This window comes from Pyxicephalus adspersus, chromosome 4 (assembly GCF_032062135.1).
Source record: "Pyxicephalus adspersus chromosome 4, UCB_Pads_2.0, whole genome shotgun sequence".
Lineage (NCBI taxonomy): Eukaryota > Metazoa > Chordata > Amphibia > Anura > Pyxicephalidae > Pyxicephalus > Pyxicephalus adspersus.
This window is the reverse complement of record NC_092861.1, coordinates 56,154,015-56,298,193: the sequence shown is the minus strand read 5'-3', so window position 1 is coordinate 56,298,193 and position 144,179 is coordinate 56,154,015. Positions and strand designations below refer to the sequence as shown.

Below are 144,179 nucleotides of genomic sequence, written 5' to 3'. Positions count from 1 at the left end.
CAGATGCAGTGCAGTGCCACAATTGTTACTAAAACTATTCTCGATAATAATGTGTGAAAACAAAACATAAGTTTAACATTTGCAAATATGGTCAACATTTTTTAAATTAAATCAAAGTTCCCACCAAGCAGCACTTTCTCTCTTGCCCTGACAGAACTTTGATTTATTGTTGGGTACCCCTGACCAGCAGATCTGATGCTGGACTTTGCTGCGGTAAAGGGAGAAGTTTTGCTCGCATGTCCAGAGCAGCATATTTGCAGTCTAGGTCCAAATCGGCATAACTGGCAGGCACAGATCAGAAGTGTGAATATAGCTGATTTATCCTGATCTGTGTTTTTTTTTTTGCTCCTCACAACTACACTATCTGTAGCTGAGACAGTTGTGAATGGTTTTCCCTTAGGGCTCTCCAGATGTGCTTCTCTAAGTGTTTCTGCTGGACATGACAATTACCAGGCAGCTCAAGTCACTGGGGTTATGCCCAAGGATGTACAAACACTTGTGGAGGAAGAGGGGCATCTCTTCCATATGGCTTCACACATGTTGTGCTGCCTCTTCAGGGACTGGCGCAGATCACTTGTGTCCATTAATACCTAGCAGGATCAAGAAATGAGACAGCTTCATATTGCCCTAATGTAACTGGGGGAGCTATCTATCTGGCCAAACTTCAGTTGTTCCTGCAAAATCGGCTGGCTCCATCTTTCACTAGCAGCAGTGGTCACCACCAATAGCTAGAGTTTAATGACAACATGGGGCTCATCAGTGTGTGGTCCGATTGGGTACAAGTTGAAATCGCAATATATGCTCATTGAAACTTTGCAATGACATACAATAATGGTCAAGGATGAAATTTTTTCTCTACTGACAACAAAAGGCATGGGAAGCCATGTAATAGTGCTACAATGGATCTTGACCAAATTTAGTAAACACTCCTGAAATACAGAGGATCTGTTAATTGGTGAGGGGAATGCAACAGGTTAACATTGCCAGTTCTTGGCTTAACAGAATTGATGCATACATTAAAAAGTGCTATGATGCACATGTATGCATCGTGTTGAGTAAAAATATATAGTGACACACATCAATCTACAAATTGTGTTAGCACAAAATATGTGATGACATTTAATACATGCATAAAAAGTGTCTAGAGACGTGTCTTGAGCATACTTAGTAAATGTTGAAAATTCTGTCCTGCCCCTATTCCAGCTAGATTTCTGAGTGGGCTTTTAGTGAGGCAGGTTGGGTGTTCACCAATATAAGGGACTGTCCACAGCCTCCTGACAAACCCCCATTCATCAAGATGAATGGGTGATGGCTCTGTGGGGCCCCTCCTCCCCACCACTGACTTAAAGGACTGAAATGGTCTATAGTTACAAGACTTGCATGCTCTCCCTCCAAATGTCTGCTCTTCCCTTGCTGTTTTATGGTTGTATCTATTAATTCTATCTGTTAAATAGGGCATAGCCTAATATTTCTTTTTAATTTTTCCAACCATGGGAGCAGTAAATTGATTGTTCAAGACCGGCAGTTACATACATTTCGTCAACTAACATTTTATAGCACAAAAAGGGTCTTTCTTATCCTTTTTTTTGCCCTTTATAATTTTCTTCTGGTTAATTAATTGCAACTGTACTTTACAATGTACCAATATTACCTTTATCAGCTTATACCTTTTATCAATTTGTTACTTCGCTGTTGTGTGTAAATTTAACAACTTTTGGTATTTGGGGCACTATTTTGTAATCTAATATACACATCATTTACTTCTAGAACCTTGCTAATACATATTTATTTTTTATATAAAAATATATTTCCTTTATTTTATTGGTGGCAGTTTTTAAAATATTTTAGCAATAATCTCTGTTTTACCGAAATTAGTAGCATTACCTCCTGGGCGGTTCATTTCTGTCCGGAATTATATGTCTAAAAGTAGTACATTGTCTTTTATGAAAATGTATTTTACATTGTAAGCCTGTTATTCTTAGGCATAACTCACTGAAATATGTCCAATATTTAATAAATTTAATAATAAACTTTAAATAAAAAACACAAAAATCTGGTAAAACAAGGGTGCATAAATAAATTGAAAACAGTGAAACCTGTAATATAACTGTACAGTAGCATATATAATATATATAAATAATATAATGATTATTTTGCATTGGATCCAATACAGTTATTTTGTATTGAATCCAATATAGAATAATTTCAAATTCCTGCCACGGTCCCTTGCATGCACCAACGTCACCGGAAACTGCCGGGGAACGTCAGTGCTATAGCCGGGGGACAGATCGAAGAAGGAGGATGTGGCTGGATGTGACACTGGAGGACACCGGTGGGACCAGGTAAGTCTTTATTTGTCAGTTTTTTAGCTACCCTGAGTGTGGCTCGGGGTTACCGCTATCAGCTGTTTTTTTTTTACCCCGCGCTACACTTTTATTTTTAAAAATCTCTATCTCTGATAGGTTGAGCTCCTGCTATTGTGCAGCCAATCTGTGAGCCAGTTGATGACAGCTGTCATTTTTGGCTCTGGCATTATTGCTATACATGCCAAAGGTATAGTATTAAATACGTAGTAATATATAGGGGGATTAGCTTCAAATGGCAGACTGGCAATGAGGTAACTCCAGGCAACTTTAGGGCTCCTAACAAACGAATACAATCTTTCAAGGGTGGTGTCGGCAATTCAATAGCCTTTTAAAAAAAAAAAAAAAGGCTATTGGCTAGCAAAACAGATTGTTGAAGCTGGCTTTCCGAGCAGCACTTCAATTCACACAGGTACAAGCTCAGGTAAACTGGCTCACATGTTCACAGCCACATATGCTTCTTAGCACCAGGTGTGCTATATAGGCGTGTGGGCCTTGGTAAAAGGTGGGATGTGGAATTACAGGAATTACCAGAAAATCCATAAAACAAGCTGAAGTCAAACATAGAAAATTAGTCCACCAAACAAGGTACAAAGAAATGGGACAAGCAAAGTCGGGGTCACAAGCAGAGGTCGGTCCAGGCTGAGTACAAGCAAAATGTCAGGGAACAGGCAAAGGTCAGCAACAGAAAAACACATATGTAACTCTCCAACACAGATAAGCCCAGCTAACGCTACAACAGGCATAGAGCAATGGAAGAGGCTATACAGCCCTAGCAGCCAATGGCAGTGCAGGACTGAATCAGGAACTACTCCTGCTCATTGGTCTCAGCACAATCCCCTTCAGGTGCACAGTCTCAGAGCAGGGGATGCAGAAGGATCATTCACATCCAAAGGGAAGCCAGGGACGCACAGGCTGCAGCTATTTGATGATCTTCCCGGCTACTGCAAACAACTTCGACGAAGGGAATAAACAGGATGCGTTGTCCTGCGGCTGCCAAAAGTATAGGATCGCTGCCTAGATGATTGTGTCCTAACAACATTATTCTTTTTACAAATACTAAATATTGGGGGGCTATTTCTCACAGTAGCACCCAGGATACGTCACTTTCTTTCCTGCTGACACCAATAACGGGGTGCCAATTCTCCCACTGACATCAACAATTACATATTTATTCCTCCTAATAAAACTTATTAAGGAGTATTATTCCCCCAATACCAATTATGTCAACAATATGCCTTCCACTAAAACAAATTATCAGACAAGATCCCTCACCAAACATGGGGCACTATTCTCCCACTTAGACTAACCACATAGTTGGTACCACCAACACCAACCATTGAGCATTAATCTTTCTTCAGACATTACCTGGGCGCGATTGACAGTGGGCACTGCCAGCATTTGCTAACACCATTGGCTTTAGTACTGACCACCAAACCTGGACCATTTTCTAGTTATACTGACCACTAACACTGGGAAAATTTTAACTTCCTCCCACTACCCACACCAGGGTCTTTAGTAACCCCCACCAATCACATTTATTACTCCACTTATGATGGGGTATGTTTTTACTCCATTGATCAATGAAATCCAAGCATTTTTGGTAACATTGACTGCAGTCTGAAGGACTGTCTCTTTATCTAAAATGTTTAATGACTTCTGTTTTAATCAATGGATATACAGTTGAAGTAGCAGTGATGGACATTAATGATTTGTGATTAATGCTTACAATAAATTGAGAGATTTTGGCTTTAATATTCATGCATTTATTTATAATACACTAAGATGTCAATTTATAACACACCTTTTACCCCAGACTCACACTGTTTTCTAACTGGATTCAGTTGGAACCTGTCTGAATGCTGGCTAAAAGATACGAGTCTTGGGTGCAAAAATGTATAAATACAATCACTCAGTTCTTAGTAATTTTTATTAAGTTAGAATTACTATTATGAACTTTTAATAACTGTTCTTGTAATCCTAAGGCTAAACAAATAAATATGCACATTGCAATTAGACTTCATGACCTGTCTAAATAAAATCTGAGGCAGTACTGTGGGCTCTGTGTTTATACCTGAGACATAAAAAATTGATGGCTTGTCAGGCCGGATCCCTGAATGAAGTACAGTGTAGTACCAGGAAATGGCTCTGTCATTTAGCTTGTAAGTTAGTTTATTTTGGATTGTGTCTTTATGCCTTAAAGGTGTTGCACTGAGTATTAGGGAATGGATAAATTTAATAAGTAAGACAACTAATTAAACCTGTCTGGTAGCAAAATTTCAAATGAAACGTGCTATAAATATTATACATTGACTACTACAGACATTACTTTTTAATTACAGAAATGTGAAGAATTCTGTACCCTGCATAAAGATTATTAGGCAGAATTAGATGCATTTACACACATATACCAGTGTTAAAAAGTTCAATACAACTATTTAGGTATACTTTGCCAATAATAGGAAGCATATCTTTTGTTTTCTTTCTTCATCTTTGCATGTACCCAGTAAATATGTCAAGTTGACCTATATTACACACCTCTAATCCTCTACATCCTGTAAGTCTACTTCAATTTAAAGTCAATGAAAGAGCACTTATTACAATCACCTACCTGTTTACATTCCAGGCCTTAAGACACTGCAGGAAAATATTCACCTTGGGTCTAGATGGGGGACACTGAGAAAAGAAACATATTCTGTTAAACCACCCCATTTTGTGAATTGATATTACAGGTTAAAGCAAGGGACTTAGAACATTCTATACAAAAGGCCAGTTCACTGTCCCTCAGATATGGGAGGGGAAGGAAGTAGACTGTGACCAGTGGAAGTAGAAAATGTCTTAGTACAAATAAATTTGTAAAAAAACGTTGCAATTAAAAATGGTCTATGGTATGTGGGTATGTGGCAGGAGAAATAATGTTCCATCTTTGGTGTCAACAATTAAAAAAAGTACCATAAAGTCCAGTTAAATGCAGGCAGTGGCTATATCCAGCCCATGGGCCTCAGTTTGGAGAAGGATGGATTAGAGTTTATAAATATAATGCCATAATAGTAACATACAATGGGTATGGTATATGCATGTAGGGAGCTGTTTACACTTCTATAATACAAGGCAAAGTAAATGTCATGCTGTACGCTCCTATTTATCCGAATTTTCTATTTAGCCAAATAATGAAAAAGATTTGAAGCAATAAAACTTTACACGTGTAACTAACTTAGGGACCCAGAAGGATGCAGGATCCCACTTTGGGGTGTATGTATAGAAAAGAGGGTGCATCTGCATTAATGTGCCTTTTAGGTGGGATGGTGGGGGAAGGCCTCTGCCAGCTGGGCACAGAGGATAGTATGGAAATTCTGCATTCTTAACTCCTGCTGACTACATTCTACCATCTAGAAAAGATTGAAGTCCCAACTTCTGCTGACTGCTCATGTCCTGTTTTTAACCAGTTGCTGCTTTGTATTTATTCACTCTGCCAGAGATAATGGGTGCCCTTTATATTATGTCCCTCCTATGCAGGCCCTCACCCTTCTCTGCCTCAGACCCCTCCAGCTCTCATTATTGCTTCCTGTTGGGGTCCCCTTTGACCCCAAATTGTCCCCATCATTCTTTTAGTTGCCATGTGATGAACATGGCCAGTTGTCTGGTCCAGTGTCAGGAACAGCAGTGGGAGAATATTGTTAATATTGGATTGGTCCCAACTAAAAAAAAGCTGGTGGTTTACTTAAAAAAGGACAACATTTTGCAAAGCCGTCACATTTGCTGCCAAGGTTCCCTGGTAATGCAGTCAAAACTGTGAGACTTTTAAATGGGTTGGCTCTTCCAGCATCAAATATTTTTTAATGTAAAGGTAATGAGTGCTATATAATGTAAACATTTAAATGTGAAAACTAAATGGGGTAAAATAATAAAATGCATGTATTTCTCATGTGGCTCTGTAAACTGACCCTTTAGACTCCGTCAGAGTACTTTGATTTGAGTGTAATGAAGTAACCTATACCCAAACAATAATTTATAAAATAAATTCCAGCCTTTAAATATTATATTTATATGTACATAACTGTTCATGTTGTTCATATAGCCTCTACATGAGGTTAAGTAAAGCAAGCCACATGGGTCAGGAATCCTTGTTAAAGGATGCATTCTTGCTAATAGAGCTAAACCTTGAACATATGGATTTCAGGCCCCCATGGTGGAATTTATAAATAATTGCCATAGCCTGTGAGAATGAGGAGGCCCCTTTAGGAAGGCTGCAGAGACTACAGGAAGGAGAATCAATGTGCTCCATGTGATCCAATCCTGGCTGGTGACATCATGAGTGTGAACAGCCAGATATGTGGGAGCAGACAAACTCTGTCTGCTGATGTACAAATAATGCACAGTTGGGCACATTTCAGAGGGAAACAGAGAGATGTAATCCATATTTTGTTATAAAATGTAGTCTCTTTGTGGTAAAGAAGCTGCAGATATAACCGTAGAACATGTGACTTTTATTTCTCATAGGGGTGCACAATTGGGGTGGGGGTGTGTCTTTGACCTTGGCAATGTGTGCCAGTTCACCCCAATGTTGTGCTGCCACTATCTTCTCTATTCAGGAATGGAATCTGAAGGAAGCACGTTGTACTTTTTGTTATAAATGAGCATGTGGGTCATGTGACACGTGTGACAGCACTACACCAGCTGATATATGGGGAGCCTATTTTCCTGTCAAAAATAGTAAGTATATAACATATTCATTATTTTATTAAACAAAAAGTTCCAAAAGTCTTCTTTCTTTTCTAATTTCCCGATGAATGGTGACAAGCCAGGCAATCGTACAGAAGCATCCATAGCTCCTGGTCCTTCTACGATGGCATTGGGACTAATGAGAGTGGGGAAGAAGCAAAGTAACACTATTCACATTTTTGAGGTAAGTATATTTATTTTAGTTTTGGCCTAGAAAGAAACGGCATGTTTTCAACTTTTGTATAGGTTCACTTTAGGAGTAATTATCTTTGTTAACTTGTTTTTTACATACAAAATACCAATAACATTTTACATATGTGATAAATCTAGCATCTTCCCAATAAACCTTTGAATGTACCAAAAATACCAATATTGTTTAGAAGCCTTGTAAAGCTTTTATGGATTAATTCTAATAAGTAACATTGGTATTAGGTACCATGCTGAGTTTACCCATTTGAAGTTTGACATTGAAATACAAGCTGTATTCTATTCTTTATCACCTCTTGTCCATAATGCATATACATCTTTTTTTGATGACTTTAATTTTTGTACGGTTTATACATTAGATACTTTAAAGTCAACATTTTTTTTTAATTCAAGCTTCCTATGACACATAGTTCACATTTTTATAAAATGTGTCTTCCATTATCTCTTTGACCTTACTTGGCTTACTATGTCCCGCTCTTGCTGTTAAGTTTAATGAGCATGCATCTTAGCTTACTGGGTTTTGTTACCTTTCTGCAATTTCAAAGGCAGTTAATCATCATCTTTATTTTAAAGCCATGTATATTGCCTTAGGACACCATACTGTTCTAATAACCTCACTGCTCTTTCACTGTCTCTGAATGCATTTGCCCTTTTCTAAGCTGCTTCACTTTAATTGGAGAATACCTTACCTAAATTCATTTTTGTAATATACATATTTATTGTTAACTTCAGTTAGTCTGTCTTTTGTCATACATAATTAAAGCAGCATACAGATTGCAACACAACAAATCTGGGAATGAGTCTTCTGTCTGTGAGTGCTCACATACCAGCAGGTGGTGGTGTAGGTCTCATTCTCTCCCCCAGCTGCGTTCTCTCCCCCTCTCCCTCAGCAAAGACCTTCCTTACCCTGTTCTCTTAAATTTTCACCTCATTTGAAGTGCATTCTATTTTTCTATCACCCCCAATCCTTTTTGCTGTTGTCTACAGCCCCCTGGCCCAATCTCCTTATTTTCGGACTAAGAACTATGTAGGCAGATCTCTGAGTTGAAGATCTTGCAACCGAGTTGCAAGAGATCCAACTGTATCCAGACCCTGTCCAGCCCACAAGTGACTATGGCCAATGTGTCAGTTTGTTACACCTCACCAGTTCCAACATTCAAACTTTAGCTGCCCCTGCCGACCTGGTTTTCCGGAGATAGAAGCAAATTCTGAGCCTTTTGCAATGCATGTCAACTCTATTTCTCTCTGCTTCCATTGACCTTTGTGGAGGAACGCACTCCGGCACAGTTGTTAGCACAGCTATCTTCCTCCTCCAGAGGGAACCACAGACATGGGCTTTCCAGCTCATGGAGACTGGTGACCCTGCTCTGGCTGATGTTACTACTCTTTTTGATAAAGCAACTGAGCTATATGATGGTCTCAGACAAACAACAACCCCAGAAGCTGTCAGGGTCAAAGACCAGTGAAGAAATATGTCTCTGCCTTTCGTCATTGGAGTTTTGACACCCAGTGAAATAAAGCACCACTATACACCAATTTCGTATTGGATGGGGGTGCCCGATTCTCTGAATCCGCTTTGCCACCTAGATTGACCGGAGACTTTGAGAGCGTAAACTGGAGAGGATGGTCATCCCACATTTCTCCCTCCTGACCCCTTAGCCTAGGCATCACCAGTTACCTGATCACCTTCAGTGTCAGCTTCCCTTGATGCCCCTGAGCCCTCGCAGCTAGGACTTGCCAGGACCCTCTCTGTCTTGAGAGGAATGCCAGAGACATCTGCCGGCAAATTTGTGTTTATATTGTGGGGGTTCACTCCACTTTCTACTAAACTGCCCAATCTGTCCTCTGGGTAAGGCAAGAGGAGATTATTTGTTTCCTGTCCCTGTTCTTGCTGTGCCTGCTGCTCATGTCTCACTCTGTCTGTCTCTGCAGGGCCCTAAAGGAATCTTGGAGATCCAAATAATATTGAATTCAGGGGGTTGCTTTCTTCATGCCCCCTCCCCAAAGGGTTGCATTTTGTGAAGAAAATATCTTTAAGGACTTTCCGGATGTCTTCATGGTCCTCTATTTGGATGACTTCCTAATCTTTTCCTCTTCCCTAGAAGAAAAATTGTACTAACCAATTGTATGCTAAATCGGAAAAATGTGAATTTGAAAAGGACACCATCCAGTTTCTGGGATTTGTTATTTGCACATAGGGGATATCCATGAATCCTGCGAAGGTCCCTGCTGTGGTAAATTGGCCAACCCCGGTTGACAAAAAAGAGGTTCAGAGATTTTTGGGTTTTGCCAATTCTTAGAGGAAGTTCATAAAAATTTCTTAGTAGTGGTCTCAACTTTAACCAAACTCACCAGCCCTCATGTCGCCTTCTCCTGGACAAGTCGAAGAAGCATTCGTGAAGCTTAAACACTTGTTCACGTCCACTCCTATACTGCGACACCATCTACTATTTGTCCTGGAACTTGATGCATTAGAAATTGCAGAAATTGGGCCCTCTTCTTCCCCCCTTTTTAACTTCCATGTCACTTATCGGCCTGGTGAGAAGAATTCCAAGCCTGATCGGCTTTCCTGCATGTTCCAAGAAGAACCACATTCTGTCACCCCAGACACCATTCTACCTGCTCTGGTGACGACCAGGAGACACTTAGACTTCACGCCCCAGGTAATCCCCTTCCAGCTGCCAGGGGCCATAGCCCTAACAGACCACCACCTATTCTCAAACTGCCTTACGTCTCTAACCCAACTGTTTCCTAAATGACATCTCCAGATCAAGCTGCCGCTCACTTTAACCACACTCTTTTTTTGGCTCTGGATAAAGTCTCCCCTGCCACTTTGTGCTATTTATGTCCTTCAAACAATTGGCACAACAGTCACTCAAAAATGTCTACATGTCATTGGGGGAAATCTGGCCTCAGTACTAATTTCATGGATTACAAAGCCAGGCTACAACACCTTAACACTGCACTCACTGTCGCTAAGAAAAATTTTTTCTCCATTCTCATATCCTTTCAAGCTTTCAACCCATGCAGCCTCTTTTCAACAATTGACTCCCTCCTAAACCCCACATCCGCTCCCCCTACAACTACCTTCTCAGCCCAAGGCCTAGCCACATGCTTTAGAGATAAAATTGTCAAAAAAGGACATAATGTCACTGCTTACTAAGCCACTCCAACCACATAAATCATCACTAAATTCCTTCAGCCCTGTTATTTTAGACAAAGTCTCCTCTCCATCCTCTCCATCCATCACTTGTTCACTTGACCCAATACCCTCCTAGATAAGGTTTCATGGTGTATGTTGGCTATCTCATTATGGATGGCTGACATGTTTCTAAAACTCAACGTGGATAAAACAGACTTTGTCATCTTTTCCCCCCCTCACATTCCAAACCTACCCATGACATATTCCTAACTGTTAACACTGTTATTTGTCTCTCCTCTCAGGCACCTTGTCGTGGTGTCACCTTTGATTCCACCCTCCCCTTCACCCTCCCCTCCCCCTGACTCCTCTGCTGCATCTCTTTTTTAGTTCTCTTCATTTGATTCCATTCAACGTTAAAATCAAATTCACATCCTCGTCATCTGCATGTCTCCAAGATTTTCTAGGGTTGCCCTGACCCTCTGGAATGGTCTTCCTCGTCCTATTTGTCTTGCTCCTACTTTCTGCACCTTTAAAAGAACCTTGAAAACGCATCTTTTCCAACTTGCCTACCCATCTTCTTCTGTCTCCTAAAACCCTCACTACTTACTCACCATTCCATATCCCCCATCCTACTGTGTGCTACTTCCCTCTACTCTTAGATTGTAATCTGTTTGGGGCATGGTCCTCTCCTCCTCCTCCTGTGTCACTGTCTGTATCTGTTTGTCATTTGCATACCCCTTTCTAATGTACAGTGCCGCGTAATATGTTGGTGCTATAAAAAAAATAATGGTGAATACAACAATAGACTAGTTGGGAAATTTTTACTGACTCTTTGAAGCTGATAAAACAGATTTTTGTTTACATACATATGTATGTATACATTTATGGGACCTAGCAAAGAAAATGATTTTAATAGGGTCAGAGCTTATCCTCCGACCTCCCCTCTGCATGGAAATAAACTGCTCTGTGTTTAAACTGCACTGTGTTTAAACTGCTCAATTATGAATTAATATTATTAATATTAAACAGTATTTATTTAGCACCAATATATTACGCAGTGCTATACATAAATAGGGGTTTTAAATGACAGACAGATACAGACAATGACACACAGATACAGTCAATGACACAGGAGGAAGAGAGGACCATGTCCCAAAGAGCTTACAATCTAGGAGGAGGGGAAAGTATAGCACACATAGATGTTTCCAACTACTGTATATATATTTAGGCACAGGTCAGGTCCTATCCTGCATTATTTACAAAAAAATCAAAGTTACTATTGTAGTTATCATTCATAAATCATTATTGTCTGTAAATTTAAAAAATAAAAGCAAGAAGCCCCCCCATTTTTGTAAAACATTTTAACCACTTATCAATCTTTTGTGAGCAATAATTAGTTGGTTGTTATTAACTCCCTTTTTTTCATTCATACCATTTTTTATTATTTTGCTATTGTTTGTTTTTAAAGTTGCGTTTGTACATGAAATAGAAAAAAAAATGAAATAAATGAAATGCTTTTACCAGAAATATATTTCTAGTCCCTATATTTCTAGCCCCTAATATAATTTTGAAAGTTCAAAATAAAAATCGTCATCATATAGTTTTTTTTAAATTAGGAGGACTGGAGCGCAGCTTTGGTGCGTTTTTTGGTTTCCAGTAAGGCTTTCAGTATGCTCTGGAATGCCATGCACATATCATACCAGCTCAGTTTAGGTAATTTTTTGTTGTTGTTGGATTAGGCTAATGTAAAGTAATATAAGTATTTAATTTGAAACTCAAAATAATTATTTGATATATAATGTTTCCGACTGTGAACCTCTTTTGGTTGTTACTTTTTTTTTCTCTTCTTTCTTACATTTTGTTTAACATATTTTCTTTTGTATCTGTTTTAAAATTTTATTTTATTGTACTGTTTTATTGTTACTGTTATTGTACTGTTTAAAAAAAGTAAAAACCTTTAATAAAAAAAAGTTGACTTGTAAAGTAATATAAGTGAACTGCTTTCACTGGCCAAGGCAATGATCCCCAGTGCTCAGTATACACAAATCTAATCCAGGTCTTTTCTATTATTTAGGATTAGTGAACACTGACCTCTAGAGGCTGTTTCTGATAATTTACATTTGTTTGCAAAAATCTTTTAATTAGAAAAAATATTTTTTTTTTCAAAGGCACAAAATGTCTCTAAAGGTTTTTGTTTACTCTGTGAATGGTATAGTTAATTATAAATAGTCACACTTAACTAGGCTGTAACAGAATAGGTCTAGTTAAATGTAGTTAGTAAATTCTACTTTCCAGCAAGGATAACTGATCATTTATAAGGTAGCCATGAGTTACTGCATTCACTTTATCTATAATTTACAGGATTAGCCTCAGTATTAGTTGCTATTTATATTTTAGCTTTATTGAAGTGAGATGGTTCGTATGGTAACCTGCACTTTGCATATTGTTCTATGCCAGGCCGAAAAACTCCTATCAGAGGGCACCAGGGCACCAGGGCACCAGCTGTATCTTCAGCTGAATGACCTACATACAAATGTATTGCAGTGCACTATGCTGGGCTCAGTATGGTGCCACAACACTTTGTCCCATTACCATCACAGTATGAAATCATAAGAGTATGCCTGAATAACAGATGGCTAAGTGTTTACTACTGTTAAACTAAAATGCAGAATTTTAACGGCTTTGGGAGTTCAGCTCCATGAGTTTCTAAAATCTAACTAATGATCCTGTAACGTTTTCCTTTAATTACCACAGTGGATTTCTCTCAAGCAATTGAAAGCCTTGTTCAAAACTTTTTTTACTGAATGTGATAACAGAGCTAACATTAGTTTGTAGAGTAGAGCAGATTTTCACATATACCAGGCTGAAGGATTCTCTAACTCCATATAAAACTATCGCTATCTATTTCAACAGTTTAAAAGTTGGAGACCAATAGGAGCCACTTTGGTCTTATCAAGATTGGACAGTTTGGACCTTGCACACTTTTTATTGTTAGGGTTTTTTTCCCAGCCAGTGCTATATTGTATCATTGCTGACCAGTTACGGGTGAGAAGGGTTTTGCCAGCCCTGTGGCTGTGTCACTCCAGCAAACCTGGCAAGAACTTACTGTTAAAGTGAAAAAAAGGATGGTTGATTCCAGCATGCTGGTTGGTCTAAGAAAATGGCCTTTTTGGTGCTTGTGTTTTTATATTTTCTAAATGCATATCACCATCTAATGCCTGAGTTAATGATCAATAACTTTAGTAAACATGGATGTAAAATCCACAATGTTTGACTTTAAGTTGTTAGCAGTGAGCTCAGACAGAGCAAAGCCACATAACCATGCCTTGTGCTTTAATATCCATTATCTCATTGACTTTAATAGCCATGTACACACCAATAATGGTACTGTAGAGAAGGTGTATAATAGGCAATTCAAAGACTGGTTCCTGGACTTACTATTTAATTAGCCCGTGAAGCTGCATCCTGGGGAGTTCAGAGATATGAACATGTGGAAGGTGTCATTAAGAAGGGGTTGAGTGAAGAGATTGGTGGTGAGTAGAATTGGTGGGGTCATAGACTAGGTTATTGAAAGTGGGGGGAATTTTGCATTTGGTACTGAGGGGAAAACTAAACCAACTTTTTTTGTTTGATGTATTTTGGACAGTTGGAGTTTACTGCACTGGGTGCTTGTGTTCCTTGGAAGGTGGTGAGGAGTGCATGTGGGGACCTATCTTAGGTGTGGTATCACCCATGATTATGGAAAAGTGTGGTAATGAAGTGGTATGTTAAAAGGGCTACTGATGGTACATCATTCCTGAGGCAGTGCAGCTGGGAGCAAAAAGAGTAAGGGGGTAGCAGATCCCAAGACATCATGGAGGCACCCTTGAGGACTTCCAACGGAATAAGAGTCAACTGTTTGTTACATTGTTTGGAGTGTTGAGATATTGATGTTGTATAGGTCAAAGAGGTATTTTGTTGCAATAAAATGTCCAGTTGGCCAATTACCCCAACAAATGAGTGGTGTTGGTGTTAATAATCTGAGAGAGGGAAATGGAATTCGGGTTTAGATAAGTTTGGGGTAGGAGCCCTGTGAATCTCTGAGCTACCTTGCTCTTGTATTCTTGAGAAAGAACATTTTTCAAGTGCAGTTCATTAAATGTTTAAAAGAAAAAAAGATAAAGAGCTTGTAAGAAACTTTGTATAATGGTAAATTAAAGTGGATATCTACATCCAGTCTTGTAATAAGGTCAACAGCATAAATATACAGAGGGGCAGAAAGAAAGTCATGTGCTAGCAAGGAACACTCACTTTCTCGCTTTTTCTACTTTTTTTCCAGCAGTGAAGAAAACTGATGAACTGTGAGAAGACCTTTCTGAGGCATGTAAAATTAGATCAGCGAAGTGCGTTCTAGACTGCAAAGGCATTTTCCAGATATTGAGTTACATACTGATTAAAAATAAAAGAGAAATATTAAATAAAATGGTTCTGCATTTTAGTAATTTACCATACTGAGCCTATTAAAATTAAATCAGGAATGAACCTAAATTTTCCTAAATCTTTTAGCAAAGTATCCACTTTTTCTTGTACTGTACAGAGTCCATTAACTTGAGTCATAGTCTGTATGCTCTCAACTATTTAAATGATTGTGGTTAATAAAACAGTAAGATACAGTACAGTACCATGTTCTTATAAGCATGTATTTGATTTTTTTCATCAGAGTGGCTTCTCTCTGCCCTATAACTGGCTGCAGTGGGTGCACTATAAAAGATATTTCCTCCCCTTTAAATAATTTTAGGGTTCAAGGAAAGGCTTTCTAAAAATGGTTATATCTACATCTTACAGTACTTTTGTAGTACAGTTTGTGGTTAGTAAATAAAATTGAACAATACGGTGTACCCAGAGTATTTGACACAGGAAATGTATGACTTTTAGGTACAATCAGTAAAAACAATTTTTTTAAACATTTATTGAAACATGATAAAATCCACAAGAATATACAATTACATAAGTAAATGAATCAGTACATGATTATTCCTTATATTATTCATTATTTTTATTACAAAATGTATTATTATTACAAATACAAATTCAATGTCAATCAAAATACATTTCTGTTATATATCTTTAAAAACATTTTGATATAGGTTGAGACTCAGCTGTTGTAGGCTGGTGGTTTACCTGAGTTACCAGATCCAAGTCCTAATAAGTGATTATTTTATGTATGTTTGATATCAGTCATTGCTTTACATTTTATTACATTACATTTTATTACACGTTAACATTTTGTTTAAATGTTCTAATATGGGGGCTTGACTGTTTTTTTTCTGATGAAGCAAATTATGTGAAATGCGTAGAACAACACATCTTGTACTGAAGAAAACAAATGTATTAGAATGGTCACTTATGTGATATTGTATATTCTTGTGCATTTTATCATGTTTTAATAAAAGTGTGAGAAATAGTTTTAATGATTGTATGTAAAAGGTCCCACATTGTTGTTCTTGAAGATGTATATGATTTTTAGGAATGTACTATAGTGAGTTATGACCTGGTTATTTACATATGTGGGACATGTAATTGTTATCACCATTCTGCTGTATAAAACAATTCATTTTAGCAGTAATCTTAATTAGGTAAACTTATTAATAATAACTGAAATGTAATGTGAACAGTAAAAAATTGGTCAGTGTGAAAATGACCCATCGCACTGGAAGTCAATGGGAAATTATTGCTCCCTGGTATTTGTGGTCAGTGCAGGTACGTGATCAATTCATCAATGCTTAAAAAAACTGCTAGGAACCTAAAGAAGGATCCTGGTTGAGAAAGGATTATCAATGCTATTTTACCATTTTATCCACTGGAATGGTATATTATAAAAATGCAGCTTGAGTTACTTCAACTCATCATGCCTTTATTGTTTGATTAAAGGTTTGTTGAGTAGGGATGGGTGGTACATTTCTGTGGAACTTACTTGATGATAAAGAAATATGTTTCCAGACCATATTTCTACAGAAAAGTCCCTTTTAGTTCAACCATGGGGTCAAATGTATGGAAATATATCCCTCACACTTCTACTTATAGTTTCCAGCAGTTTGTCAGCCAATTGATTAGACACTGCGTGACTCCCCCCATCCCCATTCAGTGTGAAGTTGCTATAGGGAAGTTATGTGGATAGTTTTTTCCTGTGTTTTAAAGGTTTATGGCACAGAGGTAAACTTTGGTTGCCAAAGCCTTGTGACAATATTTTGGTAGATATTCAGAGGTTACCATTTAGAGGACCCTACACCATTTTTTGAAGTATTAAATACAGATCTTTATCTAGGTATGCAGACTTAGTGGCCAGAATATGTGGCCCCTTCTTGTTGCACTGTAATAGGCCCTATGCCTTCTATTAATAATGGGGGAGTTGCACTATTAAGAAAGAGAGCCTCTTCTCCACTACCAGGAACCCTAAAAATAATGTAGGGGTTTGTATATGTGTACCCCTTACCCATTTCCACATAAACGAAATAATAATACCTTGGGCACTGTGAAAATGTCCTATATTTATATATAAAAATAGGAGTGCGTTGCCAGAAATAGATCCAGCCTCATTATGTTGTTGACCTTGAAGCTCCAAAAAAAGTCTCTCTCTCTATTTAATGCTATTTTAAAAAATACCTGTCCCTAATGGCAGTGATGCCCCCCCCCATTTTTTTAACACAGTTAGTCTATTGGCCCTAAAAAGAATATGTTTGCAGTGTCTATTAACTGATTTGTAGAAATGTGTATTTGTATGTAAATTCTAGTGCAGTGCAATTTGGTAACTCCACTTATTCCTAGTTTTGAGCCAATGTAATGTCTTTATTGCCTTCCATGCATACCAGAAAAGAGTATTTGTGCCCTTCCTTTTACTGGCAAAGTAAAGTTAATTTACCTTAAAACTGAAAATACTCCTATTTTATGTACTGTTATTCTTCATCATATAAAACTTCAATACTTTCCCTCCTAACCCACATTTCTCTTTACACACCCCACAAATCCTAGTTAACTGCAAAATAAAAACTAGACATTGATTAATGTATAAAACATGTTTTTGCTTAATCAGCAACATTTACAGAAGCTATTCCTAGGACGATTATTTGACCAGGGAAAAATATGAATCAAACATGATACATCCAATAATATTTCTAGGGAGTACATTCATTTCCAATACTGTTTTAGGAAGTCTTTTGTCTCAGTTATTATAGAGGAATTTAAAGAATATAGGAAGTTTTACAAAGAAGGAGAGAAAATCCATCTTCTAGCCTGTTAAAATCAATATTTATCTTCTTGTCTGTGGCTATAATTCTGGTTTGGCAGTGATGCATTACAAGTGTTGCATGACATAAGGGAACTCAGAATATCGCAGTCTACAGGATCATGCAGTGAGGCTTTCTTAACAATAAAGGGAGAGGAAATCCATCTTTTAGCTTCCTCAAAGCAATATTTAACTTCTGTCTGTGTGTATAATTATTGAATTCCCAATAATGCATTACAATTGCTTAGCATATTGTAGGATCACGCAGTAAGGCCTGTGAAGGTAAGAACTGTGATAGTGTGCACACTTCTATACTGAACACTGCATGCAGATGTACTTGTTTTGTAAAGGGTTCTCATGCAGGTTCTGTACATATAAATGTGTTTTGGGTCATATTCATGTTTAAGTTTTTTTCCATATGATCCATTATACTTATAAATTGTGTTAAAAGCCAATGCCATAGTCGTCTCTATAACCTGGCTTTTAGGCACATGTCGTGGGGTCACTTCTGAGTGGTTTGAGTACACCCTTTGGTCGAATAATTTACTTTGAAACAGTGCTTTCATATTTTCTGTGCTGCAGATTGCGGAAGGGTTTTTCAGGAACGTAACAACTAAAACCATATAATAAAATCATATTTTCAGCTGAGCTCCCATTACCTGCCAATATAAAGGCACTTCAGCAGTAAGCAATCGAGTAAAGCGGGGGTACACAGGGCTTCCACCCTGACAATGATTATAAACTGGGTGTGATTTATACTTTTTGATCCCCTAGGCCAGCTAGCTTGAGAGCAAGCTAGAGGAAGAAAAAGACAGAGAGGAAGACGGGAGTAAAAAGAGGGAACCTCAGTATAATCACTTTCACTTTGTGCATGCTGTTAATTTAGAGCTTATCAGTCAGCAGCACCGGGTTTTAGTTCCATATAAAGATGTTGTAATACCATCCCCCCCCCCAGTGGTCATGTGGGGAATCCAGCCCAAGGGAACAGTTCTCTACTTAGGAGGAATGTGAAGGGACACTTAAAGCGGAACTAAACTAAAAACAAAAAAACTACACTTACCTTCAATCCCAAAGGTGCCTCGATGGCCCTGGTCCTTCCCATGATCCGGTCCCACATCGTTCTGGAAGTCATCTTCCTCTTCGATGGTCTTCTTTCTTCGTCACCCCATCTTGCGCTGTGCAGGTGCGAGATCGGGTGACGTAGCCATCGTAAAGGGGGAAAAAAAAGAGAGCCAATCTCACTGCGCAAGCGAGTGAGATTGGCTCTCTTTTCCCGTAGGAAGAAAAATGCCCCTTATGCACATGCCCGAGATTAGGGCATGCGCAGAAGGAGCAGCCAGAGTCTCCGGATACGTGTCACGGCATTAATCTTGGAATCCACAGTAATCTTGGAAAAAAACACTAAGATCCTGGAAATACAACAGCAATATAAAAATAAATTATCAATAGATATCAAATACACCCAGGATCCCCCTAAGGCAACTCCACCCCATCCTTTCCCCCACACTTCCCAAATAACATAGCTAAACACAAATATTTGGAACAAATGGGCTGGAACAGCAGGTTATTGTATGAGACAAATATTATTCAAAACAATGTTCACATCTTAAAACACACTTTATTTTAAAATGTTCCTCAATAACCTAACAAAACAATCAGTACAAGGAAATCATAATTTGGGCTAACTAAAATGCCAGGTCACCTGAGTCTTGCATAAATTGATTATTTTGGCCTGAGCCACCATAGACTGATTCGGGTGCTGATATCATCCATACGCAGACCCCCTCCCCGGCCTAATCAAAAATTCTTTTAAGGGCTCATGGGATGCCATACAGAAGATGGCTGGCTCCCCCCAACATTCCAGCATCACTAACATCATGGTCTTCAAGAAAATCAGCCACCGCCACACCACTTCCTTCCCTTACTACCCCCTAGAAACAACAGAGGGTGGGCGCAACTATCTCTCAACTTCATTTCTACCCAGCACTCTTCACGTCTCCCTGACCCCACCTTCCTCCTCTTCCTTAACCAACTCTCAAAGCCTTAGTTTTCTAACCTCTCACCTCCTGATTGCCCTAACCACCCTTTCATGTAGTCCCAGTGTCTGTCTCACTTTTTTTCTCTAGGCCTAACTCTAAGTTTAGATATTTGTTGTGTAACAGTAAACATGGGTCACTGTACTAAAATCCTGGAGCATTACATAGGATTCAGAACAGTTGAATGGTCTGGATGATCTTTTAGAAGTCAGTGGGAGCCATGCTGTGTCTCTGCACAATTTGAATTTGCTGACAATAAAAGGTTGACACACAAAGGGAGGCTCCTGTGGGTTCATAGTTTTTCTTTCTGATTCCTATTTTAAACCTGCACTGTTATGACATGCTGATAAAGACATGTCCCATCAGGTTTTTTTTTGTGTATATTACTGTCATGATTATGCCTAATAATTCAATTTTGCAATATTTTTTATCATGTACTAATATAGCACAGCACTTTATAGAGCCCATAGTCATTATTGTTCTTGTTAGGATGAAAAATCATTTATGCTGAAAGCTTCTCCATAAAGACAATAGACTATATAGGAAAAAATATTTGTAGGTACTATAAAGTCTTTCAGAAGCATCTGGTGTTGGCTATCATTGATTCTGGAGAAATAGTTAACATAGCTGGTTGCTGACAAGTAACCAAACTTGTGTCAATGCTTGTGCTGATGCAGGTGAATGTTTGTGAACTAGCCCTAATTACAGCCCTTCTCTTACACAGCAGCAAGCTAATTAGCTGATTCAACTTAGTAACATTTCCCTCTGCTAATCTAAATACCATGAAAATGGAGTCAATTCAAATACCTGTAAAAACATAATGAAAACAAGGTAAGGCTGCTGTCCTCCCATGACCAGTGGAATACAGAATAATTCACTCCACTCATGAAGGAGAGAGTATTTAAAAGACAATTATAAAAATAATTTTTTACCTGAAAGTAGGAATTATCTAAATAATGAAGTATTTATAAGTCTATAAATGATACAAGCGTCCTAAAGTAAAGAGATTATTAGAGAACAGTTCAACAGTGTCCCTATATATGAACACCTTTCTAGTACTGGGTTGGACCCCTTTATGCCTTCAGAACTGCAGTATTTTTTTGGTTCAACAAGGTGCTACAAACATAGAAACATGATTTTGGTCCAAATTAACATAATAGCGTCACTCATTTGCTAGATATTTTATGGTACAACATCCCAAAGGTGACCTGTTGGATTGAGATCTGGTGAGTGGAGGCCATTTGAATACAAGAAATCAGTTTGAGATGACTTGAACCATATGACATGGTGAGCTATCCTGCTGTAAGTAGCGTCAGATGACGGTCAAAAAGAATGGATATGGTCAGCAACAATACTAAGGCAGACTTCAGCAACAATGCTTAGTTGGCATTAAGGGACCCAAAGTGTGCCAAGGTCAAAAGCCCTTCACTATTACACCACCAGCCTGACCCATAAGTAAAAGGCAGGATGAACCCACGCTTACCTGTAGCTGAAACCAAATTCTGAATTTACCATCCAAAATTTCACAGCACAAATGGAGACTCATCAGGCCAGCCAATGTTTCTGCAATCTTATCTTGTCCAATTTCCATGAGTCTGTGTGAGTTGTAGCCTCAGGTACCTGTTTGTAGATCACAAGAGCGGCACCTGGCATGGTCTCCTGCTGCTGTTACCCATCTTCTTCTAGGTTGATGTGTTCAGGAATGCCTCTATGTATACCTCAGTTGTAACAAGTGTATATATGTGTTACTGTTGTCTTTCTATTAGCTTGGAGCACTCTGCCAACTTTCCTCTGGCATCAACAAAGAATTTTCACCACTCACTGCTGGATATTTTTCCTTTTTTGGACCATTCCCTGTAAATTATAGAGATGGTTTCTGAAATACTCAGACCAGCCCACCTAGCACCAAAACCATACCACAAATATCACCTTTCATCCTTATTCTCTTGTTCAACTGCATTGTTCTTGTCTAACTGCATATGATTGATCATTACTGCCATATGATTGATTGATTTGATGATTATCATAACAAGCAGTAGAACAATTTTCCCTTTATAATGTGGTTTGTGCGAATATATATATAGCCCTATTTAATGTACAGCGCTGCGTAATATGTTGGCGCTATATAAATCCTGTTTATTAATAATAATAATAATAATAATATATATATATATATATATATATATATATATATATATGTATGCAGTAATACATTTTCTAACTTCTTTGGACTGTGAGACATTCTGGGTTCTTTAGGAAAGTGGTGGAGTGGTAAAGCTGTAGAGGAATAGTTTAAAAATGTATTGTGCTGATAAATTTCTTTTTAGATTTACCAATAACTATGTACAGCAAAAGTGATTAGGTACTAAAGTGAATTGTTTCAATTGGCCCACATACCACATAGGTGCTAGTAAATCCAAAGGACAAAATAGCTGTACAGGAAATACAAAACATCATCATTATTGTATAATATTGATGATTGCTATTTGGCTGCTTTGTATATTAGTGCTCTTTTTGATCTGTAAACCCCAAATACTGCTGGAACAGGGTTCTCAGTTCTGAATTAGCTTGTCAAGTTTGCATGTCTGTAAAGTAATAGGCTGAGATAATTTATTACTCCTTTATATATATAGGCGTGTAAGTCAGTTTATATATGGTGAAAGCAGAATCTACATATTCCTTATTCAACCACAAGATAGCAGCAAAGCATATTTCTAGTTTTCAGCACTAACCTCTGCTATTTACAGAAGTGATCTACATCAGCACAATTTATTGTCCCTTTTTGCAAAGTTTGATTTATGTAATGAGTTGTAAATATCATTCTTACATATGCCAGGAACTCTCTGCACATTAAACTGCACACTTACTGCGTGCTCTGAGTGGAATTTGCACATGCCAATTACTGCACTTTGCAAATGCTCCGCCACTTTTCCCTGAAGTGTGGCTACAGCATAAATATTCTAGCATTGTGTAATCAGATCGAGCAGGGGACAATCCAAACTGCGGTAATTACAAAATAAAGCGGACCATCCAAAAACATGATTATATCCACCAAATAATGATAATCTTACATATTTTCCCTTATGAACACACAAAGATATATGATTTTAAACATTTCCTAATATATTCTTCGTAAATAAAGAAAATCATTTATATTTTATGATATTTGAAAGATGGATAATTACTCTTGCAATGGAATTTCATGCAAGATTTAGGAATGATTACAGCCACCAAGTGCCTGTATATAAAATAGGCATCCGATGACCACAGGGTCGTGTAGAAGAACTTGACTGCCATAAGGGAGCCATGCTGATAAGAAGCCCAAATAAGGAGGAGTACCTGCTGATCTTAGATCTGGTTCTATGGCTCCTCCACACAGTATACTAGATAATGAATATCTGTCTGGAGGAAAGTGGACTGCAATGCACCAAAATATTTTGTTTGGTATTAAAAGAGTTATACCATGCCTTGGTAAAGACCTTAATGATGCGGATGCCTTAGGAACCTAAAAAGATTCTAATACACAAACAGATTATTTGCCTTTCACAACATTTTAGATGAACATAATGGGCAAGAAGCAGCAAAAGAATGGTACTGGATGACTTAAAAAGGCTACATTGATTCAAATATTATTCTGAGGATTTTAAACAATCTACAGAATATACAGCACTGCATTAAGTATTAGCTAGGTGTGAACCCATCTTTGCACAACAAAAGCGATAATGCTAAGCATCTTTCTGTTTTGGTCACAACCGGACATTTGTAGATAGACAAGAAGGATAGAAGGAAGATTGTAGAGATGTGACAGTGCTAGAGATGTTGAAAGGAGTCAGAATCTTCCTAATAATAATAATACCTTTTACCTCTAACTGTGGCCTGGATATAGGCATTTGTATATCAGAATCTTAACATGCAGTAATTTTGCTTCAGAACAAGTGTGTACTAAAAAGAACATCATCATCAAAGTTCACAGCAGAAGCAATGAAGTTGTTTTGAGTTTCATTGCCATTGTCTCTGCAGCTTAGCACTCCCTGCACCCACCTCCACTAACTGACACAGTGCTGGGCTGGGAATCTAATACACATGCCATACTCTGGTAGGACATACATTTAAGATTGCTTTATTTACTTTCATGTTTGTCCTGTTCTGTGTGTTCTGCTATACACCTGTAACTCACACCCAAATTTGTGGAAAAGTCTATAATGCAAGCTTTTATCATGCAAAGGTCATTTCAAATCTCATCAAACTTCTTACTAATGTAAGACTGCAATGATGAAACATTATCATAAAAAGATCATAATCATTAAAAAGATTAATGTATCACTGCACAGAGATAACATAATCATTTTATAATAAATATTACAAACGTATGTGACCTTTTAAATCTTATCGTTAAAATCCAGCCCTGTAGTAACTCTGATTGGTAAACAACATTGCGTCCTAAATATGTATTTTAACTAAATCTCTTAAACTCACAAGATATATAAATTAAAAACATAGTGTATGAACATTTTTTGCATTTTTTTATTCCTAATATATGGTTGGCAAATTAAAGGAAAAATATTTAATTCTATTTTCTGATTGTTGATTGATGGATATATGTATTCTGTATCTTTTAGAGACTTTGACATAATTTGCATTAAATATCCTAGTGCCGGGAATGATCTTTAGATGTGGTGTCTGTATTGATTCGTATTAGCACCCCTCCACTGCATCTGTATAGAAGTACATGTATGTCACCCACAGTTCTCACTTAGGAACTACAAATATGTCTGCCTTAGTTTATCTCATGGAGGAGGGGAAGAGTTCACAGAAGAAATTGGTGGTTTTTCAGCTTTCTTAGTGTCTTTCCCAGTAAATTACGCTTCATTTTGGTACGGTCAACAGTTTCTTTATCTACTTGCATGTTGTTTTATTTGAATATCCTGTTTATTATAGATCATTGCCCATTTTCACTGCAGCTGCCCAGCACAGGTCACCCTGTTATTCTGACTTGGATCTACACATGCAGCCACAAAGCTGTTCTGAGACATGTGCGGTCCAATGATGTTTGTAGTCCAAGGTCCATATTGCTTTGGACCTGGGGAGAATCTGTTACTTCTTCAGAGATTTACATTACATGTCAAAGGATTGACTAGTAGTAAAGGATCACCTTTAAATTGCTAACAACAATAAGCACTTTTGGACTGATCAGCAGCCTGGGGGTCTTTCTAGCCAGCAGCATTTGGATATTTGTAAACTGACCAGCAGCTTGGGTACATTTCTCAAATGACCAGCAGCATGAGGCCTTTTTAACTGAATAGAAGCATGGACACTTTTAAACTGCCTAGTAAACTGACCAGCAAGTTGTGAGCATGTTCAATCTGACCTGCATTATAGGGACATTTATGAACTAACTGACAGCATGGTGACATTTTAAATTAACCAGTAGGATAGGGGCACTTCTAAACTAACTACATCTCATGAGGGTATTTCTCCATTCACCAATAGTAAGAGGACACTTTTCTAACCACCAGTGGTAAAGAATCCAGTTTTATTCATTAGAAGTAAGCAGAGTATATAGTGATCAATCATCTCCTTGTCTATCTATAAATAATTGTAGCTTGCCTACATCCACCAATTGCTGGGATGTACTACGTGCCTCATCATTGTTCTCATTCAGGTGCCCATGGGTGATTTAGGTCTTTCACAAATTCCCTTTGGAATAATGCATAGACATCTTTTCTTTTTTGAACTATAATCATTTTTTTACCAATATTTAAACTATACTGCTATACCAATAAAACACATGTATTTACTGTTTAATTATTTTTGTAACATTTGACTACTGTTATTTGTCTTTGATGATATATTTGTGATATTTTTACTATTATTATTATTATTATTATTATTATTAATAAACAGTATTTATATAGCACTGACATATTATGCAGTGCTTTACAAAGTCCATAGTCATGTGGCTAGCTGTACTTCAAAGGGGCTCACAATCTTATGTCCCTACCATAGTTATATGTCTTTATTACAGTCTAGGGTCAATTTTGGGAAGCCAATTAACCTAACTGCATGTTTTTGATAATTGTCATTTTTGGTCCCAGTATGGTAATTTTTTTGTTATTTGGGTCCTTGATTTAAAAAGTATGTGAACCCCTGCTTTATGGGGCTGTCAACACTAGTATTTTCATTTAGGTAATACGGTATTCTTCCCTAAGTGAATTTTATCACATTCACTAAACTAAATGAATTATCCCATGCAGATTAAAAATTCACTTTTCTAAGAGCATAGGCTAAACTCCATTAGTAAGCCATACAACAAACATGGAAGTCACGACAACAAAATGTCACATGCAGGATTTTTCCAGGGATATCATGGCCAACAATTGTCCAGGCTAGCGGTGTGCAAACTTTTGTACTCAGGGGCCACAATCTGAAAAAAAAATTGCCAGAGGGGCCGGGTCGATGGTAGAGTGGACTGGGTTATGCCATCACAATGCCCCTGAACGTAACGTCATGATGTAATAACCCCTCCCACTCTCCAATCGCAGGCTCGTGTTCCTAGGCTCTGGCCAGTGCACCCCCCGGCAGGGTCCTTCTCCTGACCGTGCTCGGATTGGCAGCGGACAGAGCCACCGAACACTCAAAGGGCCAGAGAAACATCTCCATTGGGCCGTGCTCATGCTCAATGTGCAGAACTGTGCAGGCACTTTCATTACAATGTCCTCATATTCATGGCTACCTACCCTATCTAAGTACACTGCTGAGATTATTATCTGAGTTTTAGAAATATTCTGAGATACAAGCACCATTAAAAACATCTTTGTAAGCAGTGAGGCCTTCATCAAAAATGTTTACCAATTACCAATATATAACCCTTATATACAAATCAGTTTCCATACTTACTTTAGAAGGAAGAAAGCTGATTGGCTGACTCTGGCAGCTTCTTAACTTTTGCTCTGGTTTTCTCTACCTTTTTTCCAATGTATTTCTCCTTGCTGCATTAAAATGCCAATGACAGTAGTTAAAAAAAAATCTATTTTCATTTATTTCACTTTGGAATGTGCATATGTTTAAAAGGTTCTTTGAACTATTAGTGCTGTCAAATGTATCCTTATTTTTGCAAAATGCGCCATCAATGTTTTCACCTTGAAACCAAAACATCAAAAAGAAAAAAAAACCTTGACATTCCATTTATGTTTCAATGCACTGTATTCTTCTGTTAACATCTGCTTTATAATGAGGTAGCTGTTTTTATTCACTTATAAACCCATGAAGAGCCCACAGAGTCTGTGCCTGGGTGACAGGATAATGGAAATATTTACGTGAACATAAGAAAAGAATTCAGAGGAGCAGATAGCTATGGTTGTTACTGGAGAAGGTATTTATCTAAAAGCTCTTTTACTAATTTCGAAAGGTCAGATGCACTAAGAAGCAAAAAGACTCCGGACATTTCAAGGAGAGTGTGTCAAATATGAGCAAATGATTGGGTACAGCACTGAGAGTTTGGTACAGGTATTCTTTCGCACATCAAAGATTGGTCTTCCATATAGAGAATCTTAATGAATCTTGAAGTACATGAAAGTAGGCAGGTCAATCTGGTCCATTCTGAGTCACATAAAAAAACCTAATATGTCCCCAGATATACTCTAATTGATAAGTTACAACTCCCTATATCATTTTGCAGCCACATATTGGAAAAAATGTTTGATGGTCTTTTTCTTTAGGGAATACTGTAAGCTGTGATTTTGGTATAATCGTTAGACCTTTAGAAATGTTCCTTAAGGTCCCTAAAAGCTTTCAATCAGTTTTTACTATTCATGATCACAATCTAATGTCTCTCTTATAGACATTAAAGCTTCATACACACGTGCAATTCTAGTCGTTGGAAAAGATCTTTCACAATCCTTTCCAACAACTAAACACTGTACGATGTACGATTTGGTCCAGGTTCACTGAAGAAAGTGTATCTTCTCCAGCGTTGGAGAGCTTTATTAAATCAGGCCTTTAGTGTTCTGGCTGTGATTGGAACCTGGGAGCATGGTGCTGCAACAGCAAGAATGCCGCTGAGCAAACCACTGCCCACAAGAAATAAAAAAAATTCTATGGACATGTTAGTAAATCCAATTTCAAGGTTTGCTCTGAAACAAATGTATATCACTAGAACAGAATGTAGAATATTATAACCTTTACTTGCTGACCTTTTTCTCTTCTTTCAGTCCTGATGTTAGGTAGCCTTGCTATGTTATGAGATCCTGCCTAGCCCTTCTATATTTACCCACCATCTGCCTTATATGTGTACCTACCTCCACCCAACTGCTGTGGCCTGGCCCATAGCACTGGGAGCCTTTTAAAACATTCTTCTATACACTGGTATTAGCCCATCTTGCAAACCCGTAATACTTAAGTTCCTTATAGAACTGTAAGTAAGGCATGCCTAATAGATAATATGCTGGTAAAGCTGTTTTTAGGAATATGGGTTGCTTAGGGTGCAATTCGTGTGTGTTGGGTGCCCCTATTTTGGCACCTGCATACACACCATTCTTTGAATAAAAGGAGAATAGAGCCATTGCTGCCCCTTCCTCCCCCATGAGGTAGTGTAATAGTCTATTCAGTGCACATTCACAAACTATAGTATACATTTATTCTGTTACTCAGACACAAAAAAACATAAATAGAACAGAAAATAATAGAAACACCTGGTTTGGTGTATATTGCACCCCCTTTTAATCCATTCTAGCACGTACAGGCAAAACAAGGAAACTGTCAGAATATTGCTAATTTTGCCCTCATTGTAGAGATGTTTTTAAACAAGTTTATGTTTTGGTGAATAGTAAAAGTTAAAGATGTGATGGGGCCCCATGATACATTTGGTAATTTTCTTCTGTTAACAAAATTATACATAAATGCATATGTCTTCCCTATACAGTATATTGTTTTTACCTCCACCCTAAGCCCCTGTGGCTGGTCTCCCAGTTGGACATAGTTGTGAGAGTACTGTCACACAGACACAGGGTTATGAAAAGAAAGCAATCTACAGAGAAACTCAGAGCGGTTATTTTGGGATCTGCTCACTGTCCCTCCTGTTTTTCTGTTTCATACCACAATGCAGTACTACAACAATAACATCAAAGTCTCCCTTGAGAATTATAGAGGGGGGCTATTTCATTGCTCTTGTATTTTGTTAAAGGGTTGGGTTGTTTGGTATCTCACCTTATGGTTTGCTGTATTTTTACATTGCAGAGTAAAATTTAAGGAGTGGCCATAGCAGACTTAATATCTGGATTTATCATTTGTTTATACTGACCTGAATTTAACCCTGGAGAAAGATGCAGGCTGATGTTCAGGAATAATGATTTGCCTGGATCCTTCTCCACATTCAATTACTCTCTTGTGATAGATCTCAGATACAATTTAAGACAGGTGGTTAAAAGGAAATGAACGGAAGCAGACCACCCATCCACAGTGGCATAATCACTAAACGGGAGGAACGCTGTGTTCTGAACAAATAACACACACTAGAAAATAAACACTAAGGATTGCATTGTTTAATGGAGAAACCTTAACAGCTCATATTGTCCAAGAGATAAGTGTGGCTATAAAAAACACATATAATAGAGACTGCAAAATAAAGTGAAAATAAACAGCCAATATTAATATACCAACTGAAACACGGGTAAAAAGCAATGCATACTTTCTTTTAAGCACACTACATTTTTGATAGTTATTTGCAGACTATTTTTTTTTCTTGTGGAGTTTGGTATCTTGGGAATTCCTTTTCATATGACTATATAAATATTGAAAGAAAAAATGTAGCATTTACAAAGCTTTCTACTTATTTTGCTCTTTAGTGTTTTTATAAGACTCATTTTAAAAAATGAGGATACTAGTCCTTAAAAGCCATTGTAATACAAAATCCCCTAACCTGCAAAATAACCTACTTTCGGTGCAAACTTTTGCCCTGTGTTGTTATTAAACAGATACAAAAATGCATTATAAACTCTGGGCAAACAGTTTAATTCAGTGTTTCTCTTCCAGCATTTGGTGAAACCCTAACGTTTCTATAGAGGTTGCTAGGGATTCCCTGAGCAAAAAGGAATTTAGGACTTTCAGATCAGTTTACCTGACACCAGTCTATCTGTAAGGGTAACAGCCTTCCCAATGACCATCTAACTAATGTACTGTGAGCGGTAAATATAGTAATTATAGAAGGGGTTCCATGGGACATGAAAGTTTTTTCAAGACTTGTGCCATATTAAAAACCCTGGTAAATTAATTAAAAAAGTAGATTTTTTAAAGGTCATCAAGTACCTGAAGGGATAAGAAAATTCATAGATCTTAACACACTTTCCATAAAGCAGTCTATTTTCCTTTTTTGCTTGCATTACTGAATGCAGAAAAGACGTGCATTGGGCATAAAAAACACATTCTACACTTGGCCCAATGCCAGAGTATTGAAGTTTGGTATGCTATCTATACCCTTTCAAATAAATAAATGTGCCTAAAAAGTCCCAAAAAGTTTTTTCTTGTTTTGTTGAACTAAAAATGCACTAGTCAGGGGTGCCAGCTATCACTCCTGATCTTTGCACTAGTAATGCAATTATTGGAAGTCCAGATCAAGAAGATATACTTACCTAAATCTACTGTACATGCCCCCTTGATTGTGCTGGTTTAAAGGTATTGCTGATTTAGTGCTGCAGATGTGCCCTTGTTGGCCAGTCCTGGCCTGTACCCTCTTGCTGATGTCCTTGCTGCAGACGGCTCTTTTCAATTCTAATATTTTTTTGTGGATTGACAGTCATGTCCACATAACACAGGCAAGATTTGGGCACCTGAAGAAAGATCTCACCTGTAGTAAACAGATAAAGGGTTGATGCATCAAGTGACTGCAGCTTTCAGTAAGAAATATTAGTATTAGTTAGAGGAAGGTAGGAAGGCAATTGGGTTCATCTCAGAGATCAGCTTAAGCTTATCATTTTTGACATTTTCATTTTTCATTCATGTAATTTGGGACATGGCAGTTGTGTCCCTTTGTGTTGACATACAAAGGAAGGTGTCCTTTTTCTCATCTCAGAAGTTTGGGAGGTAGATTTGACACCCTGCAGTATCCACCTACCTTCTTCACAAGCAATGTCATTTTGTAATTCCAGCGATCTTCCCTACACCCTTTACATTTCTTTTACTGACATTCCTTAGGCTGGGTACACACATGCAATAATGTCGTTGGAAAGGATACACACGCCAGATTCTCATACGATATCAGCCCTGAGGTGATTATCAGACAAGAATTATCTGATGTGTTTTCGTAGCCTTACTTTGCAGAGTTCATTGTTCCATGCCAGAAAGGTTGCATCTAGAAATCCCTCACTCCACAATGTCCTCTTATGGGCCACAAGAGACAATTCTCAGCCTGTTTTGTCTTCCTTCCCCGTGCCTAGTCGTTCCCCTGTGTTCCCCCTGACCCATAAACCCCATGCCTTCTCTGGATATTCTGATCACAGTGTCTACTCTATTGTAAATAGTAACTTCCTGCAAAAAATAAAAATGTCCAGCTGGCAGAATCGCTGAGGTATGTCAGCTTAGCATTGGTAGTCAGGATACCTTGCACAACATATAACATGCAAATAACATGCATAAAACACAATAAATACATAAAATCTTACGGTAAGATTGTTGTTTAAGGAATAGTCAAGGTTTGTTTAGGGATGCGCCCCTGCCTCTATAGCCAAATATAAAGCAGTTTGAAAAAACATTAGTGTGACTTTTTAAATTCTGTTAGGTACACCGTATTTCTTAATAAAATTTTTAGAGGTGTCTGGTGGGTGCGGACTATTTCTACAAACCAATTAAGCAAACCAGCCCCAAAGTGTTTTTTTTTTTTATATTAAATTGAACAGACATGTTTAAAGTAAATTTAATTCATAAATTGTTAACAGATACAGTTCTGTAAGGATGAATCCCAGTTTTCCGAATATCCCTTAGGGTTGAAGAGTGAGAGTTTATTTATTTTGGTCTACAGAGAAGCAAGCTATAGACAACACAGTGCTTTCCAGTGTGAATTCCCAGCATTAATTCATTTCTAATTTAGCGTGTAAGGGCTATGTTTCTATTCATCACAAAAAGGTTTTGAACGTTGTTCTTTGTAATATGATGATTATGTATTGAGTGCAGCAGACGGTTCCCAGGTAAAACCCAAACGTACAACTTCAGGCACATAACTTTAGCTGTTCTTTGTTCTTACATGTCTGAATTTTTATGCCAGACATGTACAAATGTGTGCGGCCCATAATTACAGTGTGCTTACACTCACCATTTGTGATCCAGGACTATGCTAGAAAGGTTTGTGCAACAATTATCATCTAGGTGCGTCTCAATGTGAACACCATTACACTGGTCAAGGTAGCAATTTTATGTTCCTGTAAATAGTTATTTGCAAAGAAAAAAACACACTGAAAGCATGAGTGTGAAAAATTAGACCAATAGGTGTGAGTATCTATTCAGTGGTATTTGTGTGTCATCTTCAGTCTATGGATTTGGCAGGCGTTTCACTGGCTAGATCTTTATTCAGTCTGGTTTTCAGATATATATCACTTCTTTAAATGTTAAAGTCTGCAAAATTCTAAAATTCTAAATAACATAATAATATAATATCAGCAGTTCATATCCACCACAAATATATTACAGATTTTTATTATTGTAAAAAATGATTTATTGGAAAAAGATTAATACAATAACAATATGATATTTGCTTTACAAGGTAAACCACATTTCTCAGGAAAACCAATATTTTAAGCTAGGGTGTGTAAAATTAACTTTTGGTAATCATAATTTTTTTGGATTAAATTTCCACTGGATCTTGAAATTTCAAGCGTGCTTAGTTACAAATGTAAGATTTTGCATGTTCTCGTGGGGGAAATATAATGGAGGTGAAAAACTAAAGGAAAAGAGCACATTTACTGCAAGGGAAGAACAGCAATGTCCACTTTAATAACCCAGTTTTCTTTTTTTTTTCATTTTGCTCCTTCCTTTGCTTATGATTGTGCATACAACCTCCTCTTGTTTACTAAGCAAGTAAGTAAACATTCACCATGGCCAGTAAACAGCTTCCGCTCCTTTAGTAAATCATAGCAATGCAATTCGGTGTCTAATGATGCTTACAATTGTAAGTAGACAGCTGTGGAATGATATATACAACTTCTAACAATTTAAAAAAATACATAATCACTATAATTTACTGCCCTGCTTTACAGTATCACAGTTGTTTAAAAGTGGAGTTACACTTCAAGAAACCAAGTGATATCTTGATAGCCTTTAGCTTTGCAAATAGTTCAAAAGATATCAAGTTTAGACCAAGCAAATGTCATCCTAAAGCTCTAAGTTCTAACTCTCCTAGATATACATTCTAATAAGAAAACAAAACTCAGTATACTTGCCAAATATTACAATATTTATGTGTTCTTCTCTAATAATCATGATATGGTTGAAATGATGGGAAAATAGTACATCCTTTTCCACCATTCTTTCTTTAAACTGAAGAGCCATTATATTAAACCAAACATGTAGGATATCTATTATTTACACTGTGCAAAATGCACATAAAGTATTCTATAACTAACAAAGATCTCACGTCCATGTGTGTTGGTCTCTGGTCCCCCACTGAGCAATGTAGTTCTATCCCCAGCACCTACATCCCTACTGTGTCTTGTGCTAGTGCAGGGACCAACAGATGGGACCACAGCTAGCAGTGGCAAAAGATCCTTTGGCAGTGGTAGTTCTTTAGGACAGCAAAGAGTAATGGCACAGGCCGTGGGACAAAAAATTACTAAAAGTTTTTTTTTTTTGGAAGACCTTTTTTTTAAAAAAAACAGTTGACCAGCTTGTATGGAGCTTCTGGTGACATTTTTTCACATCAAACACTGTAATTGTCATTGTCTAGAATATCATCATCTGTAACTATTGAAAAATATCAACAACTAAGTCAGGTCACACTTTTACATTTTTTAGACAGTTATGTAATATCCTTTTACTCAGCATATTTAAAGGTATACTTTAAAGGAGCAGCTTCCAAAGGAATACTTTCAACTGTAGGTTCTAGTCTATACACTTTTCTTTATTGTACCTTATGTGAAAAAATAAATCAATATATCTTTTTTGTTCAAAAAATTGGAAGGAAATAATTTTCCTTATGAATAGCAACTAGGTCATTCTGCTTGTGATTCTTTTTGGCCTCATTCATTCCTTTAATTGCATACACATACTCATTTGCTTTGGAAAAATAGTTAGCACCCTTGCTTTGCAGTGTTAAAATCCTAGGTTTGAATCTGTGCCAGGACACTATCTGTATGGAGTTTGCAGGATTCCCCTTTAAGCTGCCTTTTACAAGGTTTTTCAGAATTCTTTAAGTAAAACCAATATTCCATGAGAATAAAAATTCTTTCAAAACCAGCTTCTATTTTGGATTCGCAAAACTAAAACATTGCTCTTATTGTGGCTCACTGGCTAATTTAGTTCAGAAAATTATGCAGCCAATTTACACAGCATTTTATTAAGTGATATAAATAGTTACATAACTTTGTCTAAGTATAAAGAATGTACTGCAAATTCACTAACTCCTAAAAGGTAACCTTGGCTTTGAGATCCTGCTTGAGTGTGTAAAACGCCCTTAATACTTATCAACTTGTGTGGCAATTACTGCATGGTACCCAGAATACTATTTATGTAGAAATGTATTTAACAGCCTTTAAACCGTCTTTGCGGTAATATTGTATTATGATTACCAGCAGACCAATAAATGTCTATGCTTTCTATGCAATATTTTTTATATGCTGCAGTATGTTGCATTTTAACAAAAGATGAAATTTAGTAATCTTTGGAAGTTACATATTTCTGTCCTGAAGCTCATTAACTTGCATCTGCATGAATATACATTTTGACCAGTTCATAAATTCAAAAAATAGGTAATTTGTGGGTTATTTTCAAAGGAAGGAAGGTTGTCAAGTCTCAGTGGAGTGCTGAATATTGCTCAGCATGTGCATTACACGTAGTCTTTTCCTGCAGGTGCTGATGGTGCATTTTTGTGGTAGCCTCTGGAAGGTGGGTATGAGGTTTCCCTTTTAGGACAAGAGCAGCACAACAAGGCCCCTCCTAAGATTGCCATTGCAGCACCTGCCCAACCAATGAATAAAGCTGGACCAAATTCATATCTACAAGAAAGAGAGAAACACTTATTTATGATATATTCAGTAGGGTAACAGAAGTTAATTACAAGAGCTTAAGTACTATTTTCTCCTCACTAAATTTTGTTTGATATCTTCCATGCCCTATTCTGTGCAAGAATTGTAGAGCTGTCAAGTTAATATTTGGTGGCTCCAGTCCCACATATCTGACTGTATACATAAATTCGCCCCTACCTGCAATTTCTACTCCTCAAATGACCTACTAAAAACTTCTTCACTCATAACCTTGTACCACACAAGTGTCCACAGGCTTCTAAAAACTAACTAGGGCCAAAACAAGCCATGGGAGGCTGATAGGAAGGAGCACTGAATTTAAGTGGGTTTCCCCACTGTCTCTTAGCAAATATAGTTCCTCATGGTAATTTGATTTAAGTTTGAAAGTTTACTAACTCCTGGTACTTACATATATCAATATTCTGTTTTTTGTATGTCATAATGATATTAAGAGTAAAACTAGTAAGACACATAACTCTACCATTGCTATACTTACTTGGAGTTGGTTGGGGTAAATGCATTGTAGAAATCCCTGGCAATTTGGTTTCCATACCAAGCTGTTGCAATAAGAACACATAGTCCTAGAAGAAAAATTCAAAAGTAATTTCTAGCAACTCATTATTTCTAATACTGGCCACATTCAACAGATAAGCAGTTATACATGAATACACCAATAGATATTTTGAAATATTTCACCATAAACCTTCATGCTCATATACACAAGTGTGGGAGTCTGGCCAGACCCCTTTGCCTATTTTGGCAGAAAAACATTCATTCGTCATTCATGTCAACATTCATTCATCTCATATCAACAGTGTACAAGACTGGAGACTTCCCTAAGTGGCCCAGATATGGTCACTTGTTCTACACTATGGAAGGCTATCACAAGCTCATCATAGAAAGAACAAATTGACAAGCGGCAACTGACTCAATCAAATTTTTTTTTATATGGTCAATATGTGCAAATATTATTCTCAGTGACACCTCCAAAAATATGTTAAAACTCATTTATTATTTGTTTTACTGTTTTACTTTAAGTGGAGAATTATCTATGAATTAAGAGACCCAAAAATAATTATACTTACCACCAATAATGAAGAGAACACCACCAACTATTCCAACTTTGGCTTTCTTCACTTCATCATCTTGAAGGCAAGTTAAGCATTTCATTCCCACTGCAGCAATGCAAGCGGCGAAGAAGCCCACAATAATTCCACAGATCATCAATGCCCGAGTAGCCTGCATAGTGCCTAGAAAATAAGATAACAAATATTACAAATTTTATTCCTATTTATTATACATTATTTAAGGAATGATAAAAAAATGGTCCGAAAGCACAGGTTTAAAGACATAATTTCCTGAGAAATATTAACATGATTCACTTTGCATATCTCAATATATGTATTGTACACACTTGATCTTTGTAGGGTTCACGTTGGAAAAAGCATGGCTACAACCCTATGGAGTAACCCATGGGCCTTAATCTCATTTTTCTGCAGTTGGGATAAATAAAATAGGCTGTTTACATATTTTTATTTCCCTGTGTATTGTATGTAGGTAAGTCTGCAGTCACACAATACGGCAATGAAGATAATCATGTTTCATAAACTGTATGCATTTTATAAAGCTGAAGAAATCTGCATGCATGTATTTGAGCAGACGTTATTTTGTACCCAAACACTGTGATGAAGATTTCTTTAACGCTGCTGCCATCAGGGGGAATTTTGTGATAATTATTATTATTATTATTATTATTAAACAGGATTTATATGGCGCCAACATATTACGCAGCGCTGTACATTAAATAGGGGTTGCAAATGACAGACTAATAATAAACAGGATTTATATAGCGCCAACATATTATGCAGCTCTGTACATTAAATAGGGGTTGCCAGACTAATACAGGAGGAGAGGACCCTGCCCCGAAGAGCTTACAATCTAGTAGGTGTGGGAATTTACACACAATAGGATGGGAGATATGTAAAGGTGGGAAGTAGTGATGGTTTCAAATAACAGAAGAAAACAGGTAGGCAAGTTTGAAAAAATGGGTTTTCTGGGCTCTTTTAAATGAGCAGAAAGTAGGAGCAACCCGGATAGGACAAGGAAGACCATTCCAGAGAGTTGGGGCAGCTCTAGAGAAGTCTTGTATCCATGCGTGTGATGAGGTTATGAGTGAGGAAGTCATTAGTAGGTCATCGGAGGAGAGAGCGGCAGGGGGAGTATTTTTTTACCAGGTCAGAAATGTAAGTGGGACAATAACTGTGAACGGATTTGAAGGCAAAGCACAGGAGCTTGAATTTGATTCTAAGGTGAAATGGAAACCAGTGTAGAGATCTGCAAAGAGTGGCAGCGGAAGAGAAGCATAATTGGACACTGATAAACTCAGCAAAAACTTTACTTTGTCTAATTAGTGAACAACAACATGCCTTAAGTTTTCTGTTGGTAAAAGATTCCCATTAACTTTTAATGTTTACTTAATAAGCAAATGAAACTAGTAGACCTTGAAAATAGCTCCCAGCGCTTGAACACATGATAATGAATGATACATAAACTCTCATTTGCAAGTCATATCTTATTTGATATAGATCGCACATCCTGGTCCAGTTTACTTTTGTATAATGAATATGAAACATTACAGCAGGGCAATAATTAATGTCAAATTTGCTTCAAAATGTTATTACTGTATGCCATCGAAGGAAGGAATTATGGCTAGAAAACTTCACAAATTCTTACTAAGAAAACCCATCATATATTAAAATGTTTAATCAGTTTTAATATAACTAAAAACATACATTTTTCATGAAGGATTAAGGTGAATTAGAGTTCTAATTAGTTTTGTAATGTTGCCTTACGTTTTTGGCTGATTCATTTATGTGTATCATTTTAGTATGTTTGACTTTCATTGCTATTATTTTGTAGCAAAGCTCTTGTTATGGTTCTACTGATCCCAGATTTGGTGACCATGTAATAACATCTTTAAAAGCTTTCCTGTCTGAAATTCTCTGCTGTGTCCTAACTTGAAAAATAGCTTATGTTTATCTTGAAGACAGGTTGAAACCCAACATTGTTTTCTTTGCAAGCTCATCCAAATTATTCATTTTAGAGGGTTACCCTGCATGAAATCACACCCATCCATGTATTATGTGTACATATTTGTGGCAAGTTTTTTTACTTACTATGGTTTTGTTGCTACAAATATTGAGAACAAAAGTATCCAAGCAAGATTATGACCTATTCTGGAAAGATCATACTGACAGCAAAGACATATGCACTGTGTATGACCAATGTAATAAAAATACTGAACAACTGCTAGAAGATTACAGTCTTGATGAGTGGGGAAGAAACATTTTATGAAATTAATGTTTTTTTAAACTTCACTCTTTTGCCTTGACTTGGGAGACCTGACTTACTTAAATAAAAGTCTCTTACAACCAAAACTACTGGAATCAAGTAATTCAGAATGGAGGTAGTTAATAGTATTGTGAACCTTGATTAGGTTCAATGCATATTGTAGTCATTAGGTAAAAATTCATACTGTATTTGACTGACAGCATTTTTCTTGATATTAGTTACAGCTTCAGGCTAAATATATTTTTAATAAATTCCAAGAGCCAGCCAATTTATCTGAAAACAAGCTCCCATCTAACCTTTTTTGGTTATTTTATTGTCTAAGGTTCTCCCCCATTAGGATCGCTTATCAAGACTTATAATGAGATACTATCTAAAGTATATTCTTCAGTCTAGGATTGTATTAAAGTGTTTACTTTGCTTTTAAATAAATCAAGGCAGTTTGTTGGATCTTTTATGTTGTTGTATGGTAAGGCTGTGCTAAACAAGGTTAAATCCAATATTTAATTATGGTAGCTATGCTGTCATATCAGCTCAACAGTGGATTTTCCATTATTTGAAAACCTTACAGAATCCTTTTAAGTCATAGATATCCAGTGATGTCCTTATAAGGGAACCCTAAGATACCCTGATCCATATCGCTATAATAAGGGTGATTTATTACATTTCTCAAAGGCTGAAGAAGATAGACTGTCATTGGTGAATCTGGGTGATCCAGCAAACGTAGAATCTGGTTCAAGATTGAATACATTTGCCAACTAATAGAAATGTTTTTTTTGGAAAATCGATTCCAGGTATGCAGGATCACTTATCTTCTCTGGGCTTTGAGAGCTTAATAAATCAGGCCCAATACCGGTGCCAGCTTTGTAAACTGGTTTTCATGGAAGCATCTGTTTCATAGCTCTAGATCATTGAATATTACCTAGTTCAGGGCATCAGAATTATTACATATGCCTAGTATGTGTTTAAAACGGAACATAAATTGTAGTTTTTTTGTAATGTTCTGTTCTGTAATATACACTTACACGAGGAGTGAACTTAATTTTCATGAATTGATAGGCCAGTGCGGCTTCTTCTGCAGTCTCTTTCTATGAGCAAGTCATCTCATTGACCTAAATTTCTTTGCTCACCTAAGTAGTCCATGTAGTTTTTTGTATTATTCATTGTAATCTTTTTGAAATTAAAGGCTGAGTAGCATTAAGATCCATTTACTGGGGAGATGCATGCAGCAAATGACTACCCAAATAAACTTAATTGATAAATCCCATGTATGCTTCATGATGGATCAGACACATGAAAACCCTTTTATTTGAGTCATCATGAGAAAGATCATTTTCCTTATTTCATAAAGTAACAGTAATTCCTTAATTTACGAAAGTTTTAGAAATAGACATCTCTGAGACATGAAGAAACTGACACCAATAGGGATTCTGACATTTTTACTCGTGTTGTCTTTGTACCATTGTGGAGATTATTATGACTACCATGACTACATTGTGGAGATTACCCATGGAGAACCCTCTGCCATCTGTGACATCCTGTCAAAAGCAAGGGGAAATCTTCCCAGTAGGGGACAAAAACAACCTCCCTCACCACATTTGTACATGGAAATCTAATAGTGTCTTTATGTATATGTATATTGTATACATATATCCTTCCTGGTAACGCCTGCTCAATACAGCCCTATAGTCCTCCAGGGTATTACCTTCACTTGCCTCAGGACACAGCTCTATAGAGATCTACGGGGCTGAAATTCACAGGTACAACCAGGATAGTATAGGAGGTGAACAGAGGCACTGTGCAATCAAATCTTGGTAAATATACTTCCGTGAAGGAGGAGTTTAGGTCCAGAGAATGAGGTTTGTGGGATAACTGCATTTTAAAAAGTGAGATTTCATTTAAAGAAATTTAGGGATTCAACTTCTTTGTTAAAAGCTCAGGCATGGACTGTTTATTATTGCTGGGGCTGTTGTTGTCATTACTAACCTTAAGCAAGGGTTTGACTAAACATACTTCCATTTCTCCCCAACTCCAGTGCATAGGGAGGATGGCTTGTGTTGTTGTTAACAGAAGATAGTTTTCAGTTTAGTGCACAGAAAGTTACAAGAATTTAGGAATAATGGTAAAATTAACATATACTACATTTGTAGAAAATATTATTAGCATGAAAGGGAAAATTATTGAAGCCGCTGCATCTAAGGACTGGAGAGCTGTGATATATATCATTTTAGTTATGGGGCTTGTATACACTGTGTCTTTAAAGTAAAAAATAAAACTTTTGCTTTGTCTCAATGATCCTTTCTTCTGTTATTCCTAATATCTGTGTAATGTTAGTTCCCATACCTACCCTATATCCTTTACAGAGAACTGCATATCCTAAATGAAACTGGCTACAATTTATGCTCTATTCAAAAGTATTTACTTTGTAGCCACCTATTCTGCTGTGGATCTAAGACTACAAGTGTAACACCCACATCCATGATACACAATTCAAGGAATAAAGGAATTATGTAGTTTTCTTATAGCAGAAAGCTGACGTTGCAGTCAGAATAATGGAGACCACCAGCAGCCTCTATGGTTGTGTACTTGCTGCTTTTTTATTAATTCCTAATGTGAGGACTGTGACTTAGAGCTGCTTTAAATCTAGAACTTTTGAATGATACATTTTCATGTTGTATGGAGTTTTACATGTACTAGCTAGCAATGAAGAAGTTAACTGTTGCACTAGGAATGTTCTACTGGGAAAGCTGATGGTTTTGTTAATTCTTGTCTTTTATGTTTGGGAGGAGAGCTACTTTGTTAAAAATATGCGGCTCTCCAGGGTGACTGTTTTGACGGGTCTGATCTTGTCTAGCAGTCAGTTTGAAGCCATGAAAAGAGACGTGTTTAGCATTGCCCAGATCCTCCTCACCTAGGTAGATGATGGGAACTAGCCATTATGAAACTGTTATAGCTGCTTGTAGATCACAAAATCAGCAATCCTGACTTAACCCAACTTTTCATGTCTCTAGCTGCAAATCTTTTTACTTTATGGATAAAAGAGACCTGACAATTGTTTCCTAACAGAGCACAGTTAAAGTTTAATAACCATTTCAATAAAATCATTATACATGTGAGAGCGGTTCAGTTTGACACTTTTATTGCCTTGTGCTTTATAATTGCCCCACAGCTTCTGTGCTGGCAGTAATAATTCTTGTTTAGCAAGTTGCTTGGTAAAAAAAGAAAAGAGAAAATAAAGAAAAAAGCTAGGTGAGAACTCTTTACTAGGTTGTGTAGAAAAATCTCAATGTGATTATTCATGTCTGTTCTTTTATGTCTAAAGCAAAACAGGAATTCAATGCTTTTCTACCTCCACATGACATATGCAGTCTCCTAATCTGGCTTAGTTCAAGGGCAGGTTCACACCTGTCTCTTCATTGCATGTTTTTGTGTGGGTCCCTGAAGCTGGCCCTTGAACGGCACTCAAAACGAACCAGCGTCCGCACATGTGACAGCTGGCGGCAGCGAGTGGTACTAGTACTGCACCTATTCATACCCCCTGGGGCTGCCACAGGGAGAACCTACTTGTAGAGTCTCCCCAACCGGGAATGTTTCATGGCATGAGCACTGCAAACTTACTGCCAGTGTGAAATAGTCCTAAAAAGAGCAATAGTGGGGGCATATTTAATAAAATAGGCAATGGACATGACATTTATCAATCATTTACTGCCAGTAAATCATTTACTGTAATTTAAAACACATTCACCTGGTAAAAATGTTAAAAATAATAAATAAAATCAGTTGCCATGTTCTTCTTTACCTTAGCTTTTAAATGTGTAGTGAGACCCCACTACCTAAAAGTCCAAAAAATATATAATATAATGTGAAAATGCTAGGTGGAGTAGTTGGTGATTTGGATGCCTCACCATGGTTTTGGTGCCTTTCTATTGACCGTTACTGTAATTGGGGATCTCACTGACCAGTAGAGACAACCCGAAGGCAGGTAGGAAGAGGTGGCCCAGAAATATGACTTCCTGATACCTGAATTGGGTATTTCCATAATACACTTTAGGGCAATCTAAGTATACCTTAATGTTCATGTGTAGTTCTTATTTACTCTAATCCAATGGCAAAACCACCAGTAGGAAGCTCTACAACATATTCCAGTTTGAGGCTATACTCACCATATTTTAAATTTAAAGTTAGAGTTTTTTACAAATTACATTTGATGAGCTAAGAATACTAAAACTTAAGGACCTCTGCACCCCAAAAAACTAGGCTTCATTAGCCAACAAGGTCCCAAAGCAGGAACAAAACAAATAGCTTTGTTTGTCATCACATTTACATCAATAGGCATTAGGTGAAAATATGGTAACAGCAGTTAATATATTATTGAGAAGCTACAAGAGACTGCTGATGCTTGGTAAATACTACTTGTTTAGGCATATAGCACCTTTTGTCTGCCTTGTCTACGCAATAAAAAAAATCCCCATAGCCATAGTGGCACAGATAATGATAACATCAGCTGTTTTGTAGGCATAGGATGTGGTAATGTCTTGACTCATTTTTGTGAGACTCATGTGCGTCCAACTATTAAGCTTTAACATTGCCCAAATACCATATTAAATCTGACTATATGAGACAAATTACCAGTATCCACCCACACAATAGTTTCCTCTTATCCCCTATTTCTGGCTCAGATAATAGCAGAATGGGATGATACAACATATACTTCTACGCATAGGTGTCCTGTTGTAAAAAAAGGTGATCAGTCTCATTTATTTCCTTTGCACTGGCATGCCATTTAATGTGATATATTGCTGCATATGTAAAACATAAAAATATTTGATTATAAGAATATTATACCAGTGCATACGGATATAAAGGAAAATGTATGCTACAGAATCAGAACAATTTATAAAGACATTATTCAATTCTAGCAATTTTCGGACACACTTAAAAAATGTCAAATACAATAAGATGGGCTGGTATTTTTTCATTCTTCCCTCATCCCAGGTGACATGATGTAACAAAGATTGATTTGCTTCTACATGGAATGCTACCAAGCACTGAAAACTCTGAACTTCCAGTTAACTGTCACCAGATAATAACGGACATTTGTAACAACTCTGCTTCAAAATGTTCTCTCAATCATCGACACATCCAAACACAGCGCTCCCCTAGGAAATATGTGTTTACTTTTCAGAAAGATCATTACAGTCTGGGTTTTCAATAAGTATTGCTCTGAACACCAAAAATTGTAAAGGTTATTTTCTAGGGGAATTGAACAACTTGACCAAATACATTGCACTGCTTTGCTACTGCGTTTATTGTCTAGGTCCTGCCCAAATAGGTTTCTTTTTTTGCAGAATGAGAAAGGTTTTGAACCCATATAAAGGTTTTATTTCTATCCGTGGTTCAAGTAGAGAAATTTGCCCTCACTTACTGGTATGGCAACAGTTGTTTAAACTAACAGGATGTGAAGAACATTCTGCATCAAGTACACAGGCAAAACTGGAAAAGTGACAGAGGTTCTAGCCTGCTGTAATAAAAAGGGAGTTTTTCTATCAATGTTGTTGTATGAGATATTTTCAGATGCTAAAGGCAAGCTACAGTGACCCAACAGAATATAAAATTCTTTATGAACTCCTATACCACTGGCACAATTTGGCATTGCAAGATTGTACATGTTTAATCATGGCTGCAAACAGTTCAGCTTTATTTGCTGATCATGAGTAATATTCTGTCTTTCTTCCAGCTGATGTCAGTTTTTTTTTTATCCATGTCAGGCAGATTCAGATTTTATGGATGATTTATGTTAACTTAACATATTGTTTATGTAGATTGCTTGCCATAGGCAAATGATTCTCAATATCCTGAAATATATATTTTATTACATTTTTCTCATTTCCTTCACTGTGCTTTAGAAGACATAATTTTTGTGTGAAGTCAGCAAACCAAATCTTTTGACCAAATATCATCATGCTTTACCTTTTCAATTTACATATTGATATATTTACTCATTTTAATCCAATACAATCCAGTAAAGTATTTCATAACATGCTCTGCTTCCTTACAAAAAAGAGTGAATCCGTCTTTATATACAACCCATAGTCATTGATAGTTTCGAAGAGAAGCATGTATATGCATATGTTTTGTATTTCTATATTGGTAATACTGGTACATCTAATAAAGTTATCATAAACCCATAAATAAGAAAATGCATACTTACTTCCTAATTTCAGGAGAGAGTCATAGGTTTTGCACTGCATCTGTCCTGTACTCTGCATAACACAGGACATCCACAAGCCTTCATAGGTCACCTGTGCTGTGATGATGGCATCCCCAGCAAAAGAGGACATCTTCCATTGAGGAATAGCTACCGCCACTATGAACCCAATCCATCCTATACAAGCCAAGGCAAATCCTAAGAGCTGTAAGCCTGAATTGGCCATCTTCTACAATACAGATGTAAGGCTACTGCTTCAAGATACAGTAGTTCTGTTCTGTTTGAATTATAAATAACTATATAATAGGTCTACAGCAGCAAACAGCAACTACTCTGTAAACTTTAGAAAGTATAGGAAAGGTTGATGAGTAGCTGTTAATGTCCAACACCTAACTGAACTGTGATGTCTATCAGTCTTATATAAAGTCCCAACAAATGTTCTCCTAGTGGTTTTCCTTGAAATAACATAGGATAAGTAGGAGAATCACTCCCCTTACACAAATCTTCTTCTCCACCTCCCACACTTCTCCTGACACAACATGTTTTTTCTAGTCTGAGTTAGGTTAGTGGCGAAGTTGATTTCAGCCCTGAAGTCATTGTTTTGGTTCTCATCTATAATAGATAGCCAGGTGTTCTCCACACATAGAAGAGAATAATATAAAAATGTATAAATAGAGCGAACAATAACATGGAAAAATAGATGAATCAGTCATCCACCAGTCATTTGGGCACAAGTAATATTTTTTTTTGTTTTGAGAAGCAGCCACAGAAATTAAATGTAACTGTGAATTAGATGGAAATCAGACATATTAAAATAAAACTGACATAAAAAACAACAACATGGAGGAGGACTTTTTTACACTCCTTGGATGAATTTTAAAACATGTGCTACAAAGATGATTGTTATATTTAGTGGTGGACAGGGGTGGCAGGGAGGTGCAAAGTGTGCCAGCCAGCATCTTCAGCCAACACAGGTCACAGGAACCCAAATCCGTTTTGGTCCACAGTTGGCTATGTTTATCGCTGATTATTTTGGTTTAATAGATTACACTGGAACTGAAATCATTCTAGTTATCATAAAGTATTTTTATAATCAACGTAAAAAATGATCAATTTCTTCTTGACCAATGCTAAAGAGGCTAAACAGCAGGTATTAGACTTTCATATTTTCTAACTTTTATCCCACCAATCAATATTCAAATATATAATTACCCAAAACCTTTTTAATTTGTGGATAGAGCAGGGGTGGGCAAACCTGTTGACTCAGGGGCCACACTGAGTTTTAAAATTTGACAGATGGGCCAGGCCAGTATCAGATGAATGGAGAGTGTTTGTATAAACTACGTGTAAAAGCTGTTAACTAAAAGTAAAAGAAAACATACATTCAAATTGCATTCCATTTCCAGTGGACAATTTTGTACCAATATTTGATGGGCCAGATTAAAAGCCCAAAGGGCCACATTTGGCCCACGGGCCGTAGTTAGCCCATGCCTGGGATAGAGTATAGAAGGACTAATACAACTATTAGCAACCTGCTTTTATTCCTGTTAGACAGTTGTCCTAGGAACATTTGTTCCCATTGGATGATTTACCCCTTTCTCATGCTCTATAGACTGTTCTAAATTTTTAGATTTCACCTAAATAATTATAGTGGTCACTATCATTATAAAGTGAGTTAAAATTAAAACTTTAATATAAATAAAAAACGGGGTAAATCTTTCTTAGTGTAGACACAATTCAGAGTGTGTATGGGGCATTGTGTTGATGATCCTTCAGGGAACAAGTCCATGATGCCCTGTACAAACAGTATACCCCCAGCTGTCGGATATGATTTAACCTGATAGACTGATATATTGTGGTGAAAAGGTATTACTGCAGTGGACAGTGTCAGGAAGAAGGTAAGAATAGCTGTGTCTCTGAAAAAGAAAAAAAAAAAGCACATGAACTTGGGGTTTAAATTATGTGTGGTAAAAAATAAAATAAAAAGTATATTATCTTTCCTTCAGACAACAATATTAACACAGTAGAATTGTATAGCTTAGGTATCTGCAAATGCTAACAAATTTCTTCCCCTCCCAGTATAATATAACACATGCGTGGGGGAGAATAATCTAAAGCTGCGTACACACTTGCAATTTTTGTCGTTGGAAAGGATCTTTCACGATCCTTTCCAACGACAAGGGACTGCACGATGCATAAACGGTGCTGTACATACAGCACCGTTCATGCTTTATGGAGAGGGGAGGGGGAGAGCGACGGAGCGGCACCCTGCTGCGCGCTCTCCCCTTCCCTTTCATTAGGATCGGTTGTCGTCCATCGTCCGTGGATCCGGCAGGACGGTCGTTCGGACGATGGACAAAACCCACTGTACACACGGCAGATTTTCGCCCGATATTTGGCCTATGCTGATTATCGGGCGATAAAAATCTGCCGTGTTTACGTAGCTTTACAAAGAGGGCAGACCATCATCTGTATTGGAAACGAACACAATTCTAAGAGGAACAAATAAATAGCCCATTTGTGGTAGAAACCTTCTTTACCCTCCTAATATTCAAGTCAGGACTCAGAGGATCAAGAGCCTACCGATTATACTTTGAAGTGGAACCCCACTAAACAGTTTAGATAAGAAATTTAGATACGAGAGAGCAGAGAAGTGCAACTAAGCTAATAAAAGTAATGGAGGAGCTCAGCTATGAGGAGAGATTAGCTGAACTGAATCTATTCTCCCTTGAGAAGAGACGTATAAGGGGGATATGATCACCCTGTATAAATATATAAACGATCCATACAGAGAACTATCTTCCCCATTATTCACTTTGAGATCATTACAAAGAACAAGAGGGCACTCTTTGCATCTGGAGGAAAAGAAGTTTAAGCTCCGGATAAGGAAGGGATTCTTCACTGTAAGGTCTGTGAAAATGTGGAATCGGCTCCCCCAGGAAGTAGTTTCAGTAACTAATATAGATTGCTATAAGAAAAAGCTGGATGCTTTTCTAGAAGCAAAGAATATAGCTGGGTATTAAGGCTTTAAAGATAACAAAAGATAACAGAGACTGTTGGTCCAGGAAACATCCGATTGTTTCATGGAATCAGGAAGGATTTTTTCCCCTGTTGGAGCAAATTGTACCAGGGGATTTTTGCCATCCACTGGATTACCCTCATGTTCATAAGGTTTTATATCTGGGATATGTTTATTTACCTAGTGGTTGAAATTGATGGACATGTCTTTTTTATATATATTGTTTAACTACCAGAAACTACAAATTCTGTTCAGCCTGGCTTGTGATCTATGTACATCTTCCAGGAAGCTCAGACAGATCTTGGATATTCTTGTGGATTCAAGTGTAATTAATATTTACAGCCTCATCTAGTACCAGCTGTATTTGGACAATGAAGCAGGAGAGGTACTGTTTATGTTGCCTATGTTTGCTCTGTTTCTGTAAGAGTACTAGCAAGGGGGTAAAGTGTAGTGTCTTTCCCCTAGCTTGCTGTGCAGGTGATTTCTCTATCATTTACAATATTGTAGGTACAGTATACCCCCTATTTCTGCTTCCCCCATACCCCTAGTTGAATATTGTCATTACATTTAAAGGCTTGGTACAATTGTGGCTGACTCTCTTACTCTTTTATTATCTCTTGAGGTACCAGTCTTCTTTTCTAATACAGGTACAGTATATACATAATTTTCAGTTTGAGAGTTGGGGGGGGGGGGGTTCCAGAAAATGTCACAGGGAAAATATGCTAATAAAAAATTGCATGTGATAGTGAACACAAACAAACAAGTAACTATGCTTGCAGGCACAGAATGCAGTATATGTTTAAGGTTACTAACAAGACTCTTTAACCACAGTCTGGTACTCTGAGTCTGTCACTGGGGTCTGTACTAAGGGGTCTGTTACTGGGCTTTGCAATGAGGGTCTGTTATTGAGGTCACTGTTGGTCTTTTACATAGAACTGTACTGAGAGTCTGTCACCTAGGATCTGTTACTGAGTGGTTTCTTACTGAGGTCTAAAGACTTTGTTACTGGGCATTTGCCACTGAGGTCTGAACTAGGAGTCTGTTATTGAGGTTTTTACTAGGGTTCTGTTATTGAGGTCTGCAGCAGGGTTCTTTAACTAGGACTAGTTCATGGAGGTCTGTACTGTGGGTTTGTCTATCACTCAGATCTGCACTGGGGATTTGTCATGGACATGCCTTGTATCACTGTCCGGACTGTCAAGGTAATGTAATGTGTGGCTATGAAATGTGTACAGTAGATACTGTGCATAGACCCAGACTTTATTTATTTGTGCCCCTTGAAATGATTTTTCACCACTATTAAGCCATGCCCACTTTTCACCAAATCACTTTTCATTACTTATTCTTTGCTTGTTCATTCTTACAAAAATCTACATATACACAATGATCAAAGTATGTGGCAGTGAATCCAGATGCTTTGCTTAGAGCAAGGGTTTGCCCAGGATCCAGTAATTTAATTTGCTGTCAAACACAATTCACTCATAGTAACTGGTAAGGCGGTCCAAATGATCGGGATTGTTGGAGCTGGTCATAAAAATGTTGGAATAAAGGCACCAAGGGGGATAAACTTAGAAATATACCATCTACAGCTGAATTTAGTAACACATTGTATTGTAAACTCTCTGAAAAAAATACTAGTACCGATTGAAACCCCTCTCTACTGTATGCAGTCACAATCATGTGACATATCATAACACTGGTAGAAATCCTGAATCACTCTTAGGTCAGGCAGCATCATGCATATACTATGTTCCTGATAACAGTATCATACTGTCACGAAACCAGCCAAGAGCAGGGCAAACTAGTTAAAACATGAATGAAATGTGAACATTCCTCTTATTGGGACAAGAAGAGACATCTGAACTGTTTCTAAATTTTGCTGCAAAAATGGTGATGATTACCTATTTGACTGCTGAAGGCATATTCTAAATCTCATAGCTGTCTACTTCCTAATAAACCAATGACATATATGGAGGATATGAGGACAATAAAAGCTGTAGAATGTGATCATATCACAGCAGTTCTATCTATATTCTGTATAATATACATTTTACTAAGTTCATCATGTTTGATGCTAGAATCCAGCAGTCATCCTCTCATTCTTTGGCACTCAGTTTGTTTAGTAAGTGCAGATCATATTTCTCTGTTCTCCATCTGGCTGTGAACAAACCTGAGGTGCTCAGTTTCAGGCGCTTCTAGCTTTATGGTCTCTGTGCTGTGAGGACTCCCAGAGTCAGAAATATACAAGGGAAATATCAAGGATATATTTTAGAACCCCAATGACTCTGTGACATGTACCGATTGATGCCATTGTAAACGGACAAACAAAACATGTGCACCTATGCATTTATATGGACCCTATAACACCTTTTAAATAACTTGAACTTTCAGTTTAGATCAGCTAGGAAAATTTTAGGTTCTACAGAACATCAAGGGCTTTGTTTAAAAAACAGGGAATCTGACATCCCCTCAATTTGGAAATCCTCTTCTCTCATTGGAATCCATTATTGCCATTAAAAATATGGACCTGGAAGATTTCCACCAGGGAATGTTTGAGGGAATGTCTGATTCTCTGTTTTATAATGGGAGCCCTAGGTGTTCAATGTATTTCAGCTCTTTAGAAAACAGCCAGAGTAAAACACTTGTCCACTGCCAGCATGATACAGATTAAGTTCTTTATTTTCTCCATGGAAACAATAGTCTCTAGTTCAACCCCCGAGGAGTCAAATATACAATATAGTTCTCCAATTGGCAAAGCTCATAATCCTTGTAATTAAGAAAGCTCTAGCTCCGAATTAGCAGGAGGGTGTGCTGGACCTCTGTAGAGAGAGCACTTCTTGCACACGGATATACTTCTTGTGCAGCAAAGTGGAAGGGAACATGATTTATTTTTACCTAGACTATAACTGCTTTCCTAAGAAAACAAACATTATGAGTTTGCACATCTCTTGTTTTAATGCACCTAAAATATTTGTAATCTAAAAAAACAGTTAGGCATTTAAGCTCATCATATGCATTACAGTGTGGCCATAGCATCTTTGTACAATCAGCTTTTGATCTATCAAGACCAAGAAATATAAAGACCTGACTAAACCAACAATCGAACTGTAGCCACTCAGCAGCACTTTTACTATTAGCTGTTGGTGGATATAAAGTGGATGAAGCAGTCAGATTGTTACATGTATGGTGAGTTTATTAGGCATCTCTGCACACTTTTTGTGTTGGTTTCCTACTTGTGTTCTATATTACATTAATATTCACTGTTTTGAAAGGAATTTAAAATAAGCTTGTGAAGCAGGGTGTGTTTTGGGCCTCCAGCTGATAATGTTACATCCTGTGTTACACTGTGATTTAATGTTCTTATTAGAATGTTAGATGGGTCACTGGAGGAAGACAAGTTTTCTTCTTTTTTCTCATATGTTTTCAGGGAAATATTTAGTACAGTATATACAAGAAGGGAACCTCACCTTAATGTAGCAAAGAGGTGGAGTGGTAATGTTTTATTTATTACATACCTTTATATTATTTTTCCAGTGGTAGAAGAAAAGAAAACACACAATCTCAATTATATATGTAAACTCTAAAGCAGTTCTCTGAAACTGAACAGTCTATTGAAAGGTAAAATAAGGAAGGTATTTACCTTCAATCCCCAACCTCCCCACAGAGTACTTCTTTTTTACTACTAGATGTCCTTAATCTGATGGCTAGCACCATTCAGCCTAATTAATACCTACACCGTTCATTTGTGTTCATGATGGCAGAACCCGCCCACTCTCTCATCGCAGGTCTGGGCCTGTATCCAGAGACACAACCTGCCCACCTCTCTAAGCCTGCAATGACTCCGGGAGACGGGGTCCGCAGCTCTGGCCGGTGCACCTCCCCATGCTGAGTCCTTCTCCTGACCCCGCTGGTCGGTGCACTGGGGACCGGGGTTTGGGGACCTTTGCTGTAGAACAAATGACCTCACCCTTCTTCTTTCTAACATTTTATCACATTATCCCCTCCCTCTCCTCTGCCTCCTTACCATTCCCCTAAAGTGACCTCCTGCTCACCCCAACTCAACATATTAACTCCCTTCCTGGCCTATCTCTCTCTTCCTTAGTGATTAGTGATATTAGCCTTCCTTCATATATGTTTAGTGGAAGTATAATTTATACCCCTTTAGTCATGTTCATTGGCACTATTACCTATCCCCTTTATTGGTGGTCAGTATTGGTAATATTTACTCTCCACCTTCATTGGTGATTACTGGTAATAACATTTACTCCCCCTCCTCATTAGTAACCAGTGGCAGTAAAATGAACTCCTGCTTCCTTCATTATTCGTCACTGTCATTAATATTAGCCCCCACTTTCATTATTAGTGAAAGTGCTATAAACCTATCAACATCATTGATGGTCAGTGTCAGTACCAATAACTAAAAACTCCCTCTATAATTAATGTATCCTGTGTATGTAAACCTTGACCCCCAATATTTCCCCTGTCAGGTTCGTACTATAGTTTAATCGTCAGATAGACACAAATCTGCCTGACCATAGTAGCTTTATTTCTCTTTGTTGGATCTTGTAAAAAGAAAGCATTCCAGCATTGCCACCCTGCTGCCACTCCAAAAAGGATCCTGGATTTTTTGAGATTTGGGTTAAAGATTAAAGAGCTGTATTCATTTTTGTCTCTAAAGGTCAGCTCCTAAATCTTAAAGCATAAAACTGGAATGCCTGGGTTACGTTTACATCCTTTTGTGTTGATTGCATTCTCTGCCCTAGTTTTAGCATAGCTTCCAGAACTCAGGACATGTGAGACTCCAGTGTATGTCCCAGCTCTCACTATGGGCTGACTTAATGCTTCAAATAAGAGCAGAATATTGTATTTGTATCTATTTCAGCAGTCTATCAATCTGTTGTTTTGTTGCCTTGTTCGTAGTCTGTTTGGTATCATCCTATTTATTTTCAGAGAGTACATCACTGTCCAAATTCTGCTAGGAAGTGGAACTAGACTGATAACTTCAATAACAGGTCTGTAACTAATGTTCTTTTAGAACACAAAATTCACTTGTACGTTTTCTATTGTCTAGGTGCTGAGCTTCTTTCTAATTTGTCACTATTCTTAAGAGCCTTGTGGAAATAGACTGTCAACTGAGTCTGACGCAGAAGCTTTGTCTAGGGACAGAAATATAGGTACAACTGCCTTATTGGCTTTCTGTCACTAAAAAGTTATCTGTAAATTCAGATAAGGTTAGGGTCACAAACTGTATAACACAGCTGCATACTAACAAGGGGTGAGATTTTAGTATTTCCAATACAAAATGTGAGGTTTTCACCAATTACACAAACATTAGCACTAGAGAATTTTACAGTCATAGTCTACAAAAAAAGAATGATATTCTGCTGATATATACCATTCACTTGTTTATAATTGTGAAAACTGTGAAAATGTGGATTTATTCCATTCATTGAGAACAACTAATCATGCAATAGGACCAGAGGGAGCTTTTTTTAAAAAAAGGAAAGCTTTTCTTCAAAAAATTTACTGTATATATTCAAAATAAAGTCATACTCAAGTATAAGTCAACTCCCCGAAAGTCGGACATATAAACACTCCTCCCAATTGTAACATTCCCTCTTACAATAAGTCATTCTCCCACAAATATGCAGAGCAATGCAGGGAATTAACAGTCACATGCTATTGTTTCACTGTTCCAGCGCATCAGCCCTTCTGCCCCATTTATCATAGGAGCATATACATTACATTACTGAAAAAGAATCTTGAGATATGTAGTTCTGGGGTGAATGCCTACATAAAAAAAATAAGCTCCAAGCATTTGCTTTTGCAAGAAATGTACGAGCAACTGCTGATATCACAGAGATTATTAAAAGGTATTCCTCACTACGGGAACAATATAAAAGTAAAATAAAATATGCTGAAACAAGCTCTAGAGAATAGAATTGTATAATGCCCAGACTTTACCACTTATAAGGTTATTTCTGGTAAGACAGCTAAAAAAACTTTGCTAGATCAACAATAGCGAATCTGTATTTATTTTAGTACATTTTTATAATTACATTACAGTAAGTGCACCAACCATCCAGAATGAATTACTATTGCTTTCTGAACTTCAAACTCTTCTTCTCCCATTTTAACTACTGGAGTCTAAAGTCAGTATAAGTGTAATAGTGTCTATAGGGTCTAAATGAAAATTAAATATACCTTTATAAAGATAAAACAGATAAAATTATTTCCTTTACCTTCCCTGATCAAACCAAATCCTCCTTCGTTTGGGTCTCACATACTCCCCCTCCCAGATACTGCAGCTCAAAGATTGAGGCAGCAGAGACAGAGCTATAGATCTAGAAAGCAATGCACAGGACTAGGTGTGACCTGGCTTTAGATTAACAATCTACAGAGTTGTGAATTAAATTTGTCATGTCTTTCCATTGCTCTGTAATGTAAGATACACGAGGATTGATATTAGGATTCATACAACAATGTGTCTTTTCCCTGGCAGGACCATCATGTATTTTTTAAGGGGACTACTGGAAAATTGTAAATGCAGATGCATTTCCTATTAAGTGCTATGGCACAAATCAGTATTTTTAATGGAAGGCCATTGTTCTACTTAAAATCAAACCAAACATTATCCATACGTCTGTCTGAAATTTGCTTTTTGTATATCAGAACTTATTCATATGTTATGGCAATTTTTGTAAAAAAAAAAAAAAGTATGCAAATTCTAATAATAAACTTTATTTTGTTATGGAGGTGAAAAGAATGACAACACATACAAAGTACTGTGAGCAAGATTTGTCACTCTAGGACAGGAAGAGTTACTGGCAGGATCAAAAAGAAGATTATTTCTGCCACTACAGCTAAAGACTCCTAAGCTGCAATTTTTTAAGTTTTCTTTGTGGGTTTAGGTAAACGTTATAAACTTGACTTTATAAACAGGATATAAAGCTGTGGAAGATGATGGAACCTCCTCGTGGTCGTATTTCACAATCTGCATAGAAGTAGGGAGGTAAATGTACTTAAAATACATTTTGAACATTTAAACATATGTGTATGTTGGCGTCACAACAAATGTATTCTAAGCAGTAGAGGTCTTTCCAACCAACACAGATTTGTCACATGTTACATAATAAATAAATCATCTTATCTATAATAGTAGAATGAGTGTGGGGGGACATAAAGAGGAAATTATTTAGAAGCCTGTTCATCATTTTTTTCCCAATATGATCTGCATTGTTCTGAAATGAATGTTTAAATTGCAAAACCTGCTACTAAACTCTTGAGTCAGATTCATAACTTGACTTCAACTTTCTTATGCCCTATCTGGTAACTGGCAAATCTTAGTAATATGCTAAAAAGACCATATATCATGGCTGTGTTTCTCAACAAGGGTTCTTCCAGAGGTTGCTAAGGGTTCCGTGAGCAATGAGCAAATTGTGAACTATTTTTATTACTTATTTAAGAATATTTCCAGGATTGAAATGTACCAAATATTAAAGAGTAAAAGCCAAATTTAAAGTCTTATCTAACCAATGGCAAGAAAACAAAAAACAACGTATTTTTAGCTTCTTCCAAGTTTAACATGTGAATGAAATCATACATTTGTACTTAAAATTGTAGTATGTTTTCATGTCCTTTCATAAGTGTTTTGTTCGGTGTACATTATTCCATTTGCTACATGCCTCATATTTGTATTATTTCTTTCATCACAATTACATACAAAAAACTCCAAAAATTACTATTCCTCGCAGTTCCATAATAAAACTGGTAATGGTCATTTTATAGAACGTCTTCTAGCACAATTTATTAACAAACCCCAAAGCTTCGGCTTTATGCTTACCTTGGAAATGTACAATTTACATCTCCTGTATTATTTAGTATTTATATTGGAGGACTCTGGAGCTGAAAGTCATTTGTCAAGAACATGTAAAAAAAATCAAACATAGGCTAACTTAAAGAGATGAAATTCATCCAACGTTTTGAATGATGTTTTCACACGACAAAGGGACTCTCTTCCTTTGGCTAATATTGGCTGGACCTGGGAGGGAAAAATGAAAAGGTGGGCACTGTAGTGTGGCCGCAGCAGGTCAACTGCACCCCCTACAGCTGAAAAGTGTATGTGAAAAGGGTTTTATCATTTCTTGGTACACGTTATATAATATATATATATATATATATATATATATATATATATATATATATATATAAATATCATAATAGAAGAAGTGGTTGCACACTTTTCATACTTAATTCTCTGAATTTTGTTATTGGGAATTCTGGAGACCCAATGGCAAAAATACCTTGATTAAAGCACCTTTTCCATATCTTTTTTTTTTTTTTTTTTTTTTTGAAAGGTGATTATTTCTCTAAGGCTCTTGTAAGATCCAGTATCTTTTATCATTCTCAGAACAAATATATTAGTTATATATTACAAGAATTGTAGAAAGACTAACATTCTAAATTATATATTTCCAATTGTCAATTAGCAGATCTCTCCAGTGATAAGTGACACTTGTAGTAGATTTGAATGTAATGAGCCACTTACTGTATAATGGTAGCAGAGAAAACAGACTAATCATGGCCTTACCTCCAGCCATGCTTGATTGATACTAGAATGCAAATTATTTAAATCTGACAACAGAATTACACAAAGAGGTGCTATATTATTCATCAGACTATCAAAAGGGTGGGTATTCCTGAAAATTCAGGCCTTCTCTTAACCACCTGGGCGTTTCACTGATGTCTGGATTACTGTACCAAAAGCAGTACACTGTTTTTCATGAAATTTTTTTTTTAAATTGTAGACCTGTAACATACAGAAATATGTCCGAACAAGGGTCTAGTAGATATCATGAATATAAAAAAAGTTTGAAACACACAATCATGTAAAAAAAAAATACTTTTATTAAAATTAAATAAAAAACACAAAAATCAGCTTAAACAAGAACACATAAATAAATGAAAAATACTAAAAATGCGATAACTCGGTATACTGTATAGTAATATATTTTTCTAAAACACCTCCCTAGTGTGGTAAATTTTAAAACGGAGTCCAACGTCACATACCTATAGACAAAACCACATAAATATATTTTGTATTATTTTTTTGGGGATTGGACACAGGACTTTGTATTGAATCCAATACAAATTATTTGAAATTCCCGCTTTGACCCATCGATGGACGTATGCACTGACAACATCAGGAATCGCCGAGGGACGCATACGCGAACGCCGGGTGTTCTAATTCTTTCCGAACTTCCGTACTTCCATGCAAAAAGTTTTAAATTTTTTGCATGGAAATTTATTTTAGATTGTAGGCTATAATTCACCGAATTACTCAATAATTACTTATAATTCACTGAATTACCGCATTAACTCACCGAAATATGTCCAAAATTTTATAAATTTAATAAAAAATATTAAAAAATCTTTAAAAAAAAAATGGCGTATAATGCAATGTACCGGTAACTGTACAGTAGCTTATATAATATATATATATATATATATATATATATATATATATGATACAAATATAAATATATTACATAAGGATTTCTTTGTATTGGACTCAATACAGCTTTTTTGTATTGAGTTCAATGCAAAGTTATTTGAATTTCCCGCCCCGCCTCCCGCCCGCAGCGACGTCACCGGGAAACCCCGGAGATCGTCACTGCACACGCCGGATGAAGAAAGAAGAGGACAGACGTGTCCGGAGGAGCTGCGGGGACAGGGTATTTTTTTTCCGTTCTAATTCGATTGTCATACAATGTAGTATGACAATCGGATTGCAGTATAATGCTTGTTTCTATTTTTAGCCACCCTGACTCTAGTTCGGGGTAAACCATTGTAGCAATTTTGCTTACCCCGAACCAAGGTCGGGCTAAACGCCCGGGTGGTTAAGTCTTCCTAGTTCATCCTGGCAATAGTTGCTGATCAATGCTTTATTGCTTTATATATTGAACTTGTCATTCCACTAGTTTCACAGGAATAGGAAAAGTAAGCATCTGGGATATGTTCATACATGTTGTTTTTTGTGAAAGACTAAAATTCTTACTTTAAAACCAGGATGTGGGTTTGGTGTAAAACAAAGCAGCTGCAGACATGCAAGAAAGTTCTTTTTTAGCTGTAAAAATATTCATGAATCTAAAAGCATCTGTAGAGGATCTATTATAAAATACTACAAATGTCCACAGAGATAAGGGGGCAAGTTGAATAATCTAATGGGCCAATCATCACTATGTGGCATAAACATGATTAGCTTGTCTGGCTGCATGGGCATATTTACTCTTGGAACAGACATCCCTGGTGTTATTTTTACTGTTGTGCCATAAGGCTAAGTTCAGACCTGTTTGGGGATCAAGCAATCCTGCATGACTCTTGGCAGCTGGCACTTTGCCACTTTGGCTCTTCTTTAAGAATCAACTTCCACAGGTTTGACAGCAGGCGCCATTCATCAGTACTGTACCGCTCACTGATACCCCTATTCATTCTCCATGGGGCTGCCATAGATAAAGCAATCTCCTCAAGTATATTGTACCACTTGTTTGTTCTTAAAGCTACTAAATAGTACATATCATCATATTTACCCATTCCATTTTTTAGGTGGCTGCTTGTGGCAAAGTTGCCACCTGTCTTTTAAGTTGCTACATGCAGTGTTCAATGGTGGTTTGCCATCCCTGCAGACTCCATAGACTTGAATTGGAACCACTCGTCACCTGTTATAGAAGCATTTTGTTACCACTAATATGAACCAAGCCTAATACATCCTGCACATAAATAGGAACATTAGCATATAATATTTGTGCATGATACTAAATGTAGTATTCAGCTGTGTAGGAGGCTTGTACATCTTAGTTTAGGGGAATTCATTGTGGCTCAACACAAAAAAGGAAAGGGTAAGGGTAGCAGAGTGTCATACAATGATAATTTACATCCAGTAACAATCAATCACGGTTAGCACTGACAGTTAACCTCCAGCATTCTCGCTGAACTCTTGCTTCCATAACAGATAGTTAGAGAAGATTTTTTCCTCCAGAGTGGATCTATTCATTGGAGTGCCAAACACAACTTTAGCAGCAATGGGCTTTCCTAAAAGACCTCTCTTCTTGGTCCCTTCTTCTTTGGCTTCCTATCCCTAAAGCTAAGTCTTCTACTACCGGGGACCAGGTTCATCCCCTCAGTGGTTCACTCTCCAGACCCCAGCTCTAAGGCTCCAGGTCTGACCTGCCCTACTCATCCTAAATTTAATAAACCTTAAAATTCCTCAAGAATCCATGATAAACATCAGAATAGGTAAATGCACCTGAGTAGTACTTGGTAACTACATTGTTAGGGCCGGGTTCCTCCTTTGGGACAGAAGGTAGCCAACAATCAGTGCCTAGGGACAACAAACTCTAGAAGAGTCCTCCATATACGGTACATATATGTACCAGCATCCGCCTTCTTCACCTAAAGTAAAACTATTTATTCAATGTTCATGATTGTCTGTGTGAATTGAAAAATAGATTAGATCTAATATTAGCGAGGAGCAGCTGTAAGCACTGCTGGTATTGTTTTAATCTGGGAAACTCAGTATAATTAACGTCTAACCACTTTCTTTGCAACTGAGGAATAGATAATATGCTGCCAAGAACTAACACCCTCCAAAATTTGCATGATATTCATTGACAGTACACTTTCAATGGGGATAACAGAAAGTACTTTTGCATCATTAAAAGAGGAGAACAAGGTATAGTCTGTGTGTATCACAGAAATGGTTGGAACTTTTCTACAACTACAATGAGTCTAAATATTACATTGTTGTATTCTGAAGCATTGCGTTATTGCTTTCTCTAAATCAAGCATGCATTAGTAAGTTGATTTCTGGACTTGTTTTAGCAGGGCATTTCTGATTGCTGATTTGATTGATTGCTGCTTGTTTGAATACTGACCATTAAATTGCTTGTTAATGATAATCTATGGAGTGTAAACAAGCAGTAAAAAGACTGTCATTATGTTTCACTTCATGTTTGAGGAAATGTAAACAGAAAATAAATTGCATTTTTTAAAGAAAATGTTTATTTTTTACTATGCATATTACATAATATGGCCCTATTCAGTAACACATAATTTTCATTCTTAACTTACGACAACCAATCAGAATTCATTCTGCTGAAGTAGGCCACTGCAAAATGAATTATAAATAGTTACCATAGGTTAGTACACTTAAAATTAGCACTAATATTAAAAAAGCTCAAAGTGGAAGTACACTTGTTGGCGGGTGGAATTCTTTTTCCATAATCAGCAAGAATGCATAATATTTTTTCCGATTATGTCACATACTTACCCTATGCTGTCACCCTGCAGCAATGACAGGTCCAGGACCCACAGGCATGGAAGGCGCCATCTTTACTGCCAGATCCACAGCAGACGTCCGTGAAGACCATGATCCTATTCATTCCTTGGATGATGTAACCCTTGTGTGTGTGCAGGAGTTACATTATTCTCAGCGGCTGGCTCCAAACTCTAAACAGAACTGAATTCTAAACTATACGGTGCATGCTTCCTCTAGTTTGGAGCTTAAACAAAAAGCCACCAGGGTCCAGGGAGTTCATGTTTGACAAAAGAGACATTGCAGGTTTCTTTTGTCAGTTAGTACTTACCACCAGTGTTTTGTATTTTTTTTTTAGGTCCGCTTTAATACTAAATAATTCTGCATATTTCTAAGCAATGTGAAATAGTGAAATATAAAGAGAAAACAAAGGAATATAGTAACTGATAAAGTAACATCCTATGCTATATAAAGCAACATTTCATTGGCTACTATGATCACCAAACTCTGCCTTTTAAATACATTTATAACTTTTTATAAAAAGTATTAATAACCCTTATTATTAACATTGATGATTGACCTGGTCAATAATAAAAAAATAAAAAACTGCTGTGCTTGTTATTTTGTGCTGTCCTGGTAAAAAGCTGGTTCGCAGTGGTTCACAAAATGATATCTGGCTGTTGGAACTTGTTCCTCATACAGACTCACCTCTCCCACTTCTGTTCTGTGGAAGCTGTCACACCCAGCTATGAAATGCAGCTTCAGGGTGTGGAAACCAGCAGGAGAGTTTTCTTTGTCTAGTATCTGCATTTCTCATCACTAAACACAAGAGATTCCATGACATTCCAATCCAGGCACACTGATACAACATGACCAGGGTAGCTCGGACCTTCTATCCCCTCCTTTAGCACTACTGGCAGTCCTCCACCTCCCCCGGACCCCCCACCTGCTTTCCAACTATTTCCCCCACCATTAAAATACACAAACACCAATTTGGGCTTAAAATGGCTGGCAAGCAGCCGTTTATTAACTATGATTAAATAAATGAACAAAAAAAAGACAGAATAAATAATTCAATTTTTCACTTTGATATGCAATCATAAATTGACATAACATAAATACACTTCCATTAAATATAACCTAATTAACTAACAACAAAATTCCCCCCTTTAATAATACATAACCATAAACAACAATATCCCTAATAACTCCCGGTTATATACCCAAACAACCAGGCTGCAGGTCTCAGAAGGCAAAATCCAGACCCAACAGGAATTTACCTCTTCCAACATCTCCACCTTGGCCCCTAGCCGTTGCTTTGTTCATCATAACCCCCTCCGTTCACTATAAAGTCGTGGACCCCACTAAAGGGGATCCCCCCTGCCAAAATCCACCACTTTACCATGTACTGGATCCTTGCCTTCCAAAACCCTAACCTCCACAGTGTCTAGGCGTGAAACCTCACACCTGAGCGCTACCTTCACACTCGCCGAACTTGTTGAATTTTAGCCTGCCAACTATGCTTCAATCATTCCAGGCCACCGAAAGGGCCCACTGCCATATGCACCATACTCCTGTGTTGGACCATTCCACTAGGATGCATGTGTCCTGAAGGTCCTGGCCACCAACCAGTCTGCAACACACCAGGCCACTCCATAATTTTTGGGTAGTAACCCTACTTTGTCAATTTTATTTATTTTAAACAAATTTGCCCAAGTAACAGATGGGAGTTTGGGAGTGCTGGGTTTTTATTCATGGCATGTACAGTACATAGCGACAATGCAAATAATAGATGTGATTTCGTCATTCAAACAAACAAGGTCAGGTCCATTCACTACCCAATCAACCCTTAATGATATGAAAATAGGTAAATAATTCCAGACATAATTTTACTTATAATCTTGTCCACATGAATTCCTCTGCCTAGAAAGGGGATTGAGGAGCAGGTTCCTATGATCCCTTGTCATAACAATATAAAAGATTTGAACTTTGAAGTTTCACAAATTAAAGGTTTACTTGGTATATTGCTGTGGACAATGAAATAAAATATAGTGTTGGAAGGATGGGTAAAATATCTTCCAGATCAGTCTGTAATTGTTAGATCAGTAAGTGTCTATTGCAAGTGTATGTGATTGGGGCAATCAGGATGTAAATTGATCTTAGGTCTCTGCGCCATCCAACCCATACCAGATTTATCAAAGCTTTCAAAGATTAGAGAACATAGACTATTATGGAAGTACCTGGGTGATCTAATAAACTTGGTATGCTATTAGTTGGCAAATGTTTTCAATCTTGCAACAGATCCATTCCAGGTTTGCAGGATCGCAAAGGTTCTCCCATTATAGTCTATATTTTCCAGTCTTGTAGAACTTTAATAAATCAGGCCAACTCTGTACTTGCATAAAGCTGTCAGAGCAGACAGATCAGAATTGTAAAAGTGTTGTACTGTACAAGTCCATTTAGGTGTCAGTTGCTATAATACTGTAAAAAATGTTTGTGAGCGTTCAATAAAAAAAACTTTATTTTTGTCTGTGGTCATTATTACACAGTATTACACAGTATTATTACACAGTATTTCAGTCATCTCTGGCATGTGGTTCCTATCTATAATTAAAAATGAAATAACAACACATTTCTGTTTAAAAAGTCTCCTATGATTTTCAGGTAAGCAATACAACTAGGTAGAGCTCCTGATATTGTACCTGTTTATGAATAGCTTATATGAGGGTAAAGGGTCCACAGTGTTATCTCTTGTATGTAAGAAGGCAAATAAATATCAAATACAGAATGTTGCATTATTCCCGTGAATCCATTTTTTCATTAAAAAAAGTAGATTACTGTTACATTGTAGATTTTGTTTGTAATATTTATGTTAGGTAAGTTAAGCATGACACTGATTATTAAAGCGTATCTAAACTCAACATTTTTTACTTTACATAAAAGGGTAGACAACCTTCATATGTAAAGCAAGAAAGTTAATTTTCTTTTATTTTGTTTAGGTGCAGCACTTTTTTTTAAAAAAACGTATCAAAACTAAATAAGAACGCAGAGCTTCCTGAGATACCTCTGTCACGCATCCTGGGAAGGCACTGGATGCTCCTTCTGCCCATGCCCTAACTTTGGCCATGCACAGAGAAAGGGCATTTTTTCTACTAAGGGAAAGAGATGCAAATCTCACACATGCGCAGTGTGAGATTGGCGCCTCAGCGCCGGGTCGAAAGATGAATTCCAGGGCAAGGCAGAACCGGATCAAGGGAAGGTCCAGCGCCATCGAGAAATCTGCAGGCTTAAAGGTAAATGTGATTTTTTTTTTGTTTTAAGTTTAGCTCTCCTTTAAATACTTTTGATCAATTCCTTTGTTAAAAAATATACATGTAACAAGTATTTGTTCTTTCAGATGTCCATCCAGGAAATGATACTATTATTATATTACATTAGAGCTTAACCTCCTTGCCGTTAAGCCCGAGCTTCGTACGGGCAAAAAAAAATGGCTACGATGGTTAACCCCGAGTTTTTTCCCATCCTTACTTACCTGGTCCCGCTGTGCTCATCCAGCGTCGTGTTCGTGTTCCAGCGTCGTCCTCCGTCGATCGTCGTCCGTCGATCTCCCTCTCCAGCGTTGGATGCCTTCGTCGGGTGCCAGCGGGACCGGTAAGAAGCCGGCCGGCATCTTACCTGGTCCCGCTGATCGTCCACGTCCTTCTTCTTCCAGCGCCGGATGATCTCTGAAACGAGAACGTGAAATGTGCTTCAAAGATTATTTTTGTAAAAAGACAGCTTTTAAAATACTTTATGGATTCCCATGTCGATCATGTTCATTTTGAATAGATATTAATAAATACCATCACTGTTTATTCTCTTTCGAATTTGTCACAGTCATCCTTTGCCTCCCCCACTGGCTTAATGGCTAACTGCAGGAAGTGCTAAAGAAAAAAACAATTTTTCCTCTATAGCAGATAAGCAATATAATTGTTGTTTTTCTATGAGAATTTATAACTTTATTCCACCCCCCTAAAGTCACTCTTATAGCTATTCTACCACTGAGTTTGTTGCCCACCCCCCTCTTCCCCACACACACACACCAGTATTATCATATATAATGTAATGTAGGATCAGTGACCAATGCCTACCATTTAGAAACTCACAAGTCACTTTTCCTGATCTGCATCCTTTCTCCAAGTAATAAGGTCACTGGATCAAATGACTAGACAAATATCATTCTCAAGAGATCAAGAGATGCTTCTTTCCGCTCTGTTCTGTTTGAAGATGATGGTAAAGGCAAAAGTATCAAAGCAAGAAGCATTGTGAGGTGGAAAAGAATATGATCCTGTTATAAGTGATGATGGTAGCACTATTGAGAAGTTACAAGCTCAGAGCCCACTGTAGTTTGATAAACTTTGATAACTTCACTTTAAAAAGCATTTAAAATGCACACGTTTTGTACCTAAAGTGAGACTCCAGGAGTAAAATCAAGCAAATCAAGCCAAAGAGATCAGTCACAGTGCCATGATGATTTGCGTCTGATATGCATTACAAAAGGTACAATTAGTCTTTCCCAAAAATCTATTTCTGGCTATCTTTTCAGGGAACACGTGTGTCTGGCTATAGTTTCTAGCTGAATATAATCGAAAAAGCATCCATGGCAGCCTTCTCTAAAGTATTTTATCCTGTTCCAATCTTGGTAGTTCTTATTATCACCAATACCAGGTGATATAGCAGGCTATGGAATTTTTTCCTTCAGAGTGACTACTGACTTTTTGATCACCAACACAGGACATTTTCCCTCCCCCTCATGCCAGGACCTTTTTGGTTTTTAGAGACCACTGACTTTAAGGCATCATTCCACTAATTATAGGATTTTTTTTTCTTAATGTTTGACAGTGAAACATAATGTTCCCCACTGATCATCAATGTAATATACTTCTTGCTGCTGCACGTTGATGCACGTGAAGCATGTTCTTCATTGCATTGGCCCAACTGCTATGTAGTATATAACACAGACCAGAACCTTATATGGTAGTATGTATATTACATAGTTCTGATTGTTCTACTGTGTACATCATGTTGCCTATTTCATACAACTTCCAGACCAAAGTATTTATTTTATCAGCCATAGCTTGTAGCTTTGTAGTTTGTAACTTATCAAGTTATTCTTTAAGGAAGGCTTAGGCTAACGTTCTATGAGCAAATTCCTTTTTTTCCTAGTTACATGTATGTCAGGCTTTCAATCATAGCAAAAAAGGACTGTGGAGTGTGTACATTGTATTCAGTATGTAGGTTCGCAGTTTTTTTTAACCATGGCCCTTTATGTGACATACAAATTCATTGCATTTCAGCCATGTTGGGAGGTATGAATTGGGCAGCCTATCCACTACAGGCTCATCTTCTCTCTGCATGTAAAACAGACAAGGGTTGCTTATTGGCAAAAGTAGTAGTGTCAGGGGTGCTAAGAGCAGAAAGGTTTATAGCCAGGGGTGTAGGTAGGTCCAGTAGGAGACGTACCAGTGGTCATGGAAAAGCAATGCTGGGGTGCAAAATACAAGACTTGATAGGCCTAAATGCCTTCTTCTTATAAGCCTTCAGAAAGGGTCCTGTGAACCATCCAATATGATATCGTCACTGAATAACCAAATGCCTGGTGATCTAAAGCAAGAAGAAATAGATTTAGTTAGCATTGGCAGGCATCATTTGAACTAAAGCACAATTCCTATCAAGCCAGCTCCTGTCTTGTGAAGGAAGATCACTTAAATCTTCAGTTTAGGTCCTTTGACAGTACCACATTCATTGGCATCCATGCTTGCCATTCCCTACTGAGTACTTCATCTTCTGGCCCACTCAGAAAAGGACTGCACTGTAGATTTTCTGTCTAGACCACTTACTCTCATTTTTAATAGTTGCTCTGTTCTTTGGACTTAAGCTTCTAACCCTTTATCAAGTATGCACACAGGACCACTGTAAAGACGTCTACCGTATTTCCCGGTGTAAGACTTTTTTCTGAAAAATTTGGGGCCTAAAAACAGGGTGCGTCTTAGACAATGGTAGATTTTTTTTTACTTGCAATTCACACCCTAAACTGCTGGTGAAAAAAAAGTTACTGAATTTAGAGGACACAATTGGTGCTTCAGCTTCATGAAACCAAATGGACCAAGCATGCGTACACGAACCAGACCTCCCCAAAAGATGCCGAAAGCTATCAGCAGATGGTCTTTGAATTTCATTCATTCAAAGTCAGACACTTCAGTTTGAGGTGGGACAGATTGCAAATATGGATGAAGTCCCCCTTCAATTTGATGTACCAAGTAACAGAACCGTTGATAAGAAGGGGGTGAAGACTGTAGCTGGACATGTGGACATGAAAAGAAGACAAGTGGATATGAAAAGAGCCATTATACAGTTGTTCTAGCTTGTTGTGCCAACAGAACCAAGCTGCCTCCAATGCTGATTTTCAAATGCAAGACCATGCCAAAAGAAGACATTCCTCGAGGAGTGATTGTCCATGTTCATGACAAAGGTTGGATGGATCAGGATGGGATGAAGATCTGGTTTGAGAAAGTTTGGAGCAGGTGGACCCTATGCAAATCTGCACATAACAGAAAACACAAAGAAGATTTCTGCAGAGAAGAAAACAAAACTTGCCGTCATACCTGGAGGCTTGACATCCCAGCTCCAACCACCTGATGTCAGCATTAACTTTATGTAATGAAACTATTTTTTTCCAAGTTTCGGGTTATACATGGGGAAATACAGTAATTTTCTTTAATTATACATACTACTATTAATATATTGATACTATTTTGTGAGCCCCTATATTTCATACTTTAAGTCATGGTGACCTGTAGGTGTTGACTAATAATACTGCAATCATCGTCTGAAAATATAGCCTACACTTTTACATAACATAATGTTTGTATGCTGACCTAAATAAAAAGTCTTTTTTTTAGATAAAATGGCACAGATGATAAAATAGTGGCTTTTAAGCGCTAAGCAAAAATTTTAGCATTGTCATTGTTCAAATCACATTAACATCATTGGTCATTTTGTATTTATTTACTTGATGATGTTTTTTTTTTAACTAGGCAATTTTGCCATTCACCTGGTTTACTGTGAAGTTTCGGTCTAGACAAATGTCTTTCAAATTATTTCAGACAAATGTAGATCAGCTGAACTAAACCAGTCATAGCATAAATGCCACGCATGCCTATTAGTAGTACCTAGTCAATAATTAACTGATCTCTGTAATGTGAATCTCTTTGTTTTTAGTTAGCTCCGCTCCTACCACTTTAACTAGCCATACCTAAAATGTACCTTCATGATTTTATCATGGTTGGCCTTACTGTGTGGTGTTCAGGGCTCTGAAGATTCAGAACCTGGTTAAGGACTTACAAAGCAGCCTGATTTTGAAGCCTTGAATCACATCTATATCCTTGTACATAGGTTCATATACAGTAAGTCTGAGATTTAAAACTCAGATTGCAAAGCAATCACTACAAACATGAAGTCAGCTGAAGGATCTTCCTCAAGTGCCAATTTAGGTATTCTGCGAACCTTATCCCAGTATGTGGGGTTTTGCCTAGCTTTTGTGTCTGCTGGCTTTCTTATTGTGGCAACTTGGACTGACTGCTGGATGGAAAATGCAGATGACTCTCTAGAGGTAAGATTTTATTTTTAGTACAATATACAGCTAAGTATCCTTTCCCATATTATTATTCACTCAAAATTAGTCACTCTTTTCAGATCTTGGATTTATGTGAATCCAGTATAAAGCATGTTTGCATACAAGGTAGATGACACCCAGGGTTTTTTATTGAGGCAGTGCCTAAAGCAATGACAACATGCAAAACTTAATACCCCATTGCATCTGGGTTTTAATATTGTATTTTAGATTACCATACGAGTTATTTTGTTATGGGGCACTCTGTACATCACTTTGTTAAAGGTTCCTACATTGTTAAGTTGGGTTTAATTTTATTATGAAATAAAAAGCCCATGTTCACTTTACGAAGCATATACTAAGCAAATTACTTGAAGCTGTGTTCAGTTCAGTCATCCAATCATGTGTTTTTTTAATATGAATGTATGAATATGAAAAGTGAACATAGCCTAATCTAATCAACTAAGATAAGTGGTCTGTTACTATACTTAATGAACAACCTCTACCCCCTACTAAAGCAATCCCACCATCTAATAAATTGTAAAGCTATGTGTTCACCTTGCCTGCTATAGAAAAAGGTCATATTATATAGATTAACAGCTGGAACTGGTAAAGGCATGATGCCACATCCAATATCATTAGAAATACAAAACGCACAAACTAACGTTATTACAAACTTTTATAACATTTGTGGGAAATGTTTTGCATCTCATAGAGATGAGCATAGTGGACTGTTTACAGTGTTTTCATTGTAATTTGGACTAACTGGATTTATAGCGGATATGTTTTTCCACTTATCGAACAGATATAACACGAGCTTTCTCTGGGTAATGGGAACCCATAAGTGAAATGTTTAACATACACTTCAAACAACCAAAATTATAAAATATCAGCACACAAAAATTGAACTATATTATAATTAGTTATATAGCTCTGGATTCACCTTGCCTGCTATAGACAAAGGCACCTTTTAAGAGTTGTTGGACGTAAGTGCCTCATTAGCAGGGTGTTTAGTTAATGACAGCAACTATTCTCACGTATCTGAAACTGGAATTAATGCCAGGCCCTCTAAGAACAAGCCTGAGGCATTAATATGTGATATAGTGGGTTTCCTTCCCTGCCTAATGACCTCAGAGACTTTTTCACTATGTACAGGCAAATAAATGACCCATGGCCTTACAGCTCCTGCAGAGCCACAGAGAAATATAAGAAACTTACTAAGGAAGTTTGTTCTCCCTTTAGCTACTAGTATATTTTGCCAGTTAGCTATTATATTTACAGCACTAATTTCATCAAGGTGCCTGGATTTGAATGCAGTAAGCAATATAATTATTGATTCTGTGGAGTCGAGGCTACACCAGAGAAGCATTATTTAATACACCTGCTATGTATAAAATGTGATGGAGATAAGCAATACAGTCATTATGCAGCATATCTAGCAACAGGATGCATATTAAAGCACCAATATTCACTGTTTGTTGTGCAATTTACATGATGGTTGCTACTGAGCTGAAATTATTATTGGAAAAAGAAAAAATGCGTTACTCGCCAGTATATTGTTTTTAGATTTATTATGCACACACGCATTATAAAGTATTGTATCGTTGCTAATTTATGATACAAAATTAAAGATGATTCTGATTGTCATGATTTAAAGCATAACAGCATAAAGCACAATGCAGGTTAATTGGCTTCCCCCAAAAGCTGACCTTATACTGTAATAAAGCCATATGACTATGGTAGGGACATTAGATTGTGAGACCCTTTGAGGGACAGTTAGGGACATGACTATGGACTTTGTACAGCGCTGCATAATGTGTCGGCGCTGTATAAATAATGTGTAATTATAATAATAACTCTGGACTTTTGCATGTATATATTGTGGTTTTTTTTTGCTTACATTTTGTAGATGTTTTTGTACTATTAAAAGACAAAAATGCCAGTGGTTTATCTGTACAAAATAATTATTTAACCTGAAATTGTCATTTTAAATAAAGGTGAGTACCAAATGCCGTGGACTGTGGTGGGAATGTGTGACTAATGTGTTTGATGGAATAACGACCTGCGATGAGTACGACTCCATATATGCAGAGCATCCAGGTAAGTACTTGGTAATGTGTATAATACTGCTTGACGGAGGACATCATGCTGCTAGTATATTAAGATTAAAATATTACTTATCGAAATTAACCTCCACCTTGTCTATTTGGATGGGAATTAGTATTTAATGTGAGGTGTATGGTGTACATTTTACCTCCTTTACTTTGCAAATGTAGGCCCCCAGTCCTAAAACATGAAACCTCTCCCAAAGCACTGGACTATGGGCTCAAATTCAATAGATATATATTTATATTTAAAAATATAGACATCTAGTTGCTGTTGCCTAACCAAAAGCTTCCACAATTTATAAATAACAGAAGATATATACTGGGCAGAAGTTTTGCTTTACATTATGCATATTTGTTCAAGGTGAGTAATTCAGAAAGTACTAAGCTAAAGATGGCCAGGCATTTAACATTTATAAAACGTGACCACTAATGGCAGCTGACATGTTCATCTTGGAAGTTTCCTTTAAGACTGATAGGGCAAAGAAATATAAAATTTCCACATTAACAACCAACCCGGATTTAGATAATAAATCAGTATTGTTTATAGAATGTATTAAACATATTTGCTTTAAAACTCCAATAGAAAAGCTTTCATGTAAAGCAGAATTCTCCTTTAATAATTCAACGTAAAAATGAAGTAAGGGTATATGTTTTCTTTGCTATCCACAATGTCACCAGTAACATAAATTTATATTCAGCAACCATCTGTATCCTATCTTGTAAATATGCATGTAGTTCTCTAATTGTATTGATATTTTGTATCTTTAAACCTCAGTTACACCCTTATCTAAAATAAAATTTGTCCTAAGTTTGATTAATCAGCTACAACATTAATGATGTATGGTATACTGAAATTTAAGCTGTCACTTTTGTATTTGTTTTGTGTGTATGTCACATCTACAGAGATCAGGTATCAAGATTTATTAAACCAGCAACAAAAAACTACAAATCACTTACCGGACTGAACGAGAAGGTCTCAGCAAATTACATCCCCTCAAATTGTAGTACTTCAAATTAGTTTGATGCAGTGGATCAGACAGAATATAGGTTCTATATTACAAAGACACTCTATCATAATCAGGGGTGACTTTAAATTTTATTTGTATCGAACATCTCATTTTACTGAATGCCAGACCTGCTGATTGGCAGATCAATGGATTAAGCCAGCCTTTGAGCAATACAGTGAATATATGATGTTCTGAGCCGCAGCCAAAATTGTCCCTTATGATTTGAAAAAAGGTGCGGTGGTAAGCAATGTGTATCAGGTTTGCTGCCAGGTTACTAACTAATTCTACACTTCAAGGGGGACATACCTATTCTGATTCTGAGGTATGAACATTCCATTTTGCATAAATGTTAAGTGGATGTTAGATGTGGTCAATTTCAATTCTGCTTCCTATTTAATTGAAAATACTGCAATTAAATTAAACATTGCCCTTATGACAGTGATTTGCATACTAAATGAGGCTTTTCATGGAGAGTTTTACAGTGGTCCTCACAATTATGAGAAATGCTGTATTTGACATAATATATTTTGTACAAGTTACCAATGGTCATTAGTATTATTAGGATTGTCTACTCTTATATTTCCTATAATAGTGCAGCTCTCCTTGTTATAGCAGTAGGCTGTAGTTATGGCTGTAGGCCATCCTATCTATTATTTTAGCTTCATGCCTGGATAACCTGTCACTTACCAGTCCTCAAACTAAAGAGACACAGAAATGCAAAATGTGCCAGAAATTTACTTTATAGAACTTTACAGAACATTTGAGCCCCAAATCTCAAAGTAGCATATACAATCTTTACAATGCAATGGCTCTGGTGAGTTGTTTGGAGGATTCCTAAAAGCTTTTAAGGAAAGTTGACATCCTAACTAAATCTTTATGCAGGTATGCAGCTAGATAGCCAGGAAAGGAAAACCAGTCAATGTGCAGGCCACATGCCTTTCAACATTGCTTTAGCCTTCCTTCTCTCTTGCAAAGAACCCTTTTGGCAATATTGAAGGAGCACAACTCTTTCCCACATACTGCCCCTCTAAAAGGATGTTGGGTTTATTAGTGTAATCTGGAAAGTGTAATCTTAATAGAAGGATGACTAGCACCCAACCCATTCCCATGGAATTAAATGTGAAAAGACATATACACACCATACAAGAAACTAAATCAAAAACACAACACACACTCAATGACTCTTGTAAATTGATATAAATCCATTTCAGTCACATGTACCAGACGCTCACAGAGGTTTACTTCACAGTACCGCTGCTAAATCTAGTGTATATCATTTCATCAAGCAATGTATATCCATGTTGGTTAAAATAGTTAGCTATGCAAATCCATATTATGTCATGTGCCTGGAAGATGTAATCATTTCCAGGTGTGAGACCTTCTATTGTATGGGATGTTGTAGTCACATACTTATTATAGGTTGGATCTCCCAGGATCTGTATGAAATAAGAGCTGGCATTTCCCTATGGTTCCTTCTAGCTCCACCAGAGGTGGTGGTGATATTCTCTGTTATCAGGCTCTTCAAATTTACTGGTATCATGATCACATACCATGTTCGCAGGCTGAACTCCTGTTGATAATGAAAGACTCACCTGGCTGTGGTCAATAACCCCACCCAGGATTGCGGCATTATGGTTGGTAAACATACTGTAGGTGGATGGTGGGTCATCATGATTGACAAGGTTGTACATCTCTGAACATTATAATTGATATGAGTTTAAATTAATGGATTAATTAATTGATTCAGAATTTACTTCTGGGAACAAAATTTCCAATGTGCGGGCAGGGACATAACTAGAAATCAGTGGGCCCCCCCAGCAAAACATAAGATTGTGAAAGGCTTAGGGCACTCTACAGAAAGGAATTATATAGTCTACCATGCTGAATAGTTGGAGTGGTCAAATTGCAAGATAGCAGGAAAGGCTTAGGAGGCATGTTTAAATAAAACCCAAGTTTGCACTTCTGCGGGCCAAAAGTGTGTACATCGGGCAGGGGTCTGGTCTGAGTAACGCACTGTATACAGGATGAATATAAAACACATATTGCAATATGTTACATGAAACTGGCTGGCCATTTAACCCTTGTACCAGCAAGGAGATGGCTGTGCTGAGGGTTCAGGGTAGTGGAATCACAAGACGGGCCCCTTAAATTTTGTCCTCTTCATGCCTGGATGGAAGAAGTCATGGCTTGGGAGCAACACGTAGGTTTGCTACAAATAAATAGGGGCTACCCCTCTCTACACACACAATACCTGTAGTAATAATTATGTAGCATGGTACATGGTGTGCATGTTTTAATTCAGTTTAAATCTTTTTGAATATTGATTCCTTTTGGGAATAGGCAGACACATAAAAAGGGTCTTTAAAATTCCACCATAAGCCACCCTAACAAGCCCTGGCATCCTTTTTGTTGGACATAATATAGGCGAGTCCCTTGTCCTTTGAAATTGGGTGGCTATCTGGTTGTTCCCTTAACAACATTAAAAGGAGCTTACAAATTCCACCATAAGCCCCCAACCAAACCCCTATCTCCTCTTGTTTGTGGACTATTTATGGTGAAGAGCCACTTGACACCCTCTTTTCAAGGAACCCTCCTATAATGTGAAAGGCATAGTGGCATAAAGGCATAGTGAAATGGCCTAGTTTGATACACACACTGACTGCCCTCCCTTCTCTGACCAATGATCTGGTATTACAGGACCACACCTTATTTTTTCCCTTTAATTTAAAATACCAAGAAACTGCAACACATAGTTTTAAGGCACCTCCAGTATATCACTAATCTGTGAATTTACAATGTTGCCTTAATTCAGTATGCTATTTTCCAATACAATTTGTAAATCCATTCCAATACATTTTGTTCCAGCTCCTGCTGCTAAAGCTTTGTTTTCCCACTAAAAGTTTTACTCGAATTTATGGAAAACCTACATGTTTTTTTTTTACTTGAGATACATACCACAGTTTACACACATCTTTAGAGAAACTGGTAGCAACAGTACATTCAGTGGCTTTGCAATAATTTAAACAGGGTGACATAAACAAGCACTTTAGACAACCTCTAGATATCAATGGCATTTAAATAAATTATTGCAATTATCATATATCTCATTCTTTGGCTTTTAGGTCCTAATATTGAACCAGTGAGATGTCTCCTTGCCATAATTCCTCACTGTGTTGCGGATTACTTTGAATAGTAGTTTTGAGTGTCCTGTCTACATGTACAGACCTATGAACTCAAGTGCAGATATCCCACCAACAGGGTCTTCAGGAATGATAAAAAAAGCGCTGTTAAATTTTTAGAATCTATCAAAATCCGAAATAGTAGTTTTGTTTGAATTGACCATTTAGGTGATATAAACCAAACTGGCATGATATCATGTCATTTATTTTTGATAAACCATGACTTATATATACTAACTCTTTGTATAGAGACTGCTATTGTACTAAATGATGGGTGCTCTATATCATTTGATGATGCCATTTTGATCAGCTATTCACAGGATTCCACTCCATTTCAGAGTAATTTTCCCAACACAACACTTGTTCTCTTTCTGGTAAAAAGTTGAATACCTTGGGTGTACCTCTTTGACCCTATTTCCTTTTACTATCACTATAAAGTCAGACTAAAAGCTTTATTTTACCCACTGACACCCATATGTAACAATTCAAAGCCATTGAATCTCCAGAAGTTCAAGCCATAATTCCTTTCCCCCCTCCTCTTGGTCAGCCTTTTGGCCCACTTCCAGCCTATTCCTCTAAACATCCCTCTGTGAGCGCTCTTCAAATTTACTGTAATTTTCTAAAGTGCAATACATCAGTGGAGAAAAGTGGACTGTAGAGGTTGCAGATTGTGTTGTTTAACCCGTGAGAATCTGCAGATAGATTTATCCAGGGACGGGGTGGACCTTCTTGTTTCCTAGAGTTGGTGTCTTCTGGAGTTCTATGTCCTGTGCCTGTGCACTTTCTGTGTGAATATACACAGGTTCACATGTAGTGAATAGATAAGTATAATCAAAGCTATGAAATGTTAGAATTGGGCAAATAAATATACTGTACATGTACTGATCAGTCTCATTTAGAAGGGTTGCTTCAGCCAAATTGCCAAACATCTGTTTTTTTCTGCTACAACACAGAGTTAAGTCAATGCATCTGAGTGGAATCAGTCCAGAGAGGATGCCATGAATAACCTCCCTGCACGGGAACTGTTTAGCCATAAAATGCTTTTATTGGGAAAAGCGTGTCAAGCTGAGGTTAAAACAAAACCTTTCATGTCATAAAGGTGTTAATCGGATTCAGATGGCCAGTATACAATGTAAATATTGTACTGTTGTTTTTAGAGCTAATTTAAAGCTGTACTGATTTATAAGTAGCATAATTCCAGGATATGATGATGATGCCATTTTCTATTTTTCTACTGAACAAACTGATATCATTTGGCATATTGTATTTCTTTCATCTGTGTTTTCCAGTGAAATTGGTGGCAACACGTGGCTTTATGATAACAGCAGATATTCTGGCAGGATTTGGATTTATATTTCTCCTCCTGGGACTTGATTGTGTAAAATTCCTAACAGATGAATCACAAATAAAGTTGAAAATTTGTTATATAGCTGGAGTTACACTCATTCTTGGAGGTAAGATATAAAATAATATGGTATATCATTGACTTATTAGAAATGTCCAGACAATTTTTTTTATTATTAGTATATTAGTTTATTTTTTGTGTTGTATAGGGCAGGGATAAAACTCCTATCAGGTTATTTTCTGATGATGGCACACTAAGGAGGTTTCCCTCTATTCCCTGTCCTAAGGACCCAACTGGGAACTTGAGGAAATCTCTTCACAGTGAACAAAATTTCCATCCCAGGTTGTCCCTCATCTGTTGCTGATGATGACCCAAAATGTTGGATTTTTCTCACTTTTTTTGTCTTCGTGGCAATGGTCATCAAAGGAAATAAAAGGGGTGAATTGAAAGCAATTAAAAAATCCCACAGTACAATGCGTGGAGGCTACACTCACATCCAGTGTTTGGGGGGATAAAGTATATGCAAAAAATACTTTTACAAAGATACTTTTCAATTCACCTGTAATAGGGTAATATTCTTAAAGTACTTGGAAACATGGGAGCTGTGTCCCATATACAGGTAAATTATTTTTAAAGTTACAGGTTCTGGGGTTTTCAAAATTATTCTGAACTCACTAATAAGCCATTGACCTTCAACCAATGTAGCATGAAAACTGTAAACAACATTTCTGCATGCTTGTTAAAAAAACTTACCAGGTGGTGAAACCATGGGTAGGATGACTATAGTCAGAAGAACATGTTTTCACAGGGAATTATTTTCCATTTTTTATTTTATTTTTTACTATGAACAGTGACTGCGAAATAAACTTCAGCTTTAAAAATGTGTTTATAGAAAAGTGCATTTTGTTATTTTCTTACTTTTGACATGTTCCTACCCGTCCATCTAACATTCCTAGCAACTGTATGACTGCTGTGTAACAATTATGTTACAATACTATGTACAGGGGCTTAGAATTTACTGGAAAAGTTGGGTTTAAAAGCTTTTTTTGACTATGAGTTTACTTTGATTTACAAAAAGAACTAAATGCTCCTTTACCTGACTACCAGTTCCAGAACTTTTTGTGAATATAACATGTTCATGGGCTTTGCAGTCAACTTTATTTGGCTTATTTTTAGTAACAAAAAAAAAAACATTTTAAAAACGCAAAGTCAACTTTGCAGAAATCACTTGCCTATCTCTACTGCTGCGCAGTAAATGTAGCTGTACAGTTTAACAAGCAGCCATTCTACGTCTATTGTGTAAAAAGATGACACTAAAGCCATTCAAAACTGACAAGACCAGTAGAAATCCTTTTCTAAGAGGTCTCATACTTTAAAGTGAATCTTTTATTCATTCCATTAAAAAGCAGGAAGCAGTAGAACAGCCTTTTTGAAATAGCTGACCAGTTTTATATGGAACATTTCACTTCTTTATGTAGAAGTGTGGCATTTCTTGCAAAGTTGATTACATATTCTGAAATGTCTGATGGATAATTTTAAATAGCTCCAATTAAAAAGATTTTGATGTTTCAAATAACTATTGTAGTGCTGTGTCTTTTTTCTTAATATACATAGATTCTTTTTTCAAATATTTGCAGATTACAATGTGTTTATTGAATTTTAGAATAGATAGATAGATAGATAGATAGATAGATAGATAGATAGATAGATAGATATAGATAGATAGATAGATAGATAGATAGATAGATAGATAGATAGATAGATAGATATAGATAGATAGATAGATAGCTAGATAGATAGATAGATAGACACATGAACAGATAGAACAATGGAAAGTTGAAGTGCCAGAAAAAGAGAACAAGACCACTGATGTCTCGGGAAAGCAGAAGTTGCATGGAGTAACATCTGGTAGAAGCCAATTCTGAAGAGGTAATCTCCAAAAATTGGCATTGGCATTGTGGGGGAACAAAGTAGGTTGATAAAAAAAGGGGGGAAAGTAATATAAACCAGAGAACTAAACCTCTTTTGTTTCAAACAAATTTAGGTAGCTAGATAAGTGATCTACAGACCTCACATTTTGTGGAAGGTATGAAGAGTATTATTAAAATGCAGCTTATTTTTGAGCATTATCTTTTTTTTGGATAAAATCCAAGAAGTAGATCTCAAGGCTTTAGCTAGGGAGACGTGGGCTGGCAGAAAAATGTATCTAATTATTTGTACATAATGTTTGAGCAAAGGTACCTCAGTCCTGGTAAATAAAGCTACCGTCTGAAATGTGTCTGACTTGAGTGATTGTGAAAATTAAATGGTACACCTCTGACCAAAATCATTTACTAAAAATATTTGATACCTGACAAAGGATTCTCAGAGGATTAGGAGTTAGACAGCAACACAAAAGTTGATCCTATTCATATACGCCTACCTCTCTTTGAAACCTAAAGTCATCCCAACAAGACATTTATTGTTCTGACCTATCCAATTCTGTGTGTAAATAGATAAATAAATATATATATATATCAGTCATGGCCAAAAATATTGGCATCCTTGCTTATGTCAGAAAATGCACCACTTCTCCCAGAAAAATATTGCAATTACAAATTCTTTGGTAATGTCATGTTTATTTCTTTTGTTGGGACTGGAAGAACACATAAGCTGAAAAGAAATCTGAGACATTCCACACAAAATGTAAAACTTGGCCTGGGCAAAATTATTGGCAATATTTAGCAGCACACCATTTGGAAGAAATAACTGGTGTCAATCTCTTTCTGTAACAATCATTAAGTCTTTTACATCTCTCTACTGAAAATGTGCTCCACTCTTTCTTTGCCAGCTGACAATACCAAAGCATTTGTAAATGCAACTTTTTTCTCGGAAAAGTGGTGCATTTTCTGACATAAATGCAAGGATGCAATATCTTGGACATGAGTATATATATCTTTTAAAAAAATGAAATATAAAGAATATAAATATATATAATATATAAAGAAAAGCATTTTATGGTAGTTTCTAATTTATTTTCTTAGGACAGGAGCACAGAGATTTTATTATCGACCTAACCACTTTATTAAATTTTATATTTATGGTCAGCCACATCAAGCATGAAGCTTTTAGGCTTTTTCATCCTGCGTTGGCATTAAGTTATTTTCCTAATATGTCACAATCCAAATTTTCAAGTATGTAAATTTTAACTTTTTACATAGGCAACTTTGTACTCGCTTTCCTTGAACACTCTACTGCTCTCCGAAAAATTACTGCCTTAAAAAATATCCAGACCTTATATGAATGAGTGGAGGGGGACTGGAATCTGTCTCTTGAAGTATCTGGACAAATTTGCCTAATAAAAGTAATGTCAGTGCATGGGAAAGGGGGAATGGTGTACATAGTCTGGTTCAAGTTTCAGGAATTCAAATCTTGAACTTGATTTCCTAAGAAGTCATCAAACATATAAGGCAGGAAAAACTTAGAGTATTGTTAGCCCTGCCTGTTTTACTTTAATAATGCAAATGTGAACTACCGATCTGCTTTTTATTAGCATAATGCAGAAAATATAGACAATAATCTATATAATGTAAGCACAGATAATAAAGTCTGTCCTTGAACTGTTTCCTTCAAATTATAGGGGATGTGCAGATCCGGTTGTATTAGCATGTAACAACCTGCAGCTCTTTACAGAATTGTTTACACATTTATGATGTCTCAGGATAGTTGTTTAACGTTTTTCTGCATTTAATATCACCTTAATTACACAGTATCACCTAAAGGGAGTGCTTTTCGGTTGCTCCATATACTTTACAAGTGCTCCACACTCTTAACACCTGCTGCACATGTTTATGTAGCCTAATACAACTCATGTATTTTTCATGATAAACATGCCCGTTTTCTTACATCACTATAAATATGCAAACATTTTACTGCAGGGTTATAGTTTATTAAGAGAGCCTAACTGAATAGTTTATTCTGAACATTTTTTTTCTTTTGGTTGAAGAGTAAATGTAGAAAGATTTTCATACCTGTCTCTGGAGATTTACAGTGAAAAAGATCATATTTTATTTGAAGCTTTATATATCAGTCTCTTTTTTATAACCTCTTCAAACAAGTATATTTGAGGAAGTTATGGAAAGCCTTTCATATTTTGCATATGTGGATGCTATTCTTTAAAACAGCATAGGTTGTTCTACAGGGATTCTCTTACACAGTTATGAACGCTGATAGAAAAATTTCACTTTGTTTTTTGGTTTCTGATGAGTTTCCTTGAAACATGCAACATATTTATTTGACATTCAAAGGGAACTTTAAAATTAAGAGATCAATGGTTCCACTTAGCGTAATACTGGGATTTAAAGTCAGCTCTAGTGAATAAAACTCATTAGAAGCCATTCCAATAATTGACCAAACTTTGTGACCCTTTCACATCCAGGCATGTAGCTGTACAAGAAAAGGTACAAACCTTTTCTTCAAAGTGGTCCCCCTGGTCCCTTAGGAAATTGGCACTTCTGAAAGTGTTAGTTGTTGGCATGTTTATGAGAATGGAAACGATGGAAGGCTAAAGATAGGCAGATTAACCTTCAGCTTTAAACAAAAGTGTAATATATTGGCTCTCCTATCCACTAATAAAATTGAAACACTTACTTGTAAAAATGGTCATAATTCTTTGTTGTACAGGGCTAAAAGTGCATACATGTTGAAACAATGTTTTGGTGTGGCAATAATTACATCAGAAAACTTAAATCTAAGCAATAAAGCCTGGCCAATATTGATCTACCTAACCCCTGAAAATACGAGCAATATGTATCTTAATCCATGCACTTCCAGTGGTCTGCCTCATAGGGGGCCCCTGTCTGCCAGTGCCGAATCTAGTGATGGGTAATATCGTGCGTTCTTTTAGTTTCCTTATAAACAAATTAGACAAAGTTATCAACTTTTGATTTTAGGTTGACAAACAGGGATCTACTGAAAGCTAAAGCTAAAATTCTGACCAACACAATGATATGAAAAGTGTATCTTGCTCGCCACCCCATTAATCTCATCAGTAGCTATGAATATATATTGAAAGGTTATCAGTATATTAGTGTGTGTTTTTCGTTTATAATAAATAGAAATGATCTTTGTTCTTCCTCCATTAGGTATCCCTGGGATCATTGGTTCAGTGTGGTACGCAATTGATGTTTATGTAGAACGCTCAAGTTTAGTCATTCACAATGTTTTCCTTGGAATCCAGTACAAGTTTGGTTGGTCGTGCTGGCTTGGAATGGTTGGATCTCTGGGATGTTTTTTATGTGGCGCTCTGCTCATATCCTGCCATTATCTCTTTCAAGGTGAACAAAAAAAGTTAAACTCTCATACATTCTTTAGTGTTCTGAATGGAAGGCATTACTTTGTTTTAATGGCATTGTATTAAGATAAGTGCTTTTATAATTTAATTGTATCTGCCTATTTTGTTAGTATATAAAGGACCTGTCCTTTTTACATAAAATAGTTATCAATTAATTTAATGTAAGTGATATCATTTTCAAAAATACTTTGTCACAAATGTTTTCAGTGTTAACAAGGTTTAACCTCTTGGGCGGTTCATTTCTGTCCAGATTTATATGTCTAAAAGCGGTACATTGTCGTTCATGAAAATTTATTTTACAATATAATATATAAGTATGAGTATAATAAAGCTTGAAACACAAAATCATGTCAAAATATTAAATTAAATACATTTGAATATAATAAATGTAATATTAAACTTTGACATGATTTTGTGTTTCAAACTTTATACTCATACTATTATACTGTAAAATACATTTTCATGAAAGACAATATACCGCTTTTAAATATATAAATCCAGTGTATTGCATTCAATACAGTTATTTTGTATTGAATGCAATAGAAAAGAAATTAAAATTTGCGCCGCAACTGCCGCACGCACTGACGTTACCGGGAACTCCTGGGAAACGTCACCGGGAACTCCCGGGGAACGTCAGCGCACTCGCCGGGGGACAGATCGAAGGAAGATGACGTGGCCAGAGGATGTTATCAGATGGGCAGGACACTGGAGGACGCCAGTGGGATCAGGTAAGTCTTTATTATTATTTTTTTCAGCTACCCCAGGTGTGGCTCGGGGTTACTGCTTTCAGCTGCTTTTTTTTACCCCGAGCCACACTCAGGGTTACTGCCCAGTAGGTTAAAGTTAAACTCCAGCTGTAGCCTTAGTTATGTAAATTCTACTGGCTCCTCTCCTGTACTGATTTTGCGTACTCTGATATTATCTGAACAATTCAACATAAAGCCTGTCTCACTTTCTGGTTGGAGGACATAGCATCATCCAACCTTTTCTTGAGCAGTCTGATTGTCCCTGCCATTTTCATTTATATAGGTCTCAGGTGATATTCTAGACCGTGTTTTTTGACCCGTTAATGTTTAAAATTTGGAATTTTGGGGGGTTTATTTTTTATTTACCTTTTCTGATGCCAAATGAATACATCTTGAAGCCTGAGTAATCTTCAGTTAAAGTCCAAAAGGAACCCAGTACTTACAGGAATGTTGGTATCTGGATACTTTCTGGTTCCTCCTTCCCAAATTATTACTGCCTTATGTATTGTGTGGTCACCAGCAAGATCCATTGAGGGTGCAGTGAATCCAGGAGGTTAACATGATGAGTGTCATATGGATTTTAACAGAAAATGTCTCAGGATCATAGAAGGGGAAGCAGCAGGAAAAGTATTTACACAGTTCTATTACATGTATATTTCAAAAGTGTCATCAGGAATCTCAAGACATACATTAATGACACCATTCATTACTTACTAAATTAATATGTTTCCTACATCATACAGCTACACTATTTAAGTACATTTTCACGTGTAAGTTAGAAGAAACATTGTTTTACATACAAGCTTCTGCTGAATTCTATCTTTATATACAAGTCATGTGGAGTTCATACTTTTCTAATATTACCTACTTGTACTGCCAGTTGTCTTGATAAATGCTGGACTGAACTTGATGTACAGCTTCTGATAACTTGTGCCCATGCATTATTCACACCATTTCTCTGTAACTGTTCAGGAAAGTGTTTCTTGTCAATATCTGACTTGTTTACTAAGATTATTTTTCAAAAATCCATATAACATTACCAAGATAAATATCTTGCAGCATGATCGTTGTATCTGACAAGCAGGAAGAAGTGGCAAAGGTTGATATGGTTGCAATGATTTTAAATTTTGTCAGGTTTTAGAATCTCTCATGTTTTAGCACTGCCTAAACATTCTACTCATTTGTAATAAGTAATTATGTCGCTGCCTTAAAAAAAAACATGAAGGCGTCTAATTACAATAACGGTACAAAATAATGTCCAATTTAAATAATAGCTCTATAATATATTCTGTCACAAGTCAGCCAGTTTTATTTGTTGTGACATTTGGGACACCAAGATAGCAAGATAATTACAAATGTTGCTATTTTTGCTTTGGCAATGCTGTTTTAAAGCAATCTTGACTGCACATACATACCAGAAAATTTCAGAAATAATTGGAACTTTATGGTTATGGGGAGCATTAAGTTCCTTCTCTTTCTCCCATGCGACCATGATGCTTAGGCACCCAGTGCTTTCACATGGGAGTCATCATCTCTATGTGAGTGGCAAGCCATGACTTTAGGTTTATTGTGTATGTTTAAACAAATCCTTTTTATTGGTTTTGGATAGAGTGGTGAAGTGTAAAAGTCTCTGTTGGATAGCAGTAAAACTCAACAGGAATCTTAATTCCTCCCTTGTCTAATCTAAAATTTAAAAAGAAATCTCTGACTTGACTTTAAACTTATCCCCTCTTGCCCTGCATGGATAAAGCACGTTCACTTATTGAGTATGAACAAACTCTAATTTTTTCATTTCAGAAAGAAGATACAACAGAAACCAATCATATTATTCCAGAAAGAGTTATTTTCATGCAAGAAGTTCAGTGGGCAAGCCATACTCTCCTCCACAGACAGAGACTGCTAAGATGTATGCCATGGGTACACGGGTATAAATGACAACTCGGTTCACTAGCCATGTATTTCACCCCTAGGAGCAACATGCTGCTCAGTCAGGTCAGGGTACAGCAGGAAGGTACCAGTCTACAGCATCCAGAAAGCAGCCAGAACACAAGAGAAGATTACAGTCTGCTCCTGACTTATACAACTTTGATTTATTTTATATTATAATTGCACTATGTTTTTTAAAAAATTACTTGAAAAGTAGAATGCAGTTATTTAAAATTGTGCTTTAATAATAAATACATCCATATGAACTCCCCTTCAATGGCAGGACATGGGCATAAGGCTAGGTATACACGTGCAATAAATATTGTTTTAAAAGGAACGACCAACGAATATTCCTGAATATTTTGAAAGATCGTATTGTGCACAATTCTGTACATGCTGTAACGATACGATCGTTCAAATATAATCCACCAATAATGTACACACTAGATACGATTGTTTGAACGATCATTTGTGAACGATTGTTCGAACGATGCAGGAAATGGCATGAACAGGAGAAAGTGTATCACAGAACAATCTATGAACACTCAACGACCGTACACACAATAGATTACGAACGATTGTCACCCAATCACCCGTTGTCGCTGTGCACTTTTTTTGTTAACAATTATCGAACGATGTCGTGGATCATCCGTTTTCAACAACAATTATTGCACGTGTGTACGCAGCCTAAGTAGTCATTATTCTCTTTTTTTGGTGCTGGTGCAGGCGCAGTACTGTGGATGGGTCATATAGACATAGTCATTAGGAAACTGAATGTGTCCTTTAAATATTTTGAAGAGTATATTTTTGACAGAAGATGATAATGATAAGTGGACAAAATTACTCTATTCTGAAAATGTAATCTGTTGTGTCTTTAATCATGTTATACAAATCTGTCTGATAGAATATTATTAAAGCCTGTCAGTATTAAAATTCTGATTTGTTTTTTTTCCTTTGATTCTTTGGCAACCACAGTATTAAGTTATGTTTTATAACCAATACCAAAGCATGAAAATGTTCATATAAATTTATATAGTATAAATGTACATATAATATAAATAATTTGCTGTTCATTGGCTGCTGTGGTTTAAAGAAATAAGGAGGTGGTGTTTCAGCAGCACAAAAGCCCAGGATGATTTTAAAGCATTGAGGCATCTGTGTATAGACCACTGAAACCCACCTACCAAAAGTGAGAACTGTGGGAAACACTTTGGATACTTACATATGCTTAAATAAATCATATTCATTTCCAAGATTAAAAATATACATCTCTTCTTATCTTTTATTAGCAAAAAAAAACTCATTCTGCACTTATATGAAGTTGATTTATATTATGAATAGCTTGAATTCCACAACATTGGTGTGTTAAGTCCTACTTACATACAAACCCTCTGTCCAATGGTTCTAAAGCACTTTTGTTTTTAAGGGCAAGCTTTACAGAGGTGCCGCACCTTCATACTCTATAAAGCTTAAATTCTTATTTTGTATTGTGGGTATCTTATTCTTTGCCCACTCAGGTTTCCTATTGCCCACATGACTGGTTCATGAGGCCACTTGTCTTTACTTCTTGAGCAGTCATAACTCTGGACAATACAGGGCCAGAAATGAAAAGTGCAAACATCCAAAGGAGGAATAAGGTAAGTATTTTGGTAATTTCAATTCCCTATAGATCAATTGAGCATTTAATGCTTTCAGTGGAGGAAGGAGATAAAATGGTGGGCAGGTTCACTTTCATGGTAAATAGTATTAATACTTAAAATTAGACCAAGCCTGGTCTTTGTGAGACTAATTGTACATTGTGGCAATGATCACTTAGTTTTGCTAAAGAGTTTTCAATAATAGGTGCTACAGAAGCTATCAAATCGATTTTTAATTGTCCATAACACAATGGTCTAGTTCATTCCATGCATACATCAATTTATTCTCCTTTTATAAGCTTTAGGCTACAGCCTTTTCAATGTAGTTTAATATGGATAGAAGATTAATCACATTGCAAAAGACTAACACTAAATAACAAAGAAGATTGTTTTAGCTGAGAAAAGAGGTGATGAAATCACATATTGGATTTTGTGCCAAGTTAGCCCACATTTGCATCCTCTCATTGATTTGTTACAGATGGATACATATTTTGTGAGAGATTAGAGATGAATCATAGATAAATTTAAATATTTGCAAGGTGTGAACTTTTCATAGTATGGGTTAGAGCTGTAGAAGCTGTTGAAAGTTCAGAGCCCATCTCATTTCTTGTTAAAAGACACCAGCAACATCTCCCTTTTTCCTCACCAACGTTATGGTTCCTTGTACACCCCTAAATTTATTTGTGTTAATTTTTATTTTGGCATCACATGTGGGCTTTACCTAGAGAAGCCTGCATGGAAATACAATTTGACTGGGAACCCCCACTATTGACTGTCATCCACCCATCAAGGCATTTTGATATTTCCATACGTCATCCTAGGACCCAGACCACTGATTGCGTCGAGGTAGAAGAAATCAGAGAGGAGTACTTAGGCAGAGTGCTGTGATGTTTTCAGGAAGCTATGTACAGCTCTCTGCCAACCCCTTTCACTAGCCAAGATCTGCCTGTATTGCATAGAGAGACACCGATATTCTAGCTTTAATAGAAAACTTATCAATAGGTGAAAATGTATGCTATTCCAGCAGAGCTCAGGCCACCTGGATGATGGTGTTCACATCTGTGAAGCTTTTACAAAAAGAAGTGGTTCTACTTCATTTTTGGTAAGTTTGTTTTATTACAAAGGGTCCTGAAAGAGATGTGAAAGCACACTTGTCCATACTGAAACCAACAGTAAATGATGGACCTCACAACAGTGCAGACCTCTGAATTGGGAAAGTAAGAAGCAGTGAAGGCCCTAAAATATTTAAGACACTGGTAAATAGGTAGCAAAAAATAAATAATAGGTACAAAAAATAAAATAAAATATCATTTAGAATGATTAGGTAAGTTTTGTGACATTGCTTTTGCGATGAAAATTTTATTTTTGGTGGAGAAATTTTTGCAAAATTGAGACTAATTTTCAAAGCTAGAATTTTACATTGCTGACTTAGCGATTTGAAGCATTAAAACAGCTTAAGGGGGAACGGGTTTGTTTTACTGTAAATCAAAGTGAATGTAAAGTTGGTAAACACTATGTTAAAGTCCCCTTTGGGTATTTGCAAACATCACCACTAAATATCATATTCAGATAGACTGAGTTTTATAATGTAGCAAAAAAAGTCCAAAGAGTATAGTTTTTTCTTTTCTTTTTTTTTTTATTATTGTTTAGTATAAAGCCCTTTCCAGGTGCACCTTACTAAAGATGGTAATAATTAAAGTGGAGCAATGGCCTTTTTTGGTTGTTTCATTAAAACTAACCTCCTGGCATATGTCAAAACTATCCTTTTGGCAGAGCTCCCAACGCACTGCAGGAGTTAAACACTAATTTTAATTTTGGGCTTTATTTGATCTCTTGCTCCCACAGCTGGTTGCAGTTGATCAGTACACTGCAGGATCAAAAGTCCTGCTTTGCAATGAGGAATGTGAAAGACCCAACTACTGTGAGGTACTTACCCCACCAGCGATTCCACGTTGTCCTCGACCGCACAACCCAGGGATCGCAGGCAGCATAGATGAGACAGCTGCAGCAGGCAGCGCGGCCGGGGCTGCAGCTGCCCTGCTTGCAGCGTGTCTCCTCTCTCAGAGGTACTGTTCGGCCAAACGGCATCCTAAGCATTCCTGCAGACATGCACAGTGCTGCACACGCTCTCAGCTTTCCTGCGGGCGTGCACAGCACAGCCTAAGGGGCCCTCCTGTAAGAGGCGCATGCGCGCTACTTTGCGTGCCTCTTGTACCCTCCATGGGACATTTTTAGTTTGCCTCTCCTATTGGATTGATCTTTGGTGTTTGACCTCGGCCTGTACCTGGATTACGCAATAAAGGTTGTTAAAAGTACTTCCTGGAGTCGGTTTTGATTTATGTGCCCAAGCTCATTACAAATACAATTTAGATGGTCAAAAAAGAAGAAGGAAAATTCTGTGGCTAGACAAGTAAAAGATAGGACACAAAGCTTTTGCTGCAGAGAAGGTCCGTATTCTTATTTACATTCTATCCCAACAAACTAATCACAGCAATGCAACTGATTTTCATAACTTTCATAAGGGAAAAAAAAACTACATTGGGGAAAAAATCGATCTACTTTGACACCTGAGATATTTTTTTTTTTTGCAATGCATCATACAAATCTTTTTTTAGGCGTACCTTACTATACAGAATAAACTCCACCAATTTCAGCAATATCATGTCATGACTGTGTTTTCTTTGTCATGCTTTTGATCATAAATTGTAGTTAACTAACTCCTAATTGCTTCATTACTTACACCTAAGTGATAATGGTGTGGTTTGCACAGTGGTGTCATATCTTTTGTTATAATCAATATTAATAGTCCAGCTATGCTCATTAGTATGGATGAATTAACCAATGACATTCATTACCATACTTACTTTTGACAATCTCTTTTAGACAACAGGAATTTGTGTGTGTGTGTTCAGATTGATAAGCAGAAAATAACAAAATGGTGCAGTGCAGCAAAGATTTTTCTTTGTTTAAGATGACAATACACAAGGTAGGAACAATCACATTTTTTTATTCACATTTACAGTTTGGATAATAACTACCTGTTTAGGTTTATTAGTGTTTTCTTACAGTTAACTACTAAAATTTATTGACTACTTAATTCACAAATAAAATATTCAACAACATTTCTGTATATTATGCATGAAGGAATATACCTTCTTTCCATTTGACTTGAATGTTGAAATTATTAAATTAAAGTATAGATATATTTTATTTATTAAGTCTAAAAAACAAGTGGGTCTTTTTAATAAAACAAAAAGTAATGTGCAATGTGCAGTAACCACAGCAACCGGAATTTCTTGTCTGCCTGAAATCTATATGAGTGCTATTCTGTGGATTCATTATTACTCTTTATAGTGCTTTGCTGAATAAATATGATAAAGGTGATTTAAAGAGATCCACAGAGTAAGACGGACAGTCAACATTCAGCTTTGTTCCCCAATCTATTGATCTCCAAAATTAAATATCTGGAATTGGCATTTTTTACACTCAAAATCATGGGTCAACCTTTGACTTCAGTGGGCCCAGTTCCATAGACGGAGACTGACCCTATGGCAATAAGGAACACCACATTTACCCAGTTCTAATAATATCTTCTAAATGGACTTCTATTTTTGTGCTGGAAAGGTAATAAGACAATTGTGGTCACAATGCCAGCTGGGCTTTGTTTGTAGAAAATAGTTCTTCATAGGAAGGAGGGGCCCCAGTCTCTAGCACCCCAAGATTCACTGCACATAATGAGGCCTCTGAAGTTTCATTTAACCTCCATGGCCGAAAATTAGAATGTTGTGAAGTTTCTGTTCCTGTAAAAAGAAAGGCTGCTTTAATGTTTCCTCACAGATGTTAAGGATTGTGTGCACCACCTACTGTACATCAAGTATATAAATCATTGAGTTTAACTTTTCTTCAATTGTCTAGTTCAGTGGAGCCCAATGTTTTTTTCATCCAGGGGCCGCTGTTGACATTGGCAAAAACTTGCGGGCCACAATGCAAACAAACATTAAAGATGTATGTTTAAAGGTAGAATAGTTTTAATTTAAAATTACATTAAAATGTTTCTAGTTCCCGTAACATTCACCAAATAAAAGTAATGACAAATCAAGAATCTCTGCAATGGATACTTCTTTGATCATCTTCAGGTCCCTACAGCTCCTCGTTCCAGAGAAATTAGGGTTCACAGAAGGTAATTGGCCAGATATGTGTGACAGGGTAGCACAGTATGATAGGTATAGTTTTTCTGTGATGTGATGGCGCTGCAACAATGAAATTTTAGGGGGAGTTAGCCACAAGAGTCCCCCACTTATCCTACTTTTTAATATATCTACAGCTCCTCTTTCAGGAGAAATTTGGGCTCAAAGAACATAAGCGGACAATAATATGTGAAAGGGCGCCATGGTATGACAGTAGTGATACAATTTTTTGGTAGGGCGGGGTAGCCACAAGAGTCCCACACTTATCCTACATTTCTCTTCCTCTACCTAAGTGATATTGGGGTTCACAGAAGGGCCAGCTATGAGGGACAGGGTAGCACGGTATAACAGTTTTTCGTATCTTGTGATGGTGCCGTGCTGATGACATTTTAGGCGGAGTTAGCCTCAAGAGTCCTGCACTTGCAGTTACATTTCCCTATTCTTACTAATTGGGATTCATAGAGAGTAAGGGGATAGATATGTGTCACAGGGTAGGCATGATATGATGGGTAAAACATTTTCATGGGGAAAGGGGGGGCATGAAAAGTTTCCTACTGGCTCCTACTTTTACATTTGCCTGTTCCAGAGAAATTGTGTAACAGACAGCTTGTCAGTCACTCACTCCCTCGCACCGCAGCGTCTATGGATTTGACTGCAGGCGGCAGTGAGCGGTACTGAGGGTCCCCTCGTGCCAGGGTTCCATGTCCTAAGGAAGGGGTAACTGCATCGCAACCTTACCGCCAACCTGAATACAGCCTTAAAGTTTTGTGTAGTTTAAGGGGCACAACAGCGCACAGACAATTGGCAGTACCCTCATGTTCGTTGCCATGAGAGTGGCCCCCAGGGGATCCCCACCATGCAAACTCCATTTGGGAACGCTGGTCTTGAAATAGCCTCACTTAATGTTGTTAGGATTTTATGCTTGTGACCCCTTATCTGGCAACTTGATACACGTAGAGGGCTTAAATTTGGTTTAGTAGCAGCTCTTAGGAAAAATGTCACATTTCTATGAGAATCAGTGGGAGAGATATGAGGATTTATACATGGGGATAATGGCCGCTGCATGGACACAGACACAGCTCTCATGCTGCTGCTGGGATTACCTCACAGCACAAGGTGGGCGGGGAGTAGCTCCGTCTGCTGGCAGCACGATCTCCATCCGCGGGCCGGATGTGGCCCTTGGGCCGTAGGTTGGGCACCCCTGATCTAGTTAATGCACTAATATATTTTCTCTAATAATACATTTCTTATACATCTAGTTCAGTCCATGATTGTTGGTAATTTTTTACCCTGTGAGGAATCCAAGGTGCTCAAGGTGACTACTGTAACCATTTTTCTGGAGGATTTCCGTTTCTTTATCCAACACTGCAGGCAGCAATCTGCCAAACAACGGACCAGTACAATCAGAAGCACAATCATGAAGACCCTGCAACATAAACCATGGAATATAAAATAAATATATATTAATATTTAATTTTCCACCTTGAAATAAACCTTAAAATTAAATCTTCTCAAACTTCCCAATGGTATTACAGTTCCTTCCTGAACCACCAGACGCAGACAAGGTTTGAAAGCCAAAAAGGCCATGCCTGGTAAGGTATAAAATTGGACATTTTATAATTATGAAATAGTGTAGTAAATCCTGTCTAATGTGTACAGAATTACCAATACCCAATATGCTTACTTTTTTTGGAAAACAAAAATAGTTATACAGTTTCTCTACATTTGAGGGCTCTCCATGCCATAAAGAATTCAAGCTGTCATAAAAGCCAGAGGTGCAACTAGGTGAAATTTTTCACTTTCATCTGTGAATCTGGTGCCGAAGAATAAAAGAGGAGTGTTCTCTGTGTCCGAAGTCCCTGCAGCACCACCTCAGTTGGAGCTGGTGGCTGAGGAGAAGGAGACAGAAGCTTTACCAAGCAGTCCTGAAGTTGTTCCAGATGGTGAAGCCAGACCAGTGGAGGAATCCGCAGGGACTGACCCCCCGACACCTGGACAAAGGAGGACCAGGCGTGAGTCTTGGTTCAGTTTGGATGAGAAAGAAACTACAGTTAAGCGCAGCTGCAGTGAAAAGTCTGCTACAGCTGGCACAGGTTGGTGACGAGGAACCTAAAGCTACGTACACACGTCAGATTTTTATCGCCCGGCATCGGCCAATTATCGGGTGAAAATCTGCCGTGTGTACAGTTGGTGTCGTCCATCGTCCGGACGACCGACCTGCCGGATCCACGGACGATGGACGACAGCCGATCCTAATGAAAGGGAAGGGGAGAGCGGGCAGCAGGGTGCCGCTCCGTCGCTCTCCCCCTCCCCTCTCCATAGAGCATGAACGGTGCTGTATGTACAGCATCGTTCATGCATCGTGCACACCCTTGTCGTTGGAAAGGATCGTGAAAGATCCTTTCCAACGACAAAAATTGGAAGTGTGTACGCAGCTTTATTCAGGTGTCATTGAGGAATTAACTGTATCCAGTTAACAGGTTCCACTGTCCGCGGCAATCCCACCTTTGACCAGCTCAGACGAGGAACCGTTCAGTCCAGCACCAAGTGTCTGTATCAGTGTCACCCAGAGTCCTACCACTCTGAAAATGTGGAAGAGTTTAAAATGTGTTCCCTGAATGTTTTGTCTGATAAGCTCTGTACGGAGGGCAGCAATATTTAGCTATTTAAGCAGCATTCGCTGTGAATTTTTCTATGTTCAGGAGTGCAAAATAAACCACTACCCAAATTATGAACACCTCAGACAATCCTGGACTCACGGCCCTTCAGTATGGTCAGGGGACAATGGAAATTCAGCTACAGGTATTGGTATCCTTGCAAAAGGGGAACAAAGTCACCTTTTCATCATTTATTGAGATAGTACCTGGGAGAGCTATGATGGCCACTGTGAAATTTAGGAGGAGGAACTCAGGGTGTCTCTGCTACCCAGAGAAAAATGAGTGAGCTGAATTGCTTAATACCATACAGTTTTTCATTCCAGGTTCCTCCCCTGCAATTGTTTGTGGTGATTTTAACTGCTTATTACCAGGTGAAAAGGCTTTAGAACAAGGAGGAACGATAAAACATATGAACAGCTGAAAAACATGATGGCTGATCTCGAGTTGCAGGAGGTATGGGAAAAAAGTTACATCCGAATGATCCTGGTTATACATGGTATAGCAATATAAGTAAGTCTTGCATTGACTTTTGTTTTTGCCATCATTCTATCACTCCAGGGAAAATCACTCTCCAAATGATTTACAATGCAAAAGTGGAAAAATTGGAAAAAAAATAAATAAATAAAAAACGCTCCAGGTTTTTCTTCAAAAAAGCAATCAGTTTAAAACAAAACATACAAAAAATCAAGGATAAGATTACAATATCTGACATGTTAAAGGAGACCCAGAGTTTCTACTCAGAGCTCTTTAGAGAAAAGAAGATAGATCCTAGTGTTGGTCGAATATCTCACTATTCGATTCGACGGCTATTCAATCGAATAGGCCAATTTTGTATGAGTGATTGAACGTTGAATTCGAACACTATTAAAGTCAATGGGGGGGTAAATTCTGGTTATTTTGCGGGACTGTGTAGAGCTTCTACAGCCTCCAAATACATTTAAAAATATACATAATAAAAAGATGCATAATAAAAAGATACATAATATTACATAATACTAATATGTACCCCTGTACTTATTCCCAATGGTTGGACATCTGGGTGTCAACTTGTTAAAGGGGCTTTTGGATCCCAAATTAGTCACTGACTTGGGATCCGGAAGCACAGAATTTGCACAATACTCAGGTTGAATATAAGGACAACCTGAATTTGAACACCAACACTAATAGATCCAAGCGTCACCGAGGAGGTGGTTGGTGCCTTGGAGCTTAAATTACATCATGTTGACCAACATATTCTTTTCTGAAGATCTGAGTGAAAAAGAGTTATTAGTTACCATCAAGACCTTTACCAAAATGAAACGTCCAGGTTATGATGGTTTGCCAATTGAATTTTATCTGTCATTTTTGGGATCTCCTGAAAAATGATCTGTCTGAAATCTGTGCAGTTTTGTCATCTAACAGGCCTCCGGACTCCTGGCTAAGGGGGTCATCACTCTGATCCCTAAAAAAGGTGACCTATCAGACCTGGAGAACTGGCGTCCCATAACCTTGCTCAACACAGATCATAAAATCTACTCCAAGATTCTGGTAAATAGAGTCAAAGAAGTTGTTGATAAAGTTATCCAGGGTGATCAGGCCTTTTTGTCCTTAGACTTCCAAAAAGCGTTTGATAAAGTTTCACATATCTATCTTTGGAAAGTGTTGAAAAATGGGTTTTCCTGTTACACTAATTAACCAAATCAAATAAATGTCTTTACAGTGGTGCTTCTAGCAAAGTCTTAGTTAATGGCTTTTTATCAGATAATGTTCAAGTCTGGAGGTAAACAAGGATGCCCTCTCTCTCTTCCTCTATGTATCTGTGCCTTCGAACCACTTCTGTCATCACTAAGAAAGGACAAGGTAATCTGGAGAGTCCATATACCAGGGGGTGGTGGTCAGTCCAACAAAATTTGTGCATACATGGATGATGTTACTGTCCCCTGCTACACAGAGGCTGCTATCAACAGGGCAGTACTAAACACTGAATTTTTTTTGTACAGGCTCAGGATTCTAGCTAAATATCAACAAGTGTAAATGTCTTTATCTTGGCCAATGGCAGCTTCAACATCTAGAAATTGCAGCATCATGTCAAGCTATCAAAATTGTTAGAACAAGTGTTCTTTGACCATCAAAACAAAGGACACCAAAGCTTGAGCATTGTCCAAGAAAAAATAAGCCAAAAAATTGAATTCTGGAAGCTATATAACTTAACATTATAAGGTAAAGTGCCAGTTGTAACATCAATAATTCTGCCTCAGTTACAGTACATAAGCCTTGTCTATCCACCACCGCTCTCCATAATTAAAAAAATCACCAGAAATATCTTCAAATTTTTCTGGAGCTCAGCTGTTGAAAAAATTAAAAGGTCGATTGTGCACAAAAGCAAGGCAAATGGGGATAAAGACCTCCTGGATATTAAGATCTTTCTGTGGTCCAGTTTTTTCTTCCTCTGCTTCAAGTGCCTCCAAACCAAATCTAACAAATGGTCATATTTTCTCAAGTATGCAGCTGATCATGTGTTTAGGAGGAGACGATGGTACTAACCATCCCAAACAGTTCCAACACTCATCATTCTTCCAAAACCATACACAATTTCGGAAAAATGAATCCGTATCTGGAACCTGCAAAACCTAGACCAAAACACCCTATTGGATGCAAAAAAAATTAGGAAATTCATTAAAACAGGGGAGGAAATTGCACTTGTACCCACTTTTATTACGGAAAGGTCAGCACAAATCTGGAAAAACGTGGACGAAAAATTTCTATCAAACAAATTCAAAGATATTGCTTGGCAGGGTGTCCATGAGTGCCTGCCCCTGCGTGCCTTTCAGCATAGGAGGAGTTTTGTGAGTTTTGTGAGCACATATGCAAGAGCTGTGTGGCAGTCAGCCAGGCTTTGCTAAAATTTTTAACAGACCTTCAAACACTTGACCACCAGGTTGTCATGTACAGTCCTCCCCTTTCCTTCTCAGTGGAGAAGAAAAAGCTACTTTCGTTTTCTATAAATTGCCTGAAATTGGCTTTATGGAAAACAAAAAACCATTTCTTGTACAAAGATAATTTCATAAACGAAAAGGAGTGTATTAAATATGCCTTGAGCAAAATGTTTGATTTTAATTTTTAATTGATTGGGTAAACTAGAAGCCCAGAGAACCTGGGGAATGTATATGTGAAATACACGTGTTTAATTTAGTTTTTGTGTATTTGCCAAAATATGTTGTTTTTTTTTAATTTTGTAAAAAAGGCAAGCAAAAATTTACATACCATGTTGTGTTTGTGAAAATGGTTTTTGGTTATGGTCAAAAATATATGTATAAATGTTCTTATATGTTGGAACATGCTATTCAAAAGATAATCTTGTTTTTTTTTTGTTTTTTTTTTTACACCGGATAATGGACTTTTGTTTTACCTTTTTTAAACGACTCCATACTTTGCTTTCAGAAATGGACTTTCTGTTTTTTTTTCTGCTACAAAATGTACTTTATGTTCCTTTTTCTGTTAGAAAACGGACTTGGTTACTTAAGCCTTGGTTACTTAAGATCATAGACTTTTATTTTTTAGAAAAAATGTGCCCTGATTCTTTAATTTGAAAATGCAAAAATGTATGCAAATTTTCTGTTATGCTTTGGTATTTTATTGTAATTTGTGTATCTGTTTCTATTATTAGTACTCTTTGAATTTTTTTTCTATTATTTGTAAATAAGCTGTTTATACTTTTCCAATAAAATGTAAAAAAAAGTTAGTTTTGTGTTTTTTACTGTTCCTAACCTATGCAGCCTGGACCCACCTTTTGCCTGTGACCCCTACTTTGCTTGTGTTTTGCCCTTGTGCACTTCCACTGGTGGATGGATTACCTCTGTATGACCTCTTGCTCTGTATTCTGGACTTGTCTCTGTTGAAATCTTGGTACTAATTTATCTGTGGGCTCCTGGTCCTTCGCCAGCTCCTCGCCAGGCACAATACCGTGCACACTGTCCTGGGGGCAACCGTGTGCTGGGTAATGCAACCAGTCTCCCGGGGCTTGCTATAGGTGAACAGTGCGGCATTGGGGGACTGGTGTCTGGTGAGTACTGTTGCAGGACCAGGGCCTTACAGTATTAAACAATTCAAATTGCAAGCCAGACTTCACAGATGCCATCCAATCCTCACCATTCAGCACACATTTACTTTTCTTACTCCCCTGGTACTAGTCTACAATATGCTGTAAGTGTCCTCAGTACTAAACAATATCTAACAGCATCTTTATATTTGCTATTTAAACTCAATAAGGAAATACTATATCCATGTCCATTTTGACATGTGCACTGCATTTACCAGGTTTGCAGCTACAAATATTGAAATAATATGCTGTTGATTTTCTTTGCAGTGCAGCAAAGCAGAAACAAAACACTCAGTCAACAGGGAACATAAAAACTCAGGAAATGTGCTGACACCAGATTGCCTGTACTAAGCTGCATTGCTGATATGAGTAATCTAATATTATGTGAGTCCAATCTCATTTACTGGGAAGCCAATAATTCAGTTTTACCTCTGATTATTAATTTTTAGTGATGCCAGTGCTGTTTTGGGAAATAAGTATAAGTGAATATATTAATGACTGGGTCTCACTTTTATATTGCGGTTTTTTTTCCCAAGATGGATTACCTGCTGGATATGGTACCTGGTTTCCAACACTACATGTTCCAAAAGGAACTGATAGGTAAATTGTGGGCAACATTGGTTATCTATAATAATATATAGATAGTTATAGTTATTATAGTTATCTATAATAATATAAAATAATATAATATAATTATCTAAAATCTTTATTCCAACCACATAAAAAAATCCTACTAATATATCAAAAAATAGAATGTAAGCTCTTCGGGGCAGGGTCCTCTCCTCCTGTATCACTGTCTGTATTAGTCTGTCATTTGCAATTCCTATTTAATGTACAGTGCTGCGTAATATGTTGGCGCTATATAAATCATGTTTAATAATAATAATAATAATAATGTCCCATAATGCTTAGCTCACACTTGCCATATTTGATTATACTGATGTTATATTTTATTTTTGTCAGCCAGTTACCACATTGTACCCATTAGAAAATGCAGGGTGGATAAATGCCTTTTCAAATAACTATCAATGCTGTAAAACACTGGAAATCTTCCTTTTGACTGCAGATTACTATAGATCATAATGAACAGCTGAACGAGTATATAGTACTATCCCTTTATTTCTAAATTTAAAGGAAGCGTTTTAGATGAGTTCTTTAGGCTGGGTCTATACATACGTTTGTAAAAATGCATGTAAATGTTCCTACCACGTTTATATGCAATTTTAGACAAGCTTTAAAACGCTGGAAACGTCTGTGCCGCATTCCTGCATTTTTAATGCGTTTACCTTTCAAGTGCTTGAAAATGTGGAAAAACACCACTGCTAAGAATACGACTTATAGGGGGTGTTATATTGCATTTAAGCAGCTTGTTTTATTATTTTAAACTTTGTAGTAACTAATATGTCACAGAAAACACTTTTTATTTTCTGTCTATGTACACATGCTAGAAAATTGTAACCCAAAATAAATGATCATGATTGACTTGGATAGAATTCTATCATGTGTTCAGAGGTCCCCTGATGCTGCTTAGCTATCCTCTATGATGGATGACTAACTGAGGATGACCAGTATACATATACACAATTGCTGTGGCCAAGTTAGTTTATTTTATTATTTTATTGTATTTTCAAAATATTTATATTGAGGAAATAAAATATAAATGCATACATTTAAGGTAATCCCTATATATCACCATGCACACTTACCAAATATACCATAGATGGATGGGTTGTTCAATATAATTAACACATCTGAAGATGAAAAAATAAAAATGAGATGGTGAACTCTGTAGTCAATGAGTCTGAGCAAAATTAATAAATGGCACAGAAAGCAACTTACATGTCAGATACATCACAAACACTGGCACATGATGGCTGTAAAAAATATTATAAAATTATTTATATTATATAAAAATCATATAAATACATATGTAAATATAAATAAACATAATTATAAATGCACAAGACATCTACATCCATAAAATATTATGTTTGTACAAAGCATGTTGAACCTATCGATCTCTTTAATGCTGGTTGCTATCAGTGGTATACGTAACTATGGTGTACACAAGGACTCTCAACAGAGAATCAGGGCTTTCCACAAAATGTTCTAGCATCTAAAATGGCTACTAAAACTTTGTCTCTTTTGTCAAGTACACCTGACCCTTTCGGGTATGGCTAAACCCCTTCTACCATGTAACAGTGTTAAGCTACGTAAACACGGCAGATTTTTATCGCCCGATAATCGGCATTGGCCAAATATCGGGCGAAAATCTGCCGTGTGTACAGTCGGTGTCGTCCATCGTCCGAACGACCGACCTGCCGGATCCACGGACGATGGACCGATCCTAATGAAAGGGAAGGGGGAGAGCGTGCAGCAGGGTGCCGCTCCATCGCTTCCCCCCTCCCCTCTCCATAGAGCATGAACGGTGCTGTATGTACAGCACCGTTCATGCATCGTGCAGTCCCTTGTCGTTGGAAAGGATCGTGAAAGATCCTTTCCAACGACAAAAATTGCAAGTGTGTATGCAGCTTTAGGTGCCCATTGATTGGCCCTATTCCTGGAACCTATAACCTGGGTAGGTGCAGACAGGTTGGTTGGTTTACCAGAATAAAAGATGGCTTTTTGTAGTCCTGAGAGGCATAATATCTTTTTAGAAACTGTCTTCAATATAATTAGAACAAGATCCTGATAGAATGGATATAGCTTGGATGAATTGTTTAATGGACCCTAATAGCACATGGGTCCGGTACATTGAAGGTAGATTTAACAGAACCTCTACAATACCGGATGTCCTTTGCCATATGATGATTTTGTGACATCTCATTTCTGTTTGATCATTGCCATCTATATACATTTTTCATATACATTTTTCCTATGTAAAAACAGGATGATCTGTATGAATACTAGATCATTATTTCATGTTTATGATCAAGTTAAGACACAGATAGTGATACAGATGGCTACCGATAGGACCGTTAAACTTTTTGGTTTGATTTAGAAAATAAAAACATTTATTTACTTAATACTTAATTTAAATATTTTATATTAGAATAAATCAATCAACATCTCAGCTTTCAAAAGCATGCATGAAGCTAAATTATTTAGTGTATGTTATATTTTAAACATGTGCAACACTATTTTAGTCAATACCAAAGCTGCAAACAAGTTATAATATTTTACTTTGTTACTGTATATATTCTTTGTTACAACATCAAGTGATTGTATATCACATGCTCATATTACAAGAGAACATTCAAACCTTCTCTCTAATGATGGGCATTGCAACTCATTATTTATAAGATGATGTTTAATACCCCCAGTGGAAAAATCAATGATCTTTGTAACTCTGCCAGGATATAAAGCAGATAAAAGGTCATTATTTATTTTAAAGTAAATCAGTTTAAACAAGACCTCAGCGGAACAACAGGTTTAATCAAAATAGCTAAATGCATTTTTAGATGGCAAAAAAAACAGAATACTGTTGATGATGGAAAATGGGTGTTCTAGAAGTAGCTTATCATAATCATGCCAATGTTAGGAGCTAGAGGTGATCGGAATGAAACATCAGAAAAGTCAGAACAATTCAAGTTGAAATGGTCAAGAATTCTGTGTCCCAGTTAAAATTCTAATTTTTTACAACAAAGGCCTAGATGGCCAAGTTTAAATCCCATTATTTGTTTATTGGTTCAGCCATTCCAGATAGAATAACTTAGGTAATAAACTTATTTATAAAACTAAAGGATCATAAAACTTGAATATACTTGAGTTCACCTCTTTTTATGCTTTATTGCTTCTCAGTACTTCTTTTTAACACTTTAAATTTGCTTTTAAATGTTCATACTCCAACAAAGGCTACATAAGAAGCACAGCATGCTTCTTGATGTTGTCAACAGTGGACATAATATGTGTTGAAAAGGACACTTTGTAGATTCCTACCGAAGTGTATGTGACAGCCACCAAACCTCAGACATACATTATTCAGCAAACACATCACATCATATGTCGAAAAGGAACTACAGTTCTAGTAATGTAGTATGAAAAAAAGTGCAACCACTGATGTTATATGGGAGAAACAAGACAGAAATTACAAAATGAATGAATCTACATAAATGCCATGAAAGAAAAAAGAAATACAACTACAGTACACCTGGGGAATTTCATTTAACAACCAGACCACTCTACGATAGGCATGAATATTTTGGTAATTATAAATGATAATTCTATTTGACACACAAGATAACAGATTAAATATTATTAAATACTTTTCTTAATCCCCATACAGACCTGCAATTGTTGTCATTGAAAACATCTTTATTAATCATTTCTATTTTATAAATGGAGTTTTGTACTGGCAGCAATGATATATATATATCATTGTATATAGTAATGATATGGGGGAGGATGAGCAGGAGACGTCCTACTGTATCCTTTCCAATAGAAAACCAATAAAATTCCTTCCTGTTGGTGCTTTAGAAGTCAGGCAGGTTGGATCACTGCACAACATCAGGAGGAAAATGTACAGATGCAGAACTTTTTATCGCAAATAAAAATTTATATTCTCTCCACAGTGTTAATCCCTATCAACGAATTTCATGATCACTCTCACTTTACTGGTGAAACGCCAAGGCTTTGATTTCCATTACTTCTCCACCTTAGTCATGGTTGACCTCCTTTTGGGGTTTCCCAGCCTTCCCTTACACCCCGCTGCATTGCCCACTTCTTCACTTTTAATCTAACATTTACTTTCTAAATTGATTACCCTATATATGTTATTTCTTTCGAGAGATAGTGGACTTTTCATAATTCTTCTCTAAACCTTTATGTATCAGTCAGTACTGCTTGGACTAAGACAAAAAAGTATATAGCAAAAGCTTGTCCAAAAATTTTTACTGTATGGCAAAAAAAAAATTAGTATCACAGACACTACTACGTTGTTCTTTAGGCAGTTCAACAATGTAATAGTTTATTGTTTTCTCTATATTGTGACCACTGGAATTCAATTTTCCACCAGAACATAGCAAAGCAATAAAATATTCCTTCAAACCTTTAAAGGTCTAATTGACTGAGGGAACCACATCCAACAAACTATCAGTTATACTGTTTATTAAATACTTTTTCCACCCTATGATCAGTAGTCATGGACAGTTAGAAAGCATAAATTAGATTACATGCAATTAAATGTAACATCAATGCATATTTATACACTCCATATGATTTACCTAAATTTAAGTAAAAAGTAATGCATATGTATACACTTCATGTAATGTTACCTGAGGAAAAGTAAAATAGACCACTCCAGTAAAAAGGTTCAGGAAAAAGCAGCATGCTGTGTTAAACTTCATTATGAATGTGAAAAATCCTATTTAGATTTGCGCTGGCAGCTTGTACGCCAGTCTCCTGCGCTTTTGAAGTTTTCTGCTCTGACAGCTGAATTCATTAGAGAGTTTTTCCAGTGTGACCAACTGATTACGGACTGCAGAAAGTGCTGCTATAAGGGGTGTTAACAGCAAAATGAACATTTGTTTCACGTCATTAGACACCATTGCAACAAAAGCTCTCCACATATAGTTCCTTACATTCAGTAATCAAAATTCAGTTTAAATGTTTTTAAAATCAAGAAAAAACTAATTATAGGTTTAAAATATAGCACTTTTAGATTTTGTTTCTCAAAAGAAAGCAGGGTGTTAAAATCATTACACTTAAGTCATTTGGACTTTTATTCTTGTTCCTTGCAGTAAGGAAGGCACCTTTTATGCAGACAATTGAGTTTATAGCCTTGAAAGTTATGTTTCACTGCCCTCCCATCTACTACATATAGATTGTTAACAGTACATGTTTAAAGAACTGATAGTTTAGAGAAAGTAAAATAGTAAAGGATTGCATTACATTATAGAACTTGCCTATTTTGTCTGCCTAATGAAAGTTGGTTTCAGACCTACTAGATTGTAACATACTGTGAAGAAAGACAAGTGTTTTTAGAGGTACAGTGCTCCACAAAATAATACTCTTCATAGATAAGATTGTGGAGTGTATTTCGTCACACTGTGTAACCAATTTCTATTCAAGGCTTAACAGATTTCTTCAATGTCTGATTTTGTTGGGATAGCCATATATCTTGTCTTTCTAGAAAAGGTTACCAGTTATTCTCTGTTTGTGTACAATAATATTTAGTCTATGTAGTGCAAGCCTTTTAGTTCACGGTCAAGTAATACATATCATTATTTGCAAAGGTGAAAAACTTTTAAAAATAGTCCACCCTAACTAATCACTACATTGTCAAAAAGGGTGATCTGGTTTGGTTCACAGTCTATTTGGTCATCTAATCCTATTTTGTAAATTGGAGAATATAAAAGGTATAGCACTGTATTTCTCACCACAAAGCAAAAGTGTGATTTTGGTAATCCTAATATGAAGCATTTTAATCAGTTCACCTCTTGTGTTTAGAAAATTACCACAAATTATCTAATGTGTACATAATAAAACATATAAAATTATGTTGTACAAGAATTCATAATCTATGAAACACAAACGTTTTTGTGAATAATGGAATTTTCCCCAAATATTTCATTTCAAATTTCAAATTACATTTGTGCTTGATGGTACTGCCCACAGCAAGTAATTTGTTTACCAAGCATTCAGGCTCCAGAAATTGTCACAATTGGGTTATAGGTGTTGGAGTATACATAAGTGATAATTTAGAAGAACTATTTTAAAGATTACAATACTATGAAGTTGGTTTTGGTTTATTTCTAATGGCTTACAAACACCTGGTGCTTTTTTACATTACAAATCTGTCAGACTGTCAAGATGTGGAAAAAGCTGGGAAATTATTGTATGTGTTGTGAACTTTCAAAACCCATGACTAGAGTAGGCCCAATGCCCCCGTTTAGTACCTCACCAGACCCCCCACCATTGTCTGTTCAGCCCCCTCCACCCCCCATAATGACACCTCTACCTAACCCCTGACTATTCCTGCCTATACACCAATCAGAGTGCAATCCCCTTTGCTTCTAGCACTTTATCCCTTACCTTTTTTTTAGGGCGCTTCTTATCGTCCTGTAGCCCCTGCACCTACTTTCCTCTTTCTGTATGGATCTACCTTTTATTCATATTGCCACCACTGAACCCCTGCCTCCCATCCTCTGATCTATTCTACTCCACCAGAAACTTAATCAAGAATATTGTGTGCCTACAGGGTCAATAAGGATAAGCAAGTGTCTCCCATGAGTAATAATTCTAAAATCTTGTAGTGTATGATGCTTGTCCTAGATCAGGTCAGGCAATGACTTACCATGGTGAAAAAGTAACACATCCTTAGTTTTTAACTTTTAAAATCAAGTCAAAGTTATATCTCTTTGTCTTACATTCTCTCTAAATAAAACTGGAAAACAAAATACTAATGGGAATTTAGACTTGAAATGAATGTCAGTGACAGGATTGCTTTAAAATATAATTGTAGGGTTTACCATTGCCAGCATTGAAGGCCTGACATCTGATTCTCATAAGTATGCAACTTGGATTTGATATCCACACGCTGGAGCTTTTATTTAATTTTCTCTGCAAATACTTCATGCAAAGTTGTACAAACAGTAAGAAATAAATCAATTAATGTAAAATAAGTCAAGAATGCAAAGCCTTAGCAGCATACTGAAATTCATTCTTCAAAGAGCTGCTCACTTTGACAAGGAGTGGACAATAGTTTAAACATAAATTCTTTATTGAATGTGGCTTTTCATATTAGATAATTGGTACCCTGATCACTTCCTCAGACTGAGTACATGGTTATCATCTCAATAGCCTCATTTAGATAAAGCTTTAGGCTTCACTGTTATAAAATGTAGCATGTCAGGTAAGGAAACCCAGGCAATAAAGGAAATGCTTTGCTTATCTTCTATATACCCTGGCTGTTGGGTATAAATGAGTACTCCTGATTAAATGTAAGCTCTTCTGTTTGATTTTTTAACTGACTGTATCCAGATAATTGATCAATTGAACATTTACAGTAGTCATGCATCCATTGACAAGTGCAACCTTTCTAAGCCTTTGAAATATTTAAGGTCTTGGGGAATCTCTATTAGTAAAACTATAATTTTGGAGTCAATGAGAAAATATATTCTCCTACAGTAGCTAGAATAAAACCCTTATAAGCACCTAAAAACTTCACTAGAGTTATGCACCTGGCTCTATCAAGTGGACCAATGAGTGTTAACAATGTATTGCAATGCATCACTTTGTTACCACTCACACCAGCACACATATGTTACATGCAAAATAATGTTCGGTGATGTGGATTGGCCCTACTGACCTGATCCTAAAATGTTATGTCCTGACCAAAGTGTTTATTTGCTGAATAGTTGCTCAATAGAAGTAGACACTGCTTTATTTATTTTCCTCTTAATCTTATTACAAAGAAAAAAATATTTTTTATTCATGTACTTTCCCTTTCGTAAGGAAAAAATCTCAGACCACAGTAACAGTCACTTTCTCACATGAATCAACATGTAACAACAGGATATCTTTGCACATCCAGAAGGTACATTTTATTTGGTATTAAACTGTTTGAATGACAAAACATCTTCCTACATAGTGGCTATATGGAGCACTTATTAGCAGAGGTTACCTGGTTTCCTCTCTCCACAGTTCTGGTTTACCTGCACCCAAAACTATACTCACAACGTGGTTTCAGCTATGATGAGGTGTGTTATTATGTAATTTTAGGATCGATGAGCTCTTCCTTTCACACCTATCCAGGAATAATTTTTTAAGTTTGTTTTATTTTTAATTAAAATCAGTAGGGTTTTCACTCACCCAACTATTTTCCTCCCTCTGGTGCACAATCATACAAAGTGCTTATTAGGCCATCGACACTCTGTAAACATGCATCGTGTCAAAAATATTGCATGGACTGCAAGAACCTTTCCTCAGACTGAAATGTGCAACACAGATTACCCACAAATGGCTACAACCCCACCCTAAACAGGCCTAGTTCATAAAGTGGACACCTTCCACAATCTATTTGTAAGTATAGTCCACCCACCTAGGGGCTACATATTAAGAAAGTTATGGCAAAACATTTGTAATGCTTTTGTCAAGCTTGAAGCAAATTGTTTGAAGCTTTCAAAGCATAATAATGCTAAAAGTGTCTCGTTACCCATGTATTTAACTACCATATTTTTTTATTTTTGAAATATATTTATTAGAAGAACAAGATATGCATGTGACTAAATGATTCATCCCCCTGATTGCTTGTCTTTCTGGCTTATAATAATAAATTATTCCACTTCTCTCATTGAATGGGAAATATGAATTCAAGGGTATGATTGCTGCCCGATTCCAATGATATAATATGATCCTTGAGAAAAGAAGTGGTATTTACATTTTAGCATTAGTTACATGGGGGGTTCCAGGAGGTGTTTGGTGGCCATGTCTGTCAGACTCCTTACCCTTATAGAATGTCGTTTGAGGAAAGTGTTGCAGCCTAGCTAATAGACTTCCTCATACAGATTTAGGTCTAAAAAACTATTTTAAATAGTAGTTTTGCAAGTCATATGCAAAACCTTAGTCTTACAAAACAGAAAAATACACAGGTATTTATTACAGATGCCATCACCTACCACCCTACTTATGAAATGCTTCACTGAGTAGAGCTTTGTCGATTTGACATATAAGGTGTTGTGTAGAATTGGTTCAGTCCTAATTAGAAGTTATACATTTACAACAACTAAATAAACATGTTCACAGTGTTAATGATTTATGTAGGTTACAAGCAAATTTCTGGTAAACCCTGTGCTCTTGTTCAACATACTGCCCTTAGAAACGCAGTATTATTTCCACACGTCTGGGATTATAGTAGAAAAATAGGAAAAATCTCAATTTAAAAACCAAATACTTAAGTTAAACTAAAAAAACAATGTTCTTTTTCTTTTAGCTAATAAAGGCTTCAGTATTTATTATTAAGGTTACTGTACCAATAGCAGGTAAATACATATAAAGAAATCCAAACTCCATAGACCTAGCTATCATAGCACAAGCCTCAATGTTTCTCAAAATTGTTACTCTTTATCAGGTCCATTCAGCTTAGGGTGAATGACTATTGCCTCCTACTAATAAGACCACAACAACTAAAAAAAATTCTGTGAATGAGAAGGGACACTGATGGTAGCTGAATTTTTGCTGCGCACAATGTTTCACATGCTGCTAATATCCAACTACTCCTTCAAGTTCCCCAATGATCTCCTGCTATCCAGACAAATAAAGAGCTGTCACTAGGGGAGAAACCTTGAAATAGCAGATGAGTGGTCTGACAGCCTTTACCGATTGGCTAAATATTTCAACCAATAGATGCCTGGGAAAGGATTTCAGAAAGTACAGTTGCGAACTGAAAGTCAGTAATGCAGCAAAAGATATTTTATTTTTTTATGATTTTTCTGTAACACATTGACTATTATGCTAAATTTTCATTTTACAATCTATTGACATGTAGCTAAACTAAAGGTTCAATCTTACATAGTCAGAATTTTTATTCTTCACATACTGGTCAAGGAGATTTTCTGTTACCTGTTGATTCTTTGTTTTTTTTTTTAAGTGGTATGTGCTTTTCTTCCTGAGATCAATTTAGGAAATGCATTGCTTTTTAGCATTCTCTGTAGTCAAGCAATTTTAATACTCTTTATGAAAATGTGTTGCTGAGCTAATGTTATGAAAATGGATCCCTTACAATTTAGACTCCAGACGTGTATGAATCAATATGATAGATATGTGATTCTGAATTGGTTGCCACTAGCTATCTTTGAGAAAAACATGTCTTTTTTTTCCATGGCTCACTTCCACTCAGGAAGAATGTTTGTACTAGATGCTACAGGCAGCATGTATACTGTAAATGATCAAATCTCTAACCCACAGCCAGAGAGGATAAGGAAAGGAAATAGGATGTAAACAGACTAAATTTTACTGATACCACTTGGATATTCATAGTCAGGTGCACTCTGAAAAATTCATTAGACACAATTCACCAAAGCAGAACTTTGAAGTGTGATTCTTCTGGCAAATGTGTACGTAGTTCATTTAACAGATGCAGAGAAACACGCAGCAAAGAAAGTTTCTTTTAAGAAACTAGGTGTTTGTTACAGGAAGATTCAAACAAAGCTTGACCTTCGCATGGACAGAATGAACCTGCCAAGGATAGTCTACCACATGGAGAAAGCAGCCTGAATTATTAAATCTTCGGAGATGGGAGAAGACAGACTGTCATGGGAGAACCTGGGTGATCAAGCAAATCTGAAATGGATTACTTGAGAATCATTAGCTATTAGTTGGAAAATGTTTTTAATTCTGAACCAGATATATTCCTGGTTTTCTGGATCAGGTTCTTCCATGATAGTCTATCTTCTCTTGTCTTGGAGAAGTTTATTAAATCAGGCCCAGAGATTGAGACAGAGCCTGTCTTGTGCAGTGAGAGAAAAAGTCATGCCCTGAAAAGCAAGGCAATTGCAGAGATGGAAAAAGTCTACTACATGCAGAGATGAGTCATGTGGAGAAAAGAGCTTTTTCTGGAGCTTTTCATACAAGAGGGTAGTATTGTAGAGGTAGGATGAGTCTGCATACAAGGCTTTACCATGCCAACCTCTCCCTATCTGCCCTCTGCTGAAACCACTGAACCACAGCTCAGTATTGAAGCAGGGGTTCTGTCACTGGGAGCAATCTACACTAAGGGTCTGCAACTGAAATGGGCCTGTTACTGAGGGAGTCTGAGTAGTGCTGAAAGTAGATGGGTTGCAGCGGAGAATGGGGGCATGAGTCTACATTCCCCATAGGGGCGCAAATGGCGTTACTTTTTTGGACAAAAGCAGGTAAGATAATTTTGTGGGCAATAAAGAGACAGTTTTTTATTTTATGTTATGACAGATTTTTACTGAAAATCTTGTAATTGTTAATTCACTTTAAAAAGTGGTAATTTGCAGTTTTGTTGAACAGTTATGTGTTACACATCAGATCCCCATTTAGTCTTAAGACTTCAGAACTGAGAGAGACCAATGCAAAATACATTTCTGTCACTTTTTCGCTCTGTTTGTATGGGTACATTGTAAAAAGCATTTTACGGACAAAGCCACAAAAACATACTGTGCATACAACCACAACCATAATTACGTTTGTAAAACAATAAAAAGAAGTACGGTTTTATGGTTTTCAAGCTATATATTATACCAAACCACAATGACTCATTTTAAGACACATGGAGTTCAGTCTTTACAACTATACTGGCAATTTCCAGGGCTTGATGGGGTTTAAATCTGGTAGAACTGATAACTATCTCTGAGATGTTAAAGCTAGTAATATCACAAGGCAAGAAAATAAATTGTTTTCTGACTCCAAATATAGCAATCTGCTAAAGCATTGTCAAGTGTATTCAGAACCTTCTAAAGACAGATTTATTTGGTGGCTTGGGGTTCAATGACTGGCCCTCCTACATTGTAGTGCTAATGCATGTTAGAATCTTGGCCAGGATGTTATCTGCTTGGAGCTTGTATGTTTTCTTCTATGTTAAAGTGAAGAAGGGGGAGGTGATACAAGGGGGACAAATCTTGTAAAATTCTTGGTAATATCACCAATAGAGGTGTACCCCTTGAGGCTTGCTATCCAGTTGGCACTAGACTCACCCAGTGTTCTGTAATGGGTATGAAACATCCTTGCCCATAGTTACAGGACATGTATCTTTGATAGGTGCACCCTGCCACTAATAGTATGCTGAAGTGATAGGGACACATTCTTGGTCAAATACCTATGGACAAACTGCTTTCTGTAAAAGAAATACTGGTGGCATGGTATGTTATACTAGTATACTGTTTTATGTCACTATTCATTTAACAAAGAATAAGTCAAATTGCAGAAGTAGAAGTGAAAAAGTAAGTACACTTTTACTACTTCCATACCAATTGAAAGGGTAAGTAGCAGTCAGGTGCTGGTAATCAAATGCTCTTGAATGAATAAATTTGGTACAGCGATACATAGAATTTAAAGTAGATGTCAGTGCCAGGGAGGGTAATGTTGGCTGCACTTCTAACCTCTGTTTGGAGTTTTGGGCTGTGCAACTTTCCTGTCCAATCTGATACAAACCATTCCATCCCTCCCAATACAGCAGAGCTTACTTCCAATGTACAAAAAGTGAGGGGTGCAAGAGGAAGATGCAACAGTCATGGGAGAAGGAGCAGGTCAGCCAGCTGCCCTTTGTTCTGAGACCGGTCTGCCTTCCCTGGAACTAGGTGGTGGATCTTCATATGGTTAATCATGCATGTGGTGTCCAGGTTGCAATTGTTGTCAGGGGCCAAATTATGGAAGTTGATGGAAAAATGTCCACATGTTAGAGATCATGTAAACACACTAAACAGGGCACTGTAATTCTCCCTGTTTATCTCTGCTATTAGAATGGGATAATGCGGCTATTACCAGTTTGCAGCAACAATGGGGCCCTGCTAGCTTTTGGGTGCCCTTCTCCTTCTAGCAAAAGGTTGCTGTGCAACTTGCTCTTCTTCCTTCCTGTATGTGACCCTGCTGTTGCATACTTTCAACTAAATTTGGGTTACATACATGGTCATCTACCCTCTATTCCTGACTGGACACACAGTAATCACCAGGAGACGGCACCTGTCTTTTCTCAAATCCATGAACTCCATCTTCTCACCAGGGGACTGACTGAACACAGTTATGCTTTTTTTTAATATTTCTTATTTTTTTGAAATACTGGCTCAAATGACTGTGTTACTGCAAAAAGAACATACAAAGTATAATGCAATACTTAATACTACTGCAAAAAAAAAGAACACATAGAAAATGTACTGCATTTTTTTGGATTTCAGATCAGTACCAGAAATTGCTTTTTACAACCTTGAAATCAATTTCCAATTAAAAAATGTACAAACTGAGCAGGCAAAAGGTCAGATGCTAAGTTGCACTAGTGATATATTTGTAAACTTGTGAGTCTGGCAATTGCCAATTAATATATAGCAGTGCCAGTCCTAACACAGGTTCCAACTTCACAAAGCAGTTGAAAGCTTCTTCTTCAGTAATTCATTCTGAAACCAGAGGCTGAGTTTCTGCAATATACTACAGCACTTGGCCTTTTCATAAATCCCTCTTTCATGTTTTATGTTCAGACCTACCTGGGGATTGAGCAATCTTGTGTAGCACCAAGCAGCTGGCACCTTACCTACTTCTAAAGAAACAGCATCTGTGCCTTTGACAGGTGGCAGAAGTGAGTGGTATTGGTACCACCCCCTGCCCTCCTATTTATTTACAATGGGCTGCCATGGAGAAGCTACATGTAGCATTGCCCCCTGGGCTGTGGTTGGCATGAAGAAAGAAGGCCAATAGCATAAAACAAATTAGGCGGAGCACCACATGACAGGGTGGGCAGTGAAGGTGGGGAATAGGAAGGGGTTATTTGTTCATTTTTAAATTGATTGGATGAGATGGGTAGGAGGATAGTGGTTCGATGGGTGGGGTCAGATGTCATTTATAAAGGGAGAAGTCTGAGGGGAAGAATCATTTGGATAAAATCTTTACTGGAGGAACATTTCCCACCCTCCCTCCCAATAGTTAAGCAATTTGGGGATTGGGGTTAGGAGACATGGCAGCAATGGGCGGTTTGTTAATTGGTCCATGAGGGGTAAATTTCAGACAAGCTGGGGGATAGGAACCCATTACAGTATGGAGTTCTTGGCAAGTGGAGCCCCACATGACACGGGGTTGTCATGGTGGGCAAGGAGGGAGCGGAAGATGCCTGCTAAACTGTTCCCGAGCCGGTGTGGTAGCGGCTGGGATTTTTGTTGGGTGAGTGGTAGTTTCTTGGAAGGGGTGATAGAGGGGGTTATTCTCATGGACCTTTTAAAATTAAAAATAAGAAATGGTGTTAAAATGTTTTGAGTAATTTCATTATTGATGTATTTTAACCTTAAAGTTATGGTTATAACAATAAAATGGGATTCTATGGCCCAATTTATACCATAAGAAGGTGTTGTATGTTAATAAAGGGATTAGTGGGGTTAGTAGGAGTTTACATAAACAATGAGTGGGCTTCATCTGCTCTACCCTGGTCAAGACATCTGCCAAGTTGCTTGCACCAAAGAGGGTTTACAGAGTTCACTGATCTTTCCTCCAATTGTTCATTGGTTCACACAGCATTATAGGGAAGCCTGTATTAAAACCCACATTTTGGTCAGTATGGTTTGGGTCTAGCAGTTTAAATGCACATACCTATTTTGTGAACCAATGATGGTATTCTTAACCAACAGATTCTGTTGATGGGATTTTGGACACTGCAGATATAGAAAGATGCCCAGGAATCAATTAAGTGCACGAGGATCATGGATATTTTCCAGAATAAAGGGTTAACATTGGCATACTGTTTTGATTGGCATACGAATTAAAAATACAGTTATGTTTTCAGCATGTATCATTTTTTCTGGAGGTTCACAATGCAGTACACAGTGGTGTAAGCATCCTATTTCATTCTGCTTTGTGACTGCCTCAGCAATGGTCTAGCCAGCTGCAGCCTGGAAATAATCACAATAATTACATTGTTCCTTTCTTCTTTTGAAAACTGAAAAACAATGTAGGAACTCAATGGGAGAATATCTGCCTCCATAACCAACTCCCACATTGCTTTTAGTGCATCTTTTCTATGTACACAGTACAAAAAAAAAAGACTTTGATTTAAATTATTATTAATTCTAATGACTATGCCTTTCTAAGTATGATCATTCCAAAATATTGCAAAAAGAGGAACAACATGTAGACAGAGCAACTGGCAGAGTTGTATGAGAAGTCCACAATAATTTATATTACCAGAATAGAACCCAAATTAATGGCACCGTAATAAATGTGTAAAAACAATTGCTGATGGAGGATATTTTCTGAATCTGGGGCGGTTTTGTACAGACATTATTTTAATCTATCAGTAATAAGTTTCATTCTTCTGTGGATGCCACTGAATTTGATTTTCAGTATTTGGAATAAGAAAATATGTAATTTTCCTTGTAAGGCAGTGGAAATAATTGGGTTAAGACAAAGATCTGCATATGAAATCAGTCCATGAAAGGGCATTTGAGGTTGTGATCATTGGTACTGGTTCTTTATACATAAATTCTGTAGTAAAGAAGAATGGTAGCAGTCATTTTTGATCACTCCTTCTAAAAATACTGTCATGCTAATCCACTGACTTTGATTCTTTCTAAGTCACTGACATGGAAAATGTAAAAAGTTTGTTTTTTTACTTTCCCGGCCAACAGGTAAGTCCAGGGGCAGTGTCTCAGAGTATTACAGCCAGAGTCAGCCAGACAACTTGCATTTTCAGAAACTAATCAGTAATGGCAACTCCTGTAATGGCACCACAGCACATGCATTTTTGGCAACATACTGCAATGTTACAAAACCGTAGCCTGACTCATATATGTGTATTGGTGTGTGCTACAGCCCATTGCTTTTTAAATTAGATGAATACCATAGAACACTTTAGTGTAGAAAAAGCTATGCATTGCAGTCTAGTGTGCTCCAGTATAAATGGCCCTTTATAAAAGGTTTCCTCTAAGTATTTGAAAGCTTAAATATTTTACTAATACTAGAGTGTTCCATTTTTAGTTGGTGTCAACGTGTACAATTTACTAAACACTATATTTTAAAGCTTTCAAATCAAACCTGTCCCAATTCAGAAAAATGTTAGAAGTATGTACTTACCCCATTGATTAAGAATTTACTGTGAATGTAGATTTGTGGACTTGGCAGAAAGTTTGCTCAATTTAGCTGACCCACACTTACAAAGAAAGTTCTTACATAATGAAGTTATGACTCAGTACAGAGACGAATTGAGTATCCAAATTCTTCTATACTATTCTGTATTATTGTCTACCTGTACAGTAATATTAAATAAACACTAGTTTATCCAAATATTCAACCGGTATGAGTAAGGGAAAGTGGGATACCAAGGGTAATCTAATTTCAAGGTGATATACAGTATATATACCAAGTCTATGTTTGCTATTCAAGGTAAGCAAGGAAGAGATAGAAGGCTTTTTTGGCAATAGATCAAAGGACTATTTTACTTGATGAAAACTTATTACAAATGCTTAGCTAGACATAGTACAACTATGCTAAGTAGACAAGTATATTAGTCATAACAGTATATTGAACCAATGTCGAATCTCACATTAGAGAATGGTATGATTATTAAAAAGTGTCTCGCTTACCCAACGCAATTCACTCAATAGCTTCCTCCGGGGATCCACATGGTGGTTAGGCCCTTGAAGCTGGCTACTGCCATCTCATCTCTCTGTCTCCCTACCCACCATGTACTAGCATAAAATACTGCTTCTACCATATTTTCAAGTGACTATCTGGAATCCTCTTCTCTTTTTTTAGTCAGAAATGTATGCAATGTTCCAACAATAAAACCCTAAAATATTTCTTTTAATAAATTGGGAATTTATCCTTTTCAAGGATCTATTATCCATTAAGCAGCGATTCCTAATATACCAACCGGAAAGACCAACCATTTTCCATTTGAGCTATACCACAAACCATAACAATTGTGGATTATGCCTAGCTACCTTCAATTTTTTTTATCTAACCACCAAGACCAACAACTATAGCGTTTCTATCACGATTATGATCAGCAACCACCTACTACCAATTTGAGTCTTTGGATCCCCTAAAATGGGCTGCTATGGCCAAATTTATACCATAAGAAGATGTTGTGTCTTAATAAAAGGATTATTGGGGTTAGTAGGAGGTTAAGTAAACAATGAGTGGACTTCATCTGCTCTACCCTGGCCAGGACATCTGCCAAGTTGCTTGCACCAAAGAGGGTTTACAGAATCCGTTGATCTTTCCCCCAATTGTTCATTGGTTCATACAGCATCATAGGGAAGCCTGTATTAAAACCCACATTTTGTCAGCGTTTTTTGGGTCTAGCAGTTTAAATGCACATACCTATTTTGTGAAAATCTGGGAATCTAATTCTGAGGAAGCTATTGAGGGAAACGCGCTGGGTAAACAGGGCAATTTTTACTGATCATACTATGCTCTAATGGGATATTCAACATTGGTTCAATATACTGACTTTTAATACTTATCCAGCTAGCATAGTTGTACTATGTCTAGCTAAGCATTTGTAATAAGTTTACATCTACTTCTTTTACTTACTTCTATCTTTTTCTTCCTTACCTCAAACTTTCAACCAAATTACAAAACAGCATAGTGTACATATTATGAATGAACATGACAAATCTGTACTGTGTGGGTCAGTTAGGAAAACCCATTCAGCAGATTAAGTAACTTGTAGACTAAACTAAGGAAATCTCTCAGAGATAGTCTATCTTCTTCAGTCTTGGACAGCCCTAATAAATCCGGATAATTGAGTACCTGAAGCTCATCTCTACATGGCCAGTACTGTCAGGAAAATATTTTTATCACAAGGTTTTATAAATCTAAGGTTTTGTTCTTACTATATGCAATATGCAAGGACATCCGACATTGCACAGAGAGAAATGTATTTGGTTCCCACTTATGCATTGCACTGCAGTGTGTTTTGAACTGTATTTCTGTCTGTGTGTGTGCACTGCCTCATTCAGTGTAATGAATGGGTATCAGCATTGCACCCTCCTCCTATCAACCAATATTCACTACAGCATTATTAATATAATACATTGTATAAATAAATCTTTAAATACTATGTAATGCCTTGCTAATGGACCAACCTGGCTATTCACAGCATAGCAGTATATTATGCCTAAACCTAAGTGACAGTCTGATAGCTGCAAGCAGTACATATGACATATCCTCTTCATCTCTTGTTTCTGACATCATCATTTATTGGCAAAAAAAGGCAATGTGTAAATGACACACATCAACCAACTTGTTTTGCTATACCCATAATGTTATCGATTGAAACAAATTGCTTCATTGTAATACAACAACATTGCTCTATATAGTATGGCTTTAAATGTTTATTTTGCTGATTTCCAACTGCCAGCATTTACAGAGCAAATCGGTTAAACACGCCTACACTTGTCTTATTGTATATAGTGTTGAAGCAGCACTTGGCATTGAATTAACTCTCACACAAGTGGATTTAGTCCAAAGTAAACCCTGTAACAAAAGCACAGAGATGATCACAAACAGAAATAAATCTGTGAAAGCAGTTACAGTGCCACAACTGGTAAATCATGAACAGAATCTTTTTCCAAACACGCATTCAATCTTTCGCTATGAACTGACTTGAGAAATGGTGACACTATGGGTGTAAGGAGGGGGTAGGACTAATTTACTACACTTTCATTGCCAGCTCTAGTAGTCTGTTGTAGTATGGGCATGAGTGCTATAGCTTCTGGTGATACTGCTTAAATAGCTATAGATTTTGCACAGTGCTTTACAGGTGAAAATGGCACAAAAATAGATGATCTTATGAATTTTATTAAAGGAAATCTGCAGTAAAATACATATATGCCAATGCTGGCTACTTCTTCTGAAAACCTTAGTTGTCTGGCTGCCATGCTGATACATTGGCTTTGCTAGTTTACTGAGTTACTGACCAGGTAGGGAGTTTGGACTTTTACCCAATTCACTGCAACCCTGTTTTGGGTTTGTAGCTCAGAAAGTATTGACTATTATTAAAAATTAAGAAAAACTTAAAATAAATATGCCTACATAGATATGACTTAAGTTTCTAAAATACTTAATCTCAATATTTTCTTTATTCAGTATATTTACAGAACAAATTACAAAGAGGTCATTGAATAACTCAGTTTGTATGATTTCCTTTTATGCTGATGATCAGGACAATCACGTTGAAGGTTCCAGCAGTAGTCTGCCATCATGTGTCTATCCCATCTGCCCTGATACCTTTCTTCCATCACCTTTATATCTTGATGGAACCTCTCCCCTTGTTCCTCACTGAAATCGCCAAGGTTTTCTGGAAATTTTTGCAAATGGCTATATAGATAGCGTACCTTTATGCTCATAGTAGCACACAAATTTTTGGTTACCCAAGAAGTTCTTTACAACCATTACGTAGCTGTGCCAGGCAGAAGCTTCAGTATCAGCCATGTTACTTTGAAATTTGAATCATTTATCAGTTTCTGAATCTGGGGTCCATCAAAGATTCCTGCTTTTAATTTTTCAGTACTCAATCCAGGGAAGAATCTACAAATGTATTTGAAGCAATCACCGTCCTTGTTTAGAGCTCTAACAAATTGATTCATTAATCCCAACTTTATGCGTAGTGGAGGGGGAATGAATTTTTCTTTGTCAACCATTGGCTCGGTAATAATGTTCGCTGCCCCTTTTTTCATGTTTTCCCTTGGAGGCCATGTCACTTTTTTCAAGTGATCCTGCTTTGCTCTACTATCCCACAAGCAGATGAAACATGGGTACTTTGTGTATCCACTTTGCTGTCAAAGTAGGAAGTTCACCATTTTTAAACCAACACATATAAACCATTAGTGTTCATAATAGCAAAACTTTTGTAAGACCATTTGGATATTTTTATATTCTTCTTTAAGATTTGTTGAGTGACCAATTGGAATTGATGCATAGCAGTTGCCATTATGCAGTAAAACAGATTTCAAGCTTCAAGTAGAACTGTCTATGAAAACCCTCCAGTCTTCTGCTCGGTATTCTGGTACTCCCATATGGGCTACTAGTCCAGGGATGTTACAACAGTACACAAAGTCTCCATCTTCACTGAAATACATGGTAGGAGTGTCACCTCTCTTGTCCTATAAACCTTTATTTTAACTTCTGGTCTCAGACAGTTCTTTTCTTTTAGCCTGGATACTAAAAAGTTCAGATGCTTGTTTTGACAGACATAGGTCACATATTAAATCATTGAGCTCTTCTTGGGAGAACTGCTGGTTTGATGAAACACTTCCTTCATATTCACTTCCACTGCTAACTCCTGGATTACACTCCAAACCCTGTATATCCTTCATGTCAGATACAGGAATATCAGGGAGTGTACTGAACACTGGTATGGGAACATCAGCAGAATGCGACACAGGTCGTCTTGCTGATCTCAAATCAGGGTACTCCCACTTGTTTTTCTTGCAACGATTCAAACCTTTTACATTTACAGCACAAACATAACAATCATTATGATGATTTTTGGGCTCTCGCCATACCATAGGTACACCAAATTTCAAACTTTTCAGTTTTCCATTTTTCCACTGATGTAGACACTCTACACAAGTTTTGTATACTATATGGGGAGCCCAATACCAATCTTGCTCCCCCAGTTTATACCAAAATATGCAAGATATGCTTATTTTAGAAATTTTGTAATGTTTGTTCTGTGTTTTTGCCGAGGATATTCACCACAAATGTAGCAAAATACATTAGGGTCATTTAACCTCCTGAGCGGTCCATTTCTGTCTGGATTTATATGTCTAAAAGCGGTACATTGGATATCTACTGCAATGATGCAGTTTTTTTGACAATGAAGTGCCAAGGTGAGATCTGTCTTTTCAATCATGAATTTTTCTCATTTATAGAGGAGACAGTAAAATTAAGAGTCAGATTTACAACAGGTTTGAGCTCATGTGGATTGAAATCATATGTGTTTATTAGGTCACAGAACAAAAGATAGGTAAAAAGAAAGAAGAAGTAAGGCTTTTTTTAAGGCACCAGATTAAGTGATTATTAAAAGAATATAATTTTATTCACAATGTCAAAACATAAAAACAACACAATGGAAATACTTGCTTATTCCGAATCTAAAAACATATTCAGAAGGTCGTATCAAAATAGAACGTCCGAGTTGTTCGACAAAGATGTTAAATTGGGTCTCTTACATCGTAATAATCATTGATTTAACCCCCCCTAGTGGTAATCCCGAGTGTGACTCAGGGTGGATTTTACCTGCAAATAGCTTTTAACTAAAAAAAAACCCACTTACCTTGCTTCGTTGTCATCCCCCATCTTCTTGCTGGTCCACGCAGGTCCTGGGACACGCCCTTCCTCCTCAATCCACAGCCGCGAAGTGCAGAGACAATCTCCGGGGTTTCCCCGTGAGGTTGGTGCATGCGTCGGTGCGGGCGGGTGGATCGTCGGGAAATTCAAATCATTTTGTATTGGATTCAATACAAAATAGCTGTATTGAGTCTAATACAAAGAAATATTCATATAATATATATATAATTATAATTATGTTGTATATTATATATTCTACTGTACACTTACATTACATGTTTAAATATTTTTTTACTTTTTTTAACAGATTTTTGTGTTTTGTTTTTTAAAGTTTATTATTAAATGTATTAAATTTTTTAAATATCGGTGAGTTATGCCTAAATTTCCATGCAAAAAATTGTACCGCTTTTTGCATAGAAATTTGGACGGAATTAGACCGCTAGGGAGGTTAAAGGTATATTCCATCCATGGGAATTTTGGTTTCCAAGTAAGAGAAATGACATAAAAAAAGGCTAAAAATATCCAGGTGTAATAAGGATGACGAGATTGAAACATTCATGATTAGGATGATAATATTATGTGTGGTGCTTACATACACAACCTCTAAGGCTTTGAAAAAATTGATTGAAATGTGCTAATAGGTTGAAAAGGGTTAGGATACCCTTAAAATACAGGCAACCTCAGAGGATCTGCCGAAAAATATATAGTTAGTAAGACCATGGCTTTTGCCCATGAAACACTTGTAGAAAACCAAAATATAAATATAAAGGGAACTCACAATTACCAGGATTATATTGACAAATTAGTATTTTGTGGTGGTTCAGTGATGTCCAAAACTAAATTCTGTTTTTTATTTTGGTTATGATAAGAAGCCAGGAATGATATGATAATTCCTGAACTATGAAAAATTAGAAAAGGATTATTATAGTAAGTGATTGCTTCCTATTGTAATTACAGGCATTGGAGGAAAAAAGGATTTGGCAGAAATAATAAGAATAAGTGAACAGTACTAGTTACAGCACATATTTAACATTTACTAGCACAAATAAAAAATGTACACTTTAAAACTAAATTCATTGGTGAGTGGTGAGCTTTTGCCACCCTGAAGCAATGAGAGGTCCAGGACTTGTCATTACTGCCTCTTCACCATCTTCCCTGCTTGCTCCATGACGGTCGTACGTGACAACAATGCTCTTAGGTCATTGGATGGGCACTGATGATTTATCTCCTGAATGTGTGCAGCAGTTACATTATCTCCAGTGGCTGGCTCTGTGTATGGAACCACTACACACAGGATGTAGCTCTTCAATACATGACACATTCCCCATAGAGCCACCAAGAGCCAGGGAATTTATTTATTTATTTATTTACTTCTTTTTCTCTATTTCTTTTGCCAATTGGTACATTTTGTTGAGTTTAGATCCACTTTAATAAGGCAGTAAAAAAAACAGTGACAGTGTAAAATGTGCTGAAGCTCCTTGCAGTTAATCAGTTTTCATGTAGGACAGATCAGTGATGGATGCTGAGGTTTAATACACTGTGCTCTTTACCTAAATGAATAGGCGTGATAAAGAGTACTGCACATAGCATACTGTTACTCTTGTCAAAAAGGTGTCCCTGGGAATGATTGTAGATGTAGACCTTGAATATACAAAAGTGTAAATCTGGACCAAATGACAGGAAGCTCTGAATTTATACCCTAAAAATGAAGCTGGATTTAACTTGAAATAAATGGAAGTATTGGCTGTCCCCAACATGCAGTTTTACCAAGAAACTAGGCAACAAAGAAAACTGAAATGTTTTAAATGTTTTAGAGCCGATCTCCAACACCGCCCCCCTTCCCAAATCTCTGGCATAAAAAAAAAAATATACCCAAAATCTAAACCCAGGGTCATGGGGTGCCGGATTTCTGGGACTTATTTTTATGTTTGTGGGAAGAGGAGTCCCTCAGGTATCCACATGCTACCTGTGACGCAGACAGTTCTTATTGTTTGTCTGGTGGGGAGATTTTCATTACCATTTATTAGAAAACTATTCTTCTGTGACATTAGCACCATGGCCAGCTGGTCATCCGAAGTAATGAATTAGCAGGCCACTGAGCCCAAAAACATTACCAGCAATAGATTCTGGCAGCAGACTTAAGTAAAGTACTGTATATCTATCTGGTCTAGCTAAAAAAACAAAAGTGCTGGATGGGTGGGGGGATTTGGGTTCAAAGTTGGGTAATCTTTGCCTGGAGATAGGCAATATACTTTACCAATTGGAAAATAAAGCAGACGAGGTGGGTGGAGAATAAGAAACAGAGATTTGGCCATGTACAGTGTTGCTAGCTATTTGTTTCCAGTAGCAACAGCTAAGCTCACCACAATCTTTTACTCATGGGGATCAGTTCACTTATTACTATACATATTAGTAATTTACCTAACACAACTATTGTATTTTGTTCTTTCTTTCTTAAAACGTATCCAAACCTATGAACACAATTGAATACAGTATACTGCAACTTGCCAGACATTACATGTGGTAGTATAGTAGCTATTTTACTATTTTTTCTCATTTTCTTCTTTTATTTTTAACTGTTCCTGCCAGTAACACCCAGTGTTCAATCACTGTACTGTTTCTAGAAGCTAGAATTACAGAAAGCATCCTTTTCCTCTTCTTCAGGATGCAGGACATGTGTTATGCAGTCTACAAAAAAATTTAGGAGCAATAAATGTTATAAGATGTTAAATGTTATAAGAGCAGAGTACAGCACAGTAAAATGACAGTTATTAGACATACAGTATTCACATAATCAAAATGAAAATGTAGATTTATCAGGTGGAAAAAAGCACACATTTATATTTACTACTATTTTACTACTTTATATCTCTGAAATGAATCAGGTGTTTTAATTTTTTTTACAACATAAGAACTTCCTTAGGGAATATGCAGGTAGAAATATTCTATTAAAACTTTAGATATAGAAGGTCTGGTGTTCTTAAAGTGTTTGATGTCATCATGCCAAGATCAAAGGAGCTATTTATTGCTGTGGATCCATATGAATCTTGCAAGGGACTTAATAAAGGTTCCCAAATTATTACTGTATTAGTATAATTACCACTGTAAGGAATATAATCTACAAGTGGCATTACTACTAATTTGTTTAGTACTGGACGGCCCCAAAAATTCAGGCTAAGTCAAAAAAAATTGTGTAAGGCCACAGATGAAACATATTGGCAGAGGTCTTGGCAGAAAATATTCCATGGACCAATGAACTAAAGATTTGTTTGTCCACAGTAACAGTAGAAAGAATTGGCACAAGTTGAAGACAGCATTTTAGGGGAAACCCATACCAACTTTAAAGCATTGATTATTTGTATAGTCTGGGGTTTGTTTGCTGTTGCATTGTCTGGACAGTCTACAATCATCAAGTCAATTATGAATTCTATATTATATAAAAGTGTGCTTGATGAGAATTTGAGACCATCTTTTCAAAATACTATAATATAAAAAGTGGTCTTAGAAGTAAGAATTGAGTGTTATGGATTGGGCTGGTCAGAACCCAGATTTCAATCTCTTTAAATGATGTAGAAGATTTCTGGGCAGTTCATTGAAGGAAACCCACAAACATATTGCAACCAAAGGAATTTTTTGCAGCAGTGGCCAACCATTTTACAGAGTCAATGTCAGACACAGAAATGTAAATACCTACAAAAATGTATTTCTGCTGAACCAAAATAGCAAGTATCAGCTCTTGAAGCCAATTGCCCCAAATATTTACAATACACCATTAAATCTATTGATGCTGTATTTTTTGTTGAATAAAGGACTGAAAATGTAAATTGTTCTTGTGTGGTTTTTAGGTAGATCACCTTTATCTGTAGGTTTTGTTTGATTATGTGAAATTTTTTTTTTCACATAACTGTATATTTAACATATCAAAATGAGGTGACTAAGCGTAAAAGTATACCTACACCATTAAGAAAGAAAAGCTTAAAATATGGTACAATAGGGCATCAATATCTTTTACCAAGGTTTTACTGATTTTATGGAAAATGTATAGGAACTCTCTGGTTTTCAGTCAAATGACATGATACAATATGCTCATAGGGGAAAATTACTGAATTCTATCCTAGACCTATCCTAGATCAAAGGGTAACACTTTCACTTGGCAAAAAAGAAAACCCTGTTAACAAAATGGAATATTTTGAACCCTTGTTCTGCACGATTGACTCCATGCTCCCCAACCCCAACTCTCCCAACACAGCTCTTGTCATGTTCTTTAGTGCAACAAAGGCCAACCCTAAATGCAGAAACTGATTATTTGGTGCTATTGAACTAAAAGAGTGACAACAGATGTAGGCTGATTTATTGTTGGGGTGTCCACCCAGATTATTTCTTTTCTTTTGCTAAACTACAAAAAAAATTGTATCTTTCTATGTCTACAATATAGGTGCTGGATCTGTAGCCCAGAATAAGAACTGAGATATCTCCTGTGTGGACAGGAGACAAAGCAGGTCTAAATTCCCAACAATATCAATAGGTATTTTTTGCATTTAATGTACAGATATAACAAACCAAATAAGAAAAGTTAATGGCTAGAGTTTACACTCACGCTAAAATTCCAAATGAGGCTTTGTCATTTTTTTTATAAATTGTGTGGAGTTGTAGATGTGAAGAGAACACAGGCTGCTCTGAAAATGACTCTTAGTAAAACCAGCTTCTTTTCTTTTGTAATATGATGTGTTTCTTTTCTATAACATGTACAGAGTATTGTACAAAGCATGATAACCACTTGGAAAGTACATTGGCTTTCAGATATCTTGGTATGTTCATTATAAAACCGAATGATCATTACAGAACTGAGATGAATGTGCCCTTGTTGTTTGTTCACATATTCAGTCTGTGGCTTTTGTAGATGAATTTTCACTGCAGTCTAGACATTTCCTCACATTAGTTGAATTCCAATTAAACACGGAGAAAGAAATATATGCATAGATGAAGAACTATTAATGATGCTCTGCAAAAAGCTTTTGCAGCAAGGTAGATGGAGCAAATGCCAGGATTTTTCTTTAAAATGACTATCCATGATAATGCATGGAAACACTAATATGAAATCACAGGGTGTGAATGAATTGATTTCTGTAGTGTACTGGCTATTGAAATTGTGCCTGTGTCCTCAATGTCCTGCCTGCCGGCATTTTACTGACTTCACCATTTTAAATCTAGATAGCAATACATTTCGCACTTACTTTGTAAACTTTTTTTGTGGCTTGCAGATTGCAAAGGATTAATACGGGTCAAGCCCCTAAAAGCCATGCAATTTATCAATACTGTGGCATAAAAGTATTTTGTTTACTTATTTCTGATGTGTATCACTGAGATTAAAAACCTTTTTTACTTTACATTATTTTGCTGAACAACTCAGAAAAGTCTTCTTTTACTTTTATCAAATCAAGGCTAAAATACTGTAAGTTTTATTTAAAATGATTATGTCAACAAAAATGCTTTAGTGCCTTTTAAAACATGCTAGGTGCAGGCTCAGGGCTCTTCTCGGACAAGAATCGTACATGTAAACAGCAGCTGTCTGACATCATTCATGGATCTGTCCTGGCGGATCCACGAATGACAGAAGACAAACGACCGCAATTGAAGTGAAGGGAGGAGAGCACAGCGGGGTGCCACTTGCTCATTCTCCTGCCTCCCCTTTCCATGGAATACAACAGCGCTGTAGGTACAGTGCTCATTCATTCATCTTTTGTTGTTAGAAACTATTGTGAAAGATCGTTTCCAAGGACAAAAATCTAATATGTGTACTGTACGTACCTGGGAAGAACTCAAATGCAAAGATCACCTTCTATAGACTTCAATGGTGCATTCCAGCAGACATTATGCTTGTAAAATTTACCAAATGTTTCCTGGACGTCCTGTGGACATCATGGCAAGTTCTCCCATCACTTTTAGTCTGCATTACTGCTTGATTTTTGCTCCACGTTTTGCAGCAGATACAGCCCATTGATTGGAGTGACTATCAAAGGTCACAAGGCTGAGATCTTATCTCCACTTTTTTTCTTCACCCATTCCCTTTTGTCAGAGCACAATGAACATTTGTAATGCACACTACTTAATGAATGAGTATTTTTTTTTAAAATAATGCAGTTATAGTATGGGCTGCTCTATAAATTACCCCTTAGGAGTAGGCACTATTAGATGCTTGGAGATCTCACTCCACAATTATACCATCCTTATTGGAATTTGGAGTCCTCAAGGTTTAGGTTTAGCTCCAAAAAAGAGAGGTAGGCACCACAGTAGAACACCCAGGATTGGCAACCCTCTTGGTACACAAAATCAATTTGGAGATAACATCTTCAAGAACTGTGATACCCGCTGTTTTTCCCATTATTTAGTAAGGTAAGGAAGCTATAATACTTCTAAATCTGCAGTTGTCATCAGTATAAGGTGATTGTTTTGCATGGTAGGAAACAATTTGCATCAGTTGAAAATATAGTGCGTGTGTCAGCCAATGTAATGAGTCATGGGTTTTTAATAAACCCTATCACCTAATTTATGGTCCTCCATAGCAAACATTTCTTAGCATCCAAAAATACTGACTGCACACTACAGTATATGTATTATAGGAAGGATGCTCATTAAAGTATTCTTTTCAGAATAAAAATAGTATTTTGCAGTTACTAAAAGCCATTTTCCTTTCTTATATTTGTGTCTATACTCCCAGATGTGTTTGCATGTCAAACGTGTTTATAAATAACAATAGCTTTCCTTTTGGCTCAGGAAAACTTAAGTCTGAAATTTCTGCTGCCTTGGTAGCAATTATCAGTTTACTGCTGGCAGCAAGAATACCAATTGTGAAGGTTTTGTTTTGTTTCTGGGGCTTGGCTTGCATGGCTTTGTATAAAAAGAAAAAAACAAAATGAAAATAAAAAAATCAAACAGAAAATTGTCTATGTCAGAAAAATAGATAAAAAAAAAATCAAAAATAATGCACAATTACACAGTCATGTGAAAAGTAAGTAGAAATTACATAGAAAGTGTTGACTTTTTCCACAAATTTGAACAGCCAAACAATAAATCTTTACTTTAACTATGTCTACAGGAAAAATAATATACTTGAATAAAGACTAGTGCCTTTTCAGTCATTTATTTCACAAAAATATCAATAGATGTAATTGTGTGCAGTGGAAAAACTAAGTATCACCTTGACCTTAGAAGCTGATATTGACCCCTAGAGCAGAAATAATGTATTCTGAATATTTACTCACCAGTCTCAGATAGAAACTACTTCTAAATGTCAATCCACTCACAATATTTCAATGGGATTCAAATTAGGACTTTTTGACTAGGTAAGTCCATCAATCTTTAATTCTTCTTTCTGAGCCATTGCTTGGTGGATGTGTTAGCATGCTTTGGATGAGTATTGTGTTGGAATATCCATCTATGCTTGTTCTTTTGGGACAGATGGCCAATCAGATCACAATAATATTTAACATACACTGATATGATGCAGAATTTATAGCTAACTTGAGGACTGCCCAGGTCCCGCAGCAGCAAAGCAAACCCAAACCAAAGAATTTTCCCCACCATGTTTCAAAACGGGTATGAGATTCTTTTCCCGAAATGCTTTTTTTCCAGTTTGTGCCAAGCAAATCTACTGTTACTGTCAATGGGCAAATCCACCTTCATTAGATAAGATTATGACTCGTGGGTATGGCTATGGTGAGAATCAAAATACCTACACAGGTCTAGCCTGGGTTGTTTTTCAAACATTCTGATTTTCTTTTTGATAAAGTTATGTCTTTAAAAAAATCATTAGTACAAGCTCATCTGAAAAAAATGACCTTCTTACCCTAGGGAACTGATCTGAATTAGAATAATGTTGATCAAATTACAGAAGACTCTGAACCAGCCAATTCTGCAGAACTGTCAAGTACAATGTTGCCTCTAGTTAGTAAAAAAAGCACTTTACTTCCCATGGTAGTGCTGAGTAAAATAGTGGAACATGGGTTAATACTAATTATAGGGGGAATTTTTCTGCTTATTATTAAGTACATCCTAAAGGAGCATTGGCATGCAAAGGTCTTAATACTGCTGACTACAACATATTCATTGTTGTGTTATAAGGACAAGTGTCTTGTTTATGATGGGATGCAATAGACAAGAAAATTATACTAGCCTGACTTTTAAAAATGGCTCCAATATCTTAGATTTTACAGAACAGAGAAGGGCAGAAGGAGGGCTTGTGAGTTATGGTGCAAATGCTAGAGGTACCCAGTAATTGACCGTAATTCTTAACTGTTAATGGCTCTAGAGACCGCTGATTAGATTGAATTTTATTTTAACCTGAACCTTCATAGAAAACTGGTCTGCAAAGGTCCTACTAAAATAAAATGATTTCAAAATTGCAAAGCAAGTTGGTCTGCCTGATATAAATCTGTCATTATTTCATAGTGATATTAATCTTTCTTCTTCGCAGCCTGATTTTCAGGAGATATTTCATCAGTTGCATTACAAATTTCAGCTGTGCAGTGTGACCATGGGGCATTTATAGAAAGATAAAAAAAAAAAAATCAGTAGATTTGGCATTTGATTTCAGGAAATGCCTCGTTGGGATGAAGGGAAGAATAAGACCAGCTGGGCATCACTCAGGAGTGGGGAACTAATAAAAGCCCCAAAAAAGGACAATGAAATATAATTGTCTTTTCAGTGCCTAGTAACTCCTGTGCTTGATTGCAAGCATTGCTTATCTGCAGTGTGAGATCATCAAAAGCTACAGATTTGGAGTAAAATTTAGTAATCTCAGCACTGTGCTGCTCTCTGTTCTCTGTGCCTGAAAGAAAGCTTTCAGTAATTATAGTGCAATGATTTGCCTGTTCTTCCCAACTTATTCTACAAATCTGTTCTTTCTAAATCACAACTAGTTTCTCTTGAATATTCCCCACTAGTCAGCTTTGACATAAGAAGACAACCTTCTTCCACTTCTAAGATAGTTGTCTGCACAAAAAGGCACAACACAGAACAATGCATGCTAAGCCAGTAATGCAAGTGGCCTACAAGCCATACTGGTGATCAGTCCTTTGCCCTCTGCTTGCTTTTTTTTGCACAGCTTTCATAATTATAGTCCACTTTACATCTGTCCTAATTTGGGGATTTGATATTGTTGGAAGGTACCAAACTTTACAAATACTGGAAATGTAATTCAGTTCTCTTAGCCGTACATAATGTAGGCAATTTTAGTTGGAAGCCACACTGCCTCGTCAAGGCATCTTTATAAGGTGTAGTCCCTGGATTCAATCTATGAGCATTCCATCCAAGAGACATATATGGCAATGAACAGATAGTAGATAGCAGTTAAGTTAGCGGCAGCCCAGTTCCTCCATAAGGGTTCAGGGACACACCAAAAACACATCCCAATGGCAACTGAAGACCCCTGGCATATCCCCACACCAAATACAACGAGCAAAACCAAAATGACAACCACTCTAAACAATCTATAACTAGTTTTTAAGGCAAGGTGCACAGGAGAAGAGCTTTTTACACAAAAAACAATACAGGTTTCTTAGCACACTTACCAACAAGCCTGCAATAAAACACTTTACTATTTACGTTAAAAACAGGATTTTTGTTTGCATACATTTGCAAATATATGTGGAAGCCACACAGCATCATCAAGTATTTCCTTTTAATACCGTGGCTAGAAAGAGTTATAGATGGACATAGGGCACTCCAAAAACATGCCATACGTTCAACCTTAGCGACCCCTGTTGGTACATTTGCTGTACAGTCTTAAAATAAAAACAATGAAGTATCGTTTTTTGTATTGTGTATATGCGATTTAAAAATAAATCACCCCTGTATAGTTTTATGTAGTATAATGCTTATGTCAAAAGATTTTTAGCTTAATATATTCTTCCAAGTAAGTTTCTCAGAGAAACTGTGTGGCGGCCTTGGCTCCATCAATTCTCACCATATGGCAGGATTAACCTTAGGGCCTAGAAGTTAACAAATTTTATTCTATACAAATAGGTTCAATTACATGAAACACTGACAAATCCTTCTAGCTAATTTAAATTAATAATTGAATGAATTTCATGAAAGGTAGAGAAGTATCAACAGGAGGTAATGAGTGCCCTTCACATTAAGCCTTCCACAGTTTACAAATAATTATATCTTTGTGACATAGGCTTTAATAGGGTCATTTACAAGTGTCTTGGTACTGTTTCTGCATAAGAATCAACTTTCTGTGTTCATTTCACTTTGTTTTGGCTATGGGAAGCTGGTTGATTTGCAAAGCTGAACACAGGCATCCTTCAGGGAAGAAAGAAATAACTGGCAAATTTATAGGCATTTCATTCTTTTAATAATTATACAATGTTCTACAGTGCTAAGATTTTTCCCTGCCAAGTTTAGTCTAATCTGTTGGTGCCAGTTTGCCATTTACTGTTGCAACAATAGGCCTAATGCTTAAAAAAGTTTACCCATTTTTAATCAGAGAGTCCATAGTCAGGTAGCATAGTGACTTTTTTTAGGCAGGGGAAAGCTAAACCTATAACTATACAAATATCTTGACCCAAACCTATATGTAACAGGGATTTTATTGTAAGACAATAAAATTCTCTTCTAGATAATAAACTGTAAATAAACATTAAGTCATACACTAGCTGAAAAGTTCATCCACTGGTGAAATGATCTGTACAGAAGGGGACAATGTTTGGCTCAAGAGGGCTATGGATATAATAGAGGACGTTTTTTTTTAATGCTATCTGCATGTTCGGAGCTACTTTTCTCCATATATCAACTCTTTGTTTACCTCAAATAGACATTAGACTCAAATTGCCTTACTTAATATAACCTGTACAAACAATGAACCACTGCAAACACTCCTCCTCCAACATTTTCAACAAAAAGTAGCTTAACCTCTTGCATACAAAGTATTGTAAACAAAGTTTTGTATTTGCATGTAAACAGTTTAATCTGTATTTTTCTTTAATAAAGTTCTTAATGTCCTGAGATTTACAGAGCTTTGCCAAATACCACTCCTCTCTGTCAAGGAAGAAACCTTTTCTCTGCTGATGTTCAGAATAACTTAGAGCGCCTCCCCCCTTCCCATCCATACCAGATAACAGCTAAATTCAATTACTTATACTGCATACAATTACAATTGTAAATTTAATGATGTATTAATAATTACAGAAATGCAATAATTTGTACCTTTTATATCTGCTGGGATTTCAAAGTAGACTATTAAGGCTATAACATTAGGGAGAAAAGGAAGGGATATTTACTGGGACAATGAAGAGGGTGATGTTTGTATGTTTTGTGGAAAAAATGTTTTTTTGGGGTAATGAAACCTTTTCTTCATTCGGTGTATTACAAACTCCTGGTTCTTGTACATTGTGTGTTACATAATACTCACCCATAAACTCTGTATGTTACATGCTACTTTATTATTATTATTATTATTATTATTATTATTAATAATAATAATAATAATAATAATATTAAACAGGATTTATTTATTGTCAACATATAATGCAGTTCTGTTGAATAAAGACAGTGACACAGGAGAAAAAGAAGACCTTGCCCTGAAGAGCTTACAATCTAAGTGGGGAAAGTAACACACAATAGGAGGGGGGATATGTAGTGCTGGTGTTCGAATTTGGGTTGTCCTTATATCCAACCTGATTATGGCTGTTCGAATTCGGATAAACCAGACCCGAAAAACACGGAGTTCAATGGCGCAAATTCGTGCTTAAAAAATTGTGTTAAAAAGAAAATAAAAGTTAATATTCAAGTAATTTACTGAATGTGTGTGATTTGTTTTACTAACTTACTTCTTTTGGCCGCATTCATTGAGAACAGTGTGCGACCTGCGGCACTAGAGGTTAATCAACCTCTAGTGCCGGGGATCTTCTCAATTAAGGCGGCCGTGGCTGACCGTATTCATTGAGAACAGTGTACGATCCCCGCCACTAGAGGTTAAAAGGGGACAAGTCTCCCCATTCAAAACTTCTAGTGCTATCTGATTGGCTGAGGAAAGCTTTCCTCAGCCAATCAAAGAGCACTATCCCTATTCCTGGATAGAGTTTCTCTATCCAGGAACACAGGACTCCCTGTGTTCTTGGATGGAGAAATTCTATCCAAGAACACATACAACTAGTAATAGGGCTGCAAGAGCAATCAGGGGAGCGGAGCTGTCAGCTCTGCTCCCCTGATTGCTCTTGCAGTTCTTCACAATCCCTAAAAAAACCACTGAATTCTCCCACTATTGACTTTAATGGTGTTCGAATTCGGCATTCGATCACCTGAACAATATCTCCCTATTCGATCGAATAGCTGTCGAATTGAATAGTGAGATATTCAACCAACACTAGTGGGAATTAGTGACGATTTTAAAAGACAGAAGAAGGCAGATAGGCAAATTTGAAAAAATGGGTTTTGAGTGCTCTTTTAAATGAGCAGAAAATAGGAACAAGCCAAATAGAACAGGGAAGACTGTTCCAGAGAAATGGGGCAGAAAGGTAAGTGGGATAAAAACTGTGGAGGACAGAAGCTTGAATTTGATTGTAAGGTGAAATGAAAGCCAATGGAGTGAACTACAAAGAGATGCAGCGGAAGAGGAGCGGTGGGAAAGATGGATGAGTCTGGCTGCAGCATTCATAATAGATTGTAGAGGAGAGCGTCAGCTTAGTGGAATACCAGAGAGGAGGAGGTTACAGTAGTCCAGAAGAGAGATAATAGGAGCGTGTACAAGGAGTTTGGTGGTCCCCGGGGACAGGTAGGGGCAGATTTTGGAGAGGTTGCACAGGTGAAAGTGACAGGACCTGGAAATGTTCTGAATATGGGGGGTAAATGAGAGGGCAGAATCGAAGGTGACGCCAAGACAACGTGCCTGAAGGGAGGGTCAAATAACAGTGTTGTTAACAGCAATATGTCGGGGAGATTTGGAATGTGGGGGAGGGGGGTAAGATGATGAGTTTGGTTTTATCCAGGTTGTGTTACACCCAACTAACTTCCGCATTTTGTTTTACATACTTCTGACTCCTTCACTCTTGATTTCTGCACCCTGTGCATTACATTCCTTTGACCAATGTAGTATATTATACCCTGCTAACTGCTGCATTGTGTTCATTGTATACTTCTTACCCCCGCACTTGGAAATCCTGTGACATAAAGACTAGTTTTCCAGTTATGTAAGGAGCACTTTGGGGTGGAGAGCCACAGCAAAGTACCTTCTGTTTAAGCCCTAGCAAGTCTGTTTGCATGATTTTGCTAATATATGAGTATAGCTCCATGGTAGATACAGAAACAGAAAAGAAACACAATCGCATAGCAAGAAAGCTTAAAAACACTTTTGCACGTAAGTAGAAGATGTTTGGCACCTTCCTGTAGTTAAAGTTTAAAGCACACTAGTCACCTAAAATAAATTAATTTTAACCCATGGAAGCATAACATAGTGTATAGAACACACCCCAGTATCATAACTTATCATCACCGTACACATCCCATTCTAAGACATATCATTTAAAGCCCAGCCAACAATGAAGTAGTTGACTTTTCTTTGACAGAACCTCTTTAGGAAAGTTTATTTTGATACAGCAGAAAATTCCATTCTGAAGGTGTCTGAATGAATGCAATGTTTGACTAAAATGCCTATCATCATGAACCCTAACTCTCTTTACCTACTTTTGTGACTTACACTCCATTCACATATTGCATATTCATAGTTATCTGGTTATTCAATAGACAATAACCCAACATTCTAATTATGAGAACTCATTGGCTGAATGCAAATAAATCAGAATTTCCTGCCCCCCCCCCCCCCCCATACCAAGGAAGTAATTTTATAGTAGGCTGCAGCAACAATGAAGGAGGCATGACAATACTCTGATGGCAAAGTATTGTAAACTGTAATGCAGTTGAGCAGTTACCTTAACCTTTATGTGTACATAACAAGAGTACTAACCCCTTTTGATATCTGAGCAGGTTAAGTCTGGTGGGCATCAAGTTTAATATGAAGTTGTGCTATATGGATGGGACAGATTCATTTTTACCTATTAAAAATAACTTTTGGAAACTTTACAAGTCTGATTTACACTATATACAGCTCCTGTATATATTTTTAATGGCTCTAATATTAAAAAATCAGTTCAAAAGCTCCAAGCAAATTACTTTGTCTGGGTTTAGACAATGTGATTAATGTGCTACAGACGGAATAAAATATTTCCTTGGACCCAACATTGTTACAGTGTAGCAATTTACAATGTGAGAAGCTGTAAAGGAGGCTGATCTGAGTTATGGCCAATTCCTATACCCCAGCACTTTGTCACTTATGGCCTTCTGAGATTCACAGTGAGCCACAACTTTCTGCTGTTGGCACAGCCTCAATTGCAAACTCTTTTATTCAAATGAATGGGAAAGTTTGGGAACCATTGTTTACATACAGCTGTGGATGTTCATGGCACAGTTCCCAAAAGTGTCAAACAGCTGTTTGAAGATTTGCACTGTGTAGCTGCATGCAAATCTGGTTACCTACAGTGCAATAACTGTCAGCTGTATGGTTTCATACTATGGGTGTGAAAGAGCCCTTACACATTTTAAACAGAACTGCAACAGGATTTACATTATTGTGCCAAATCTGGTCTGAACTTACCATGTCAGGAAAATGTGTTAATATAAATGAAACATTTTTCTGTCATTTTTTATATTTACCAGTTACAAATGAACAATACAACAGGGTAGAATACAAACACCAAAAGGTATGAAGTAACACTAGGACCAGTGAAATGATCCCAGGTACTTAAGTGGTAAAAAAGACAGTCTAGGGAATAAGATGTTTTCTATTATAATAAAGTTATTGAACATAACTTAGTAAAACTTCCAGCATAGTGTTTTGTTTCAGCAAAGTTATTAGTATGGTCTATCATAGTATAGAACAGTAAGTAATTCAGAAAATCCATATAGCTAAATTGGAGAGATTATTTTTTTACTTTTCGTGTTTTATAAAGAAGGTAAAAAAAAGAAAAAAACATGTGTGGTTCATTGAGCACTCAACCAGATGATTTATTCCATTAGGCGCACATCCTGAATGCCCTTATAGAGGTCCCCCATGCAAAGAGGAAATGCGGACTTCCATTTAGTGGAGATAAGTATGCAGGCTGCAACAAGGATATAGGAAATCAATTTGTAGGTAAGTTTAGGTAGATTAGTAACCGCAAGGCCGAGCAAATAAGTCAGAGGGTCCAGTGTTATCTAATGGCGTGTTGTGTCTGAGAAGAGTCGAATAACTCGGGTCCAATAGTTTTGGATAAAGGGCCATACCAAAAGATATGCTTAAGGGTACTTCTACGGGCATCGCAATGCCAGCAGACAGAACTGGTTTTCTCTGCAAAGCGTACAAATTTCTTTTTAAAACGTGGGAACCCTTAAAATAACTTTCAGGTCTTTAGGGAACTCCTCACTATATTTACTATATAGACAGCTCAAAGTACATTAGCCTGGTGGTAATTGAGAAGATTGTCTCTTACATTGCTGATCAGTGGGAAGAATATAACCCCTATAGATAGCCAAAAGAATCACAAATCGCTTATTGCTCAAGGAATCCTGAACAACTTCTGGAGAAACTCTAGGGTCCCACTGAACACTGATTAGGAAACTCTGTCTTAGCCCCTTACTGCTAGGGTGCCGAATACTAAAGGAAGAGGTTGGCACACTTGGCAGTACTTTAGGTGAACAGAGTGGTGAGGGGTGTGTTGCTAGCCCTACACAAGTTGATTTGTGCATGAGTAAGTAAATAAATGGTATCTCCTTGATATTGATTGATAGGCACTAGTAAAGATGTTCAAATTTGCATCCAGTATTTTTTTTTATTACAGCAGGGAGCACTTCCAGGCAGCTAGCAGCCACAATGGGCACTACTATACCAACTGGCAGAGTAGTGTAGGTGTAGGAAACAACAGGGAATGTTTCTATTGATTACTGGTTTCCAGAACTTTTCCCTACTGTATAAGGTACCGGGTGTGTATAAAATAATATGCAGTGGTATTTTTTGGGGGATTCATAAAATCATAATTAAATCTGTTTCACATATTGATATGGCAGGAGGGAAAGTAACAGATCCTATTTCAGGGACGGTAGGTATTAAAAAAGTTTATTTATTATTCCCATGAACCTTTCTAAAAAATACCTTGGATGTGACACATGGATGGAAATATGTCTTCAAATTATGTATGAAATGTATTCGTTAATTTCAAAAAATATCTAACAATAAATAATAATGTATTGCAAAATACGAGAGGCTCAGTTGAAATGTAGTATAGGACATTCAATAAGTACTATTCTCCCAAAAAAACTGAAAATGTAGAAATATACGGCCCAAGCTGTGAATAGACTACTACATTTTAATAAGCCTGCATCATACATTAAATAGTGATAAACTGCAGGAGTCATACATCAGAACAGCACTATATGAAATGAGTGTGATAAATGGAGATTAAACATTTTTTTGCATTCTTTTGTATGATGGAGCACTAATGAGGTTCAGAGTATCACCGCTCCTCTAATTCACCAGGATTGCACGATTTATATTAATGAGCTGCAAACTGTTGGTGTATAAAGCTCTTTGCAGAACATAATCCTGTGGTAATTACTTCCTGACTGATATAATGTGAATTAATTTGGTCTACTTAAAAGCATGACCCTGACATCAGGATGCATCATAAACCGTTACATTTTTACTTTTCACTTAGCTTTAGGATTGAGCTATGAACACTGTGTTATGAAATAAATACAACATATAAACTGAAAGAAAATCCTTCCTAATCTTTCACACCGGTGTTTATTTTGAAGAGGAACTAAACTCAAAAGTCCCCCCAAAACAAAATACATTCAATTACCTTTAATCCCGCAGTGCTGACGATAGGTCCGGAGGTCTCTTCCACCGGGTTCCACGTCGTCCCGACATCCGTCTCCGTGTCAGCGCTCCGGGTGCCGCCATCTTCTCCTCTTCTTCCTGGTTCTTCTACCCACCTCAGCCAACCCAGGCGCGAGATCGGGTGACGTAGGTTGGAAAAAAAGATGTTTTCCTTTTTCACCAAAAGGCTCCTTCTGCACATGCCCGAGATGCTCAGAGCATCCAAGAGCCTCACAGGATGGGTGACGTAGGTATGCCGGGTGCTTTGCACTGACATTCATTCGGACGGCAGTGCTGCACCCTTTTTCTTTTTTTTTAAAAAAAGGGTGTTGCACTGGAAAAAAAACAAAACACAGAATTTTTACTTTACATAAAAGGGTTGTAAACCCTTTTATGTAAAGTGAAAATTGTGAGTTTAGGTGAGTGTGAGGTTAGTGTGAGTTTAGGTACGCTTTAAGCTTATCAAAATTTAACAACATGGGGTGGGTGGTCTTCCTGCATAGCTGGCAGAGGAACATGTTGGAAAGCAGCTCCTCTACTCCTCACCCTTGACAATATGATCATGGGATGAGGAGGACTGGGAGCAGAGAAGACACAGCAGGACCCAGAAAAGCCAGCTTTTCACTCATTTGCCCATTTGTTGGTGCCCTACATTTCCTGGGTAACTAGCAAAGTATATGTATACCTTTTTAGTTTTGAATGTAATGGTAGAACCCTTGTCATTTGTGTTACTGATATCCTTGGGTCTTTTAGAGAGATCTTTTCCTAATTTCTGTTCTGCTGACAACTTTTTAGCAGACAGGAAGTAGGTAAAATCTGCAACAGGGACATAGACAACGATAGGAAGCTGGCAGAGGTTTTAGTTTCTCCTTACCAAACTTATAAAAAAGTACTTTTACTTCTATTTGTGTTCTTTTAGAGTTCCCTCACTTTCTGTCTTTTTGTGACAATCTTTTTCCCATACAAGAAGTCTGAATCTTTTTAGCAGAACCTCTGACTGCAGTAAAACCTAACAGGAGTTCTAATACTTCAGTTTTTTTTTTATTTTCTGTTTTATTTTCCCTAGAAAAAAAAGTAAAATAGAATGTACTGTACCGTATACATAAAGCAGTGTTTTTTTTTCTCTATAATTTGTCACTTTGCAAAACATATTAAAATAAGGTTTTTATAGAAGAAATTTGCAAATAAAAAAAATGAATGAGAGTGATTGAATCTCCACCAGGGAATATTTGGTGAATGTCAGATTCACTACTTTAAGAAGACCCCCTTGAAAGCTAACAAATAAAACATGTTAGATATGGGCAAAGGGGAAGGAAAAGGTTAACTAAGTTGATTAGTTCTATACCAAGCGTTAACATTTAATGAAATGGGATGCATTTTATTTATTTGATTTTAGATGTTTAGATGTTGACTGCTGTACATGAAATTTGGAAATACTGAAAGATCAGTTTAATTGGTTGTAGCGGTATCATTCAAGCAAGAATCACTTGGTTCAGTGTTGGCATATGTATTGGGTACACACAAGTATGTACACGGGCACACACCCAGGATCCTGCACAATGGTGCTCATTTAAACCCACTGTCAAATATTTATGTTGCTAAGGAATAAATGAAACGTCTGATGACATAAATATACTGTAGTAGAAACAGCGTTTTAAGGGTGGACTACTTCAGAGCTAATTCATCTGCACACTTCTCACATCATGGTAAAAAAAGGTTTTATCACTGTAATAAAAAGATAATATTATATTAGTAAAGAGGGTCTCCAGTAAAATCACAACGTTGTCCACTAAAGATAACTGTTTCATCCCATCTCTGCTCTGGTGTATTAATATAATTATATTTTTATAACAGTGATGAAACCTTTTGACCATAATGTCAGGGTGTCCACCTATGAAGTGCATCTGCTAGGATACATACTGATGGAATAGTATGGGGCAAAAAACTGATGTTATATATGTTATATTTTTATGTTATAGTTTTAATAGAATACCCACTTCAGGTCCGAATCAATTTCCTTTTACAGATATGTTTACATTTTTTCAACACATTTGTATACTACTCTACAACTATTCCAAGGGCTAACATACCCTTCAAACATTTCCTGTTTGGAATCTTCCAGTACCATTATTATTAATATTAATAATATTATTAATATTTTTATTATTATTATTATTATTATTATTAATAAACAGGATTTATATAGCGCCAACATATTAGGTGGCGCTGTACAATAAATAGGGGTTGTAAATAACAGACGAATATTGACAGTGACACAGGAGGAGAGAATCCTGCCCCAAGAGCTTGCAATCAAGGAGTGTGTTTTAATGACAATAATTGATTCCCACCAGGCAATGCTTGAGGGAATGTCAGATTCCCTGATTTTAAAAATACAGCCCTAACAATAAACTAACTTTTTTAATAATAACACTTTTACATATACACATGCACACAAAATGCACACATTTGGGGGTGGCGGGGGTTTGATGCGCTGATAAAGTAGGCTGCTTCCCAAACACATGTTGATATCAGGGCTCTGTGTGGGTCATACTATCAGTTTCAGGACTCCTTGTTCTTCTTTGTGTTCTTGATATTTCTTTGTTGCTGTATGTTTGTAATCCTGCTAAATAAATTTGAGCCCAATCAGATCCCTCCCAATCGTGATAGATAAGTTTTATAACTTAGGTGGCCTTCCATTCAGTTATTACCAGATATTCAAGGCTTTGACCATTTCGTCTCTGGATAAAAAATAGGTCCAAAGCCATAAAGTATCCTTTTATCTAATGTGCCTACTGCAAACTACCCAACATATCTCCTGGATTGTAAGCTCTTCGGGGCAAAGTCCTCTCCAGCTGTGTCACTGTCTGTATTTGTCTGTCATTTACAACCCCTATTTATTGTACAGTGCTGTGTAATATGTTCGCTCTATATAAATTCAGTTTATTAATAAAAATAATAATAATAATAACATAGCACCAGATAGAATTTTCTGGCTTCCTGGGTAGAGCACCCTCTACACAAGCGTTTTTTCCTGACAAAAGCATCCTTCTCTTCCTCCGTCTTTTTTGTTGTTAGAACACCAGTCATAAATTGCTCTACTACCAATTAGTATGTCGGTAATACGTCGCTATCAGGACAACTGTACTATGTGTGATCACTATAAGAGATTGTAACAACCATTACTTTGGCTAATCAATGTGTATAACAATAATACATTTCATACACTTTGTATATTGGATGCTTTTTAATTTGAGTAAAATTGACCTAACTGTGTCACAGATCAGCAGCACAGCTGATCTGGTACTTGTTCACCAGATATATGTCAGATCAGCAGCAGTTTGTCTCCTTAGCTTACTTCAGGTTGCTCTGTCCAGGCCTTGGATGTAGAGGCGTCACTGGAGTTTTCCAGCTGATTTATCTGCACCTGCTCATCCAGCTCCCCCCAGCCTGTTAGCCTCACTATATAAGCTGTGTTCAGACTGACACTCCTTGCCTTTGCAATAGGTGTGTTTACCTGAGGCTCTAGTGCATGTCTGTTTCTAAATACTGATTCCCTGGTTCTGACCTTGGCTTGTTTGACTGTAATTGTTTGCCGCCTGCCCTCACCTGGTCCTGCTTTGGTTTTCGAGATTGCCTATCGATTTGGCACTATGCTTCGGTTCCATTCGCAGTCAGGTGCTGTCTGCACAGGTGTGTCTGAGGGCCGAAACCTGGGCGCCGTCTGCAGAAAAGTCCATCACTCCTTGCAGGGTGCTCTGGTGAACGCCGGGCGGTTCCTCTGTGCCTCAACTCACACCTCCACCAAACGTGCTGAATGCACAGAGGGTCCACTTCCCCATATTTGTGGCAAATCTGTGACAAACTGTATGCCATAAAAGCCCCTCCTTGCAGGTTTTCTCATTCTATACTGACTGGGGCTGGCCTTAAAATGAAGATACCTTTTAGAGAGGAGTGTAGCCCTTTTTCTTTCTTTCTCATTAATTACAAAGCATATAACCGTGACTTGTTCTCACAGCGATCCTGTAGTCTGGTGACAAACAACAAGGCCACTGCTTCAAGATGTCTGCACTTCAAAGAAAAAAAAATATTAGTGGGTTAAGTAAATTAAAATTAATGGCAGGTCAGGAAAAAGATCATTCTGATCAGCGGTTAATTTCAATTAACGTGGTCTGGAAGCAGGTAAACATACTTTAGATAGTGGTAATTTAGCCATTTTGGTAAATTCGATTTTTCTTAGCCCTACCTTCTCCATAATTGTTTTTACCAGGTATTCCTGCAGTATGGCTTTTTAAAGAAGTAATTAACAGGGATAATAAATGACATGTAAACAAAAAGAAAAACAAACACATCAAGGTTTGATTGATTATGTAATGATTCCTATAAATCATATTTAGCTAAAATCCATTTAACCCACTCCACATTTAGATATACTGTATTTAACATGGAAAAATAAAATAGTGGAATGATAAATAAAAAAACATCACCAACTGCCATCATCAAATGATAAACTCACTAATGTGGACAACTGTAAAGGAAGCAATTCTAGGGAGTAATTATGTCATTTTTCATTTAAATTACCCATTAATCCCTCTGGGGCTGCAAAAACAAAAATGTTCTATTTTGTACAAGAACTCATCCCCTCACAAGCAGGAAGCAAGTAAACAATAAAGTGCAGCACTGTCATCTTATCTGCTTTGTTGACTTAAAAAAGGATTATTGATGAGCATTATATTCAAGGTCTTTACAGAACTCAAATCCGAGCTGGCTCAGTGCCGCCAGGCAGCCAGCAGAGGGAAGAGTATGCTAACTTCCAATATACATAAAGGATCATCTGAGTAATGTTTTCAAGGTCATTATATCTGCATGAACTGACTCTAACTCTGCACCCAGTCTGATGTCTTTTTAGCCAAACCTCTGCAGTACACTGTATGTGTAAGACAAGTAGCCGTCTTATAGTCCATTGAATTCCATTCTGAATAATAAATAATGTGTGGTCATCTTTTATTCTCAGAGCAGCAGAAAAGAAATAAGGCAGAACTAATGCTGGAATTAAATTACTAGTAAAGTAATGTGAGGTTGTGCACAGCTGGTGCTTCTTTTGACTTTGTGCAACAGCACACAATCAGAAAGTTCAAAATCAGTTTCTTACATTTGTGCAAATTATTAATCAATGCATTTTGCAACAAAGGAAGGTAATGCTTCAGGGGGAAAATACATTGTGTGTAATAGATGTAGTAATGTTTTAATCCCGACAGTGATATTTTGATTTTCTGCAAAGGAAACTTTAGGACACATTATTGCAAAATACATTAAAAATATTGGTATTATTTTTCTGTTTATTTTCCCTTTCGCTGTTTTATTATTCCTAAATAAAATAGAGGACACAAATGAATAAATTTTACTGTAGATATTTATTAATGAATTTGTGTATTAAGACATTATCATTTCACTCTTAAAGTAGGCCTAAACTAAACTTTTTACCTTACTTAAAAGGGTAGACAAGAGATCGGGTGATGTAGGCAGAAGGCGGTGCCAGGTTCTTCCTCTGTGACGGGATAAAGGAAGATTCCGGGACAACTCAGGAGCTGATCAAGGAAACCTCCCAAGGGATTGACTGATCTATGAAAGTATAGGTGAGTTTTTTCAAGTCTACTTCCGGTTAAATGAGCAGAAAGGGAATGGTGGCAAACAAGGGTAGCACAGTTGGCTCAGTGGTTAGCACTCTTGTCTTTGTAGTGTTAGGTCACTGGTTTGTATTCTGGCCAGGTTGCTATCTGCAAGGAGCTTGTATGCTCTCCCTGTGTCTGGGTGGGTTTTCCCCAGGTACTCCAGTCTCCTACCACATTCCAAAAAACAGTAAACCATGGGAATTTCATGTACAAACTATACTATTTTATATATATTTTACTGTATGTATGAAAAGATATTACCATATTTAATATTTTATATGATTTTCTTATATTGAAGGATAATATTATGTAAGCTTTAGAAGCTTGGCAGCTTGCCAGAAAAAAACATGGTGTTTAAAGATTACCTTTGATCCATACATACATACATTCCATCCATGTATAGAACCATTACAGCAAGACTAGCCATAGACCAGAGAAGAACATATATTCTGAGCTGTATGACTCCAGCTCAAATTATCCAAACAACTAACAAAGCATAAATCCACACGTGAAATTTTAAACAAATATAAAACATCATAAATAGAGAGGGGAAGGTGTAAAGATTTTTATTTTAATGTAATCCATTTAGAATCTGACTCCTAACTACATGCATGCAATATTATCCAAACATCTGTGTGAGGCGCCCTTTGGAATAATCTTGGTGTCTCACCCCTAAATATAAAGAAAGAAGGGTTTGAAACACCAGTGATTTTATATCTTAATGCGGATATTGCCTCCTTGGCAATAATAAACAAAGTTTAGATGAGCCACTTTGCCTAATGCACTCCTACGTTAAAAAGTCAAAAAGAGTGCTCAGTGGTCATTACATAACACTTTTGGTTACTGACTTATCTGCTTTGTTTTGCCTTCCTGGTTTATCATATATTCTCTCATCAACAAGATAATGACATTTAAAAAAAACATTCTATTTTTACCACATATCCTATTTTAGACCCTATAACATCGTCTTTACGTCTCTCCACTGGTGTCAGCCTGGAGGAGCATTTCTAGGAAGGCTGTGTTAGTATTTACATATGATGCTGAATCTCCATGATGAAAAGGCTGACCATGAACAGAAGAGCTGGAAAAGAAGGGGATAGGTGATGTTGATATGCTCTAGGGAGAAAATCAGGCAGGCTCTATCTAAATTTCTGCATCTTCCAATGTAATAAATTCCTGTACATATTATTCCATCGGAGCCACACCTCTAATCTCAACTGTTCTTTCAGTTTAAATCACTGAATACAATCCTAGTGCATTAAAAGGGTGTGCAAATTCTTACAGTATATTTTCTTTAGAGTAGGAAAGCCTAGATCTCCTGCCACTAGCTGTAAAAAAGGACCTTTGCTTTCTGGTCTCTTTGAAGACATCAGACACACCATCTGCAGAAACAAAGCCATGGGTTTACAACTCACACAGCTTCTGCACCTAGCCCATTGGGGAGCTTAAGTTCTGAGGTCCGTGTCTGATCTTTTCAGTGAGACCGCTTGGTCCACACAGACATCACAGGCCCTCCCTGCCGCATGCCACCAGGGAACAATCTGTTTCACAAAGACTGTGGCTGCTTTTTGAGGAATATTTTCTGAAGAACTGTAAGTACGTTTAATTAGATGCTGTGTTTTTTTATAATAATCAAATCAGACAAGCAATGGAAAAAGACAACTTCACAAATAAATTAGGCTGACTACTGTTACTTGTATTAGATGAACTTGAAAATGTCAATTGTCTATCATTGTGCTTGGTGCTTTTATTTTTAAGAATCTAAATTTTGTAACTTTTTTTGTATGCTGGAGAACTGAGACACATGTAATCACACTTTGGTTTTCTTTGCTGGCATCACTAAATAATAGCCATTTCTCATCAAAAGTGCCGTCACACAGATTTGTACTGCGTGTGAGAGGGGGGTATATGAAAAGGTCTGTTAAAAAGCATTGCATCTCTATGAACACTCATTCACTGTCTTCCAGGATGGTACACACTGCTTCTGCTTTGGAAGATGACCAATTTATTAAAGAGAAAGCTGTAAAAACAGAACCAAGATGGAGCATATTGAATTTTTTAGGCTTTAACTAGAATGTATTCTTTTAGAATCACTGAACCACATAATAACAACAAGGAAAAGGTGAACTCTTGGAAGCAGCAGATGAAACATTTCCTAAAAAAAAAATCCATAGCATAATTAAGAGAGTATAAGAAGCAATACAAGTGGACAAAAATACATTAGAGTACAGATAATGCAAGTCCCCACTGTCAAAAGCACTAAATAATACATCAATGGACTGAGGTAGGGTGGCGCTCAGGTATGTGTTTTTTTATTGTGGTATTGCAGAGAGTTTTTAGATTCAGCAAAGCTAGCCACATGTCACAGCTTTATAAAGCACGGCAAGAATTTTTTTGGCTCATAGGTTTTTCCAAAATGGTATGGGATCAATCTCTTGTTTGGTATCACAATCTTTTTATTGTACACTGCTACATAAAAAAAAGTTTTATTAGTAAAATTGAACAATCTCCCAGTATCGCACAATACTGTAGTTTTATCTTGTAGCAAGAACTTTTAGCGATTGATCACCTACTTTTTTTGCATGCACTTGAATGAGAGCAGGCGATTCCTATCTGATTTTTTCTATTCAAGTATACCAATGAAAAACCAATCTGACATGATGGCTTTTGTGGTCAATCAGTAAAAAAACATGTATGTCTAAACGGGATTTTATATTTTATATATATTTTATAGCAAACCTTTCATATGTCAGGTGTATGTAAATTAAAAAGTCCTGTGCCATCAATGTACAAAGTAAAATACAGATAATGTTTCTGGTGAAATTTTAAAAACACCTATAATTGCCAGTTTTAAGAAGTGATAAAAAAAATTGATTTCTTTACATCACAGTATTTACTAGTGCCTTTTGAACAAACAGACAATAAGTGGCCTTGTAGACTTTGGGGATATTATGGTATTAAAACACTTCAGATGCTGGATATAAACAGTGATACCAACTGGCCTGCAGATAGATGAATAGCAGGAATGTGGTGATACCAAAACATAGTCTGCAGTACTGCTAGTAATGAAGGGGTAAGTAGGCCCGGAGAAAAAAAAAAAAGAATTAGGTGAAGGCCCACATGACAGGGGGAGGGTTAGCGAGAGCGATAGAGCCGAGTGCCCTGGGGGATACTAGCAGGCAAGGGGGCAGTGGGTTGTCCACCACTGTTCAGTGGCGTTGGTGAGTGCGGGAGTGGGGCCTGCTGAGAGTGGCACCGGACGCAACGATCAGTGAGGCTCATCGGGTATATGGGGGTGTGGCATGGCCCTCAATACGATGAGCAGTTTCGTCAGCAGAAGGCCCTGCACCCTGGCATGAGGTGGAACCACAAGGATATTAGCCTGATGACATTGGCGCGGTTGGGGCCACAGTCGTTTCTTTGAGCAGCCAGGGGACCAGGAGCAGGGGGACCCCCTGGTTATTTAATGAGGGAACGTGCCATTTTGGCGGTGCCTGCCGCTTTAAGCACAAATGTTCAGTTTGTGGAGGCAGCCATGCGGCCTTGCGGTGCACAAACAAGGGAAGAGGGCGCCCCTTTGAGTCTGGGGGAAAAAGAGAGGACCCCAGTGACAGTGGAAAGAATGTGGCCTTTCCTATATAAATATCCAGATCCGGAAGCTGCTAGGTTATTTTTGTTTTTTCTGAGGGTTTTCGGATCCCTTGTCTGTTGACAGTTGCTCCACCCTTCTAGGAATTTGCGCTCGGCTTTGGCAAATCCTGATGTGGTGACAGCGAAGTTGGGGGAGGAGATGGAGTTGTGCTGTATGGCAGGGCCTTTTGTGGAGCTCCCACTGCATTTCTTGGTCTTGTCACCATTAGGGGTAGTGCCTAAGAAAGAGCCCAACAAGTGGTGAGACAGGCATTAAAGGGGTATAAGAGGGGTAGTGTTTGTAAGGACTCTCGCATGCCT

At 37.1% G+C, this 144,179-nt stretch overlaps 3 protein-coding genes across 3 annotated transcripts; 1 reads left to right on the top strand and 2 right to left on the bottom strand.

The window, feature by feature from the left end:
* Positions 1 to 32,407: 32,407 nt before the first annotated feature.
* CLDN1 (claudin 1) lies at positions 32,408 to 44,911 on the bottom strand. The gene is made up of 4 exons (XM_072408238.1): positions 44,512 to 44,911; positions 36,038 to 36,202; positions 35,449 to 35,533; positions 32,408 to 34,925 (listed from the first exon to the last, which is right to left on the bottom strand). The coding sequence occupies exons 1-4, from the start codon at positions 44,732 to 44,734 to the stop codon at positions 34,757 to 34,759; spliced, it is 642 nt and encodes a 213-aa protein (XP_072264339.1). The 5' UTR covers positions 44,735 to 44,911; the 3' UTR covers positions 32,408 to 34,756.
* A 22,233-nt stretch (positions 44,912 to 67,144) lies between these two features.
* CLDN16 (claudin 16) lies at positions 67,145 to 84,067 on the top strand. Its single transcript, XM_072408237.1, has 5 exons — positions 67,145 to 67,491; positions 69,489 to 69,591; positions 75,075 to 75,239; positions 80,254 to 80,445; positions 83,006 to 84,067. The coding sequence occupies exons 1-5, from the start codon at positions 67,333 to 67,335 to the stop codon at positions 83,137 to 83,139; spliced, it is 753 nt and encodes a 250-aa protein (XP_072264338.1). The 5' UTR covers positions 67,145 to 67,332; the 3' UTR covers positions 83,140 to 84,067.
* A 3,691-nt stretch (positions 84,068 to 87,758) lies between these two features.
* TMEM207 (transmembrane protein 207) lies at positions 87,759 to 101,143 on the bottom strand. The gene is made up of 5 exons (XM_072410404.1): positions 100,967 to 101,143; positions 97,533 to 97,567; positions 97,400 to 97,444; positions 90,248 to 90,384; positions 87,759 to 88,571 (listed from the first exon to the last, which is right to left on the bottom strand). The coding sequence occupies exons 1-5, from the start codon at positions 101,036 to 101,038 to the stop codon at positions 88,414 to 88,416; spliced, it is 447 nt and encodes a 148-aa protein (XP_072266505.1). The 5' UTR covers positions 101,039 to 101,143; the 3' UTR covers positions 87,759 to 88,413.
* Between the last annotated feature and the right edge of the window lie 43,036 nt (positions 101,144 to 144,179).

Excerpts from the sequence above, each read along its gene's own strand:
- CLDN1 (XM_072408238.1), bottom strand. The coding sequence starts at position 44,734 with ATGGCCAATTCAGGCTTACAGCTCTTAGGATTTGCCTTGGCTTGTATA. Across the intron at positions 36,203-44,511 it reads CTCTCTCCTGAAATTAGGAA|GCACTATGCAGGCTACTCGG; the intron begins GTAAGTATGCAT and ends CTTATTTTCTAG. Across the intron at positions 34,926-35,448 it reads TTTACCCCAACCAACTCCAA|ATATGAATTTGGTCCAGCTT; the intron begins GTAAGTATAGCA and ends TCTTTCTTGTAG.
- TMEM207 (XM_072410404.1), bottom strand. The coding sequence starts at position 101,038 with ATGAAGTTTAACACAGCATGCTGCTTTTTCCTGAACCTTTTTACTGGA. Across the intron at positions 97,445-97,532 it reads GTTTGTGATGTATCTGACAT|ATGTGTTAATTATATTGAAC; the intron begins GTAAGTTGCTTT and ends TTTCATCTTCAG. Across the intron at positions 90,385-97,399 it reads ATCCATCTATGGTATATTTG|GGTCTTCATGATTGTGCTTC; the intron begins GTAAGTGTGCAT and ends TTTATGTTGCAG.
- CLDN16 (XM_072408237.1), top strand. The coding sequence starts at position 67,333 with ATGAAGTCAGCTGAAGGATCTTCCTCAAGTGCCAATTTAGGTATTCTG. Across the intron at positions 67,492-69,488 it reads ATGCAGATGACTCTCTAGAG|GTGAGTACCAAATGCCGTGG; the intron begins GTAAGATTTTAT and ends TTTTAAATAAAG. Across the intron at positions 69,592-75,074 it reads CATATATGCAGAGCATCCAG|TGAAATTGGTGGCAACACGT; the intron begins GTAAGTACTTGG and ends TGTGTTTTCCAG.